This window comes from Denticeps clupeoides, chromosome 15 (genome assembly GCF_900700375.1).
Source record: "Denticeps clupeoides chromosome 15, fDenClu1.1, whole genome shotgun sequence".
NCBI lineage: Eukaryota > Metazoa > Chordata > Actinopteri > Clupeiformes > Denticipitidae > Denticeps > Denticeps clupeoides.
Genome location: NC_041721.1, coordinates 8195810 through 8336600, shown reverse-complemented (window position 1 = coordinate 8336600; position 140791 = coordinate 8195810). Strand labels below are relative to the sequence as shown.

General features: G+C 42.6%; 7 protein-coding genes across 16 annotated transcripts; 1 reads left to right on the top strand and 6 right to left on the bottom strand.

Moving 5' to 3' along the window:
* Positions 1–1993: 1993 nt before the first annotated feature.
* On the bottom strand, positions 1994–7779 carry LOC114765139 (MAP7 domain-containing protein 2). Its single transcript, XM_028955225.1, has 6 exons — positions 7706–7779; positions 7463–7505; positions 6872–6994; positions 6678–6746; positions 3632–3727; positions 1994–2916 (listed from the first exon to the last, which is right to left on the bottom strand). Exons 2-6 carry the CDS (start codon positions 7502–7504, stop codon positions 2827–2829), a joined length of 420 nt encoding a protein of 139 aa, XP_028811058.1. The 5' UTR covers position 7505; positions 7706–7779; the 3' UTR covers positions 1994–2826.
* A 4938-nt stretch (positions 7780–12717) lies between these two features.
* On the bottom strand, positions 12718–34126 carry ntf3 (neurotrophin 3). Its single transcript, XM_028955596.1, has 2 exons — positions 33945–34126; positions 12718–16408 (listed from the first exon to the last, which is right to left on the bottom strand). The coding sequence occupies exons 1-2, from the start codon at positions 33960–33962 to the stop codon at positions 15626–15628; spliced, it is 801 nt and encodes a 266-aa protein (XP_028811429.1). The 5' UTR covers positions 33963–34126; the 3' UTR covers positions 12718–15625.
* A 29595-nt stretch (positions 34127–63721) lies between these two features.
* On the bottom strand, positions 63722–77851 carry LOC114764440 (TBC1 domain family member 30-like). Of its 3 annotated transcripts, XM_028954096.1 has the most exons (15): positions 77734–77851; positions 77131–77142; positions 74316–74571; positions 73654–73715; positions 73485–73550; positions 73239–73364; positions 71763–71948; positions 70935–71103; positions 70668–70836; positions 70436–70541; positions 70170–70276; positions 69874–70013; positions 66920–67126; positions 65946–66002; positions 63722–65350 (listed from the first exon to the last, which is right to left on the bottom strand). In XM_028954096.1, exons 3-15 carry the CDS (start codon positions 74467–74469, stop codon positions 64470–64472), a joined length of 2430 nt encoding a protein of 809 aa, XP_028809929.1. In that variant the 5' UTR covers positions 74470–74571; positions 77131–77142; positions 77734–77851; the 3' UTR covers positions 63722–64469. The 3 variants fall into 3 exon arrangements, with proteins under 3 accessions (XP_028809929.1, XP_028809931.1, XP_028809930.1); XM_028954098.1 differs by lacking the exons at positions 74316–74571; positions 77131–77142; positions 77734–77851 and adding an exon at positions 74061–74169; XM_028954097.1 differs by lacking the exons at positions 65946–66002; positions 77131–77142; positions 77734–77851 and having other exon boundaries at positions 74316–75093.
* A 46-nt stretch (positions 77852–77897) lies between these two features.
* On the bottom strand, positions 77898–80044 carry LOC114764450 (TBC1 domain family member 30-like). Its single transcript, XM_028954115.1, has 3 exons — positions 79535–80044; positions 78334–78498; positions 77898–78083 (listed from the first exon to the last, which is right to left on the bottom strand). The coding sequence occupies exons 1-3, from the start codon at positions 79944–79946 to the stop codon at positions 77977–77979; spliced, it is 684 nt and encodes a 227-aa protein (XP_028809948.1). The 5' UTR covers positions 79947–80044; the 3' UTR covers positions 77898–77976.
* A 1087-nt stretch (positions 80045–81131) lies between these two features.
* On the top strand, positions 81132–87943 carry gnsa (glucosamine (N-acetyl)-6-sulfatase a). Its single transcript, XM_028954100.1, has 14 exons — positions 81132–81504; positions 81612–81671; positions 82101–82307; positions 82500–82565; positions 83086–83184; positions 83821–83988; positions 84129–84211; positions 84338–84456; positions 84793–84896; positions 84987–85088; positions 85224–85334; positions 85600–85710; positions 85950–86110; positions 86729–87943. The coding sequence occupies exons 1-14, from the start codon at positions 81346–81348 to the stop codon at positions 86802–86804; spliced, it is 1626 nt and encodes a 541-aa protein (XP_028809933.1). The 5' UTR covers positions 81132–81345; the 3' UTR covers positions 86805–87943.
* On the bottom strand, positions 87831–96554 carry LOC114764445 (adipocyte plasma membrane-associated protein). 3 transcript variants are annotated; one of them, XM_028954102.1, is made up of 9 exons: positions 96291–96554; positions 94347–94436; positions 94104–94225; positions 93905–94003; positions 92541–92693; positions 92080–92192; positions 91344–91504; positions 91077–91275; positions 87831–90220 (listed from the first exon to the last, which is right to left on the bottom strand). In XM_028954102.1, the coding sequence occupies exons 2-9, from the start codon at positions 94433–94435 to the stop codon at positions 90014–90016; spliced, it is 1143 nt and encodes a 380-aa protein (XP_028809935.1). In that variant the 5' UTR covers position 94436; positions 96291–96554; the 3' UTR covers positions 87831–90013. The 3 variants fall into 3 exon arrangements, with proteins under 3 accessions (XP_028809935.1, XP_028809936.1, XP_028809937.1); XM_028954103.1 differs by lacking the exon at positions 96291–96554 and adding an exon at positions 94645–94687; XM_028954104.1 differs by having other exon boundaries at positions 90064–90206.
* Positions 96555–98472: 1918 nt separating this feature from the next.
* On the bottom strand, positions 98473–137973 carry rassf3 (Ras association domain family member 3). 6 transcript variants are annotated; one of them, XM_028954105.1, is made up of 6 exons: positions 137414–137973; positions 129066–129187; positions 105349–105456; positions 103659–103908; positions 101826–101941; positions 98473–101379 (listed from the first exon to the last, which is right to left on the bottom strand). In XM_028954105.1, exons 1-6 carry the CDS (start codon positions 137763–137765, stop codon positions 101230–101232), a joined length of 1098 nt encoding a protein of 365 aa, XP_028809938.1. In that variant the 5' UTR covers positions 137766–137973; the 3' UTR covers positions 98473–101229. The 6 variants fall into 6 exon arrangements, with proteins under 6 accessions (XP_028809938.1, XP_028809939.1, XP_028809940.1 ...); XM_028954106.1 differs by lacking the exon at positions 137414–137973 and adding an exon at positions 134651–134915; XM_028954107.1 differs by lacking the exon at positions 137414–137973 and adding an exon at positions 130314–130519.
* Between the last annotated feature and the right edge of the window lie 2818 nt (positions 137974–140791).

Sequence of the window (140791 nt, the reverse complement as noted above, 5' to 3'; positions counted from 1 at the left end):
CTCTTCATATTTGTTGACTTTACGAAGGTGAGCCGATTGCTCTGCACTGTGTTTGGGGATCAGAGGTGAAAGAGCCGGATCCTCTTCCAAACCTCCTTCCAGGCGGCCCCAATCAACCACTAGCAGTTCACATGGTGTAAAGTGTTAGTTACACCACAGAAAAAAAAAATCCTACAGTGTGTGCCTGTGTGCATGTAAGCGCAGCCTGTGGCGCATTCCTGAACAGACTCAACAAAAACCTAGAGATGACCTGATTTGTCTCAAGTGATCACTATTAAGTGTCCCCTTACTTTCCCCCTCTCATCATGCATTAACACAGTCATTAATGTGATCCTGTTTCAAGAGAGTGGGCCTGTTAAAATGAAATTCAAGTTTACACACTCCTCTGAGTCATTGTGCATTGACCATAAGCGGAGGAAGCGTGTTTGAACGTGCTGGAGACCACCATCAGTGACTGGTTGCCAGCATTCTATCTGCTTGTCATAAAAAGAATGAATTTTTTATCATGTTGTTTCTAATTGTTTGGCGGTGTGATCTTTTTTATATCTTTATTCTTTATTGTGTCTTTATTGTAGTGGCTCTGGACTGTGTATGGGCAGAGGACAACATGCAGCCAGTATCAGTGAGTCTGAGACACTGGACACTGAGGCATGTCCCTGCCCTGGGGGAGCAGACGCACTGAAACAGGACCCCACTGCTGTCCCCTCCACCCGCCTCCCTCTTTAATGGCAATACAGCAGCCACCTGCTTCTCCCCTTTCCTCTTCCTCCCTTAATTTTTATGGCTCTCACTCTCGCCCCTCCCTCTCACACTCACACATGCATTCACACAATCCCACATCACAGTGCACCTCCACGCAGTCGCAATCAGTGTCAGACGGGTGTGACATGTAAAGGAAAGATAAAGGTCCCCGTGAACAAAAGAGGAGGGGGGTGGGGGCAGGCTTCTTTTAGGTCTAAACGAAGACTTCAGAGAGGTCCCACCCAAGTGTGCATGAGTGCAATGATACACCTGGTTTAGCCGGAGGACGCTTTCACTGCATTTGATACCGTCACCCACCCAAACTGCCATCGGTGTCCAGGTGACCTGACTTGTTGAGACACACTGGATACCTTAAGGGGTGTTTAAAATGGACATTTCCTCAGTGCATTATATTTTGTTGTAACCCTCTCTTTCCAATATATATATATATAAGGTTCACGCTGAGCACATGTGACAGAGGTGACTAGCATCTGGAGAACATTCTGCTGCCTGCAACATCCTCCAGCATGACCGGTTTGGCAGTGGGGTGGCATTACTTTGTGAGGCCGCATAGCCCTCCATTTGCTTGCCAGAGGTAGCCTGACTGCCATTAAGTACCGAGATGAGCTCCTCAGACCCCTCGTGAGACCATATGCTGGTGAGGTTCGGCACCTAATGCAAGACACTGCTAGACCTCAGCAGGCATTGATGCTATGGACTGAGCCGCCCATTCCCCAGACCTGAATCCAACTGAGCACATCTGGGACATCATGTCTCACTCCATCCACCAATAGCACTTTACACCACAGACTGTCCAGGAGTTGGCCGATGCTTTAGTCTGGGAGGACTAAATCCTCATCAGGAGAATGTCCAAGCATTGTAGGGAGGTCATAAAGGCACGTGGAGGCCACACAAACTACTGAGCCTGATTTTGACTTGTTTTAAGGACATTACATCAAAGTTGGATCAGCCTGTAGTGTATTTTTTCACTTTAATTTTGAGCGTGATTCCAAATCCAGACCTCCATGGGTTGATAAATTTTATTTCCATTGATAATTTCCACTGTGCTATTTTGTTGTCAGCACATTCAACTATGTTCTTTCAGGTCTAGGGTGTCTTATTTTTGTGTTCCTTTTATTTTCTTTAGCAGTGTATATTGGACACTATATTCAAACTGGCACAAAGTGCAGCACTATGCGTTAAACGTTGCACTAAGCGCTAACATAAGATCAAGGAAATTACCACCTTTTTTTTGGTGTGTCACTTTGGTGTTTAATGACATTTTTACAAACAGACTTTAAAATGTGAGGGGCCCATTTTAAAATTAATGGCATTGTATATTTGAATAGACTATCACATCCCCAAAAATTCCTCATGGCCACAGTCAGATATAAGGTTCTTGCATTTATCTATTAGCTTGTGTAACATGCCTGGGTCTGTCTGAAATAATAACAGCTGGTGCAGCAGAAATTCAGAGGGTTTTGACCACTCATCGGCTGGAATGCTTGCAAAGAGGAGGGAACACATAACTAAGCAGATACATTTTGCGAGTCTATTTAGCATCATTTTGACAAAATACACAAATTCGTAATGGAAATGTGACTACTGGTGTGACCTAATTCAGATTCTTTTTCACCGCCAATTAGCTACATTTTCAGTGAATGTGATAAATTAACACAGACAAATACTCCTCTCAAGCCGAATGGGCAAATCAGTGGAACAGTCATGTTAAGAGTACAGCGTGTCCATGGGCTCGTTTCTGAGCCACAGCTGACTCTTAATAAACATAAAAGAAAAAAAGGAAAATGAATAATTGGGGCTCCATGTTGGTTCCATATCTAACGGATCTGAAGAGGTGTAAACAGCACAAACAGAGGGTCAGGTTTCTCCACAAATTCAAGTGCAGACACAGCCTAATTTTGGTCACACAAATGCCTCTATTACATTACCACGTCGTCGCTGGAAAATATACAGCGACACATTACGCACTTGATGTTGGCTATTTGTGTGCAGGCATGCCAGAAATAGACTTAGTTGCAGTGAATGTTCCTGTAGAACTCGTACCAGTGCCAGACATACTTAACATTACATTCTGATAAGGGCCTGATCAGCCATTTTATTTGTAGACTCTGGAACAAGGCCAAGTTCCTCCAGCAGGACTTTCTTCTGGAAGTCCTACAATGTGAGAGAGAAGAAGAAGTTCATTATATAATGTGCCTATGGGGTGCTGACCTTACAGAACATGGGTCCATTTTTCTATTTTTTTGAGAGATTGTAATTTGAGGAATTTGTGGACATCCTTGGAAAGGTAGATCTTGGGCAGTGGTGGCCTAGCGGTTAAGGAAGCGACCCCGTAATCAGAAGGTTGCCGGTTCGAATCCCGAGCCGCCAAGGTGCCACTGAGGTGCCACTGAGCAAAGCACCGTCCCCACACACTGCTCCCCGGGCGCTGGTCATGGCTGCCCACTGCTCACTCAGGGTGATGGGTTAAATGCAGAGGACAAATTTCACTGTGTGCACCGTGTGCTGTGCTGCTGTGTATCACATGTGACAATCACTTCACTTTATCACTTTATTTTATTTTATCTGTGTCAGAAGTTGCTGAGGTGTAAATATATAGTGAGTTGGGCGTCTAGGCATGGAGAAAATTGTTTTTCACACTCACAGCCTTGACTTGACTTAAACCATGAAGGCATCTCTGAGGACAACCAGGCCCATGCTTCTTTTTTTTTTGCAGGTGGGCCAGATCCTGGGGAATTTTTATATATGCGCTTCTCGAGTTCCATTGATGTGAAGGTGTGGATAAATGGTTGATCCTGCACTGGGCCCCTTTAGACCTCTGAACCTTCATTAGTACAGAGTTTCTGGATGAAGAGTGTGTGTTTATTACCCTGAAGTCTCGAAGTCGTAGCGCTCTCTCTTTCAGCATCTCTTTCTGTTCCAAGGCCAGTTTGGCTACATGGTTCCTCCACTGCTCCTCCTTCTCCTGCAGGAAATCACAGGAATTCTGATTTCCACACAGGAAATGTTCAACAACGAGTTAACATCCTACACAACATAACCATACCAGCACACTCATCTATAATTCACCTCATATGTTCACATAAAATGATAACATGCTGAACTCCCAGCTTTCTCACTTCACTCAGCACAAACTCTATTTCTGTTCTTATTTTTCATCACTTACCTGATTCAAACCTGAGTTTTCCTTCTCTAAAGTAAAACGGTTGATATTGCTCATGCCAACACTAATATTGATCATTTGTATGAAAAAAAAAAAAAAAAAACGATGAGGGAAAAGAAATATATGGTTTAAAATAACAAAAGTATTGTCAAAAGTATAGCCTAGATTTTTCACAGAATTTTTTTTTTACATCCCAGCAACAGTGTCTTATGGCTGGACATTGCGAAGAAGAAGGCCGCATACGCACGACATCACGAAACGGGGGTTTAATACATGGTGGACAGAACAAGGGAAGCATCACCAAACAATGACCCGACGGCAAACAGACACAAACAGGGCAGCTTTATACACTCATACACAGGTAATAACAATCAGGAAACATTACACGGGACGAACATGAAACTCCGGTCCGAACTACGGACCCGGAGTAGCCCCTGCCGGAACGTATCGTGACACTGATATTATTTACTGTTACCACAACACTTATTAATATATTAGTCTGTTTCAAATTACATTATAAAGCAAAACAACAGTGCAGCTTGTTCACAATTTTAGTCCAGTAGAAAGCATGTCTGAGCTGGCGTCATTGTAGAATAAAAAAGACTTTAAAAGAGGCAAACATTTTTTCAGATGTTCAGACTCTCATGCAGACAATTGAAGCTGTTGTCCACATGGCTTCTCCTTGTATTTGCATGCATGTTGTAGGGGTTTGGTTTGAGACCAGCTTCTTTTAATAAACCATAATTCTCCTGGGTTCTCCCACCAACATATGGACCTGTGAGCAAGTAGGCTCCCTCTGACCTTGAAGAAAAGATGATGGAATGGGGATGGGTCTGACTGTTCTGACCTTGGCTGGGTTATGAGCTGAAGCAAAGCCTTATGGGATGCCGCTTCCTGTCTGCTGAGTGCATAGCGGGTGAGGGCGGAGAAGCCTTCGACATATGGGAGCCATTGGAGCACCACCTCACTGATGGGTCTTACTTCGTTCAGAGTGAATTCACAAACATATTTTGGCATTGGCACTTCATTACTCTGGATTCCACAGGTCCTTGAAATATTTACAGGCACCCAACATGGTCCCTTCATCTCACCACGGCAATAAACATGCACAGATTCTCTTGCGCTGCCTGTTTGTTTGTGTCTCAAACTTTCAATCGCTGTTCTCTCAGGCACACACACAGCTACAAGGCGTGGTCCGCCGAAAAGGTGCCTATTTAATTCTCTTTAGCTTTTTGGGATCCCCTTGATTGATGATAATGACTTCAAATGGAATTCACGTGGAAAACAAGGCCAGGCACCTCTCCGCTGACGCTCCCTGCCATCAATCATGGCGCTGCGTCTTATGTGCTGCAGGACCGCAAGAGTCCCCGCCCCATAGTGCTCCCTTGCCTGCAGAACACACACAGCTGGACAGGAAGGAAACAGATGTGAGGTCAAAGTCTGTTGTCAGGTTTTGTAGCTTTAGGAATTACCAGGACAGAATTGACACGTGGGCAGGGGGACAGGCTCTGAGGTCTGCGATTCCAACTTTCTCTCCCTCAGCAGAAACGGGACGGGGGGGGATTTGTTCGCCCCATCTCCCGAGTGGCATTACGACAACAGCGGAAACAACAGCAACAACAGTCGTGTCCTTTGGTGACCTCCCACTCCCCCGTAGGGCCAGGAGGACTGGGCCGGAGTGCACAGCTGGACTGGCTTCACACTTGCCTTTAGCACGATGCCTCTGCAAATCCGGTTGAGTGTCCTCTCGTGCGCCACATGGGGTGGCAGCCTGCCACTCATTTAGTCCATTTGAAGCAATCGCCACGGCAGCAGCGATGAGTTACTGCCTGCAGTTTCACACATCAGGTTTTCGTTCTACCGTTTGCAGAGTAGAGTGATCAGTAAAGCAATCAAGCACAATTAGAGGCCGTCTGTTCTAAACAGATAGATGAGAGCAGAGGGACAGGAACTGTCTCATCAAGCTGGTACGATGGATTTTGTATGTTTATTAGGTGAAATATTTTATGTGTGTGTGTGTGTGTGTGTGTATATAATCATGTTATTGTTTCATGCAAAAATGTGTATTTAACAACCTGTCTTCATGTCTGCTGCTGTATATAATACATTTAAACATTTTAAATCTAAATCATTTTGCTGCCTCAGAAACTATGATTATAATAATCTGCAAATCCCTAGTGTGTGTGTGTGTGTGTGTGTGTGTGTGCGTGTGTATGAACAGTACGGGCCAAAAGTTTGGACACCTTCTCATTCAGTGTGTTTTCTTTATTTTCATGACCATTTACGTTGGTAGATTCTCCCTGAAGGCATCAAAACTATGAATGAACACATGTGGAGTTATGTACTTAACAAAAAAAGGTGAAATAAATGAAAACATGTTTTGTATTCTAGTTTCTTCAAAATAGCCGATTACTGATTACTGCTTTGTACTCTCTTGGCATTCTCTCGATGAGCTTCAAGAGGTCGTCACCTGAAACGGTTTTCCAACAGTCTTGAAGGAGTTCCCAGAGGTGTTTAGCACTTGTTGGGGTCCAGCTCACCCCAAACCATCTTGACTGGGTTCAGGTCCGGTGACTCTGGAGGCCAGGTCTCCACTTTTTGTTAAGTACATAACTCCACATGTGTTCATTCATAGTTTTGAGGTCTTCAGTGAGAATCTACCAACGTAAATGGGTCATGAAAATAAAGAAAACACATTGAATGAGAAGGTGTCTCCAAACTTATGGCCTGAACTGTATGTGTGTTTATTTACCTTTTTCTTTCTCTCCAGCTCTCTGAGCCTCTGCTGCTCCTGCTGTTCCCTCTCCAGCCTGCGCTGGGCCTGGGTGACAACGGAGTGTGAGGGTGACAGGTCACAAGGTGATGACAAGACGTCATAGCAGGTGACACGGCGCACAGTTCGCACAGTTATGCAGGATGTGGACAGGAACAAATGGAAGAATTTACCCTCTCTTCACGCCTTTCTCTCCAGTCCATCTCAGAAATGCTGCCTTCTTCTGAATGTGGGTCTGGTCTTTCCAGATTGCTCAAGAATACATAGTCCTCCTCCTTGCATATGTCTCTCATTGACTGCACAAAAATATACCAGAGAGCAATTTATTTAATGGTAACTGTACATTATGGCAGAGTACTGTGCTAGCTGTGACTGCTGCCTCAAATTTCATGAAACTTGTTGAGGAGATGTAGCATTGGCCTAGAATAAGTCTATTAACTGTTAGGGAGGAGCCAAGTCATAGTGCGGATCAACAAATTTAGTTTCACTTTTGCAGTAGACATCATTTTGCTGTAGCTAAACTTGACCTGTCAATCCTGTAGATGGCAGTGAAGTTCAATACTAATGAAACAGCTGATGTTATAATTACCATGATCAAATAATAAAATATTACATTGCATATTCACATTTACAGAAAACGGTTGTCCTGGAGTACTCATAGTTTTTGAGACTTTCAGATATAGAATCCTCTTTCGGTTGAGTAATGAGATGGTGCCATCTTTAGTATTAAGTATAAGCAATGATTCACACACCATGGGACATACCTTAGACATTGGAATCCCTGCAAACCTTTGTAGGTGGGCCATCCTAAATGCATGTAAAACAAAGGTGACAAAAAAGCACTACATGAAAACCAGCATTTTCTCATATATTGATATTGATTTTAAAAAACTTTAGTTTTTTTGTATGCCATGGACATAACACGCTATCCATTCTCTTAAGCTGTTTCATATCCTTCATAGAATCTTTTATTTACAGTCAAGCCTTTTTGTAGACCACTTACTCACCTGAATCCCAGATCCTCAACTTGTCTTCAGCGATCTCACTTGACGCTATGAGATGGTGAGCCTCCCATTATATACCACGACGATGTGGAACTGACATGGCAGTTATTTTCGGCACAGGTCCGCCAGAACTGTCACCAGTGCACTAATAAAGCCACATGCCCCACTGGGTTTGATTGATTTGGTTTATGTCAATGAGCTCTCTTCACAAACACATTTAAGATCGGATTGCAGACAACGTGGGCTTTATGGATGTTTACTAAGATGTTTTGTGTGGGACAGTTTTAATGATGGATACTATAACAAATTAATTTACTGTAACATATTTACATTATATGGTAATTACATTACATTGTAGTTAAATCTGTTATAATCCCACATGACATGGCTTATTATAGTTTTTCATTGTTATTGTTAGATTTGCTAGGCTAGCATCCAGCACTACATTTTTAACAAGGTTAGGGCTAGCATGCATTATATAGTATGGGGTATTTTCTAGTAAAAATAATGCTGCTTGCAAATGAGATGTTGGTTGGGTCTGGCAATACTGGATACTTTTCCTCCATCACCCTGCCCTCTCGTAAAACCCGCCACAAAATCTTTACCGCCGCTCTAAGCATCCAGGACTCTACTGGTGAATTCCTTCTTTAAATGCTTACCAAATGATTGGGTCAGAGTATCGTCATAAAGATGGGGCAGTGGTGGCCTAGTGATAAAGGAAGCGGCCCCGTAATCAGAAGGTTGCTGGTTCGAATCCCAATCTGCCAAGGTGTCACTGACGTGCCACTGAGCAAAGCACCGTACCCACACAGTTCTCCCCAGGGGCCTTTCCTGGCTTCCCACGGCTCACAAAGTGTGATGGTTAAAAGCAGAGGACACATTTTGTTGAGTCACTGTGTGCCTGAATTGTGACAGACCTGTTAGTTTGTTCTCAAGAAGCCCTCCTATCCTCAACTTACCTGTATAGTCACCTGTCTACACACTCAATAAATCAGACTCCACCTCTCCACTATGGGCAAGATCAAAGAGCTATCTGAGATACACCAGGGACAAATTTGTAGACCTGCTCAAGGTGTGGATAGGCTACAGGACAATAGGAAAACAGCTTGGTGAGAAGCAACAGTCGTTGGTAAAATTATTAGTAAATGGAAGAAACTAAAGATAACTGTCAATCTCCCTCAAACTGGGGCTTCATGCAAGATCTCGCCTCATGGAGTATCCAGTGATCATAAGAACATTGAGGAATCAGCCCAAGCCTGCACGGGAGGACCTGGTCAATGACCTGAAAAGAGCTGGCACCACAATCTCAAAGGTTACCATTTGCAACAGACTATGCCGTCATGGACTAAAAATCAGGCAAGGTCCCCCTGCTCAAGGTAGCACATATCCAGGCCCATCTGTAGTTTGCCAAAGACCATCCAGGTGATCCAGAAGCATAGGAGATGGTCATGTAGTCAGATTAACTTCACTCGCTGTGTTTGGAGGCCAACTGTGAAGTATGGCTGGGTCTTCCTGCATGATAATGACCCAAAACACACAGCCAGGGAAATTAAGGTGTGGCTCCATAAAAAGCAGTGTACTGGATGTAATGTACTGGAGATGTAAGTATAGCATTTCTTCTGAAATTTTATTTATTTTTATTTTATTTGATCTATTTATTTCATCCTGATTCCAATGCTGCAAAGATATCTGTTGTGAGTTTTGTGTCAGTTGGCAATGGCTCTATCTGACCTGCCTTCCTATGCCTCACCCACTCTGTTTGTTATCCTTACCTGTCATGATTCGGTCCAGCAGGGGCAACTCCAGGTCCAGAGTTCGGAGTTTCATGTTGTTCCTGTGTTATTATGTTTCCTGATTGTTATCACTTTTATATGATTGTATAAAGCTGCCCTGTTTGTGTCTGTTCGCCATTGGGTCATTGTTTGGTGATGTTGTTTTGTCTGCCATGTATTAAAACCCCTGTTTCGTGACCTTGTGCGAATGTGTCTTTCATTGCCATGTCCAGCCATCGTGACATTGCGTGTTATTCTCTGTCTACCCTAGCTACAACAACACAACCCACACATAGACTGGAACACCCATCACATCCTTTCTTGAACCTCCCAATGCCAGAAATCATGTCAGTTCACACTTGAAATTATGAATCAACACTCATCACCACTCATGCAGTAAACCATAATTGAAACTCCATGGCGCATGCAACCTGGTGTGCATCAGGGAAGGCAAGTACCAGTGATGCCGTGAGGACTGAAAAAATGCACTAGCACCTGTACTGCAAGATTAAAAAAAAATCTTTTCTCCCAGTATGTCTATCCACGTATAATTGGTCCACTAGGTACTTGGATGTCTGCATCAATCTCAGCTGTATATGAAGGAAGTGAAATGCATGTTCCTTCAGTCCACCCTTTTCCTTCTTGGGATATGTAATCTGTCCTGAGAGGACACAAATGGCAACATCCCAAGTGGAAGTAGTGTGAGTTTGGTCCCATTCAACCACCAGCTACTTCTTCTCTGCTGTCACATGACAGAACTACGATATCAGTGACTGAAAGCACCTTGCGGTAAGGCTCATGCTCAATAGGTGCAGGCGTTGGCTGGAAGACGTGCTGGAATTGTTCTTAGTCTACACTGACCAATGCAATGCATGTTTAGTTTGTGCAAGCATCAAGAGCCCTCATGAAGGACCAGGTGGCAAACTCCACACATGACCCGTCCACAAATGCCCTTGGTCAAGGAATGTAATAGAGACGTTATCATGGATTTGTCAAACTATAAAGGCCACACCACCATCCTGGTAATAGTTTATAGATTTTTCTAAATGTGTCACTGTCTCCTTTTGCCTGCTTTTCAGGTTGTAGAACTCCTCTTCCAGCATAATGCCACATCCAGGGCCCCCAAGGAAAGTCACAGGATGGCCATGCCATCTCCAACCCAAAGCACTCTAGAGACCCAAGGCCACACGTCTCAAAAGCAACTACATATACAACCAGAGCAGAGGAAAGGAGCAGGTCCCAGTTGTAGCCACCACAGCCAAGGGGCAATAGCAACAGAGAGCCAAATGAAAAAGGCAGCCAACAGTAGCACACAACCCCTGCACGAGCCAAGAACCAGCAGGCAAGAGCTGCCCGGCACCCGGCAGAGACACCGCTCCATGCCAGAGCGGATCAAGCCACCCTGTACCTCAGGTTAGTGACCAGGCCAGATCATCCTGCCATGTGCTCCATAGCCACCAAGTACAACTATCACGAAGAAGCAGGGAGGGATGCTAACCAATCCTCCATGACTCAGTCCATCAGGGCTAAAGGAGCAAGCCCCAGTTCCATGTCCAGTCATACACATTCTGGACATGTTAGTCCCGAGGACGCCTGTGACTTTACACTAACCAACAGACCCTACACCAGTTATAGTAAATAGTTATAAAATACAGAAAATAGTACCCTCTATATGAAAAAATAGGTCTTAGTCCCTAAAAATGTCCGACACACAGAAAAGACACACGAAACGAGTCAACCTCCGCCCCAACCAGGATGAAGGAGATGATCTGTCTGGAGCCTGTGTTGGTGTCTATGAGTGTATGTGATGTAAGTGATGAGTATGACTGTGTGAAGACTAAAGTGCAATTACAATTGAGAGGATGTTGTGGCACCCCACCCCCACCCCCCATTTTTCTGGTCAAATTTACCATTCTGCATTTAGTTGCCTTTATATTTTATAATTAATAATATTATTGTTACAATGTTTGGAATGATCTGTAAATGAAAACCAGCTGAATATCTAAAGTGAGTATTTATTAAATAAAGTTAAAGTTATTATATATAATTAATAGCTGAAATACAATGTCAGGCATTTAGAGCATATTAAAAAAAATCTAAATCAACTCTAACCGTAGCCTTCACCTCAGACAACTTCAGATATTCACACACCTTTTAGTGTGTTAATAGTTTTTCAGCCTTAATCAGGGGTCTTAACTCAATAAAGCACTTAGCAAGAAGATTACAGCCTAATGAACTATTCCCTGTGGCTATTTTCTCCCAGTGTGGCTTGACACAAAGCATATTTATAGATCGTCCAGCTTTTAATTTAATATAGACAGTTTACCTACGATCACGTTAGGTGCACCAAATATACAAACAGTAAATGTGGCGTTCTTAAATCTATGCTATTGTACAAAATCTATTTTAATTTCTAAGCATCTACTTTATGTGAGTTGTAACTGGGCTTGCATAAAGCCCAGTTGTGTACATCTGGCAACCCTGCTCACTCTGTTTTTATAACACTTCACCACGTAGCACTGACATTTCATTAACACCTCCCTCATAATACTTATTACAAGACGGTCAATATGTGCCCAATACTACTGTTAAAATAATAAATATTACAGTTTCTCCTTTTATATTTTTAAATTAAGTGCAATTGTCATTTACATCCCTGTTCTACTCAGAAAATAAAAACAAGTGCTCTATGCAGCTATTGTGTTAAAAGTTGATCAGTTTGTCTCATTTTTGGCGACTATTTTTGAAGTGCTAAGCGTCGGAGTTGATCGATCGTGTAAGGGCCTGGGTGTCCCTTGAGCAACGTACCGTCCCCACACACTGCTCCCCTGGCACCTTTCATGGCTGCCCACTGATCACTAAGGGTATTGCAGAGGACACACTGAGTGCTGAGTATGACAAAATTTTACTTGACTTTATTGTCATACTCAGGGCAGAGTGCGATCGCGAGAGAGCTGTGCATTCATGGGACATGTGCTTGAAACCGAAAGCTTTGCTTGGTTTGTAAAACACACCGTGTGGTAAACTTTAATCATTTCTAAGCATGAGAACTGCTACGTGTGGCGTGTGAGCACGAGAACTTGTTGAAGTGCGTGTGTAGGTCCCGAGGACGCCTGTGACTTTACACTAACAAACAGACCCCAGTTTGAAAATAGTACCCTCTGTATGAAAAAAGTCCTTTTGAGGAGGTCTTAGTCCCTAAAAAAACATTCAGATTTTTATTCAGACATGATTCACACATACAGACGCTAAAGGCAGGGGACAGGAAGGTGTCTTTTGTGAAGCCGTAGGCTGGTTAACAGCGCTCCTTAAAAGTTTCAACACACAGGAGTACAGAAACAAACCGACCACAAAGTCACACAAAACCAAATACAAAGACAAGCAGGTGACCAGGGTACATCAGCTGTCACTACGTCACTACTTTTTCTGTACAATAAACATCCAACCTACAGCTTAACTAAAATAGAGATCTGATTTTGTCACATGGAACTGGAGAATTCGGAGGAACATTCTGCTGATTATCTGGAAGCCTATTAGGGTGGCTTTTTTTTGGCACATTCTGTTTCAATAGCTGAATGCATGTGAGCACAATGAATGTAAGTGTCCTTGTGTTCAGTACTTGCATTGATTTTTTATCCACTATTTTAAGGGTATCAAAATTGTGCATAATTTCCATAAAAGCAGGGCATCCGTGCAACAAGAAATACAACCAGGATCCACACATTTACACATTTGAGTTCCTTTGTTTTCAGACTCCAGCATTTCTTCTTTATTTGATTAGTTCTTTCATTTTTCCATCCATATGGGATAGGAAATGCAGTTAAGGTTATGAACAACCCTGAAGGAAGAGCAAGATGGGCCCGGATTCCTCTGTTCTGTGTAGGTTACATTCCTTGTCAAGGTCCCAGAGAAACAGGGGGAGAGATGTCCCATCAGCATATCAAATGAAGACCCTTCGTTTGTAGAGGTGCCTCCACTTTCACGGGTGGTCTGAAGGTCTGTATTGAGTCCCAGCTGTCATCTGATTTCTTAAATATTGAACAATGCAGTGTATGTCTCAGTCTCTCCACACCCAAAAGGCGAAAGGAACAAAAATGCAGTCAGGTCAGTCATATAGAAGGCCCTTTCTTCATTTAATACATTCCTTAGCTTTAAAAAAAAAAACAACATCATTTCTACGTATTGGCAGACAGTACAGTAATGTACGCTTTTCGGTTGTCTTTGTTCAACACACTGAAAATCCATATCCTCCTTTCCCTCCTTTTCCTGCCTTCAATTATTGCTGCATTGTGATAGTATGAACAGAGGCCTCCATGCAAAAGCTTGGATGGTGGGTGGGCGGACGGGAGGGCCATGGATGCCACTGTGATGATCATATTACCCTTTACAGTGAGTGGTGCTGTTAGCATGTCCATTATTATGACCTTTGACCCTGGACCTTGTGTTTCAAGGATAAGGCTGCCTAAACAAATACCACCTCTGGAAATGTCTTGCTGCTCTGTTTTACTCTGGGTAAATTTCATTGCATAGCAATTAGATGCAAATAATGTCTCTCCAAATATCAGATAAACCTTTTAAAATCCCATTTGAACCCATGGCCATTACTGTGACTTTCAAAGCAAATTGTTCCTGCTGTAATTAAAAAGTACAATTATTACAAAAGTCATTTGAAGACGGTGCTACACACAAACATATATCATATCCAAACTTGCATCTCATTTAGTTTCATCCAATGAGTATATTCTGCAGCCGTTACTGAACGTACTGAAAGGATGGCCCTTTTATTTTTCATCTCAGGAGCTTGTGTTGAAATGCTTAACCTCCTAAAATGAGCCTGACAAGAGAGAAAAGGGGAGATTACATGTTTAAATCATAGCTCTGCACGTATGTACATCTTCTTAAGACAGCTTTCCTCTGCTGTAAGACTATGGTATCATTAAGCATGAATATTTGAGGCTGTTCTTTTGTTGTCTGCAGTTATCAAGCAACTTAAGTAGTTTTGCTTCCATTAAAACATAAAGTTCTTTTTTTTATACAATATAAAAATAGAATAGAGTATTCTGAGGATGTTCCAAATTTGGTTAGGGTCTCAGTGCTGTGGTTCTCTAGGGTTTGGATTCAGCCACCTTAAACTGGGTTTGTGCATTTATGAGTGGGTGGTGGCTTAGGACTAGAAGCATTATGCTGACTGAGCTAATGACTAAGACCAACAATGTTGCTGACACAAACTTTGGCTATGTCTACTACTGCTCACAAAATTCACACACTGCTGCCGTCCATGAGCCACCAAGCACTGAAATGGTTTGAGCACAAAATTAACTTGCCCCTTTATCACGTCCTACTATACCTAGAAGTGATTCAATAACTCACTCATGCCCAAATCAATGCCAAAAGTTTACCATAGTGTTCAAGTTCACAGTAAACAGTGTTTACAAAGCATGCTGATGTATAACACTTGCATAACTTAACCCCTGTATAATAAATTCTTCAATTTGTATCTCCCCGTCATAAAATAAGGTTCCAATTATGCATTTGAAAAAAGCAAAACAAACAAAATCAAATTTTTTCCACATTCCATGTGCTTTATATTAGAATATACTATATATATCAATGTATATATATATTGTTAGGTTAATATATAAATCAATTGCTTTTAAAAACAATGTGTGTTTAAGAGGTGATGGCCATTTCTGGCAGCACAGTAATATTGTCATGGTGTGAATGAAGAATACTGCTGTAATTGTGGATGTGAAAGGCAGGTCTTCCTTTGCAGTTGAGCCCATTGTCCAGGTTTTCTGACGTGTCTTCTGACTGTTGGTTGGTTGGTTGAGCAAGGCACATAGTCTGATCATGCAATGCTCTAGTTTAGCTTAGTGACATTGCATGTTTTGTGTAAGTTCACACTTTTTTTTAAAAACCTTTTTCTTGTTGTTACTTCAAATAAATAACACAAATATATTTTGCACAGTATTTAGACATGTATAAACTACATGCATTTTCATATAACTTAAATAATAATAATCTTATATACATATTTATGTACAGCCCATACCCGCCCCGAACCCCACACAAGTCCTGACGACCTTTACATCTGACCCAGAAACAGTGTCATTTAAGAAATTAAGAGGGAATTGTTTTCATACATGCGTGTTTATTTGGTCCAGCGGAGTTTGCGTGAGAGCGCACACCCACACGAGGTGTCAATTCGTATCCAGCGCCACCCAACCAGTGTGTTGTGTTGGGTGAGTGCCCGCACCCAACCTTGTGACGTCTTGCACTGTGAGTTCCAGTGCTTGTCATCAATGCCCCTACATCCGCTCTTATTGGGATTGATGCTCTGACACTTTGTCTCGTAAAAGTACTGCCTTATGCTTTTGGACCCATGCATTTTGATGACCCCCAGTACCTTTACGTTATTGTCATTGATGTCTACTGCTTCTGTCTTGTCTGTCACCCAATCGCTTCTGCTGTCACACACAGAGTACTCCGAGCGGTAGATCCTGTGCTTGGCATAACGCTTCTTGCGCGTCTTATTGGCCACATGAGAGCTGCCCACAAAGTCATCAATGAGGTATAAGGGTGGCGGCTGCAGGGGTGGCCGCTCGCTCAGCAGTACACGTGGGGAGTTGTATCGCTTGTGCTGTCTCAGCAGCTCCGAGGAGATGTCCGTCACTAACTCGTACCTAGAACTCTTCATCTCAAGGTAGTCCCTGGGGTCCTGGTCCTTGGTCGCGTCCGGATCGGGTGGTCGAACCTCTTCCTGTCTCTGTCGACTCTGTTGGCTGATATCTGCCTGGAGGAGTTTGATGATGAGTGTGTTGATGGGGTCCTGCGTAGGCCTCTGCCTGTCCATCGATGTCGCCTGGATACCGTACAGGTACACGAGGAACATCACATAGAGCAGGATGGACATCACTAGATTCACCTGTAAGATCTAAGGGGGAAGACAGAGAAGGATATAACTGCTAAAGCATTGCCACTTTGTTGAAACAATAAAGAGAAGGATGTAACAATCAAACTGCATTACCATAATTTTGACTAAGACTCCCAAAATAATAAAAATATTTTCAAATTATGCCTCAATCATGGCATCATTGTTGAGTTATTTAGGTAGTACTTCTCTGATGTGTTGCATGTGCACTCATAATAAAATTAAAATGAAAATCTTATTACAGTAACGTTTTACTGCCCGGCACTGCCAGTTTGTGGTGAAATGATATTGTCAGAATTCCGATCACCAAAACAGATACATTAGTAAGCTAGTTGCTAAAAGACTCTCCCCACATCCGGATGTAATCGATCCTTGTATGATGTTCCAGTGTAAGAGAATCCACCGGAAATCAAAAAGAGGCGGTGTCCAAACACATGAACTGTGAGAGGGAGGCTGAATGGCGTAACGCAACACGCGTCACCCGGAGTTTCAGAGCTACTGGCCGTCTGTGTTTATCCGTGTCATGTTTCTTCAGCCAAAAGGGAAGCATCCACATGCACTGCCCTGCGATGACCTTGCTATCTGTCCCACTATGCGCCTTCTCACGTGTTTCATGTGTCTGGGCGAGGGAGAGCCAGCAGAAAAGACGTGGAGGAGTGCACGAGCGGGGAGCCAAAGAAAAAGGTGACCCGAAGCAGTTTTACAGCCCTGATGGATCAGAAATGGCACACTGCAGTGTGTGTGAGTTAATGTAGGGGAACTGGGCCGGTGCTGATGGTAAAGGGAGGAGGCGGGGCCATTACCCGGGCTGAACGTGGACACAGGGCTGGCGAATGAAAATAAACATGGACCCAAAGGCATGGCCATATGTTTGCATATCTCCTTTCACTACTGCATGCCTACAAGTCCTCCAAACATGAGGCGTGTGTGATTTATGATCACAGCAAGCGGGAAGCAAGCAGGAAGACGGCGGGAGAAGAGTGAGAAAGCTTCCTGTGGCGGGTGAGGGCCATACCCTCCAACTTTTTTTCTCCAGTTGGGACCTATTAAAGCAAGATCTTCTTTCTTTACCCCCCACTGGTCCCCTTATAATGTTGACATACAAGAACCTTTGCAGCAGAAAATGAAAGGCTGAGGAATTTTTGAATAAGAATAATGTGGGTCTGCTTTTTGCTGCATAAACATCATCCATGAACCATCAATGCATGGATTCCACTATGCCTCTGAACGTATGTGCTACCAAACTGTCATCAGTTCTGTAACTGGGAGGTGGTGCCTCCATAGACTGGCCTTGTTTCCTCAGCACATCCCACAAATGCTACATCAGATAGAAATACTGAGAATTTGGAGGTCAATACAACATCTCAAACTCATCATTGTGTTCCTCCAACCATTCATGAACCATTTTCCCTCTCACTTGTCAAACTTACAGCCTCCAACACTGCTTCAAAAGACAAAATATTCAATTGCTACCTAATCCCACCCACTGCCACAAATGCCACTGTAACTGGAGATTCAATGTTATTCACCTAGATAAATTATTTAGTTAAGTCTAGATAAATAATTTCCCCTATATTATTATGTACAAAATATTACATATTCCACATTCCATTATGTGCCATCGATGAAATCAATGTCCTGAGTCAGCATCACAAAGACTTAACACTCAGTAATATTTACAGCATCCATGCAGCATTACACAGCACATTTTACACAACCCTCTCACAGACCATGCTATAATAGTCATTTTTCACAGACAAGGTGATATTTTAATGCCAGATTGCTGCACAGATCCATTCCACAGAACAGTTTAGCTCATCCGCACTGGTCAGCATTAATAGAGGATCTAGTATCATTAAACGAAATCACCCGATGTCCCTGTTATGCACCATTTGGTCTCGCAGTGACAGTTCCAGATGTAAATTAATATAATGTGAATATATATTTCTCTTTACATTAAAGTATATAAGTAACATTTCAAAATGCTATGAAATTAAATATTTAAATAAATGTGAGCTTGTTGTTTTTGTTTTAATGGAAATTGTGATGCATTGGTAATCGCAATTAAATAAAATATTGAAATTGTAGATTCACATTTTATTTAATGACAATGTCTTATTTGTGCAACAATAAAGTGCTCAATTACTTTTCAATAAAACTGTAATTCTAATAAATAGCTGGACAGCAATACATAGTATATGGTGATAAAAAAAAAAAACTATTTTGGGCCACAGTGCATTTCTGTGCGCAGAAAGTCCTTGGTTAGAGTGCTGTAGTGTAGTTTATAGTGTCTGAATGGCTGACCCTCACGTCTATAGAGGACACTCTGTTAATTACACAGTCCGACCCCATTAGCAGTCAATAAGGAGGGCTAATTTAGCTTTTTTGGCAGCGTGGCTGCTGACATGATGACCACCTTGTTAAAGGCTTCGGAAAGAGGAGTGATGTTCCAAGTCAAAGTCACCTTACACGCAGCGGGACAGAAAATGGTCTGGAGCAGTACCTCCATCCAGGCACCCAAAGCCCTGTTCAATCTTCCAAAGGCCTGCCGGTCATCAGAAACTGGCAACGAAAGGCTTTCTTGTGCATCTGAGCCATGTCTACGTGAACCACCAGGATGTGAAATTTATTGAATGGTCCGACAATTAAGGCATAATCAGCCCTTGGAAAATATACGTGGAAAGCCAGCCAGGCAAACCCCCATTAAGCTTGGTACACAGGGTAATGGAGATATATTGGTAAAATTCCAAGGTCAAAATTAAAGTATTTCAAATGAGAACAACTGCTCATAAGGGTGTGCCTCTAATGCACATAAAGATCCAGGCAGCTGCAGCAGAACCACATTGTGAGCTTTAATTTTATTGGTTATGCATGTGTGTTTTGTATGGGAGACAGAATAAAATCCTGACTCCAAATGAACGCTTCATAAAAACAGCGGGGGAATGTTATTTGACATTAATTTGGAAAACATTGAAGTTGCTAACGAAGAATGTAAACCTACATTCTGTGCACACAACCATCAGAAGCGACATAAGTGGCCCAGACTGGGTTTTTATAATTGTGCATCTCTGGTGCTGATTACAAGGCTGCAACATCCATCTGCACATGATCTTACTATATTTTTTCTTTTGTTGAGGCATTCACTGAAGAAATATGTCCCATTGTTCACGTGTTTTTCAGACATAACGTACAATCTGTACAATTTCCAGAAGGACCATGCATCAACAAAACATCTCTGCTACATGTTGGTAAAATTATATTTTGGCCTCACTTCATCTCTAACATCTTCATCTCTTCAAGAGATTCAACTCTTGGATTAGCCCTACCCTTTCAAACGAAAAAGCAAAAAAGCAGGAAACAGCATAAATGGTGCTACATTTAAAACATTGTAAGTGAAACATTTCTTTGTGTGGGGGAACTGGATTTTTTATCAAGTGTAAATTCCTAAACTGATGAATGTAATGTAATTAAGTTGGTAAAAAGTTGGTCTGAATACAAAGATTCTATTATTACTCAGAAACTAAGCTTCACATAAAAATGTGAATGTGTTCATTTGAAAGACATTACATCTTAAACTTTTCTGTGCAATTTGGAGAATGGTTACTTGTTGATCCATAGACACGTGTGACTGTGTGTCTATGACAAGATTTCTTCCCAACTGTCATTAAATTCGCTATCTTTGGATTCCTTCTTTGAGGATAATAATAAGAAAAAAGGCTAACAGATGCGATTCTTATTCAATTCTGATGAATAATGAGCCATAGGGATGAAATTCAGATATTTGTGATTTTTCTGTACGTTTTTTTATTTGCTTTTCTCTCTCACACAGAGATGGTGTTTTCGGGGTCCCAGAACGGTTATTTTCTGAAACGGTTCCAGAGTGAATTTCTCTCCATGTGGACGGCAAAGCAGTTTTTTTTTGGTGAAAACGCTGACCTATTAGTGTCCTGTTACTCATCGGGGGATTCCCACATCATAAAAACAGCACCAACCAAAAGATCGGCGCCCCTTCCTCTAAAAAAAAAAAACTGCGAATTGCGTTCAACGTGGTGCACTTGCATCTGGGCTCAGTGCAGAAAAGAACCTTGAACACGCACAGCGGTCAAATTTCAACAAATTTCAGCTCTGACCGTGTGTACAAGACCACCGAGTAGCGAAACCACTGTGCAAGGCACAGAAAAAAATGAGTTTCAGAGCAAAGCAAAGCGCATGCTGCAAGAACCTTCATTCTGCATCGGCAGCGCGGCCCTGACAAGTCGTACACGCATCAATGGCGGATAACACGTTTGTGGTTGTGCTGCAGTGGCTGCAGAACATCATAAACCAACAAAAAATCCTACCCAATAGCACACCTCTATATATTACAATGAAAATACAAGGCTGAGAACAAGATTTAATAGGATACCATCCCGTGTGGATGCAAGTTCTTCAGAAACCAAAAACCAAAAACCTGGTGCTTAACTCACTCACTCGCTTTCAATACAAATGCCCAAATGTACACCAAATATAAAAAAAACGGAGGTCCCAGAAACACAGAGACTGTTTTTTTAGTAGGTGGCCTAATGTTTAGGTACATCACTAACAGAGGTGAAGTGAAATATCTACATTTGTGTATAGTACACTTTAATCATTTTTTCATCAGTGCTGCTCCACGATGGTGTAACAGCTAGGCTCTTAGTATTTGCCGCCAAGAACAAATTTATAGCTCTGCTAGTAGGACGCTCAAATCTAGCATTTCCTCAAGATGCACAAATCCACTTCCAGCTGTTCTGCAGCCATGGGCCAGCTTACACAATCCGCAGACATGGAAACAGAAAGTCCCAGGCTGTCCTTCAGAGCTTTCATCCTTGTTCTGGACTCCAGGATCCAACAGAACAGACAGGTAATGGACAAAGAGGAGACTTTCTTAATTACCTACATTTATGGCATTTTATCAGACCCTCTTATCCACAGCACCTTACAGTCAGTAGTTACAGGGACAGTCCCCCTGGACACACTCAGGGTTAATGATAGTAGATGGGGTTCAAGCCCGTGTCTTCTGGTTCATGGGCGAGTGTGTTACCCGCTAGGCTTGCCGAGGGACAAGTTGCCTTTTCCTGTGTGGATTCACGCTCCACCCTTAGGCTCTTTTATCACCATATTTCACAATGTCAATAGGCATTTTAAAATGAGCAAGTAGGCTAACTATTTTACACAACTCAAAGGTTGTAAGTGTATGAATGAACACGTGTGGAGTTATGTACTTAACAAAAAAAGGTGAAATAACTGAAAACATGTTTTATATTCTAGTTTCTTTGCTCTGATTACTGCTTTGCTCACTCTTGGCATTCTCTCGATGAGCTTCAAGAGGTCGTCAACAGTCTTGAAGGAGTTCCCAGAGGTGTTTAGCACTTGTTGGCCCCTTTGCCTTCACTCTGTGGTCCAGCTCACCCAAAACCATCTCGATTGGGTTCAGGTCCGGTGACTGTGGAGACCAGGTCTCCACTTTTTGTTAAGTACATAACTCCACATGTGTTCATTCATAGTTTTGAGGTCTTCAGTGAGAATCTACCAATGTAAATGGTCATGAAAACAAAGAAAACACATTGAATGAGAAGGTGTCCAAACGGTGTGGCCTGAACTGTAGGTCTTTCCACACAATTCGTGCATTTTCACGAAAAGTGCTCTCCCATTTAGAAGGCAGCATGCACAAATGTAGCCTTTTTTGTACTTGTTCTTTTTTTTACTCTCTGTTATTTCCGCACCTCAAGTCAGCTGAAAAGAAGCTCTGCTAGATAGGGATCTCTCCTATCACATTACATGAGAAAAGTACTCGTGTGTCTATACAGATATTGTGTATTCCAATGGCGTACAACACTTGCCACTATACTCACGACTAGTCTTTAATGTGATGCCGCCCTATTTGTGCCTTGAAGGACGTTACTGATGTAAAGATTCTTCAAGTCCGTAGTTCACTATCTTAGAAAGGATGAAAATTAACTTTTGTTTACAATGGGAGGAGCCTATATTGATTGACAGCTCTCACTCACACTACTTTCTCACTCTGGATGATTTAACACCCATTCCCTTGCTTGATTTAAATAGCATAACCTATGTTCAAATGTCATGGACATTGCAATTTGTTTTGCCTTGGTTCACCTATCATTAGTTAAGATGACAGAAGCTGTCTGTCAGGTTGACTGCAGCTGTGCTCAACACCTGTGGCCAATCCTGACGGCGCATAAATGCCGGATATTTCCGCCCCTTCGGGATCTCCGGCATTTTCGTGAACTCATTCTGAACTTAACTTCCCTGAGTGAATGTCTTTATGTTTTTGAGTTCTGGCAATCACCACACGCCTGTGGGTTCGTTTATGTTCTTTCATTTAGTGAAATTGTTGTCGGCCACCGCGCCATTGTTTCTTCGTGTTTATTGTTTATTATAAAATGAAACCCCATTCCCAGCATGTCAGACCTCTGCGCTTCCTTCCCCTGTAAGTCCGTAGTCGTGACACTGTCATATTTGTGGTAACTTAATATGCATTAAAAATGCAAATTAATTGTACTGTAGGTAGTACCCTTGGAGCAATCTGAATTGGTATTCATTTCAACAACAAAATGTATGGTTTCCATCTCTAGGTGACAGACACGTACATGTACCCTGTCATTCCAGACACGAAGCATACAAACAATGCAGCAGGCACATATTTATTTTAGAATGAAGAATCTAAAAAATTACATTCTTAAAGTCAGCCCACCTGCAACTGAGCAACTGGGAACCCACTGCAGGGCACATATGGATTCACAAGTATTGTATTAATATTAGATTTACTAATTTAAATAAATAAATAAACTTCAATAGAAACAGACCCCTTTATGGTGGATTTCTGTTATAATGGTGTTTCACCTAAGAATGTAGTGAATAATAATCAGTGAAGTGATTGTCATTGTGATACACTGCAGCACAGCACATGTGTACACAACGAAATGTGCCCAAAATGTTAACCGCTATGCCACCACTGCCCCACGTGGTATGTGGTTAATGTAGATGAAAAAAGATGAAAATTCCAATAAAATGGTTTATGCTTAATGAATATTGTCAATAAATGCATAAGCAACAACAAAAAATTGATCCACAGCGTGGCCACAGGCAGCAGAATCCCTTTTCAAAGCAGAATGAACCTGCTGTGTCATGGTGCAACATTCAATGTGCATCCCCTCACTGCTGCGCGTGCTGCTTAAATGATGTTGAGTAATGCACTGCAGGTCATTCCGGTGCCTTAAAACAGCACTGTGTCAACAAGGCACCCCGTAGGACTGGGCACCCTGCACTACACAATTGTGATAAAATTCTGATTGATTGCACCATTTCCATTGTGCTCACATGTACGTGTCCGTCATCAAGCATTTTCTTGTTTCTCGCTCACGATAACGTAGCAAGTTTAACCTGACTGATCGGCTGGTGCTTGAAAAGTTTCATATTTTCGGACTTTCTGACATTTTCAATACGAAAAACACCTACACCACATACGGGTGAGCACAGCCCAGGAAGGTAAAGCTTGGTAGGAGCAGAATGACCGAAAGTGGTACCATAGGCAGGGAGGGATGTAGAACGAGTTCTCCTCCGAAGCTGATGCCTGTTCTGTAGTGTTGGTTTGGTTATGGCTGTTTTAGTACACACGAAACGGGAAAACAGTACTGAACATTGTGAAGGTAACTACATGCTTTATATGTAAACTCTTTTACAACGTTAAGATTCCACTGCCATTAAAAAAGTGTGTCATTGCATGTTATTTTGCTTTGCTTTGTTAATGAAATGTTACACTAATTTCTAGTCAGACCAGATGCTCCCAAACTGACAGTATAAGGAAACAAATCATGAAAAATATTGGTCAAAATGAGAACTTTAGCACTCAGTGCATTTTAAAACAGCCCTCCTACCAGTACGTAAAGCAAACAAGTCATTTTTAGCTTACAGTACAAAAAGTACAAAAATGGAGTTTAAAACACACCTTAGTATTCCATGACTAAAATAGCATTGGAGAGAGACACTAATGCAGATTAACTAATGAGGCAAACTAATGAGACCCTTAACCCTGGAACTGACTCCTTTATGCCCTGGTGTAGATCGAATGGGCCGTTTCAGAGGTTCTTGTGGTTATCCGGGTCACCTGACATGACATTTAATAATGTAGTTGATTTTAATTAAAAAAAAATTGTTATTACCCTAATCGATTCAAATTGAGCATGGATGAAGAGGCACTATTTATATGCATCTTCTGGCAGCAATACCCAGTGCAGACAAGTGAACTCTCTCTTCCTACCCTCGTTCAACTCTGTCGGGGACAGGTCCGTCTTTCCTGCCTGAATGCGCCTTTTCATGGCGTCAGTCGCAGAGGCGACAAGTTCTTAGCAAACTTGGAATTCCACCCTAGGGGCAAAGCGTTTCATTCGTCACAGAAGAGCACCCGCCGATGTTCGACCTTTCCCGGGACGCAGCCGAAGGACATCCCAGCCGCCTAAAAAAAATTATGCAACAAGCAACATGTACAGTGCGCAGGCGGTCAGCCACGCCGTCACATGCGCCGGGGCCAGGAGGGAGGACAGGGAAGGTACTCGATGGCTTCGGGAGTGGACTGATCCGCGGATCAGAGGGATATTGTTCTTAAAACACCCTGGGACCTGTTTACAGATCGCGCACGGCCTGCTCAGGCCCGCACTGGCGGGATGAGAGACACACAGGCAGACTCTTAATAAAGAGCTTTGTGGTGGACACTCCGCGAGCACAAGGGGACATTGTTGGAGTGATCCGAGGCCCGAGGCCACCAAGAAATAAATCTACCTCAGGAGCTGCTGGTGTGTCTCCTCTGATGGAACACCATAATATCCTGACTTACCGAAGAGATAAGTTGACCTTTTTTATATAACCAACATCTTGTGATAGAGTTTTTTGAAAAGTGTGGATCTCCTTTATGGTCTCCGCTACAAAATGACGATGGGGATTCACAGTGACATAATATTGCGGTAAATGGCAAATTCTGCATCCAGGACACCAGGGCATTAGGCGTTAAAATCTGCCTTCTGATCTCCTTTAACTGGTTTAAGCCCTCTGATCACACTGCTCTTTGCCTGGGGTTGCTCCTTGTTCTCTCTTGAGTGTTTTCTTTCAATTGAAAATATCAATCAAGTTCACATGGAGTTCAGAAAGAATAAAAAAAGCTTTTTAAATGTTTTTTTTTTCTCTATATTTAAGTAAGACGTTACAAAATGAGTTACTTAATTTGTTGCCTTGTTTGGCCTCCCCACGCATCGGAATGGCATTATCCATGAATGTGCACGCTCCCCAATTCCCCAAGAAGCTGAAGGAGGAGTCCTGCACTCGCAGGTGTTAATCTGTCACGGCCCTGCACGTCCCCGGCTGAAATGTGCAGTATTCTCCTTCACCTACGCACATCTCCTAAGACTGGGGAAGGAGGCTTACGGGCGGCCTGAGCTCTTAACTCCCAAGGGATTGCGGTGGGATTACCATCAGAGGCTTCGCCTCAATTTGCTGCGTGCTGGTGCGGGGCGGCCACTTCGACGCTGGCCACGGCGCATAAATGCTGCTGTTGCAGCCTGGTTGGCGAGGGACACAGAGTGGAAACTGAATGAACATTTCTTTACAACGGCTATTTTTGAACATCAACCAAATCAACTGAATTCATATGGCATATATGATCTAAGAGCAGCTGACCTTTATTTCACCCACTGTTGCCAAATGCTGACCGTTCATGGACGTTCTGAGGAACGTTCCTTCCAAATGTTCTTTCAACCATGTTTTAGGCTATTGTGCACAGATGATGCAGTGCTATAGGACCACTAGGATGGAGGGACGGAGGAACCTATTAGAAAAGGACTCCCACCCCCGCCTAAAGTGGTGAGGCTGCGCGACGTTTCTGAAGATGCATCTTGAAATGGTTAATGTGCAAGTTGATTAATGAATGTAATTAAAACAACTGCAGCCATTTTAAGAAAAATGCAAGACTGACAAGATATGTAAACCGAGCAAATAAAACTAAACAAAAAGAATACAATAGTAACTATTTAATGATTTAGAGATATGAGTTGGTTGATTTCACCCACAACGCAGTCCAGACTAAAGCTACTCTGAGACACGTTTTACATAGTATAGAATTTTAATTAAGACGGAAAGTACAGTTTATTTGCCAGACACATTTCACAACAGGCTACAACATGCTTCAGACCTAAAGCCACCTCAGATCTTTCCAACAGCCAAAAAAAAAACGTACTATTCAGAAAGCTCGTACTGGCACCATTTCTATTTCATGAGACACAACGTACTCGTGTCCAGCTGGGACGTGAGCGTGCACGCTGCCTATTTGTAAATTCCTTCAGATGCAGCTGAAATGGGGATATACAAATGCATTCTACACGCAGGCCGGTGGATTACCAAAGTGATGTCATTTTTCTGGGGAAAGAAAGCCATCTCCGAGAAACACTGGGTTCCTGGCCATCTCCACATTTGCACATCACCACCTCACTAGAGATACTTAAAAAAGACATTTACATAATTTACATTTACAGCATTTATCAGACGCCCTTATCCAGAGCGACTTACAATCAGTAGTTACAGGGACAGTCCCCCCTGGAGCAATTTAGGGTTAAGTGTCTTGCTCAGGGACACAATGGTAGTAGGTGGGATTCGAACCCGGGTCTTCTGGTTCATAGGCGAGTGTGTTACCCACTAGGCTACTAAGACCAAATTCTGTTATAGCTGCTTTTCTTTTCAAATGTGCAAACCACATTCGAACGGACAGGATGAAACTTAAATGAACCCTTTCTGTTTCTGCACAGACACCTAATCTGACACCTAACCTCACAATGCTTAGAATGGCTTAGAAGGCACCATGCCAGCGGAAGAAATCCCAACCGGGATTTTCACAGAAGGGCACCTAAACCCTAATTCTGTCCAAGTGACTCCAGATGTTTCCATAAAGACATAAGCTGCAGGCCAGCCTTTCACCACATGTCCTCTGGTTTTCCTGGCGGCCACCATGCGCCGTCTCCTCATCTGGACCCGAGGAGGGCCGAGGGAGAAAAGAATGCTCTTTACTCGCCGCCGAGTTTACATTCGCAGAGCCGAAGATTGACCACAGCACACAGACTTCACACACGTTGTGTTTGAAAAGTCATCAAGAAGCAGCGCGCATGTATATTCTCCCCACAGGAAACGGGGACACGCAAAACCGCGGTGACATGCAGCCTGATCTCTCGATCAAATGTTGCTGTGCACATATTTCTACGTTTACTGGGTGTTTTTTCTTTATTGTACTTTCTGGTTGCCAAATTCATTAAACTTAATATGACCATCATTGTAACGGAATCTCCAACTCCCCTCACCACTTAACTTATTAGGCAAGAAGGACAGAATAAACATGAAGACAAACACCTTAACTATGAATTATTTCACCCAAATGTGTGTAAATGTCTGATGTTACAAGGATAAATAAAGTCACTTAGTTGCTGTTATTACAAATATTGTTGCTATATTGGAAACGAATATGATCTTTTCAATTGTCTGTTCTTCAAAGACAGATTCTTCAGAAACAGAACATATTGATCAGTGTAGAGTGATTAAAAAAATCATCATGTTTCACATTTTCATGCTGGACACAATCCTTAATTATCGATGCTTTCTGTTTTCTCAAATATTTTTTTCTGTCATATCTGAAAACAATTACTATAAAACTAAGAGATAAAATGAATAGTTTTTTAATCGTAAAAAATCTAGTCAGCTAATCTGCATTTAAAAGAAGAAAAAAAATCCTGTATTCAGTGAATTGTCGCCAGTTTGAAAGAGCAACAGGGAGAGACCCCTGCAGAGCCCAACATGTGCTGATCTCATAAGACAATTACTGGGGCTTTTCTTCACAATTGGGGTCTTTACATTTAACCTATTTCTCTAATAAGCCTTTTGTGCAGGCAAACCCAAACTGTGGCCTGCGGACCAACTGCAATCCATTTTACCTTTGAAAGTGACCTCACAAATGAAAAAAATAAAAATAGGAGATATTCACACTTAAAGTGGCAACATAAGTGTGAAAGACCAAACATTTTATGACATTTGTGTCTGTGGGCAGGTAAATTATCACACAGTTTTAGTACATACATAAGAAAGGGGTCAGGAAGCAGTTAACACATCATTTGTTTGTTGGAGGCTCCAGTCATGGTCAAGTTGAAACAAAGACTGGATCATCTCATTTGTGATTTGAGGAAAATATTCAAATTAATAGTTTTGAAACAGAACTGACCATTACAACATGAGGTAACATTAGAAGTGCTCTACATGCCAATGTACAAACATCAAATGCTGAAACTTTGAAAAAGGTGTCATTCATTAAAACCGACTTATAATGCTTAAAATGGGCGATTGCTGGAACACGTATGGTACATATCGTAAACAGCCGAACTAAGAACGGGTACATAGTATGTACAGCACTGTCAAGTCCACCAGTCAAGTTGACCTTAATTGGACATGATGGCAACAGGGCTACGCATACAGAAGGACCTCTCCTCATTGTCACAAATGAATTTCCAGCCCTGCTTCACACTGAAGGCTGGGACCGTGGGACCTTCGGTAACCTGTGAATGAATGACAACTTTTTGCCTCCACCTATTGTACTGTTTTAAATCACAATTTCTATAACAAAATGTATCAACCAAATCCATCATGAATAGTTGAAGCCATTGTTTACATATAAGATGTAATCTATAGCTATTAAAATTCACTGGCATAGGAGTATTTTTCAGTATGTGAGACAAAATTTTTTTTTTTTGCATTTAGAGACCATATAAAGTCTGTTCCATGTTCCCTTAATAAATATCCTTATTACACAAAGAACAACATTAAAATGACCAACCTGGCAACAAGAGAGCTGTCACGTAAACTGTCCAATATATCATTATTGCACAAATTGAACCGTGAACGCTCTGATTAGGAATTGAGTCAATACACTTCTTCAGGCAAATTATGAAAAATGACAAAAAATGTCTCCCTGCTGACGGTCATATCCTCTGCTGCCGTGAATAATAAGACCAATAACCATTTAGTGGATAAGTTGTGCTCCCATGGTTGAGCAAACACGGGCGCTTTTAAAGCCTCGGATTGATTGACACTAAGGTGGGTGATGTTAGTGTCCTGAACCAGAGTGACGACAGCTGCCTAACAGGGTCTCCCTGACATGGATGAAGGGTTGACCTCGTCTAGTTAATGCACATGACTCTGTGAACATTAAACTCCCCAAAGAAACTGAGCCCAGGCGTAAAAATACTGCTTTTTACATTTTTGAACAATACATTTCGTCTACAAATATCATTTAGTAGTCCCTGTTGATTATAAATACATGAACATTTATTTCTGAATATTGTATCATGATACAGTCAAAAATTGATTTGCTTAGTTATGTGCCATATCTACGCATTTGTCATATTTAGTCATTTAGCATCTTTATGAACTTTCTCCTCCCATATTGAGAACAAGTCATGTTGTGGTGGCTTGATTATGGTTGATATTTGTGTTCTTTGCATAAGAATGCAAACTGTGCATTGGATCGACTTACAGTGCCTTGGGGAGTTTCAACTGTACAAGCACACTTTAATACAAGAACCATGCATCGCGTCATTCTACCAGCATTATCGGGGTGTTGCAGAACCGTCTCTGGGGGGAATCCCACAAAGATAGTCTTTACTACTGCTGTTTAGGTTGCGGTTTAAGGTTTCTGTATGAAACCAATCAATTGTCACATATTCTCCGCTTATTCTATACACGACGGCAAGTAGCGAACCCTGTGCTGTGACCGTTTGGTACCAATGCATGTGGTCTCGCAGTATGTAATTTCCACCAGTCTACTCTGGTTTTCTTTTTTTCTGCTCCAGAGGAATAAATCCTTTTTTGATTCATGGCTTAAACGACTCAAAAAACAATATGCTCACGCATCCAACAGCGGTAGCAGCCAGCAGCAGGAACTGATTGTGTTTTAAGTATAAAATACAGGTTTTTTGTCCCCAAGTGGCTGCATAGCTTGTGCATGTGATATATCAACAGGCCGCAGGTTTAAATCATAAAAATGAGGAAGTGACAGTGTTTTATAATTGGTCCATAAAACCATTGGTCGTTTACTAGCAAGTGTTTTTTTTTTTGCATTTGACCTTACACTTGCAAACAAGCCCCATGTTTAGCACATAGTGCTGTGCTGATCACCAGCTTGAAAACAGTGCTTATTGTGGCTTCTATTCTTAATCTTAATTAGGGCTCATATTATACCACCAGTCACCCACCATTTCTTTGTTTTCTACAGAATCACTCACTTCATTGAATTTTGCACCAAGTAGCTGAATTGTTATGAAAACCTTCCATTTTATCATTTCACCACTTTACATTCAAGCACTCTTAAGTGGATGTCTGGACAATGAACCAAGATCAAACCCCACCCCAACGCCACATCAGCCAAGTCTTCTGCGTTACATAACGTATAGTGTTTGCCTTGTTTCAGTGATATGGACAGATATGGATCTCATTGCGATGCAGTTTAAGGAATTTTCACAGGACACCAGCTGTCACTGAATCTGCAGGACAGGGCCAGCGCAAGGTCCATCCTCACCCACCACATGTCTCCCCAGGTAACCCCGGTAGACCCTTGGTGTCACATGGAGCTTTGTGCTCATAAAAACCCCAGTGTGGTTCCCATGAGAGCTGAAACCACAGCAGAAAGCGCTGCAGTATCAGTAAAATCTTCAGTGTTAGATTAACTCCCACAGAGCTAAACGAATCCAAGCCGGCTTTAGTCAACTGCATGATGACAGCTTTATGGCCGAACGTGACGTCACTGACCTACACTGCATGTTACAGTGGACATTATTATAGTATAATACTGCTCTTTATAGCTGAAGTACTAGTTGGAACATTTGGGACTAAGAGTGCACTTGTCTCTTTTATCACATAATTGTCCTTTCTTTGGTTTCAGATGAGCATTCCAAAAAATACCCATGTACGTATGTGTGTGTGTGTGTGTGTGTGTGTGTGTGTGTCTGTCAGGCGGACGATACAAAACTACAAGAATGGGAGACTGAGTTGATTGTGGGAGCTTAGGGGAGGAGTCCAGTCTGAGCACTACAAATTTGGCTTTGAATGACAGACAAAACAGCAACTTTCAACCCTCCGGAACCTTCCTAATCTCCTCCTGTTCAATGCTCCAGGAGAGAACAGGAGATGATGTGAAAACATGACCTTTAGATTCGCACGGGAGGTGAGCTCCGGCATGCTCAGACCGGGAAGAAAGTGGATCGCTTATGCTTGGTGGAAAAATAATAAAAATAACGACGATTGTGGGAGATTTACCCTTTTTGAGCTGACCCAGGATCAGTTTCTTCTTTCTCTCGTAAATGGCGAAGGTTCGGGTTTGGTTGGGGAAACGTGGTCCTGCTTAGTCTTTCACGATGCGGATAAAAGCTTCCGTTGTAACATGAATTAATCATAAGCTGCACTTGCCTGTTCAGTGGCCACATTATCCACCCTGGTGTTGCGCTGCTTTAAACTGCTTTGAAGCTAGCTTCATGAAGAATCATATCAGTGAGAAAAAAGTTTTACAGTTTCAAGGTTTTACAATTTGAACTGAAAAGTTCTTCACTTTGCTCACGATCGACATTCATATGAATGTTTCAGAAGCAATCTGTATGTCAACACTTATGGAGCACAAATGTGGATGAGTTCTCCATGCGTTGGTCATGACATTTGGCCAAATCTGGGACAGGCCTGTCTTCCAAAACCAACTACGGTCATTATTATAAATCTCAAAGCCTCTCTGGTCCTCTGTGCACAATGGGCTCGTCTCTGATGAGGAGCAAAGGCACAATATCCAGGCAATATTGCAATAACACATCCATGCTGCATCTTTCCAGCATTCATTTGAGCCCAACCGTATAGAGCAAAACAGTCACATTTCTGCTGTGTCTGTCTGTTATTTTTCCAAAACTCAGAGGAAACTGTGTTTCATTTAAAATGACTTACAGGATTTTAAGGGTTGAAAGGTAAACCAAGGCAGAACAAATGCGGGTATCGCTCAGAAACCAAAGACCCAGATGTCTGCAGTACAAGGGTCAATGCATGCTATGTATATGATTTAAACACTCTTTGCACGACACCATTTAGTACAAAACACACAGCATAGCATACAATAGAAAAATAATGATCGAAAACATCAAAAATATATACATATGTAGCACATATATATATATACACACACACACACACACACACACACAGCTTAATTGTAAATTTCGAAATACCCAAAAAAAAGTCTTGTTGTGTGCAAAAATTGTAAATCTGGGTGTTTTTTACCCCCCAGGCCCTTTAGTTTTTGACAAGTATGGCTCAACGCTCAAACCCAACTCCACCCGTGGACTGCTGGAATTTATTGGTCCTAAACCCACCCCCATCTCGGCCGGCCACCACCCCAAATTCAGTTGTTTTAAATGCATGGCTTCCACTTCATCATATCGGATGCAGCGGATTTGCAGGCCCAGGCCACTGGCTCCCAGTTTCCCTCGATCTAATTCCCGATTCCCTGCATCGAATCCATTACTTCACAGCACGCCTTTGCCAAGCAGGTCTGCGCAAGAGTTGCCATTCACCAAACCGAATCTTACAAACAAGTTCACTTTTCGTTTTAAAAAAAAAAAAAAAATGCAAAACGTGCATTCAGAGGTCGTGGGGCGAAAATTCCGGTTGCCAATCCTGTTTACGATCCAGATTTGCGTGGATTATCCGTTGCAGGCATTGTCTGTCGATCTGGAACGCTTAGAAGTTGCAGCCGCAAACTAAAATAGTCCGTCGAACAGTGTAGACGTGCAAATAAATAAAAAGTTTTTAATATAAGCTGCCCACGCAGGAAACGTCCACGCACAACCCCCCCCCCCTCCCCCGCCAATAAAGTAAGAGAGAGAGAGAGAGAGAGAGAGAGAGAGTCCAGCCCAGAGGTCTATTGTTGGTGGCCGTAAAGGGGAGCATTCAGGGTAAAGTAAGTGAGGTGAATTTGCCCGTACTGGTTTTCAGTTACCCCGAGGCAGCGGAGCCCGGGACGCGTAGCATTTCACATTCCAGCTAAATGTTCAACCTCGCACCAGTTCCGAGACATTCTTGGTTTTTTTTTTGTTTTTTTTTACAAAAGGAATGAGTAAAAAAAAAAAAAAAAAAAAAACTACAACAGTGCAAAAAATAAATAGCGTAGATAACTATTGCGAAGAGAATATGTGGAGCCGCGCGTAGTCGAACCCGCGCCCTCACTTTGCGGAAACTTTTCCAAAGCGGTAAAAAACAAAAAAACAAAAGTAAACTTTATTGCATCACGCGGGATTCCCGGTTCTCGGTGGAGAATTTATCATTCTGCAGAAGCTCTCAAGTCCAAACCACACGGTACGAGTCAGAAGCAGAAACCCCGAGATACAGATATTTATAGATTTATGTATACGCGCGCACTCGCATATACTTACATACTTAAACTTACCGCAATAAAGGTAACCATAGCATCGGTGTGGAAATATTCAGCAGAGCCGACATTAAGGTGACGAGTTAATAAACTTCCCAGCTATGAAGCGCACGGTGGGTTCGTGCTGCGCCGTGCTCAGTAGCGCGAGGAGTGGCGCACGGTGGACGGTCGCTCCCCCCTCACTCTGCGCTCTCTCTCTCTCTTTCTGTCACTCCCTCTATCTCTCTGTCTCTCTCTCTCTCTCTCTCTCTCGCTATTTCTTTCTGTCACTCTTTCCCTCTAGCTCTCTCTCTCTCTCCCTCTGTCTGTCTCTCTCTCTCTTTCTTTCTGTCACTTTTTCCCTCTAGCTCTCAGTCTCTCTCTCTCTCCCGCCCTCTGTCTGTGTCTCTCTCTCTCTCCCTCTGTCTGTCTGTGTCTCTCTCTCTCTCCCTCTGTCTGTCTGTCTCTCTCTCTCTCTCCCTCTGTCTTTCTCTCTCTGTCAGTCTCTCTCTCTGTCTCTCTCTCTTTCTCCCTCTGTCTGTCTGTCTTTCTCTCTCTCTCTTGATCTCTGTCACTCTCTACCTCTCTCTGTTGCTCTCCCCTCTCTCTTTCTCTGTCCGTCTCCCTTTCTCTCTCTCCTTCTCTCTATCTCTATCTTTCTCTCTCTCCCTCTCTGTTGCTCTCTCTCCCTCTCTCTTTCTTTCTGTTACTCTTTCCCTCTCTCTCTGTCTCTCTCTCTCTCCCTCTGTCTTTCTCTCTCTGTACTTCTCTCTCTCCCTCTGTCTGTCTGTCTCTCTCTCTCTCTGTCTCTCTCTCTTCGTTTCCCTGTATACGTAATCTTCACTTCGCCAGAGTTTTAACACGCATGCAGCTGGCACAGATGGCTTCCCCGCTCGCCCGCCTGTCAGCGTGGAAAATGGTGCACGCGCACGCACATTTCAAACGCGACCCTGCGTTAACTTGGTGGCCTACAGGTCACATAAATAAAAACAGAAAGGAAGAAAGAAAGAAATAAGAGTCACTTGTAAGTTTAACAGCCACGTAAGTTTCATCCTGCGTTGTTGTGGCCTAAACGTCATTTGATGACTGAAAAATATAAATGTTGGAGTTCAGAAGCCACGTGACTGTGATACAAATGGGTTTTCCTTGCACAAAATAGCGTGTCCATCATGAACACCAGGAGAAACAACATGAACAACCCAACATTAAAATCCCGGAGCGGGCACGAATGTCTGCCATCCTCTGCCGTGTCCAGAAAAGAAGTGCGGCGGCCCGTAATAACTACGTTTAACTACGAAGGTGTTGAAAAATGAATGCTGTAACATTGAGCGTTCCCGACTCCCAGGCATTCAACGTGACTCACAGCAGACATTTAGGGTCATCGTTTTCAGCGTGGCTACGATCATCCATTATTCACTGATGTGGGAAAAACTAAAAGTTTACAACAATGTCCAAAAATGGGGTTCAGATTCTCAACCATGTAGCTCATGGGGCTTGTTTGCTAGGTGCCACTTCGGGATTACAGAGAAAAACAGGGCCCATTAATTACTGCCAGCAGTTCAGGCCACACCGTTTGGACACACCTTCTCATTCGATGTGTTTTCTTTATCTTCATGACCATTTACGTTGGTAGATTCTCACTGAAGCCATCAAAAACTATGAATGAACACATGTGGAGTTATGTACTTAACAAAAAGTGGAGACCTGGTCTCCACAGTCACCGGACCTGAACCCAATCCAGATGGTTTGGGGTGAGCTGGACCCCAACAAGTGCTAAACACCTCTGGGAACTCCTTCAAGACTGTTGGAGAACCATTTCAGGCGACGACCTCTTGAAGCTCATCGAGAGAATGCCAAGAGTGTTCAAAGCAGTAATCAGAGCAAAGAAACTAGAATATAAAACATGTTTTCACTTATTTCACCTTTTTTGTTAAGTACATAACTCCACATGTGTTCATTCATAGTTTTGATGCCTTCACATGAAATTAAAGAAAACACATTGAATGAGAAGGTGTGTCCAAACTTTTGACCTGTACTGGATGTACTCATAATAAAGCTTGTTATAAGTATTCTGATATCCAGTGTGCAAAATCTTAAACTTTCTGGCTTAAATCTGTTGAGACTGAGCAGAGAAACCACGTCCAGACCTTTTGTCCCCGCCGCTCTCACGATCACACACCGCAGCCCGTCCGCATGCCACATCTGTAGCCCATTTTACGAGCCGTAGCTTACTTTACTTGCCCTTTCTGCGCCCTTCTTCTGTCACATAGCAAAGAAAAAGCACCCTGAAAGTCTGTTCGGGGTTACAACAGACCAGGCACCCCACGATGCTTGCCTTCATGCGTGCCGAGGCACCTGCTCTGTACCTGCTGTGTCTACCGACTCGTCTTCTGTCATCACGTGCCGAATAAAGCGCGCTGAACCTGGTCAATCATTACACGTCCCCTCTTATGTATTTTTTTGCTTTTATATAGCGGTCTTGTTGGTCCCTTAATATTATGTCTGAAGGCTCTTTGTGAAATCGTGCCGTGGTGCAGAATTACGGCCGCTTTGATCCAGTCCGGCAATAAGATTTCGCAGGACGCGCCGTTTCGGTGTCTGTAGCTTTAAATGCAAATGAGGAGGAGAGAGGCGGGACGAGGAGGAGAGTGGCCAGTGGAAGTGAGCGGCCATTCGCGGAAATGACGTCATCGACCCCGTTCACCAACCACAACGTTTGGCACAAACAGGAATTCATGTCTGCGAATTTTCATGGCGGCCGGTGGAGTTACTGCTTTAGGGGAGGGGCGGGAAATTCTCTGGGCGGACACAGCATGAGAAACGGGAGGTAACCTTTCCCCTTATGACAACATAAGGGGACAAATGCACTTCCTGTTGCACGCGTCATTCGTCACCACCCAGCATGCTCTGCGCATGCTGTTTTCCGGCTCGGATTTGGGGCCTGAATATTGTTCACGTGCTGTGGACTTTTGTACGGGTGTTAACTCAGTATTTGTTACTCGCCATTACGATGAGTGTAGCTGTGTTTAAGACTTTCAAGTGTGCAATCAGACTACAGCAGTTTTAATTAGTCAGAAATCTAAAGTGCCAAATGTTTCCGCTGTTAAGATGTCATCAGTTCAAGATCTGAAGCCAGGCGATTGGTTCTTCTCAGCAGTTGGGCAAACAACCATCATCAGTCACGTTTATGACACGCAGCAATGACAGCTACACAGTAGAAAACATTTCCCCAATATTCCTTTAAAGTTCTTCAATGACACTTTTAGTACATGAAGAAAATCTTAGTACCATTCAAGAGTTCATGCAGGTCAGTACTAAATATATTGAGAATATTATTACCTCACGTTTATTGAGCAGATTCTTCTGGCTGATTGTTAAAGTGTTTGGTGGAATTTCAGCACTGTTGGTGGTAAAATCTGTTGAGGGTCTCTGGAGTGCAGTTTGCCTCTCACAGGGCAATGTAGAGTCTTGCCAGAGGAGAGCTGGACACGGGCCAGTGAGAAAGCCACAGGATGGGAGTGAAGGTCAAGCTGAATATGTGATTTGAGAAACATATGTCCCTTGTTCTGCTTATTCTATCGCTGGGTGTATGCTTGTTCCTCACAGGCATCCAATTGATTTGTCCACTGGAGGAAATAGTAGTGATAATCCTGACATCTAGACAAACACACACAGCTGTAATATTTGATCCTGTGGTTTGGACATCTGTACACACTGAGGCAAGGACAAGCTTGTGGTTGGCTCTCACACACAGGAATCTCCAGAGATCTGAGTAGCAGCCTGCGGCACATGGAACACCACACACCACGGTGGGAACGTCAGCTCACCTTTTAATTGGCATGGTGCATGCAGAGGTTACTCTACTGCCAACTCAGAAAGACTGGATTTGACGTTGGAGAAAGCAAATCTGAAGCTTAATGGTGAGCATAGGATAAAATTAGGATTTTAAAAAAGTCAGCCTGTAACAAATAATTTCTTGTACATGTTTGAAACCCTCTGTCAGCTTTGAGGGTTACAGCCTTTTACATACAAAAATATGCAGTAGGTCGTAATAAAGATGTTCTGTATAGAATTTCTGTTGCTGTTCATGGAAGAGGTGACAACATATTCACTGCTTATACCAACAAATATGTTAAGGGACACCAACAGGTACATTAAGGAACGTTAAAAGCTTACTTACTTTACATAAACCGGAGAATCCGGAAGAAACCCACACCGATGCAGGCTAAGTGCTGCCCCACCCAACAGCTCAAATTGAACTAAATATACTTTAATATGGAGTTTATTATGGAGCCTTTTGCAACTATAACAGCTTCCACACGTCTTGGGATCAGTCCACAAGATTTCTGTGGGAGTTTGTGCAATACATTTTGTAGGTCATATACAGTATCACAGGTGAACACGGTCAGGAAACATAATAACACAGGAACATATCACAATTTGATACAATGTAAAGTATTCAGTGTCCAGCTTGTGTAAATTAGCTGTCCCCTCAAAATAACACACAGCCATTAATGTGCTGGCGACAAAAGTGAGTACACTCCTACCCACTCCTACAAACTCCTAGCCATTTTATGTTAATATTACCTGATGTCAGGTGTGGAAGGGAAGCATGTATGTTAAAACTGGTGTTGTCACTCTCACACTCTCTCGTACTGATCACTGTAGTCAACAATTAAGAGGTGTGTACCAATATTTTTGCACATATAATGTTCACGGTACATCTTGAATAAACTATCTGAAAAATGTTTTGTCATTTCTTGAAAAAAAAGGGACAGACAGAAGGCTTTCCCTATATCCGTGTTTAACATTGTGCAGAAATGGGCCTTAACTGGTGTCATTCATTTACTTGTGTCACGTCCATGCGGGCATGATGCGGCAGGTGTACGGAGAGGAGGACGAAGAGTGACGAGGAATGAAGGACGCTATCACCTGACATCACGAAACTGGGGTTTAATGGTGGAACACAAGACAGGGGAGACATCTGAGATGTTAACACTGGTGAACACGGAACATAACGTTAAAGACCTGACGGCGAACAGAAACGAACAGGGCAGCTTTATACAATTAACACAGGTGAAAACGATTAGGGAACATTACACAGGACAACAACGAAACAACAATTTCGGACCGGATCGTGACAACTTGCTCTCTTTACATACTCTATTTTTTATAGAATACCCTATAGAATACCCTATTTTTTTCCTAATTTAATCTGGAAATTTCTCTGAATTGATCCCTGCTCTGTTTTGTTTTTTGTTTTTGCCATCTAAAGTGACCTTAATACACTGTCGTAGTTGCCTGCCCATAAGAGGAGACTAAACACATTGAAAGGGGGGAAATATAATGTTGGGAAACATGACACAAAAAAAGGGGGCACAATCTTTTTACAGTGAGTATGTATTTATTATTTTTTGTTAAAAAATAATAAATACAAATAAAAATAAAAACATTACATAATTAATATTTATTGTTTAAAATAATGCAGCACTGGGGGAAAAAATAATTACTCTTTTATTAGTTACATTACAAGACCACCGGTCCGCCTCAGATTTTTATAGGAACAAATACACTTGTAGAGACTTGTACAGTCAACAGTCAACTTCATACGCAGCTGCATAAACAGTGCAGTCAATATGAAAAGACTATTCTCTTGGTGATGGTAGTGAGCAGGACACTTTACCCTGAGTGTCTCCACGGGGACTGTCCCCGTAACTACTGATTGTAAGTCACTCTGGAAAAGGGCGTCTGATAAATGGCATAAATGTAATAAACACTTTAATGACATATCATGCTCCTCTGACCAATAGTCATAGAAAGATATTTCATTTATTAGTGAAACTCATGCTGCGGGTCTTGTGGTCAACATTTTTGGAGATGGTCGGCACAAAGGGAATAGATGTGATTTTTAAACGTTTTAAGCACCGAGTGCTTAAAACTCGGTTTTACAAGCACATTTACATGAACCTCCATCTTACCTCCCATACATCTAGTGCTTTTATTTAAAATAGGTTCTTGCTTAACAAAATGTGCCTGATTTACGGCTAGTGCACTGGCACAAATTGAGTCCCATAACCAATGGATATTGGACATTCATACAAGCTATGACAAGGCTTACAGTCATGATGAATCCCTTGTCCCAGAATTGCAATGTTTCTTCATCATGTGGGATATGAAGTCATCATTTTTGTGATAAAAGTCAGTATACTGTCAATTATTCATCAGAGAGAGTCTTTGTAGGCGAATCTGGCAAGGACTGCGGTATGTTGAGAAGTGACTATTCTCAAATCATTTACCAAGATCTGCTTAAAGTTAGTTGTTGTCTTGAAACAGCACAAAAATTAAGGAATCAAAAGTAGAGAAGCAATGGTGATTCATATTGCACTGATTGTACACTACTGTTGTTTATGTGTAGTTCTAAGGCCTTGCAATAATACCAAGACATTGAGCAAAACTAATATATTATTGTTGTTAATAGAACCCCATAAGTTGAAGCACACGTTTGATGGAGTCAGGTACTTCTCTTTCTATGTAAAACCCAAATTAGAGTACATCTTGACCTGCTTTGACCAGTTTTCCCTATTTTTCCAACTAAATTGACCCATAATAAACTGTGGATATTTCAGTGATGAAAGGTTCTATGAGTAAACTTTTGGTATCACTATAAAGGTCTTAAGATTACTGCACAGCTGTTGGAATGAGCATATATGTTACTGTGAAAATGAAATGAAAAATGAAAACTGAACCTCGCAACCCCTCTGGAGCTAGAAGCTCAGGCACAGGTGGCACCCGGCGACGTGAAGCTGTAACTGGTCCTGAGAGTCGTAAGCTCAGACAATGTCAGTGCTGGAACCAGCGAGTGGAAAGGCAGCTTCAGGAGCACCTTTACCTTTGACCTGGGTTAGAGGAGGTGACACACGGGGTGGTGGAGCCACAATCTTCTCCTCTAACTAAGCTGCTGCAGCTCCCCTTGGTGGGTCTGGAATGAGGCTTGCAGCTCTGCAGCTTTACCCTGGAGCTGCACTGAAGCCCAGGACGTGCTTCAGGGACACGTGGTGGGTGCACTGAGACCTGCTCACTGGATGTGGGCACCAGTAGTAGGGTTGAGCTTTAGGTCAGTGGAGTTTCGAGGTTAGGGCTGTGGTGGAGTGATTTACCCCAACTTTCCCTGACATCTTGCCTACTTTCTTGTATTGCGGTAAATGGAGACTCATTGTCTCGTCTTTCTGTGTACTGGACTGTATGTTGTTAAGATGACAAAGTTTACTTTGACTTTTTCAGGAACTGGATGGTTTCACTGTAAGACGCAAGCCACAAAATGAGGTGCTTCACGTGTTAAAGTATTCCACTTCAACCAAGTCATCCCAGGTAGGATATTCCACATACCTGTCCCTGGACAAGCTATCCCAGAAGTGGTCTAGAGCTCAATCGTCTTCCTTATCATTGGAGTCCTACCAGCTGAGCAGCTTCAGGATGGTGAAGTGGGCCTTAGGCTTCCACTTCCCTCTCACAGTGCTGGCCCACGTAGCTCTTCCATAAAATCAGCTTTTCCTCTAAAGCTGGGCATACGCTGTGCAATGTTTCAAGGGGTTTTAGTTAACAACCAGGTCAAATCGTATGACTAAATTGCATGCAATGAATAGGCAAAGCTCACAACGGCACATCCAATACTTCTATGCAACCTGACTGCATGAAGATAAGATAAAATAAGATAGTGTTGTGCCATAAATAGAGAGAAAGATGCAGCATGTTGTGACGGATATGAAACAACATTCAGTAGCATACAGGAGGGTGTAATTGCACATTCCCAAAACCAGACATTTATACTGATCACATACAGAATGAGGAATAGTTGTACAGTCAGGACTTCCTGTGGCACTCAGTTCTATGCTCGGTTTTATAGATAATCACTAGAACATAAATGCATATTTGGATTGTTTTTATGGTTGTTTGCTCTCATGAATTTTCCTTCACAGTTTCCCTATACTCATGACTCAATATGTGTTTAGGAAAAGGATCCAGAAGTTGCATTTCAACCGATGCACTCCTCAGTAACACTTTGAGGAAGTACATTTTTGTGTACAACAGGGATCACATGACCAAAATAAAGTAGCACAGCCAGCATAGCTTCCATCTTCCTCCACAACTGGACACGGATCCCAGGAAGTAAACTCATAAAGCAGATGTAAAAACCTGTGGTCAATTAACATATAATGACTGAGAAGGAAAGCAATTGTAAGATAATAGAGCTGTCAAAGCAGAGCAAGCTAAAAATAGCTTACAAGCCACATCACCTTCAGGTATGTGTTTGGTTGCACATAATTTCCGACTTAGTCAGAGCAACACACCCAATCTTGAGGAAATATTCGTTAATATTTTTTCTAAAAGGTATTAGATGTTTTAATATCACACTGTTCGAAATTAGGCTACTAATTGTAGAGTTCTACTTGAGCAATATTGTCAACAGAGGTAACATGGCAGCATGTGTGTTTATGTTTTGCAGATGAAGACGTTTAGCGTGAATGGAACGCAGGCCACACCTTGCGGGCTCAGTGCTGCTGGCGTTATTCGAAGCATGGCGTGTGTGGTTTCCACACCATTCCAGAGTTTGCCAAGAGCACATAAACATGAGGGACAATACTTGCAGATGTGATTTCCATCCGCACCACCATCGGTGCTATGTTGCGCGTGCAAGCTAATGCTCTCTGATGAAGCATTGGAACTTTTGGAACTTTTGTCTTTTCTTAATCTTTGACAAGGTGTTTCCATGGGGCTGGTGCTTGTGTCAGCACAGGGCTGTTTATTCAGAACAAGTCTAACTTGCTGGCAATCAAATACTCACATTGTTGTAAAAGAGGGTTCATTCAGCATCTCTTTTTTTATTGCTGGTTTGTTATACTAAGAGTGAGACGGGGTATTACATGGACAATGCCGCTAACAAGGGGTCAATTAGTTAAAAAGCCAAAGGCAGGATGAAATGTTTAACGACCGGAATGTGGCTGTGCTTTTCACGTGGTTGCGTAACCAGCACTGGAGTAATAATAATTATTCTTATTAATGACCATTTTTGTTTTGCAGTAGTAACAAAACTAATAATTATACCTAACAATAATTACTATTATTATTATTATTATTATTAACTATTTCCTGGATAGAAGACAAGCGAAGCCTGGAGACATTTTCTTTCCAGTGGTATGACAATGTTATGATCCATGACTTCGATCCAATCTGTTTCAGAAGTACAGGGACTTGCATATGCAGCGTGTATGGTGACTTTATCCACCATAATTTTTCTTCAAACTCTACACACAATGTGTTTTACGCTCTCTGTGCCACTGCTCCAGGGTTCCCTTTTCACCAGCCCTGCTGGCTTCTGATAGATGAGAGAGTCCATCCAGTCTAGGGTCAATGTGCCACTGATCCCAGGCCCTCCTTTCAGTGAGACTGGAGGACCACAGCAGGCAGAAGAGTAAGGACGGCTGTTTTGGGTGGGGGTAGAACGAGAAGAGACTGAAGGGAGGGGTGGGTTGCTGTTGTCTGGATTAGGTTTCAGCAGATTTGCACAGGGCGTTGGACAGCGTTCCTGTTCTATACACATGCACAAAAACAAGCACAAACAAACACAAATGTTGACTGTGAACATACGTTCAAATATCTTCCTGAGCAAACAAAAAAAAAACCTCTTCTCCCTAGTATCTGCAAGCTGTGTTATAAGCTGCTGGCATACCTGCCTTCAATTGATGGATCCCATTCACATTAAAATAAATAACTTGACAAATTCACACTTATATGGCTGATGGAAGTATGAGCTTTTCCAGTTTAGTGGGAGAAAAAAACCAAGGCAAAGAAAGTCTGTTACTGTCAACGTGCGTGTTCAGGGACGCACTTGCAGACATGCCTGGAGCGGGGGGACAAGTTGTTGCACGGGGACTGGACACTGGAAGAGCTGTGGAGGATGACTGGAGGCGCTTGGCCTGTGGGAGGGAGGCTGGGGTGGACCGGGGCAGAGGAGAACAGGAAGACGGCTGGCTTGAGGTCGGTCCGGGAGCGTGGGTTGGATGGGAGGGCGTCTTGGGTGGCACAGGTGGCCACCGTAGCTATGGGTGGCAGGAAGGTGGGGTAGCATATACGTATCATCGTAGCAAACAGGGGGCAGGCAAACTCAAGTTCGAGAACAGGCAAAGGTGGTAGACAAAAGGCAGGATCAATTTATAAAGAAGGCTAGCGTCTCTGGGAATTTAATTCAACGAAGAGCGGGCCCCCCCCGGTCACCTGACTTTTATAGTGGGTGCTGTCCTCCCTCCCTCACTTCCGCTTCTGGGTTGCTGTCTCCCCGGCTGATCTTGCTCTCTCTGGTGGGCTGGAGGCACATAACCAGGGAAGCATATTAAAATTATGAAAAGAATGGTCCTGTTGGGACACCGTGGTATGGGTGCAGTGGAGCTGTAAGAGATGTATATACAGCTCTGTCATTTCACTCTTTTGGTGGAATATAGTTTGGATAACCGGTTCCTCATTAGGCATGCAAATATCCTTATAAAACACACATAATCCCTCATCTGTATCTGCTAACTTACACAACAGACATACTTGCACACACAAATGCAATTACAACCACAGACAACTTTTGCCACCAAAATGAACCCTTCCTGTTGAAGCAACCTTGACAAAGGCACTCAATTTGTTGCATTTGTAATTTTTTCTACTTCCAAAGTATCATCTTCAAAAGGAAAAAATATTTGCTTGCTCCATAAGATTTCCCACCTACTTAAAGGTGAATATACTGCATGTTACAGCTACATGATATACACATTAAAATAGTCAGCACACTGTCAGGATTGACTGCAGCTGTGCTCAACACCGGTGGCCAATTCTGACGGCGCATAAATGCCGGATATTTCCGCCCCTTCTAAATTTTCGTGAACTCTGTGTAGGAACTTGACCTGTTTATGTTAAAGGTGTATTTTTGAGTTCTGGCAATCGCCACACGCCTGCGGGTTTGTTTGTGTTGTTCCCCTTTATTTCCCGTTTTTGGCCACCGCGCCATTCTTTATTTGTGTTTATTGTTTAGTATATAATAAAACCCCCGTTCCCAGCATGTCAGACCTCTGCGCTTCCTTTCCCTGTAAGTAGTCATGACACATACAGACAAATATTTTTAAAATCATGACAGAACAAACATTATGAACAAATGTTCTGGAGTAAATTTACCAAAAGCATGATTTCTAAGTTAAATGGATGGAAGTGTAAAACTATGCGTGGGATACAGAACCCCTAATTCACATATTTTAATATATTTTTGTTTATATCAGATGGTATGCAACCTTTAACAGCTGATATTCAATGCTTAACGTTGAATAAAATGAAAACTCAAAGACTTTCAAATCACATGAGCAAAAATATTTTATTCACAACAGAACATAGCATAACAATAACATAACTGTCATGATCCGGACCAGCAGGGGTTACTCCGGATCCGGAGTCCGGACCGGAGTTTCATGTTCGTCCTGTGTAATGTTCCCTGATCGTGTTCACCTGGTGTATATTTATATAATTGTATAAAACTATCCTGTTCGTGTCTGTTCGCCGTCGGGTCATTGTGCGTGTAGATGTTCCCCTGTCTTGTGAAGTCTGTATTAAACCCCTGTCCTGTGATCATGCGAATGCGTCCTCCTTCATCGCCATGTCCAGCCCACCCGTGACCGAATGACCCGTCCATGTGGACGCAGCCGATCTACGCCCCGCTGAGATCCAGGGAACCGTGGATGGTCGGGAGGACGTCTGCTCCACAGATCCACGATCCATGTATGGACGTCCCCTGACGCCGCCGTCTCGTCCGGATTCCAGCGACGCACCTCCGGTAATCTCCAGTTCCCTGCCATGATCCATGTCATGTTTTTAATCAGTTCCCCAAGCGTGACAGACTCTCGGCGGCCTTCGAAAGCTACCGTGGGGTCGAGAGGATCTGTCACGCGGTCCATGTTCCCCCTGGCGATTACGGAGGCGGGGAGTACCGACGAATCCGTGCGACCGGACCTCGATGGCCTACGAAAGCTACCGTGGGATCGAGGAGAACGGTCGCGCAGTTCAGGTGCTCCTGGCGTTAACGAGACGAGGGAGGCGGCGAACTTTCCAGTGGGGCGTGCCGGAGACTGACCGGAGTAACGTGCGTGCTTTGGCCCGCCTGACGCCGCCGGTGCAGGACTGCCGCCACTCGTCCTTATGGACTTCTCCCCCCTTTCATGGACCGTTTTGTGGGGCACTCCCAGGTAGTAAAACCTTTGAGGGGGGAGTACTGTCATGATCCGGACCGGCAGGGGTTACTCCGGATCCGGAGTCCGGACCGGAGGTTCATGTTCGTCTTGTGCAATGTTCCCTGAAGTGTTCTTTGAAAGAGTTAAAAAGTGTTCTATGGTCAGACAAGTCTAAAGTTGACATTCTTGTTGATAACCATGGACACTGTTTCGTCTGGGCTAACTCAGCATTCAGTTCCGAAGCCAAAATCTCTGGTGGTTTGGGGGTACATAAGTACAGCTCGCATGTTTTAGAAGAAAGTATGAAAGGTATTAGTGCAACGTACTGTATGCTCCCCTCTAGTCAATGCCCATTTCAGGGAATACCTTGTGTATTTCAACCCGACAATGCAAATCCACATACTATAGCTATTACAACAGCATGGCTTAATCTGAGAAGAGTCCCGGTGCTGAGCTGGCCTATAGACAACATTTGGTGCATCATTAAATAAAAAACACAACCAACTGTTTCACTCACTGAGATACCAGCAGAACAGCATTTTGTCAAGTGCAAACTTTCGTATGGGGTTGTTTTTGATGGGTTGGGTTTGACCCTTTATTTGCAGTCAAAGCAACTCTGAATGCTTCTCCATACCAAGACATTTTGGACAAGCTCATGTTCCCAATTTTATGGGGTCAGTTTGAGGTTGGACCTTTCTTGTTCCAACATGACTGAGCACCAGCACACAAATCAAGGTCCATAAAGACATGTATGAGCAGGTTTGGTGTGGAGGAACTTAACTGGCCTGCAGGGAGCATTGACCTCAACCTGATAGAACAGCTTTGGGGTGAATTGTTGTGGAGATGACAAGCCAGGCCAACGTCAGTGCCTGACCTTGCAAATGCACTTCAGTAATAATGGTCAAAAAATTCCCACATACACACCTAAACCAAATGGAAAACCTTCCTACAAGAGTTATACACACACTTATAGCTGCAAACATTTTGCAACATTTTGAGATGAATCCTGAACAAACTTAATAACTCCGTAATGGTTTTTCCAGTGGTCGTTTTTATGTAGTTATTCAAAATTCTTTCATTTGTTTACATTTGAGCTAAACGTTTCCTGGTTCTTTGGCATATCCTGCTGCTGATTATGATATTGCGTTAACATTGCTTTAACATAAATACTAACAGAGTATACTAAATTGCCATCAGTGGCTATGGGTTCACAGTGAAATCTGGAAATTTCACTGGTTGAAAAGTCATGTTTATTATAAAATAATCAATGGGACATTTTCTGTACGTGGATTAAGCCTAGTCCTAGACTAACAAAGAACTTCTCAATTCAAAAATTGAATTGTCTAGTTCTATTGATAGATTTGAATAGTCTAGTTCTAGGCTTAATATCCAAACTGACCCAATGTATACTGTCCTAGAGGAAATAAAAAACAATTTAGATAGTCAACCTGTAACACTTTTGTCACACTTACTTATTTCTTAATTATTAATTTAAGATTAATTTAAGAACTGGAGACTCAAAAATCTCATAATCTCTGTAGCTTCTATACGTGTTTTGCAACTTTTGACTGGTTTTGTTTTGTTTTTTTTTTGTCTTATCAGTTCAGGTAGGTTCAGTTTGATTATCACTATCTTTTTCTTTGGGTTGTTCTGTTGATATTGGTCGGTTTGAGTATAGAGGGTTCTAGGGAATTTGTGAGGGCATTGGTTGGTGCCGGAGACAGGGTACTCGTTGTGCTCTTTGTCCTTGTCTGGAGAGAGGGGAATCCGACGGACGAGGAGACGGCAGCATAAACCACTGACCTGAAAAGAAAGGGAGCGAGGGAGAAGAGAAAGAGAGAGACACAAGGGGTAGTAACTGAAAGACTGGGGTTCATCTTACCTAGCTTGGCTGCCGGGTGCCCTGAGCCGATCGGCCTGGAAAAACTCCAGGCTCGTTGCCGGGGGTCAGATTGCCCTTTGAGATACAGGCCCATTGCCATATGGGAGTTGTGAAGCAATGCCAGTACAAATGCATTGGACAGCGATAACACACGGATTATAACCAAGCTGGGACCGTTAGGACTGATAGTTCTAACAGTGTAAGGTTTCCATATTGATAGCTGATCCGGGCCGTTGTGAAGTGGTCATTGTAGCAGCAATATCCTCTTTGTGTGCAAAACTCAAGAACTGAACTTTCACAGTACAATAATTGAGCAGTTTATAGAGTGCCTTTTTGAAGCAGCTACTCTGGTTTCCTTCACATGTAAAGAAAATGTGATCAAAAAAATGTGACAAATGGCTACATTAGTTAGGAATGTTGGCCACATTGTTCTTTAATGCCACCAACAGATCGCCTTCAGACATGTGCAGGTACATTCAGGTACAAGTCTGAGGAATCAAACCTCCTTGGCTGTGTTTGACCCCTCCCACGTCCTACAGAAAGAAGGATCTTCCTAATATGGATGATTGTTGCAGTGAAAAATTCGGGAAACAGATCTGAGGCAAAGGATGACAAATGTGAGCAGAATTAATGACATATATGTAACGATCCGGTCCGAAATGGGGTTACTCCAGTCTGGGATCTATGTCATTGTTGTCCTGTGTAATGTTCCCTAATCATTTTCACCTGTGTTAATTGTATAAAGCTGCCCTGTTTGTTTCTGTTCGCCATCAGGTCTTTGACGTTATGTTCCGTGTTCACCCATGTCAACGTCTCGGATGTCTCCCCTGTCCTGTGATTCACCATTAAAACCCCTGTTTCGTGATGTCAGGTGATAGCGTCCTTCATTCCTCGTCACTCTTCGTCCTGCTCTCCGAACATTACACAGGACAAACATGAAACTCTGGACCCGGAGTACCCCTGCCGGACCGGATCATGACAGATGTGGACAAATTTACCCACGTCGTCATGGACTGTGATGAAGAAACTGAAAGTGTACTGTTTAGACGGTTCAAAACCAGTGTCATGTGTCATCCTTCTGCGAGTTGAGTCACGTTTAATGTGACAGTGACATGGTGCTCTGGCATTCTACACACTACTGCAGAGTTACTGCTCTGAAGTCTGAACGCGTAAACAGCAGAATAGGTGCAGCTGAATTTTATATCATGTGTATCCACGTTAGTACGTTGAAAAGTGACAGACACAAGGGAACATAAACAGCAGAATTTGTTTGATTCCTCGTCGGCCAGTCTGGGTGTCGCAGGTTTGTTGTTGCTGTGCAATGCTGTTGCACTTCAAATCGTGTCTCAAATTTAGCTGGTGGAATTTCGTTCGCTTTTTATGCTTTTCCCAAGATATTTAGCCCCACTCAGAAATAGCATTAATAAACAATGAATACAAATGAATGCTTTGATAAGTTTTATTTGACAGCTATTCAACGCTTTGTGTCTCACGCGGGACACAGGAATGCCCACATCACCAGTTCACCAGATACCTGAGGCTGAAAACACTTAACCGTGTACTGGGATCGATATTCATGTATTAAGAACGCATTAATTCTTTATTTTCGCCAGTTTAACCATGTAACAGACACATGAAAATATATTGGAAGACAAGCACACAGACTAAGCTGCACTTACTGCTTGATCCAGGATGTTTGGTCACTCCTGCAGCCTCTGTGGCACCATCAATGCACCAAACGCGCAAACATACACGTGACATTGAGTTCGTTGAAAACGTAATTTCTGTCAGTGAGGATGAGCGTTCCTGTAGGTACCGGATGTCATCTTGGATTAAAGATTAACCAAATTAACAAATTAACAACCAAACTGAAATTCTTTTAACTGAAATAGCCATCTTGAAAACAGGTGCTGAATAATACTGATTGTTCTATTTTTTAAATGAATGTATTCATGATTTTTGAATGTATTAATTTTTTTACTGAATCTGAATGACTGAATATTGAATATATAACCTTAAATTCTGTAATCACAATTTAAATACAAATTACATTACGTAAACTAAATAAACCTGTATGCTTTCGTTCAGTTGGTGCAATTCAGCATGTTTTTTTTTATTCAAATTCTTTTGACACTTTATTACTTCAATATGTATAATTCATACAAATGCATGAATTGACACACACACACTACCCACGTGAAACTGACAGCAGCTTCATTTGACATCATCAGGGCTCAAGGGGGCGAGAGAACAGGTGCCATGATGGTTCAGGCCAAAAACAATGTGATCATGGAAATAGTGAATCACCAAACCCAAGAACACCAGAGCTCTTGGTGCTGTGTGTGTGTGTGTGTGTGTGTGTATGTTGGCATGTTTGTCCTGTCACTCTCAATCACAATGGACATTGCATGGCCTTTAGTAAATTTTCCATTAATTTACATTTCTTACTCTTACTCACTTTCCGTAACCACTTGGTTCTACTGAGATTTTGGGCTGCCAGAGCCCATCGTGGGACAACGGAAGCAGCGCGGGGCGCCAGCCCACTCACCAATTACTCACACACTCAGATATTCAGAGTGGTCAATCCGCCTAGTGTACATGCCTTTGGATGGCGAGAGGAAACTGGAGAACCCAGATGCCAACACAGGGAGAGCATGCAAACCCCGCAAACAAGGCCATGTTGGTAACCGCTGTGGCACCGTGCAACCAATACATACATTACTATTATGTTCAATTTCATTAAAAATGCATACATATTAGGGTGGTAGTAGCCTAGTGGGTAACACACTCACCTACAAACCAGAAGACCACAAAGACACCCCACTTAACTATTGATTTTGGTTCAGAGGCAGTAACATATTAACATAACAGGCAGTTATAACCCTCTTAAAGGAAAACCTTGTATTCATTCCACAATAGATCAGCTACAGTCAACTATCCTGCTGAAAATATGGCAATTTGCTGGCAGCCACACCACCAGATTCCAGGAAGGTAAATGCAAAGTGCTGCCATAGTGACTGCCAGAGACACAAGTGTTTTGGCCCAGGGCAGCATTCTGGAGATTTTAAGTGGTGATTTTAAGATGATCCAAGTAACGACGCAATTAAGGTTTGTGACAGGTAGGACGTTCTCGGGAGTAGTGACAGCTGCCAGAGTAAACATTTCGAGTAGCTGTTGTGAAAGAGCAACTTGATACCTATAAACTTCATACCTGTAGTTAACTTCATTCATTATGATCTGACGTTCCCCAGTATGTTCCTGGACAGCTATCAGTCTAGTACACGTCAATCTAGCAATATTATAATGACTTACAGCAGCTCTGCTAGTTCCACCACTCTGTTTATCTATGTCTTTTATTTTTTTAATTGCCCCTGCCAACCTCTATGCTTTTGTTAAAATTGAAGGCTTATAATCTGAAGTGACAAAACTATTGCACATATAAAATGAGCTGTTGAATTATAGTATTTTGTCCGATTGATTTCCTGGGTGAATCCATATCCGTGCCTGCATCTCTTTAAATATTATTTAAATGCCCTGATATATTTTTTTTGCATGATCCATCAATAATTATTAAATAGTTCTGCTGTAAACCATCATATGGTTCTAAGACCTGTGAGTGACTGACAATCAGCAGTTACAGGGACAGTCCCCCTGTTTGGACCTGTGACTTTTGTCTAGTTGTGATTAAGATATTAAGGTTGAAAAATTTGGGTTCATGAAGGTAGATATTAATTTATAATATGTTTTGCATTTTAAATATGTAAAAAATTATGTTTTATAGAGTGTTTGTGTGTGTGTGTGTGTGTGTCTGTGAAGTCTGTGAGCCATTTGTCCTTCACAGATGATAATCCTGCAGATAAGCGGAAAAAAGGGAAAAAGATGGAGAAAGGAAAGACACCTTCAAAACATATATGAATAGAGTCAGCCAGTGTGTCTGGCTGACTATATCATCATCATCATCATCATCATCAACTTCCTCTTTCTTGCTCTCTGGTTTTTATGAGCATAATCATTTTTTTCTGAATCAGACCTGCCACCGACTCCTCCACATTCTGCTATATGGTCTGCTAGCTGGTTGTTGGTTGATTCTGCTGCTAAAAGATATCGCATTTGAAGGTTACAGGTTATAGGACCACAAAATGAGATTCAGAATATACTTATGAATATATCCATCAAAATATCAATAATAAAAGCCATGTGGGTGCGGTAGTTGCTTCTGCTGCTCCATGTGTCAGTGGTTTGCAAGCAGCCGTAAGAAGAACTCTCACTGAGTAGTGTTATGACTACACACTTCACAGGGACAGGAGGCAAGAACACACACGTGCACACACACACACGTGCACACACTTTGGCCAAGAAAATGTTTATACAGGTAGACAAGTATTAATCCATGCTGAGAGGTGAGCATGGCTAAGAATGCACAGATAAACTGCATATTCACACACAAAGACACACACACACACAAACAAACATCTTGCTGGAACTTTGAGCAAAAAAGCAATTTTGAAATGGACACAGAATCTTTCAACAACTATCGGTTGGTGTTTGTGTCTTTTCATCTTGGAAGCATCCCTGACTTGCTTGCTGAATCCATCATTTAGTTACCACTGTCATAAAACTATGGTTCATACCATTTATACCATAATACACTTATACTGCAACCAGTGACACTATATGAACATTTCATTGGTTGAGAAAATTACCAAAAGTATCAAAAGCTGGAATCAAATATCACACCATTGGCAAAAGAATAAAAAGTTAAGCAGAGGATGGAACCTAAGAGGCTCAAGGGTTTGCCAGTCTCCTGACATACATCGAAAATTGGACGTCTGTCCACATTGCATGCCAGACTGCGAGGACAGAAGGGCGAGGCTGCCCAAGTACAGACTGCAGACTGAAAGACTCTTAGCGGGCTGCAAAAAAGCAGCTGTTAAACTTGAGGGCTTTTACTGTGGCTTGGCTGGGCAGGCTGTATTTTATATCAATATCATTCATCTCTCGGGGCATGGAGTCCACAATGCCCCTGAAGGTGTCCTGTGTTATCTGGTACCAACATGTTATCAGCAGATCCTATAAACTGGAGACCCCATGGACCAGATTTGTATTTCCAGCACATCCTACAGATGCTCGACAGCTCCTCATCTTCCTCCAACCACTCCTGATTATTGCAGTGAGGCAGGCCACCTTATGCTGCTAAAAGATCAGCAGAATGATATCCAGAGCACCTTAACCAGCTAACCTCTTCTCATGGTGCACCCTGCAGCCATCTCTTCCTCAGAATAGAATCACAGCTGCGTTTTCTTACACCTTGTATCCTAACCAGCAGTTTCAGAAGTTCAAGGATTCAAAGGCTTTATTGTCAGTACAACTAAGGCCATCTCATCCATACAAACAAAGAAGTTCATTTATGGACACTTGGCAATTGTGCATGTGATAATAAAGTATTTTAATCTTTGAACACTTGAAAACTTTAATTCTGTCCATGAATCTAGTACAGTAGCTCTATTGTGGGGTTCGACCAGATTCAAGTTCAAGTTCAGCTTTATTGTCATTTCAACTACATACATGTTAGACAGTACACAGCGAAACGAAACAAAGTTTTTCCAGAACCATGTAACGTTTAAACAAAGTTACATACTGACATAAAATGCACAAACCCAAGCTACACAAAGTGCAAACATGAGACGCAGTGCAAGAATAACATTTAACTGAACGTGTAGTCAACAGTGAGACAGACTCAGCTAAACTAGTGAAATGAATAACGAAGGTGCGAAGTAAAAATATTGCAAACACCGTTGTGCAAAATGGTATAGTGCAATAATGCATAATTTTACCAAATATAAAAGAGGTAGTGTGTGTTTGTCAGGCCAAAGAGGGAAGTCCGCTTTGGAGTGTTCAGGTGTCTGAAGGCCTGTGGAATGAAGCTGTGAGGGCCCAAATGCTTCGGCACCATTTTTCGGATGGTAGGAGGGTGAAGAGTGCATGTGAGGGGTATGTAGAGTCCTTCACAATGCTGGTGGCTTTACGGATGCAGCGAGTGTTTCAATTACCGGATCACTTACCGGATCGCTTTTAGTGGGTTCAAACCGCTGTACCTGAAATGCCCTGCCAGACCAACATTTTACACCAGGCCATGAAGATTTTACTGCTATTGATGTTTATGATGACAGTGGAGACTAAATCTGAATCCTCCCAGTCTAGTTTTGCTCTGGTGACTGAAGATCACGTGATCATCACTTTCCTATGCATCAAATAGTCATCGGATTGCTCACCAGGGGCACCGAACCCTGTGTTCATGTTAGGTGCTGGTGTGCACGGTAAAAAAAACCCAACGACTGATAAATTGATTGATAGACTAGTGCGGACACTCTATAGATCCCATGGACATGGATACCATGGATATATCAAGTTACAACCAAACTTGTACTGTAAATGCCACACAATTTTTGTAGTATGTATGCTTGTGCCTCTGTGTGCCTATGTGTATGTATGAGTGGGGCAGTGGTGGCCTAGCAGAAAGCGGGCTCGTAATCGAAGTGTTGTGGGATCGAATCCTCAAGGTGCCACTGAGGTCCCCTTGAGCAAGGTACTGTCCCCACACCCTGCTCCCCAGGCAACCTTTTATGGTGACCCACTACTCACTAAGGGTGATGAAGTGATCACTTTCACTTTATCTACATAGCTGCTGAACACCTAAATTTCCTTTTGGGATAAATAAAGTATCCATCTATCTATTATCTATTTATTTATCAATCTATTGCTAAATCGTGATTGATTGTGTTTTTTTGGTACCGGATAAATCTCCTGTAGGCCAACATTGGGGTTATTTTATCACGAGAGATTACATCAGAAGGTTTGCTCTGTCTTTTGTTTTTGGAAAGCATTCACATGGCGGGCGTGCATAAAAAAGATTTTTATCAAAACTGGCGCCAACACTAAAACCAAAACAAATGCCCTGCCTGGAAGCAGTAATTAATTTATTATCAGATTGTGGCCCCTGCAAGACTATTTTGAGAATGTGCACCACAGAGCTTAACATGAGAGCAATTCATCAGCCTCTTTTCAAGGCACAATTTTTCTGCTCACACTGTAGACAGGTTACATGACCCACACTTGAACCAGAAATGCAGATTATTTGCATTTAAAACGCAATGTTCATCAAGTTGCCGTCCTTCAGAAGATTTGGAGGTCAGTCTGAACTCAGACTGGCTGCAAAAAAAGTTGCAGAAATGGGGACTTCATAACCTCTCATCAAACTTCATCTCATATTTCCTGTTTACAGTACATCAGGGATCAAATCAGGCAAAAAATTGAAGCAGACATGATGACTGTTCAGAATATGCAAATAAGTGAAGGATGTGTCAGCACAGGCTGCATGTTTTTTTAAGAAATATTTCAAACGTATGGAAGACAGAAGAAACTGCCTTGTGAAGGCTCCGGTATGAACAGAAAATTGAATGGTACGTCCAGTGTTGAAAAGTGCATCATTTTGACTCCGGGTGGATGTTCCATGAAATATGACCACATAAGGAACAAGGAAAGGCACAGATCCAGTGTGCAGATTCCAAAAAAACTGTAACTCAATGTAGTATTGCATGCCAGCAACTCAATAGATCTTTGACACACTCTGGATGAGATAAGGCAGCATGGCACTTAGTGACGTGACTTCAAATCCTGGCTCAGACCTTGTGTGGGCACGGGTTTCTTCCGGGTTCTCCAGTTTCCTCCCACAAAGGAATGCAAGCCAGGTGGATTGGCGACTCTGAATTGTCCATAGGTGTGAGTGAATAGTGCGTATGTGTCAGGGCACCCTGCAGTGGGCTGGTGCCCCACCATGGGCGAATCCCTGCCCTGTACCCAATGTCCCATGAGTGTCAATGTGAGTGTTGGGATCAGAATGTCTGTTATTTGTGTTAAAAAAAAAAAAAAAACTGCACATTATGTTTTCATCAGATTCATCTCAATGTTAACTGCCCCATTTCAAATGAAACTTTTACATGTTGGCCATTTAAGATCAACTTTCACATTCGGCAAGTGACATCAGGACATAATGCAGGACATGCCATGAGACCATTTCCCTAATGTATCCTGGCTTTAATGCAAATCATGGAATTCTGCACTGTCTTGCCCTTTTAAGTGTTGAGCCAAATATATTGCATAGAAATACAATATTTATACCTTCTATGTACTTGTATATGGTTGAGCCATATTTTGGATCTTGAACTTGGCTCAGGTCAGGTTGAAATTTTCCCTTTTATTCCCCCTTTTGTGTTCCTTTCCCTGTCTTACACTCCCACTTTCCTTTCCATGTTTGTGCCTGACCCTTCCTACCTTCCACATCCGTGGGCCTGAATGAGTGAGGCTGTAACCTCAGCAGTACCCCGGCGTATTACTTACATTATTTGCATTGGGCCCTCAGATTCAGGAACGTCTAGGCCATTAAGACCTCAAAGAGTGGCCACTGATCTGTGCCGCAGTCAGGCAGGACAAAAAGAGCTTCCATTGTTCCCCATTTACTGCAGACATGATTGTCTCTTTCTCTGGTTGATCTGTGGATGTGGCCTGGCTGGCCCCCTCCGCGATGTGGCCTCTGCTCTGTGCTCAGTGTTGCTCCCATCCCCTGTGGGAAAAAGGTAGAAGTCCGCTTCCTCCGCCACGAATCCCAGTCTCAGGCGTTTTAAAAGGGAATCTGTTCAACAGGTTCTGGGTCTGTGCTTAGGAGGGGAACCACCTGGCAGTAGGTGAACACCTGGCTGTATCAGCCTTCTCTGGGGACACCTATAGGTGAGAATATAAAGGCACGGGTCAGGTCATGTGGGAACGTGTGGTTCTAGTTATAGACCAGGCAAGTGAGAAGCTAACAGAAAAAAATAGGACTTTAGGTGTCAAGTTGCACATCTCTAAGGAAGGGTTTTTCCTTTTAAATGAATCACTCTTCAGGGAGGGAACGATAAATTCTTACTGACATGAAAGTTTGAGAGACTGCAAGGATGGAATGAACTGGATATATTTACGTTGTGCATGAATTGTGTAACGAGGGCATTTCTGTTAAAAAAAACAGGATGTTAAGAATGATATATATCATTCTAATAGGCATTGATGTGGTTATCCTTCGCAGACTGTCCTTTACTTTGAAGTGAGTTCACGGAGGGATTGGAAGGAAGAACTTGACATGTGAAACCCATGTCATCTATCCTGATCCAAAATTCCTGGAAAAGGTTTGTTAGTATGTCTTGAATACAAGCCCGAACTGGAAATATTCTAAGGGCTGTTTAGCCCTTAGAAAAATGGGCTAAACTCATAAACTCCAACAGATTAGTAAATAGAGAATCTTACAGGTTTCTAATATTAGACTCAATTTATGTTCAATTACTCAACGTAATCGGAATCTGGAGCCAGTCAACTATTAATCAATAGAGATGACATGCTAAGCTTAGAATTAAATCCCAGAAGCTCGTACAAAAAGTATGAAAAAGGTCAGTTGCTGAGGTAAAAAAGACAAAGTCACCAAACTGTACTGTAAACCACACACATATTTATGATGTGTTCAATTCCCAGTAAAAAAGAAACTTACTCAGCCCTAATACTTAGCCCATTTCATACAATTGCAAAAAAATAAAAAGGGTTAGACATATGACACATTGGTTCAGGACCAGAGACAACTGGGCCAAGATTCCAGGTGGTTAATTCTACTGCACTTTCGTGGCCCTCCATCAGCCTACTGGACCCCAAAACCATGAACGCAAGAGTTTCATTGCTATGTCTTCCTCCTAAAAGCCCTGTCCATAATTTTCACACATGGAATTACTGAAAGAGAGTCCATTTTGACAACTTAATGTTCCTTTCATCATATTTATAGTTCACTAAGACACTAAGGGTGAAAATATTCTGGCTTCTGGATTCTTGTCCTACTGATGGAGGATTCTGTGAAGTGACTGCATATACAGTACAGGCCAAGTGTTTGGACACAAATTCTCATTCAATGTGTTTTCTTTGGGGCAGTGGTGGCCTAGCGGTTAAGGAAGCCGCCCCATAATCAGAAGGTTGCCAGTTCGAATCTCGGTCCGCCAAGGTGCCACTAAGGTGCCACTGAGCAAAGCATCGTCCCCACACTGCTCCCCGGGCGCCTGTCATGGCTGCCCACTGCTCAATCAGGGTGATGGGTTAAATGCAGAGGACACATTTCACTGTGTGCATTGTGTGCTGTGTTGCTGTGTATCACATGTGACAATCACTTCACTTCACTTAATTTTCATGACCATTTACATTGGTAGATTCTCACTGAAGGAATCAAAACTGTGAATGAACATAGTTCATAGGTCCGGTGACTGTGGAGGCCAGGTCTCCACTTTTTGTTAAGTACATAACTCCACATGTGTTCATTCATGAATGAACACATATGTTCTTTTAAGGGTGAAAGAACCACCGACAGATCCACCACCTTGTCACTTTCCTGCCAAAAGAATGACTGCTGATGGTGGAATTGCCTTGTTTTGTTACTTAAATTTGGGTGAATTGTAAGAAGAAGCTAACTAGTTAGTCCAAAATACATTAAAATTACAGAATATAGCAGACACCCTTATCCAGAGTGATTTACAATCAGTAGTTACAAGGACAGTCCCCGAGGAGACAGGGGTTCCGAGTCTTCCTCAATGGTTGTAAGTGTGGTTTGAACCTTTGACTTGGTGGTCTTCTGGTTCACAGGCGATCGAGCTACCCGCCAGGCTCCTACCACCCCGATGTGCACCAATCATAAGATACAGCAGAAAGCAAACACACACCAGGGCCTCGATACACCACAGGAACGCCAATACTGGAAAACTGCAAAACCTCACAGCAATGGCCTTTCAGCTCGATCCCTCCTTTTCTCTGTGGTTTCTGCGTGGTTTTGATGTACCTAGATTGTCATTTTCCTGTCATGACTTTGCCAGCCATGGGAAAGGGAACACCAGCCGGATTAATGTGGGAACATTTTTCTCCTGATGACACAGCTTGATAGATTTGGTTTTAAATACCCTGATATCTTCCCTCACAGTTACCGAGGCCGATATAAAAAAAAAAATGTCTAACGGAGCTGGGAACGTGCAACTGGCTTGTTCCCAGTCCATAAGATGTCTGAACGCAATTCCGTCACTGTGGGCCTGTTGGCCAAGTGTCCGTTCCAACCTGTAATCCTGAATTTAGACACGAAGTTACACAAGTAAGCTGCTGCTTCTCGCATGCTCTTGTGTGCCTTTTTTTGTCGTGTTCTGAGGCTGTTGATCTAATCTGAGCCTCTGAGGAGTTCTTTAAGAAGGCCTGCTTCACCTCATTAAATAACAGGACGTTCGTTCTACAATAGAAGGGTGGAAACGGATTCACTGAAAACATATAACATGTTTCGACTCATTGTTGTAGCTTGTGAGCCGTATCCTTCTATGTCTGGAGCAATTTACAATGGGAGCATTAATTAAAGTGACAGTTGGGGACCTGTTTTGTTTAATGCTATATATTAGGCAGGCAGAATCTGTTCACTTTAATTGAGGAATGAAGTTAGATGGGGCATTGGGCTATTTGAGTGTCCTGTTAGTTGATTGAATGGAATGGTGCTAAACACAGTTTATGCCAGGTACCATTGTTACAGAGAAGCAGTCATTAAAGAAACAGCAATTACGGCCGCACACTGGCTTCATACCGCCACGGTCACGAGTTTGACCATGCGTGTTTGGAGTTTGCAAGCTCTCCCCACGTCATTGCAGGTTTCCTCCAGATTCTCCAGTTTCCTCCTGCTGTCCAAATTCATAAGCGCCAGGGGAATTGTTGACTCTAAATTGTCCGTATGTGTGTGAATGGTGTGTTAACTGCGTGTGTGTGCCGTGTGCTGGGCAATATCCAGGGATGGACTCCGGCAGCCACATGATGCCACATGAGTGAACTATTTATATAGTAAACCATGTACACCACAAAAGTACTTGGATACACTAACATACACTATTTAATACTTATTTGCACTTTTTTGCACTCTATAAGTACTTAAGTGCACTAATTAATATATGCATCATTATAATATAATACAACCCAAATTTTTGAAATATATTTAATTCATAACAGAACACAGATAACATATGAGCTCAAATTCGATGTAGAATCTCGTGTAGAATCTCCTATTCTTTTCAAGAAAGTTTGAAGAAGTTTTATTTTATTTTGCAAACTTTTTACAAGAATCACACAGGAAAGAGAAAGTAGAAAACACACAGGCTCTGGCAAACTCTGGGACATCAGGAGCCCCACAAATTAGGCAAGAATCAATCTATGTTTGCAAAAACATTCATTCTATTCTGTTCTATTCTCTTCCATTGTTTGATAGGATTGGACAAGATACAGCAATGAAATTGCTTCAGTGCATTTACGTTTACACATTTCTTCATTTCATAAATGAGTCCTGTGTGTTTAATCAGCTAAAGCCAACTGTGGATTTTTCTTTCTTCTTGTTGTTAACAGAACCCCCACAGACCAATCTCTCTGCAGCACCTCATGTGGGAGAAGGCGGTGCAGAGTGATGAATGTCAAGTGATGCATGGCATACGCGGCTTGATAATACTCATATGCCGATGTGCTCACCCTCAGTTAATGTGGGGGTGGAACTTGTCTGCATTTTTATGTCAAAGAGGCATTTGAGTATTTGGACGTTGCATTATTGGTTATGTGAGTAGTCGTCTGAGATGTGTGTGTGTGTAAACCATGACTGTTCAGATGCTGTGGAAGCTTCCAGATCCGGTAGGTTCATGCATGTGTTTGGCACAGCCTCCCATAACAAAAGAAGAAGTAACCAAATGGCAAGATACACGTTGTCCTCTCTGGAAACTCTGACCTCTGTTTCTTGTTCTTGACACTTTCAGTAAGCAGCTTCCTGCCCATGTTGACCTTTGCGCCCCTTTACACGCCTTGACGTCCTGAGCACAGCAATCCAGGAAATCTCCCCCTACCGCTGTTGCGATAATATGGATTACAGAAATAACACTGGGATGACAGTCCATGAAGTGTTGGACCAGTCATGGCCTCCAGAACCACAACGTTGAAACATAAACAATCAGTTGAGGGTTGGACCACAGGAAGTAACTGCTGCAATGAACCTGGGTGGCATGGTGGTTCACCTACCAATCAAATCGGCACCCATGGTACATGGTGACGGGCTGCTGCAGCTTTTCACCTGAAGGTAGTTTGGATGCACTATGACCGTTTACTAAAAAATGGGATTAAATGGTCGGAATAGATTAGACCTATTAGACCTATAGTCTAATTAGACTATTAGAACTTCTAGCCAGTGCAGCCCTGTCCATCAACTTCCCATAGAATTCCCATACTCTAGGCACAATCATCAACACATCGAAACCTTGGTGTTTTAAAGAGAAGAAAGTGTGTAGGCACCGTACCAGTTATAACAATACAAGAATAAGGTGAAAGGTCATATAACTAGGACACAACGCCCTGTAAACAAGGGCATTCTGTGTAACATGCAACATGATCAGAACCAACTAAAATTGCGGAGGGTGGCCTCCTGACAAATTTACTTCCCTGTCCCAGGGCGTAGCTTCAGTAGAATAGAATGAACCCTTGTGGTCCGTGGGGTACATCTAGAGTCCCTCTAGTGGTGCTGGTCAAGAGTCTCTGAGATTCTAGTTAATATTCACAGCTGCTGTGTGTTTAAATGCAGCTTAGTTATTAATCTCAACATCCTCAATGTATTAGAGTTAATAGTCTCTCTTGCTGTGTGTTGGCAGAATCTCTGCCAATAATTAATCATATTAATTTTACGAATAAAACATCTTGTGTAAGGTAGTTAAATAGTGTTACTGTAGTTAAAATATTGTTTTTTACTGCCTGACATTTTTGCCTCCTCCTCTGAGAACCACTGGATTTGACTTTTTTTCTCTTCAAGTTAGGAATTGCCTCTTAAAGTAATTTCTCACTGCTCTGACAATGTTAACAGGATGGCCGGTGCTCATGGAGGCCATAAGAAATGAGAGTTTATTTGACTCAGCTGATTAATGCTTTGAGTAAAAGCATGGAGTGCTGTTAACACAATATCAGCAAGAGATTCGCCATTCTGCTAAAACAATGAGATTCACTTTTTTTCATGTAACTTAAGATAGAAGATTAATGTATTTTCTCATTTTTCATTTTCAGGGTCTGTAGACTGTGGCCTATGGAAACAGAGAGCCGAACAATCTCAGGCTGGAGAGCAGCCAGAGACCTCAAGAGCTGCCAGACATGAGCGGGGGAACAAGGCCAGGTCGTCCCTTTAACGTGATGAAGTTGTGGTGACAGGTGACTCTCGCTTTCCTGCCCCATATTGACACTGGGGCTGGTTTTAAACACGTTCTTTCTGAGTTCACAGACACACTCACAACAACTGGAATATGAAAATTGTAATATTAGAATAGGGCCAGCTGCTGCTTCCCTCAAATTTCTGTTCAAACTACAAGGAAATCTCATAATATCAAAAGATGAAAAATTTACGCTGCGAATTAATGCAAATGGAGACTTTGCAGTTCAATTAATTTGTCAAAGACATCATTCTTAAATGAATATAAAGTATCCCATAAACGTAACCCAAATACAGTAAATGACAGCTGCAGTTTTATTGTAAATGATACAGATAATGCTATGTGTAGATCCAACAAACTGAGAATTTCATCCTGAAGCTTAATTCTACCACATACCGATGTCAAAGCCAATCATCAAACTTAGATGGTAACTTGCACAGTAGATATTTTGGTTTAAAGGCCAAGTTGGATGATTTTGGATGTGTGAAAGCTTGTGATAAGTCCCAAGTAGTGTTTCAGATCACAGCTCTGAAAAAAAGGCTGAGACTGTCCCCTATTTTTAACATGGGACAACAGCCAAGTTCCACACACTGGACCCACTCAGAAGGATTTGCTGGGCCAACATCATCCCCCTGGTCATCCTGCCACCATGAGATTGGTGGACTCATATTTCTGTTCCTAGAGTGCTTCACGAGTAGAAGCCAATGAGAGGTTTTTTTTGGGAAACGTCCCTACACAACAATCCTTACAGTTTCCACAACTGAGTCTTGCATCTCTAAACAAGAGACCTTCACAAACATTTAAGTCTTAACGCAGACACGGGATGCCCTCTAATGGAGAGACGTAAGTATTGACACCATATCAGTTTTACAACATTCTCTAAATTTTTGAATGTGTGTGCATCTGCAGACTTTGCTCTCTATTCCCCAGCCTTGATGGGGCAGTGGTGGCCTAGCGGTTAAGGAAGCGGCCCCGTAATCAGAAGGTTGCTGGTTCGAATCCCGATGAGGTTTCCTTGAGCAGGTACCGTCCCCACACGCTGCTCCCTGGGTGCCTTTCATGACCGCCCACTGCTCACAAACGGTGATGGGTTAAAAGCGAAGGAACGCCTTTTGTGCGCAGCAAGTGCTGTGCCGTGTAATACAATGACTAAATCAACACCTTTCACTTCACTGTATGTAGCATATTTTTAAGCTTTGGGATGCGTGGCATCATCGTGTGGCGGTTTATTGCAGTTTACGCAAGAAGTGAGGTTACAAGAAGAAAACCTGGAACCTGTAGCTTGCTCCTAAAATGAAAAAAAGTCTATTGAGTCAAACGTTGGAAGGGTTAATACTAGTGGTGCTCTGAAATGGAAAAAGCCAGTCAACTTCATTCACATCAGCAATTTTCATTTATTTAGACAAAACCACATCTTTGCCATCGCTTTCATCGAGTGTTTGGGGGATGGGGAAGCGTGATGAGTGATTTGTTTTTTTCCCCCGGTCCTCATGGCTTTATTTTGCAAATTCTAGGACGTTGTGTGATGTGGTACAGGACGCTTCCTTTTGATCCTCCTTTTCACCAGCTCCGGGTGTTCACAGATACAAGACACACCCCAGGCAAGCGAGGAATGAGTTGTTGAAGACAAGACAGTGAAAAAGGACAACCATGAATAAAGTGTTACGAAGCTTTTCACTTGCTTCAGTGTTTAAATAGACAGGGGGAAAAAAAAAAAAGAGAGACTAATGAACACACTGAGGCTCAGGCCACAACACGCGTCAGAACGTTAGTCTTCTTATGGTGCATGAACAGAAAACAGTGTATGAACATGAATATGAAACATCCCCTGTGCATTACTGTGCCCCTACGGCAGACTTCAAACCTCAGTACAAAAATCACACAAGCTGTACTGTACATGAAAAACACAAAAATTCTTATTAGGAATATACTGATTACCTTTGGTTGGTCCGGATATTAATTTGAGTGATAATGACAGTAGATAATTACCTACTAATTTCAGACCCACAAAGAAAAAAAAAAAATGTACCAAAAGAGTTTGCATTTTTTGCAAAGAAAGTGCCTTCGCAGAATAGGTCTGAGTAAGTGCAGAAGTGAGCCAGTGTGGAGCCAGTGTGGTGCATCACCGCCGCCTGGTGGCTGTAGCGGCGTTGCTGCTCAAGCGGTTCATCCCTCTGCTCATGTGGGGGAAGTGAACCGTAGGTGTTCGTGATGTGGGGCCGTACAGACCCAGATTCCGGGCCGCTGCAGACTTTCGGGGCCCTTTGACAGAGGGGAATGGCGAGAAAGTCTGCTGTGGTTTGGCCAGCCCTGCTTGGGTGGAGGCGGAGCAGGTGGAGGAGGGCGGCCGCCTGAAGGAGCAGGACGAGTCGGAGCTGGAGGAGTTGGAGGACTGACGGAGGGTTGGTTGGAGGGGCAGGACGGGGTCCACGGGGGGTTGGGTGGCTGACCTGGTTGTGCTGGCTGGGGATGCCGGTTCTGAACTCGACTCGATCTCCAGGGAGGCCAAGCGCTCCTCCACCTGTTCGATCTCCCGTTCCTTCACACTAGAGTCCGGGACGGTGACCTGCAACAGCACCTCCGACAGTAATGACTGTTCCCCTTCAGCATCATCCCTCACTCTCTCCTCTTCTTCTTCTTCTTCTTTTTCTTCCTCCTTCTGTTCCATTTCTTTCCCCTGCTCTTCCTCTTGCTCAGTGGAGGTGTTGGGGTTGTCTGGAAGCTCGCCACCGTCGTTGAAACCCAGCTGAGCACGGGCCCTCGCGATGTTCCTGCGGTGGGTGCGGACATGAGTTCGCCACGGAGAATGCAGTCGGCTCCGAACCCCCTCACTCTGGCAGGGCGTAGACTGGGCCTGCGGGCCGTTCTGCATGCCGACCCGATGGCCGCCGCCATCCCTGGGCCTCCACTGGGCGCCCCTCGGCTTTCTACCCAGGAGCAGGTGGTTGATGACCGGGGAGGGGTGGACATGCGAGGCTAGGACGCTGGTGGCTGGACATTTATCTGGAACACATGCAAAGAACAGGTTTGAAAGAGACTGACGTAGCGTAGATGTGACTAAAGTAGTCGATGTTAGTGGAGCTGAGGACACAAAGAAGAGAAAAATGCCGCTGGTTAGAAAGACGACTGCTAAGCTATTAAAGTAAAGATTAGTCAGCATTGACTGGGTGCTTTAAAATAAACGATAGAAGTAGATTATTATAAAGATGATGCGTTTAGGAACTGCCGTAAACCCATTATACGAATACCTTTAACACATCCTGATCCTGTTGCTATGGCAAGCATTGCCTTCAGATCTCAAGGCCTCTTTTGATTACCATGGATACCACGATCCCCTTTTGATGAGCTCTGACAGCGAATCCAGCGTTATCCCATTCCACTTCACTTTCTATTTGTTTAAAATTACACGTGAAGCCCAAGAAAAGACCAACCAAACACCGAGATCAAAGCAGGAAGGTTGTGGGGAAAAAAAAAGAACGATTGTCCAACGAAAGCCATCAAACTGTCTGCTTATTATCCCAATCACACCTACAACCCCCTGACATGCCCCATGTGATCATAAAGAGCAAATTATGCCGCAAACCCAGGTCAGCAGTACCATGGCTTAGTGGAGAGCTGGGATCATGAACCCCAGTTTGTGCTTCTACTCCAGGACCTGAGGAACATATGAAAAGAACATGTGTTTTTTTTTGTGTTTGTTGTATGAATTTTTTTTGGAGGCAGTGAATAGCTAAAGAAATCAAAGCTAAAACACTGTATTCTGAATTAGACAACGTCAGTCAGGATTTAGTTTCCTTTACATTTTCAATGTGACATTGAGTCACACATTTCTGGGCAAATTGTTTTTTTTTTTTTTATGATAAGCAACACCCCAAATAGAAAGAAAGTATTATCTTTAAATACACATGACCCGACACATCTAATCACAGACCCGAGGAACGTCTGATAAATGCATCCAAACATGTTGTTTAAAGGCCGTCACACAGTTATCCTGAATAACAGCATGGAGGGAGGCGGGTTGGCTACACCCTCCTACGAAACATTATTCTCGATAAAGAATCATGTCTTATGATAAACGCATACACCTGTGTTTACCACGGTGTGTTTGGTGTCTTCAATCACCCTTTCACGTATTATTTTGTTACAATACAATACAAGAAAGTACAAGCATGGCTGAAGTTAAAAGGAGCTGTATAAAAAGATTATAATTAATAATATAATTCAGATCTAAACAGAATTAAAGATGTGTTTCATGCCCTAGTGTTCCAAATCCCTGGATTGTAAATGATTTCACATTGGATTACAAAGTTTGTGACGGATTTTTCTCCACATAAGAGAAACAATGCCAGCTGTGAATTTTTAAACCCAAAATATAGATGGAGGAAAAAAAAAAAAACACTGGATCTTAGAAGGTTGACAAAGCAGCCTTTAGTTTTTGGACTCCCTCATCATTTAAAAGGTGCTTAATCCTTTATTTGTTTACGCTTAGCTTTGATGATTTTATGTTGTAAAAAAATAGGACTTTTTTTTTTTTTTTAGGCAGCTAAAAAAAAAAAGAAAAACCCACGGCACCTGTGTGGATGTAAAGCAGGTTGGCCTGCTGCTGCTGGCGGCTCTTGATGCGCAGGTACTGCTTCTTAAGGGCGCTGATGTCAGTGCTCATGCGCTCCATCATCATGCTGTTGATGGCTTCCTGGTGCTCCGCCCGCCCAGCCCCAACTGCACCGGGACTCAGCTCTGCAATGTTGCTGCCACGAGGGCTCTGGTCACCGCGCTGGTCTGGAGAGAGCGGAACAAAAACAAAAACCTAAAAGTTGGCTATGAAGTTTACAAGTACACATACTAAGAGTACTTTGGGCAAATGACTGTATAATAAAGAACAAAATTTGATTGTTTCTCTTATAGCAATAGTTACACATCCTAGATGGAGGACCACAAAACAAACCAGTCTACAATTGCCTCATGACCAAAGAAATGGCCATATATGATTGATCTCTTTACATTTACCACATTTATCAGATGCTCTTATCCAGAGAAATCAGTAGTCACAAAACAGGATTTCTCAGTTAGCTGGATTACATTTTAGACCAAAGATTAGGCAATAGGAAAGCTCTTTAGCTAAATTATATATAATACACTCACATGGGAAGTAACCTGCTTTAAATTAATAAATTTCTCAATTAAATCTGAGAAGTCTCGATTTGTGGGTGTGCAAGTAAGTCAACATTGCCATACCATGGAGCTACATATTGTCCCAGCTACTTCAGTTATGAAAAGTTTCTGTATGACATATGAAATGAACTTGCAATATCACGAGAGTCAATATGAGTTGAGAGGGATTAAGACATTTTTTTTCATCTTTTAGGCCACATTTTGCATCTTGGAATCATGTAAAAATCTTAAATCAGGACTGCTGTGCAACCCACACTGCAAGATCAAACGTAAACGTGTTCTCCAGACCATGGCATGGGTGTGGCTGAAAAGAGATCAGGGTATTCTATGTAACTGAAAATCTGTACTCTAGTTGACCTTTCATTTGTCTACTTAGCATTCCGAGAGCTGATGCCTTGAAAAGTGGAGTGAAGATTCTTTATGCCGCTTTCATGAGCTCAAGAGGCCATTTCTGATATCTGCAGTTAAAGGTCATTAAGACTTTAGGACCTGGCACTTCTAATACATTTTGAAAAGCTTGTTAGTGGGTCTCATGAATGCCCAGCATCCCACTGCCCAGCTAATCATGCTTTTCCACTAAGAGACACGTGCATGCATGGGATACATATACACACACACACACACACACACACACACACACACACACACACACACACACACACACACACACACACACACATATATTACAGCCTAAAATGTCAAAAAGTGAAATAAAGTTGGTAGAGAAAAATCTCTAAAGAACCTTTATCAGAGCATTAACAGGAACAAAACACATCTAAATCAAACATTATCCAGAACACTGAGAAGAGGTGTGGAATTTAATCAGAAGCAAGTGTTTGGACTGAAATAAAGTGAGCCTATTGCCATTTCCTTTTCAACAGGAAGTTAAGAGAAATATCAGGAAATGGGTGGAAAAGTCAGGAAGGTTGATAAGGAGCAACAGCAAAGACCTTTAACAATACATTTACTAAAAGGCCAGTCAGTAAAAATAAATAAAGTCAACTTGGGCTGTGTTAGCAGAATGCACATGCAACAGTGCTAAAACAAGTTACATTTGTATGTTTCTTTAAGGTAGTCTTGATCAAAGTAAATGTTAGGCATAATCAATTATATTATGACAGTGCATAATCCAACATTAGCTTCAGAGGCGTCATAAAATACCGATATATGAGCTGTTAACATGTTATTTAACTATTTTTTGAGGAATGTACAGACATTATAGAACAGCTGCGAAAATTTCAGCTCTTCAACCCAAAGAACTCTTCCTATCTGCATTCGGCTCAGCACCGCCAGGGCAGGGGCAGCTTGACTCTCTCCCTTCCCCAACCCAAGGACACTTAAATCACACACACACACACACACACACACCCCACCTCTGCCCGCTTCGTACCTCCCGGCGTCAACTGGTGGGTCTGTGTGTGCGCAGTTTAGGCAGTAGCACCAGGACTGATGCTTGTTTACATGGGATTTCATCTACTGCCATTTTTCCCCTCCCCTGAGGAATCTGAGTTTTAATTTATGTGTTGTGTAGAGTCTATGTGCTTATGCTGTTGAGGTGATGATTTTTTTAATGGTTCCCACAATGAACTCCCCATTGGAGTACAATCTGGGGGTTGTCTTTTTTTTTTAAATCCCCCTCCTCTATCCTAATGTGTACCCTGCTTTTCTTTCTGACCTTTTCCCCTATCTTCTGGACCTGTCCACCCCCAATGTACTGTGCAGTGTTTATGTATGGTTGGGTCAATGGCCAAGTTTCAGTAGTACTTGTACTTTTGACATGATTTGTTGCAACAGCAATAAAGGGTTTCATCAATCAATTAATCAATTAGCAAAAAATATTTTTTGCTAATTCAATTGCTAATTCAGAAGGGGGCAATATAAAATCCAAGTATATACCAAGTTACCTAGTTATCTGCCAAGTAACTCTGCACGTAAACAGTACAGTACATTTTTTAATGTTACTAGTAAATAATATCATACACTTCTTAATTTTTTTTAACTAAAATGAATTTTTTTTTTTTTTTTTTTTTTTTTACACAAAGTAGTAAACTTCATTAATGTACCTGCGGTAACATATGATTAAATGGTACAGTATGTAGCAAAAAGTATTCTGAATACACTTTGGGTACTGTCCTCATCATGCTAGAAAATATGAATATTGCATACTCCTTCACATGCATCTAGTGGTGCATCCATAAGTGACACTGTGAAATGATGATTGTCGGCTTGTATCATCTAGAAATGTATTGATTATGAATGCATGAAAATGCATTGATGCAAAAGTTCAATGCATTGAACAGATCACAGATTTTCTCAAACATAATAAGCTAAACGCTGATCTGGGGTAGACTGACCTTTCAGGTGCTTCTGATATCTCTGCAACTCTGGAGCCAGAAGGCCACCTAACGGACCCAGGCAACCCAAAACTGTAATTACAGAGTCTTCGTCGTCCAGGTCCCCATCGTCCTCGCTCTCCCAACCATGACCGCTCTGACTACATGCAGAACAAGAGAAACACAGGGGATAGGCCATCATACAAATAACAGCAGATTACGGTCCAGAGCTGTAAAAGAGGTACAGTGCCCCGAGCAAGGTGGAGTTCCACAGTTCTGTAGATAATCAGTTTGAGGTTCCTGTTCCTACCACTCACCTGGAGTTGGCTTTGACCGGCGCAGGGAAAGGGGTGATGTTGTAGGTGTACTTCTCTCTCAGCTCAGCTAACTGGGGGAAAGGGAACTCAGCCATGGAATACACTGTCTGTGAGAGAAATAATGCAGATAAAGGCTCTAAGATCAGAGATGAGAGATTTTAACAAAAAAAAAAAAAAAAGGAATACATGATATTCCTATCACTACAAATTTTAGTATGGTCTAGTTCAAAATTAAGAAAGTCAAATATGAGTCTTCACACACTGACATGCATAAGTTCATTAGAGTCGATGAGGCTGTGCTCCAGCATCTCCTGAGTGAGACAGCCCATGGTGCTGTAGAACTCATCTGCAGACTGGCAGTACTCGATCCTCCTGGAGACACATGTTGGGGAGAATAGGCACATTTTCATTATGAAATTAGGATCCATTGACTGTCATGAAGCTTAGGTTCTGTGCACTAGTTTCATTGAGCTTCATCATGTAGTAATGGCTGCTCACTCTTTGAGCTTCTCCCAGATGGCTAGAGCCACTCGCAGCAGCACTTCGGAGCCCTCAAAAAACACAGAGTCCCAGATCTTCAGCACTGTGTGGTGAGGCAGGCAGGTGGCAAACATGGTGAGGAACCACTGCATGGTGAACACGTTGGTGAGCGGAGGCTCGTAGCTGCCTGCAACAGCAAGCGATCAGAAAACTTCCAGGTTTTAATAAGAACTTTGAGACCCCTGGTCTAGAGATTAAAGCATTTGGTTGTAAAGAGAGACAAACCTCCTCCTTCCCGATTGGCTACTTTCTGCAGGTGATGCAGGTGCTGAGAAAGTTGGGGAAGCTTGAGTCGCAGCAGATCCCTGAACACCGCCATGTCCACAGAGAGAGCGCGGAGGTTATTGGCAAAATAGCTGTCGGGCAGCACTTTGTCAATCAGGTAGATCATGACCTGCAGAACAGAGAAGACGCTGCATTGTAGGTTGAGAAGAGCTGATTGGATCGGGTCCTAGTTCTTTAGCAACAGACTGCCCAGTTGCACAGTGGAAGTGGAACCATTTCGATCAGGAAATGTTCTAATACTCATTATGCTCTGTTCTGCAATGATAACTGAAGGGTACTAAATTCTTAAATACATATTTTCTCCAAAGTGCTTAATTATTTGGTTTATTTGTGATGAGACATGTTCATGTGTTTCTTCTGTCATCCAGTGAACGCGTTACTCATCAGGGACGTCTTAAACCTTTGGACCATTTGCTTCAAGTGCAAGAATCCAAAACTCATTTTTTAAAGAAAAAACTGGGGCAAATTTGACACGTGTCAACTAATTGCGACTAATTTATATGCAATCAACAATAAATCATCTGTAAGCATCCAGGTTTTTATGATCAGAAAAAGTGCAAACAGTCTCCTTACTACCCACTTACATACCCATGATATTACTATTTGGTCTGAGCTGTGGTTTCTCTAGAAAGAGAAAAAAAAATTTAATTTAGATGCGGATGCATCTAGTTCTGGTTGAATAAGCCCTGGATAGGAGCACTGTGTACAGAGTTACACAATCCTGAGCTGGTGGACTTTTCCTGATCTCTAGAAAAATGGCAGATTTACCTTCAGCGCATCTCCCTCGTTTCCCTCAGTCACCTCCAGTATGAGGGCTGCAAGCACGTTGAAACCCTGGCAGTAGCCCACAGATTTGTTCCATCGGGCGTAAGCCAGCAGAACCCTCTTCAGCACCACGCGGTCCTGCTCCGCCTCTTGTCCGCAGTATGAGCTGTAGCCCGTCCTGTGCAGGTCCTGAGGACAAACACAGACAATGGAACATTCTCTTTAAAATCGGCTGCCTTGACATTTTTATATATTTGTCTGTCTGGTGCCCATAAACTTTTGAATGGTAGCGTATGTACATTTCAGAAACATCCTAAAAATAAATAAAATTTGCTTTGTTCCAACACAGAAATGACTGTCCAGACATTGTTCATGTTGTAAATGACTGGGTGCTGGAAATGGCTGTTCCATTTGAAGAGGATCATCAACAACAATGATGTTGATGACTTGATTTATTATTAGAAAACCCATTTGAAATTATCTTAGCACATCGATTAAGCAAGTAGTAAAACAGGCCAGATTCAAACTAGTTAGTTTTTGGACAGTGACTATTTCTTATTAAGATAATAATAAATTTTCATGAAAAACAAGGACATTTCGAATAACCAACCCCACAACTTGATACTGTACATAACGCACAGTTGGATATTTGGTTTCATAATCATATTTAAATGCGCCGCAGAGTACAGTATTAATGGCCTCAGCAGATGAGATTACTGTGCAGCTAAACAAATACACAGCGAGAAATTCTGAGACTGATTAAACAGAGGTACACAGCTGGACTTTGTCCACCTTCAGGAACTCACACGTCCTGCTAATGATGAATCATAGTGGCCGTGCATGTAGGACAGCGGTGTGGGAGAATAAAAAAAAAAAACTAATTTTCCTGTTATCACTCATCACTGACGCACAACCTTGCACAAACATCCTGGCCCTGTACGTCCACCTGGTTCCATTACTTATGTCAGGGAAACCATTATTGGCCTAGATCACGTAACAACCTAACCGCCTCTAGTTGCCGTTTACAGTGATTTTATGCCTGGTCATTTCTAGAAAAAAAAAAAAAAAAAGTTTCAGGCATTGAGGTATGAAATAATTTTATTGCCATTTTGTGCCATGTTTTTTGCATCTTTTGTTCTTCAGACTTTGTGGTTTGTAGTGCACCCCAAAGTCAAATGATAAATAATCTGCAAAATGAAGACTAGAAGGAAACAAACATGCCTATGAGTTATTTGCCTGAAACCTGAGTTGTTTCCCTGTGGTTATGGATATGAGTGTCAATGAAATGTTGACATGTTCACGTGTCCATTTTAGCCACCAGTTGCATCCCAAACTTTGCATTCAGCATTTTCTACACCAGCGTTTCCAAACCCTGGTCCCGGAGGAACATCTGCCATAAATTGCCTTCACTCCAACCCAGCCTTAAATTGTCGAGTATATGTAGAATCTACATTGATAATCCTATGTAGGATTCCCTACCTTAACAATTTGGATTCCCAGCGTGTCATCGTCAGGGTTGCTCCTCTCATTGAATGCAAACCTTAAGGTCTTCTCCCAGTCTATGGAAATGCTATGAAGGTACTGGTCAGCCAACGTTAGCCATACCTTTAGAAGAAGGAAGTTGTAGCATGATTTAAAAGCATTTCAACGAGGTGAAGAGAATATGTTTCACAGACTTATTTTCTGAAAGTCCAAAATGACGTCATGCACGGTAAGGAGACCTACCCTTTTCCTCCACTCCTTTGGAATTCCAGTAGGAAGCCTGGCCACAGCCTTCAAAGCATCAAACCACTGGGAGATAAAAACAGCTTCATTAATTCTAATGGTAAAGTACTGAATTGCATCTGTGATTATTATTAATAATAATAATAATAATTACTGTGTAGTCGTATACCTGCTGAAAGCCATTTTTGCCCACGGATGGCTCGATGGTAAACTTCAGCCGTGTGTCGACCCCTAGAAGCGAACAGGACGTCAGTGGGTATAAGAGATCATCACACTTGGGACAAAAAAAATCCATCTCGAATCTCTGTCCGTAGGTGCAGGGACCGCGGCGTGGACGTCGCTGTCCGTGCGCCGTGGTGCTGATCGGGTGCGTCGTAACGCGCCGTGTAAAAAAAAAAAAAAAAAAAAAAAACCTGCTAGACCTGCTGCACGGGAGGCGGAGCATGATAATAATACCGATAATAATAAATAAATAGTAATAAATAATAGCCAGAAGGGCCGCGCGGATTTAAGGCGGCCATTGCTGCCGAGCTTCCGCCTTCTCGCGTCGAACGGAGAGGCGACGCGTCGCGCTACCTGAGCCCGCGTCGCCCATCTCTCCCGCGTCCAGTCCGCCCCGGGGGTTCAACAGACATTTATTCCGCGTCCCACCGTCCCACCGTCCCCTGCGGGCCCGGAGAGGAGATTATGCGGCGGGATAATGATCTGCCCCCCCCTCTCTCCTCCTGGAGATTAAAGCGCCTGAACCGGGAACTCCGGAGCAAATTCGGTTCGATTCATCCGTTCGTTCGTTCGTCTTCTGTTGATCGTGAACATTTGTCGGGGCGTCACCTGGCTCCAGGGTGCAGAGGAGTCTCGGTGCGCTCCTGGAGATGCCGCTGCGCTTCTTCAGGACGTTGCTGATGATGCCGCCGACGCCGCCGGCGCTCTGGCGCTTTAAACCAACCCGACATCTTTTCGGGGCGACGAGCCGGTCCTGCTTCATCTGCGAGGTTCGTGGAAGATGCTCTACCGCAAACGACGGAAACCGGCGACCATGGCGTCCGGGATCGCCGCGCCGAGAAATGACCGGACGAACAGTCCCAGCCTTCACCAAAGACAAACGACACCGACGTCCACACCGGTTACACGCGTATACATGGGCGCAATATGAAGACTGAGGTGTACACCCACACCCACACACGCACAATGTGATGGGGGTGGGTCGTATAGTGGATGCGGAACCCAGGAGAGATGGAGAGGAGTGGCAGCAGGGGGGCCAGGCCTGTTCCGGCAATTAGAGCCAATGAGATTCAGGACTGGGTCGTAAAGGGGCTAATGGCAGCCATCAGGTACAGCCACTACACAGCAGCGCTAACATTAAATATTATACACGTAATCATCATTTTAAGACGGTCTTACTGAAACTGGTTTAAGATGGTGAGAGCGGTGTCGGGCCACTGTGGCAGAATTGACCATATTTTCTAACACAACCACCACTCCATTTAAGAATTGAATAAGGAACTGTACTGCATTTACATTTACAGCATTTATCAGACGCCCTTGTCTAGAGCGACTTACAGGGACGTTACAGAAGTTACAGTTTAGCAATTTAGGGTTAAGTGTCTTGCTCAGGGACACAATGGTAGTAAGCGGGATTTGAACCTGGGTCTTCTGGTTGACAGGCGAGTGTGTTACCCACTAGGCTACGAAGAGTGCATCGTGTGACCTGCAAATCACGCACAACGGTAAAGGGCATGACACCTAATATAATAATAATACACTGAATTTTACATACAATGTTAAAAAGTGTTACATCTTCTGTATGTGATCGACTATTCCTATGGAATATCAGGCCATGGTGACAAAACCATGAAGTGTAGTTTCTGGAATGTAACAAATGTCATTTTTCATTTTTTTTCCATGTGTCTGTACTTTATTAAATTGTCTTGCCACGTTTTTACTTAAACTCCAATATCTTTCTATTTACTCCACTACATCATGCAAAGCATGACATTAGTCCTTAACCTTTTCTAATGTACCACTCCCAGTCTTTGGACTGGGGCAAAATTTTGATAATTCACATTTGGTTTGGTGGACCGTAACCAGGTTGAGAGGAGAAAAATTATAAAATAATAAAACAGGGTGATCATCAGCCGTAAAAGGCATTTATTTAATTCTTAGCCCCACCGCACGCTCAAGAACGCCTGAGAACATCAGGCCTCAATACAAGCACATCCCTCCCATTTCTCATCCCACAACAAGACTGCCTGCCTGCAAACCCATGTGACAGCACAACGAAGACCCAGAGAGGACAGACAAGGCAGACTACTGTATTGTAAATCAACTGGCCTTTTTTATGTAAAACACAGTTTTTAAATCATAAACACACGTGGAACAGCAGCCAATTAACGGCCAAAATGGCCTCCGGTCTGGATTAAAAATCATGATGGGCCAACACCATTCTCCTGGAAGAAGTACCTCGCCAGGAAACAATCAGGACAGTCCGTGGTGTCCAGGTTAAATTGGAAAATAAAAATTTTCCTTCCAACTTTATGGCATGGGAGGCGATGTGGCCTTTGAGGACGTTTCTTGAAGCGTTTCTTTTGCAATGCGTGACAAAAAAAAATCTGCTTTCCAAACACTTGTAACCCTAGCCAAACAACTGAACAAAACCACTTAACCAAACCTGAGTACAAAAAGCCAAAAAGAAAAATAAATAAATAAATAAATGCTTAACCATACAAAAAGAGCTCCTGATATCGGGTGTGCCCTGCAGCCAAACACTAATGCACACAGATGCACTGTAAGCTTAACCTTACAAGAGACACAAAATGCTTAAAATCAAGCTAGTGTACGAAAAAAAAGCCCTGACTGCTCTAAAGTGGGCGTAGCCAAACACCAATGCATACAAATGTACTTCAAGAGTGGTTTGTCAGTACGACAGTATACAGTGTATTGAAATAATGTTTCACACAGACCCCCCCCATAATGCAATCATAAAAAAAAAAAAATTATAAGTACATACACACATATATTTTTCTTTTATGATTGCACTATGGGGGGTACTTTATAATTAACCCACCGCTTCTCAAATGGGGGGTGGGGGCGATTTCTGTATTTGACAGACATCAATGGATCTTCGCTGGATTTTCTCTTACTCATTAATCAAAAACCTCGAAATCTCCACTTCCACAAAGTCATGTATGTCTGTGAACTTACGCACATTGGTTTTCCAATTGTGAACATAACGCAGCCGCTCTTCCACAAGCTGTGCTTTTGATGGCATGAGGCATTTCAAAATAAAAGTTCCAAATGGAAAGACAGGGAATGATTTAATATGATTTGAACTTTAGAATGCATAACAACAAAAATCCATCGAGTGAAAAGGGGGCACGCAAAATGTTTACTTCTTCCCAGGGGGCGGCGCAACAGGAAATAATTGAGAAGCGCTGGATTAACATAAGTAACCAAAAAATATATAACCAAACTAGTCTACAATAAGGCTTTAATAAATAAACGAAAAGCTCCTGATCGCTCATCGTTTATTATGACTGAAGAGAATAGAAAGTCAGCACCACTGCCAGGCCATTTTGGAACCTGGTGGCATAACTACACAACAAAAACATGCACTTCATGAGAATATGATCATTTTGGAATACTGTACCTGTAAGTCATGCTGCATGTTGAGGAAAGAAAAAAAAAAATCATGAGAACATCACGTTAGCATACTTAATCTCCATTTCTGCACTTGGCTGTATATCTATAATGATGTCAGCCCTGAATCAGCAGTATAAGATAAAAGGCCACTAAGTTGATCATAGCGAGGGCACTTAAACACTCTAAACATGACTGCAAGCTGCAGCGTTTTACCCCTTGGCGCCAAGCTTTTTTAGAAAAATAGATACTCATATCATCTAATATTTAGACTGCATGCATATAAATACAGCAGGGCTGATAGCTCTGGTCAGTTGGCTGAAATTGTTCTGTTTCAGAAACCATGTCTCCCTACGCATGCATGCAAAGTATTTTCTTCCATTAATTCTCACTTGTCCCATTTTTGACAAACATTGTTCTTCAGAGTGTCGGGAGACACTCAGAGTGTTTGGTGCAATGTTGGGGTTGATCCCAAACCAGCCCAACACTGCTAGCCTGCCCAAACAAAGCAGGATTCAAACCCACTGCTCTAAACTTCTCTCAACCTGCCACACAACTATTTGCAAAACAACAATAGAAAACTGTGCTGATAACGTTGTAAAGTTTGTGTCACCTGATTCACTGCAGTCGGTCTAGTAAGAGCTCATCAACAGTCTGAGCTTTGTTTCCGGCCCTTTAGGAGTAATATTCTCTGATTCTCACATGGCTCGACGTTACAACAGTAAAAAAAAAAAAAAAAAAAAAAAAAAAAAGTTATAATACCGTTTTTCAGTTCCTTACGTACAATAAAAGCCATCTTTAAAGAGCTCTGCAGGGTGTGTGTGTTTATATATATATATATATAAAGCTGTACAATTCACAGTTTAAAAGAGAGTAAAATAAAGAGAAATAAGACATCTATGTTTAATACGGACTTCATTAACAGCTGCTTGTTGACCAGTTCGACCACCTTTCTGTCAGGGTCTAAGTGCACAGATAAATTAGAGAATTACACTTATAAAGTAATAAAAAGAATAAAAATAAACACATAGCTGCCATCAAGTTATGTTTTGCAAAAAAAATATGCTAAAAAGGATGAACAAACATAACTTGAGAACAGATTGCAATTTTTATTGCTACTATAGGAAAGTTTGATATAGTAATGAATAATGTGAAACAGGCACAAGCAATAAGATGAGATCAAATGTAAGGAAAGAAAGGATTTCATATTTACTGCGTTTTGGAGACACAGCTTGCAGGCATGCAGTAATGATGTCACAGTTCTTCTGCTGCTTGCTGCAGAGTCGATCCTTCCTCTTCAGCTGCCTCACCAGCTTGGCCGACTGGACGCCGATGCGATAGTTCACCTCCTGTACAATCCACTTCAGGTCTTCTGGATCTTGACAGAAAAAAAAAAACATCACGAGCACTGTGAGAAAGGTGGCCTTTTTTTGCATTCTGTTAAAGGCTCTTTACTGCGCAATCCATAAAATTAAAACAGTGGCTCTGCCACAGAAAAAACACCTGGATCTACAAACATCAAATGAATTTCAGAAACAGACTTCAGATACAAACTTAGGGGACCAACAAGACCGCTATATAAAAGCAAAAAAAAAAATTGAAAAGATCGTGTCAGGGGACCTTTAAGGAGGGTAGAACAGTTCTATGTGACGTCCTTTTTATACAAGGGTCAAAAACAATGTTGTTCATTTTAATTTAAAGGGGTTTGAATGAACATACAGTACAGGCCAAAAGTTTGGACACACCTGTGTTTTCTTTATTTTCATGACCATTTACATTGGTAGATTCTCACTGAAGGCATCAAAACTATGAATGAACACATGTGGAGTTATGTACTTAACAAAAAGTGGAGACCTGGCCTCCACAGTCACCGGACCTGAACCCAGTTCAGATGGTTTGGGGTGAGCTGGACCCCAACAAGTACTAAACACCTCTGGGAACTCCTTCAAGACTGTTGGAAAAGCATTTCAGGTGACGACCTCTTGAAGCTCATCGAGAGAATGCCAAGAGTGTGCAAAGCAGTAATCAGAGCAAAGAAACTAGAATATAAAACACGTTTTCAGTTATTTCACCTTTTTTTTTGTGTTAAGTACATAACTCCACGTGTTCATTCATAGTTTTGATGCCTTCAGTGAGAATCTACCAACGTAAATAGTCATGACAATAAAGGATTGAATGAGAAGGTGTCCAAACTTTTGGCCTGAACTGTATTTAGTATTTAAAAAAAATGTAAAGCAGGGTAAGATTATTACTGATATTTTCAGATTGATACATTAGTTAATGTAACTAAGCCACATGGACACAGAAAAAACCAGCATCATTCACCCATGAAATGCTTTAGCATTCTTCTGAGCATTCTTCGTAAGCCTCGTATAATGTAACTCGGCGTAAGACATTAGCGGCATTAAAAGCACCTTTCTGGGAGAGATAGTTCATCTGATGTCGCCTGGTGTGCTTCTCCTGGAGCTCCAGCAGGAAATTGGAGCCGGAGTTGCTCCGTCCCAGGAACGCGTCGGAGCTGGACGCCTCGGTCGAGCTGTCCAGGCTGTCCACGCTCCTGCTGCTGCTGCGGGTGTACGTGTCGTACAGCTCGACCAGCAGTCGGTCCACGATGGACGTCCGGTGCGAAGCTCCGTCGCCGCCGCCGCCGCGGCAGCAGGTGTCGGCGTCCGTCTCCGTCTCCGCCGCCGCGTCGGGGCCCTGGAAGGTCAGGGGCCAGCCGGCCTCGGCCGGGGGGGCGGCGTGGAACGGCGAGAAGCCGTCGGAGTTGACGAACACTCCGCTCTCCCCCTCCGAGCAGACGTCGACGTCACCTGGCCGCGACATTTTCACCTGCGCGGCCCGCGGCCGCGGAGCGTTTTCTTCGCCTGGAGGAGGAGGAGGAGCAGGAGCAGGAGGAGGAACCGGAGTTCCGGGCTCTCGGCGCTCCCGCTGCGGGGAAAGAAAGTTTCCTGCGGCCGCCAGGTGCGCGCGCACCTCCCCGCGGGTTCGAGCTGTAAAACGACGTGGCCCGCTTGGATTCGGTGCCAAATCGCGTTTAAAGTCGTTGTTCTAACTGAATTGATGTAATATGTACGGGTTGAAATAATTCCTATTATATGATGACAGCCTAAATCAAATGAATCAATTGAATGCCTTATATATATATATATATATATATATATATATATATATATATATATATATATGTGTGTGTGTGTGTGTGTGTGTGTGTGTGTGTGTGTGTGTGTGTGTAAAACACACACACACGTTTTAAGCTTTTGGCAGACACTCTTATCCGGAGTGACACACAAAAGTGTTTTAAATAATTGAAATCCCTTATTTGGTTCCCTTATTTTGGTTAAAAAAAAAACATTTACATTTAGAGCATTTATCAGACGCCCTTATCCAGAGCGACTTACAATCAGTAGTTACAGGGACAGTCCCCCCCTGGAGCAACTTAGGGTTAAGTGTCTTGCTCGGGGACACAATGGTAGTGAGTGGGATTCGAACCTGGGTCTTCTGGTTCATAGGCGAGTGTGTTACCCTCTAGGCTACTACCACATTTAAAAAATATATATGTTAGAACCCTATTTAATTTAAACTATTTCCTAAAAAGAGGGTTAGGGTTTTTAGCTCGTGTTCGAACATGTAACGATATCTCCTAAAATCCAAGACAGAGACGAGTCTAGGTGAACGCTTTCGTAGTACCTTGAGAGATGGTGGTACCAGTGGAGCAGTGCTGGAGGATCGGAGAGGTCTGAGGTGCGAGGATTAATGAGAGATCTGAGGTACGACGGTGCTGGGGGTACGAGGGTTCCATATTTTGTTATTCCAAAAATGGATTAAATGCAATTTTTCCCTCAGAATTCCACACAACACCCCATAAAGACAGCGTAAGATGTTTGTGGCACAATATAACATATATAAAATATCCTTTCAGGTTACTTTCGTTGTTGTTGTACATTGTTGTATATTATAATATGACGTCATCCCCGCGTCTGCTCCGCTCCCACGTGCAGAGTATCGCGGGATCAGCTGACCGGGATTTCCGCGCAGCACGTGACTGGGAACAGGGACGCGCGGCGCTGTTCCCTGCGGAAGAGCGTTTATTGCTGTCGCCTGAGCGGAGGGGAGGGGGGGAGCGTGTTCTCCCCGCTATAACTACATTTCACGCTTTTTATCCGTTTAAACGGGCCCGGGAGACTGGTTGTATTATATATATTTTTTTTTATTTCGACGCACAATGGGCTCTGTTCGTGTCTGTCTGCGGACATGGCTGCGCCTCAGCCTCATCTGCGTCACTGCGCTGTCCAGTAACTTGGCTGTTGTCGCAAAGATGTACAGGAAGCCCAATATTGTTTTGATCCTGACCGATGATTTAGACGTTGCAATCGGCGGCATGGTAAGGCACATCATGCATGCTTCAGTTTCCACAACGCGAATGTATTTTAAGATGGTGTTAAATAAACACGTGTGCTGGACTCTAATGCACTGCATCTGTTCCTCCAGACGCCACTGAACAAGACAAGAAAGTTCATCGGCGACGCTGGCATTTCGTTCACTAACGCTGTAAGGGCGCCTCGCTTCTCCTGCGTCACGTGATGAATCGCACCTCTGACCTCTGGTGCTTCGGCGCCGAGGACGATTATTTTACAACTTTCTGAAGCACGTCACAGAAACGTGCTGTTTTAACTCTTAACTTAATCCAGTGGAAGATGTTTTCCTGTTTGGTATTACAGAATCTTAATCCTTTCTCACATCGGGTTGGAAAATGTAAATAAAAAAACAGAACTTGGTTATGAATTTATTATTTATGTTATCTCCTTTTGGCACTAAGGTTGTCTTAGTTAATGTACAACACGTGGAAGACCCCGAAAAACCACACGTTATTGGAAGTATATATTTGCCATAAGCCTTTCAGAGATAAAGTTCCTCTTTTTGGCAAGGGTTGCGGTTGAGATCAAACTCCTGAAGTTTGGAGATTTTTTTTTTTTCTAGTTTGTGGCCAGTCCCTTGTGTTGCCCTAGCCGGGCCAGCATTCTGACTGGGAAGTACCCCCACAATCACCATGTGATCAACAACACGCTGGAAGGAAATTGCAGCAGCCTGGCCTGGCAGAAGAGCCAGGAGTCGGCCACCTTCCCGCTGTTGCTGCAGAAGCTCGCCTATTATCAGACCTTCTTCGCTGGAAAGTATCTGAATGAGGTAGAGCCCCGCCCTGGTTCATGCCGGTTTAATCTGTATGCAGATTAGTCCATGACGACGTTTTAATCACTGCTTAGGCCCTGGTAAATGTATACTGGATTAATGAAACAATCTTGGTTTTATCAACTGACTTCTGACACTTTGGGCAAACCATGAAGAATTTCTTTACTTACCGATAACTCTTTCTTTCAGTATGGAAACCCAGAAGCAGGAGGGGTGGAATATGTGCCTCCTGGCTGGGACTACTGGTTTGCTTTGGTAAGATTTAGAAAAGCTCTGGTCATGTGGTTGATGAATTTTTGTTGGCTTTTTCAGGGCACCTGATTAGCTGCTTATCAGATTACGTCCAGCCATATCTGTTCATAGTTAGATTTTACTTTGTTTAACGCCCACCCACGGCGTGACCTTAAAATAAGATTTCTGAATCACAGACACGCTTTTTGTTCAGCTAAATGCAGAAATAAAAAGGATGGGTTTGGCCCACATCCATGTAAGATGGGCCTTGATTGATCAGGCCAACTGTTTCCATGGCAGTCTTCCCAGTTCAAAAAAACTTTGACCAAGGTACAACACTCTTGCCTATGAACCAGAAGACCACAAAGACCCAGGTTCAAATCCCACTTACTGCCATTGTATCCCTGAACAAGACATTTAACCCTGAGGATCTCCAGGGGGACTGTCCCAGTAACTACTGATTGTAAGGTGCTCTGGATAAGGGGTGATTGATAAACTGCTGAATGTAAATGGCTGTAATAAGGCACATTAATGTTCCCCACAGGAAAAAAACTCCAAATATTACAATTACACGCTGTCTGTGAATGGGAAGCCTCAGCGCCATGGGCAGAACTACAGCCAGGACTACCTCACTGATGTGCTGGTAAGGATCTCAGTCAGTTCAGGCAAACATTAGAAAATATTAATTACATTCTCAATAATAACTAATGTTCTGCAGTATGGAATAAACAAAAATAATCTTGCAATAGATGTGTTACAATACACATGCTTTTTTTTTATTCTGTAGACATAAAAGTAATGTTTCTGAATATTTGAAATGTGAATAACCTGCAATAATATTGTGCCATTGCACATATTATAAGGTATCCATTGGGCTATTATCTTCTCCATTTATATTTTGGTTCATAATTTTATATAGCATTTTATGATTCAATGTGCACTAAATGCTGAATGTGACCTTGCAATATGATCACTTTTTTTGTGTGTTGTATTTTAATAGACTTGTTTACACACTGCAGTGTTTTGTCTGTGTAATACATGCACTTCATTAATCATAAGTGAAAGTGAAGTGATTGTCATCACTGCAGCACAGCACATGGTGCACACAATGAAATGTGTCCTCTGCTTTTAACCATCACCCTTGGTGAGCAGTGGGCAGCCATGACAGGCACCCGGGAGCAGTGTGTGGGGGCGGGACCTCAGTGGCACCTTGCCAGTTCGGGATTCGAACCTTCTGATTACGGGTCCGTTTCTTTACCCGTTACACTGTTCTCTTCAGGCCAGTGTCTCACTGGAGTTCCTGAGTTACAAGTCCAACTACAGACCTTTCTTCATGATGGTGTCCACGCCGGCACCTCACTCCCCATGGACAGCAGCTCCTCAGTACGAGGGAAGATTCTCTGACATCAAGGCTCCACGCGACCCCAGCTTTAATGTACATGGAAAGGTACAGCGCCATGGAACAGTCAATGCTGTGACTACTTAATTTAGTGAGCGATTGCATTTAGTTGGATAAAGTTTCACCAGGAGGATTCTTTAAATGCTTTTTTTTTTCTTTTTGAAGAATACAATGTTCTCTTTCTTTAGGACAAACACTGGCTGATCAGACAGGCCAAGACTCCTATGACCAACTCCTCAGTGGAATTCCTGGATGATGCATTCCAGAAACGGTATCATTTCTTTCCTGCTTCCTGTAAACAGTCACTATTGCAGTACATTATCAAATAAGATTCAACTGCTGGTGGAGTTCTACCTTGGCCTATGTTCTGAAGTGCAGTTTGTGTGGTGTACACTAGGTGGCGTACTCTTTTGTCTGTGGATGACCTAGTTGAGAAAGTGGTGAAGAATCTGGAGGCGCGGGGGGAACTGGAGAACACGTACATCATGTTCACCTCGGACAACGGATACCACACTGGTACTGTTCATAAGAGGAACTAAATGGTGGCCCTATTAATTTCACTAATTTCATTAATCAAATTAATACATGAAACTGGTAACCTATTTATTTGGGAAAGCTAAGCTAATGACTGCAACGTGGGAAGTGAGATCAGTATAAGTAATGCGTATTTCGGCATCCGTGCAGAAAACCAACGTAACATAACCAACATAACGCCTCTACAACACGCACCACATATTTAAAAAGTGTACGCACTGTTTACATGGACATTTATGTCATTGGTGTTCTGCTTTTATATTTAAAGGAATCTTGAAGTTCTGTACCTGATTTGTTTTCATGTGTTTGTCCTCATAGGCCAGTTCTCACTTCCAGTGGACAAGCGCCAACTCTATGAGTTTGACATCAGAGTCCCCCTTCTGGTCCGAGGACCCAACATCAAGCCCAACCAGACAAGTCCAGTAAGGAACCATTATAGCCTTAATGAAAGCTAGTTTAATGAAAATACAAAATTGTTTCTTCTCCTTGACCCCATAACTTCCTCTGATTAGATGCTTATTGCCAATGTGGATCTGGGTCCCACAATCCTAGACATGGCTGGGATTAACATCAACCAAACAAAGATGGATGGCATATCATTCCTGCCTCTTATGGTAATTTAATTCTCTTAAAAATGAAAGTTGTTCTGCTGTTCAAGAAGTAGTATTATTGATTATAATCTGTTATGCAGAAGGCAGCATGCAATGCTTAGTGAATGAAAGACAATGGATTGTAAATGTGTGTCTCAGAACGGGCAGAGCAACAGCAGCAGCTGGAGAACAGACATGCTGGTGGAATATGAAGGAGAAGGGAGCAACATCTCTGACCCAGCATGTCCTCTGCTTGGCCCTGGGGTCTCGGTAAGAAACGTTATGGGTTACTCTTTATGCCTAATAGTTTAGTACATTTACATTTATGCCATTTGTCAGACGCGACTCATAATCAGTAGTAACAGGGACAGTCCCCTTGGAGACACTCAGGGTTGAGGGTCTTGCTCAGGGACACAATGGTAGTAAGTGGGGTTTGAGCCTGGGTCCTCTGGTTCATTGGCAAGTTCAGTGTGCATAAAATGTGTGTGTGTGTGTGTGTGTGTGTGTGTGCGTGCGTGTGCACATGTGTCCACAGGAATGCTTCCCAGACTGTGTGTGTGAGGATTCGTACAATAACACCTATGCCTGCGTTCGTACCGTCTCAACCTCCACAAACCTTCAGTACTGTGAGTTTGATGACAGTGAGGTGAGAGCATCAGCCTGCCTTGAGTTCTATTTTATTCGCTCTGTTCTTAATAGGCTTGGGTGAACATATCCAGTGATCATCTGGATATGCACTTGCTACTCATTCAGTACTTTGTTACAGTAATAATTATCTAATGAGCCATATCAGCTAACTAGGGTTTGGCAATATGTTGAATGCATCAACTTTCACCTATTAGAGCATTAATGAAGCCAAAGTTGTCATCTTTCTTGCATGTTCAGGTGTTTGTAGAGGTCTACAACCTGACTGCAGACCCATTCCAGCTCACTAACATTGCCAAGAGCATTGAACAAGAGGTGCTGGAGAAGATGAACCACCGCCTGATGATGCTTCAATCATGTTCTGGACAGTCCTGCAGAACGGCAGGCGTCTTTGATGCACGGTCAGAACCTGTAATATTAGCCTCTCCTGATTATTAATAGTAAAACAGTTGTGGTATGATGTGCATTTTAGGCTCATATTGCATTGAAGTTTGTGGTTTCATCTTTGTGGTTTCAGTTCAAGACTTTGGTATGTGATATTTCATGATACCATTATTTTAATGCGCCTTCTAGTTAGTGAAACCTTTCCAAAACCAAAAAGACTTAATTTAATGAAGTTTAAAATGTTTGTGAAATAGTGGATGAGTGCCACCTCTAGAGAAAAATCTGAAATATTTTAATTTTGACTGGCATTAGAAAAAAGTTGGACAGGCCTATGACACGCATTGTAATTTTATTCACACATTGATTTATTATTTAGTATTTGCAGTCTTCCTCTGACGACCGCACAGCATTTAAAAATGCAGCAGCTGTGAAATAATAAAAATTTTCCTGGCCAATAATCTCAGATACTCCTGTACCAGTCGAGGGAGCCAGAGGACATGTCTGACATGTTTTAATGAAGACCTCAAGTTAGTTCTCATCTGAACTGATAAATGAAGACCTCTTCTGTAAAGAGTTCTTATGGTCAATAAGGTTTTTTTTCCCCTCTTGTCTCAAATGTGTACCCTCTCCTACAGGTATAAGTTTGATCCACGATTGATGTTCAACGACCACGGCCCACACATAAGCAGACTGCACCAGGCTCTCAAGTAGGAGGGAAATGAGAAATTAAGGGGAGAGGGAGGAGAGGATGAAAGTTGACACCCGACCCCCCCCCTTTCCACTTGTCTTACAGTTGCCTTGTATTTTGTGAACATACCCACTTCAGACATCCCGCGGTGAGGTTACGTGGGATGCTGGCAGAGAGTTCTTGACACTTTAAATGAACTCCCTACAGCCATTTATATCGAGGCTGCCTTGTGTGTGTGTGTGTGTGTGTGTGTGTGTGAGAGAGAGAGAGCGAGAGAGACACTCCAATGCTGCCCTTTGTGTCTCGTCATTGAGGACTGCCATTAACTAGATATTTTCGTTAGGTCAATGATGTTCATTTAGAATTGTTTTCAGCTTTCTAACACTTTTTAGGCCATATTCACTAACAAATATTGAGACTGTTGGACATGACTGGTAGATATGCTGTAAACCACTAGGCTCAATAAGACATGATGGTAACAGATCAGATGCGTTCATGATTTTCCAAATGATCAGTGTTTTTGGGATCTGTTTGTAGGCCTTATGAAGTAAATTTTATAAATAGTGTGACAAAATGGCTTTCATCTTCTTTTTTTTTTTCCCTCTGGTTTTATTCATGACTTTGCATTGTTCCATTGAGTGACACCAGTGATCAAGGCTATTTTTAAATGTTTCAGAAAATAAAATGTGCATAATATCAACATTTTTTTTTTATTCACTTACATAAAGTACTCTGCTACAACCACTTCACATGCTGTGTTCAACTTTCAATTTTTGACTAGTCAGTGACTGAAATTTAATTGCCAATGAGCCAAAGGTGTTGATCACAATTTTTAATTCAGGTTAAATGTCCAAATAATGAATCAAATGTGAACTAGGTATGGATGGAATTGATACAAATGTATTTAAGGGAAATGTTTATTTATAGCAGTGACTTTCTAAGACTAACTCCTGTCCTTAAACTATTAATGGTGATTGTAATGAGAGAATATTTTTTTGCAATTTAATAAGATACAGAAGTCAGAGGAGGGGGGAAAAAGACAATTATTCAACTGATGCACTTTTTAATGTCGAGTACATATGTGGTAGTTATCTTTGTTTAAATTATTGAAGTTTACATTCTTGGCTTGCCTGTTTGATCAATAAACACTTTTAAACATTTATTGCTTAGTTTCTGTCTTTTTTTCTAAAAATTACATACAACATTCAAATCTTGACTTTTATGATATAATAAAGTTTTATACACCAATGAAGGGTAATTAGTAATTTATTACATTTCCCTAAGATTATATTACAGCATATGTCTGTTCATGTCTGTTCCAAAATGCATGCCAGTTCAGGTTTCTCATCAGTATGAAGAATTTCAGTATACACGTATAGATAAAAAAAATTTTAAAATTACTTCTGGACGTTCATGCACCAGTCAAGACCAGAAGAGTTACTTTATACCACTCCGCTCCATGGTTCACAAAAGAACTACGGAAAATGAAGATGGGGCGTTTGCTCAAGAGATGTCATAAAGCCTCTGGTCTTACAGTCCACCAGCTAGCTTATAGAGAACACCAAGAGCATGCTCAGTCCCTGAGAGATGCATGGTCACAATTGTACTCCAGCTTCATCAGAGAGAGTTCAGGAAGTTTCAAGCAGTTGTTTTCCACTATAAATCATCTAGTCAAACCACAAACCCCTCCACTTACAGATGCTACAGAAGAGTTCTGTAAAAAAATGGTGAGTCAATTCGTTCTGCTCTATGTGGTCCCCCTGTTCAACCAAATCTATCTGCAAATGTACCATTAAGATTTCCCAGACTCTAATCTGCTTCCCTGCAGTATCACAGCAAGAGGTGGAGGACAATCAGGAAAACAAGACCCTCTACCTGTGCCCTGGACCAGTTTTCTGGTAAAAGCCAATACTACCACCATAAGCGAAAGTGAAGTGAAAGTGAAGTGATTGTCACTTGTGATATAAGTGAGCAGTGTGGGGACGGTACTTTGCTCGGTGGTACCTTGGCAGACCGGGATTCGAACCGGCAACCTTCTGATTACGGGGCCCTCTTCCTTAACCACTAGGCCACCACTGCCCCCTCATCACCTGTGTAATAAACCACTCAGTTAAGACTGGCTTCATCCCACCTACTCGAAAGCAGGCCAGAATTAGACCACTTCACAATAAATATTTCCAAACTTCCTTTCCTCTCCACCTTCAGGACCATCTTAAAAACAATAACCTTTTCACTCCACTCTTCATACAGCACAGAAACATCTCTGGTAAGGGTAACAAATGACCTTCTAATGGAAGCAGATGCCGGCTGCCCCTCCGTCCTCAACCTAAAGGATCTCTCTGCTGTACTTGACACTGATGATCCTGGTACTGACCTCAACTGGATTACATCCTAACTCACAGAAAGAACTAATTTCATTTGGAGATGCTAAATCCAAACTGTACAGTGCCAGCTGATGAGTTCCTCAGGGGTCGGTCCTTCTCCCCATCCTCTTCATTCTCCACCTTGGACATAATCAGCCACCATGGAATCTCATTTCACTATTATGCAGATAGACAATTATATGTTAAAACTACAGCTGCCTCTCGACCTTCAGCATCATCAATGCCATCAACACTTACCATATGTCTGGAGGAAATAAGGATGTAGATAAAGCAGAATTTTCATCTGAACAGCTCCAAGCCTGAAGCTATAGTCCCCTCTTCTCTTCAGTCACCAACCTTTGTGTAAGATTTGAACCCCACCTCACTTTTGAAAACAAGATCAAGCAACTCTGCAAGACCTCGTATCTGCACCTCAAAAACATTGACAAGCCTCGTCCCACGCTATCAATGTCCAGCCTTTGTCTCATCTTGACTACTGCCATGCTCTACTCATCTGGATTTCAAGCAAGAGTCTTTAGAGACTGCAGTGCATCCAGAACTCTGCTGCTAGGATCATGAAGTGTGTGAAGATATGAACACATATGCCCTTCATTCCACTAGTTCCCCATCTCTGCAAGGATCTCCATCCTCACTCACCAGTACATATATGAAATTATTATTATTGTTTTTCATTAAAAAATAAAAAAAGATTTGTATGTAGATTAATAGATGAAACTACTATATTGCTTTCATCTGCCGTTTAAAAGAAACACATTTTAAATCAATATGAAACAATTCTTTAACAAGCTCTCTCAATGTAACTCAGTTTATGAACACTTCTCCAGAATCTACAATAGACCGCCAACCACCTAACCCCAATCCTCTAGGACTGGTAAGAAGGGCAGGTCAGTGTTTCCCAGGTAATAGAGTCCTCCGTGCTGAAAAACGTCACTGATGGTCCAGGTGAGGCTGCCGTTGGGGTCGTGGAGACTGTCCAGAATCTCTCCCTCTGGGCTCAGTTCCAGGATCAGTCCATACATTGGCAGGAGTAAATTATACCAGCTGAGAGGAATAAGCTGAGATTCAGAGAGAACAGGCCACACAACAATGATGAATACCATTCATAATTAAAATTAAACAGGTGAATGCATCTGATAACTAAATAATCTTTTGTTCTGAATAACTCTGAAATCAGTTTCACACTTAGTGTTTTATGAGGTTTTGAGAATAAAGATCCTGTTGCTGCAAAGGTTTTCCACTTTAACTGACATGCAATTAAAACATGTCTAAAACATGCATCTTATTATAAACATTTACATTCGGGGATAATAAATGCACTTCACAATTCATTCTTTTGGGCGTGCTCTGGCTCCGCATTCCAGGACAGAGTTTAATGTTCGTTTTATGTGTCCTGATGCCCTGGTTGTGTGCACCTGTTTTCATGTGTATAAAGTTGATCGAGTCTAGTCCTCATCCGGTAACTGACTTTTTAGCCACGTTCTCTGTGTAGATGTCCATGTGACTTGTTAACTGTTCATGAGTCAAGAGATTGAGTCCATTCTTCCCAGCCCTCACGAATCCCTGACACCTTCCATGTAATGTCATATGGAATAATAATTTTTGAGACCACAATGAGCAGTACATAATATATACTATAATAATACTAATAATACTAAGATAAGTTATCAACTGATTACCTGACAACTTCAGTTAAAAGCTTCATAGCTCATACCTAGTTGATCAAATAAATGTCTGGGACATTTGAAATTTAATCAATGCACTTTCCTTTTACCCCCACTAATTTAGAATGTATTTGTCTGGTAATACAATTGTACTTTAATAACACTCTCAAAGGTGTGTTCAAACGAAAAATCAGAATATGGAGGTCATGTTGCAGATTTGTACTTCAATTCAATTTGAATAGAAAGTTACCTTGGTCATTAAGCGTTTTATAGCAGGGAAGGGCCCAATGAGGTCCAAAAAGGGGGCCAGCAGACGGCCATGGAAACGGATGGTGTTCAGTCCCACAAGGAAGGTGCCCCGGTCACTCAGCCGAATGTTGTCAGGGTAACCAGGCATGTTATTTATCAGGGTTTCCTTTTTGCCAACTTCGGGCCCTTTTAACCAGTACCTGCGGCACAGATGATATTCTTATGTATCTGCAGGATTCACAGAAAAATAATACAAGCAGCTGATTACCTGCTTACGCGTCCGATGCTGGTCTCAGCCAATATGATGAAGTCCTCCTCTGGAGATAAGGCAATGCCGTTGGGCATGAACAGAGAGTGCAGTAATGTCTGCACGTGGCCTGTCTCGGGGTCGTATGACAGGAGGCGGCCCAAATGATTGGTCTCAATCACCTGCAAGATTTAACCACCAAGATCAGTCTCTATTTTAGAAGGTAGTAATGAAAAAACATTTGGAGTTGAAGTTGCCTGGACTTTATTCATTGCTTCACTGATTTGAATATCATGTTTTTAAATGAATCTACTATATGTTAAATTTATTCTTGAAAGGGAAGGCATTGAGTATCCCAGCAACCAATCTCCTGTCTTCTCAATGTGGCCTCTTTAGATCTTTTTTCCCCCCTTTGTTCTTGTTTTTTGTAACCCCATTCTACAGATGGGATTTCTGTTTTTCTGCTGTGTTGGGCTCCTTACTTAAAATGAAATAAAATGAAATAAAATCTGGCTGTATGAAATAAAATCTGGCTGTATTGTATACACTACTACAAATTAGTCATGCTGGTTATACATTTGTGTCTAAAACACATTTCTCCATTATTTTATAACAGGTTATATAGTTCACTCTACACTACTTATTTTCATTAGTGTACAGTATCCACAAAGACTAAAACCTTAAATCAAAGGCCATTCATAAAAATGTCACATGTTATGGTGCAGCGCAAACACATTAACAGCTTTTTCATCCTCACCTCATATCGGACGTGTCTCCTGCCCCACTTGGTACTAGAGTCAGTGAAGAAAACAGTTCCATTCCGAGAGAGTTCCAGGCCATTCAGGAATCCAAAAGGAATTCCATCACACCCTAACCATGGAATAAAATATTTATTACAATGTGAGTGTACAAAGAAGGAGAACTTCCCAACATTTTGACAATAAATAAATACGCTGTATGTTGTGGCTGTCAGAAGAATTTTAGTGTAAAAATCATACTTTACTTTACTTTATTTAGCAGATGCTTTTATCCAAAGCGACTTACAAGAGGAAGACACCAGCGACTTCTATAGAAGTCGAAAATCATAATTCAATATACTGGATTGACTTCTGGATTTTCACACTTGCTAGATATTCCAATCAGATATGAACATAAATCAGATTTGGCTAGAGTGTCTAAATGTCGCCTTAAGACAGTGGTGACACAGTGCTCACAGACCGTCCTTGCTGGATAGCAGCAGTGTTTTCTCTCCACTCATGGGGTCAACCTTGAACAGACCAAGGTAGGAGTCTGCAACTATAAGTTGTCCATCCTGGTCCAGCCTCAGCCCATGAGGTCGACCACACACCGGTTCATAGTCCACATTGGTTCCTATGGTAAAACAACAAAAAAAAGATCAAATGTCAGGTTGCATATTCATTACCACCATGTATGTCATGCAAATTTGATAAAATTTAATTCAGAACAAGTAAAACTACAGACAAGAGAAAAAAGTATTAAAAAAATAAGAATTTATGACAATGCAAACAAATTGGATGAACTGTGATGTGAGCTGTAGGTAAATCATAATCCAGAAGGTCATGAGGAAGGAGCAGGTTTCTTTTAGGAGACATTTTGAAGGAGATTATCCTGTTTGTATCATTGCCATACCAAAAGTTATGTTTTATACCATGGTCTACAAGACCTTTATAGAACGGACAAACATCGGAATCTACTTTGGGGAAGGGGAAGTGGAAACGTGGAAAGGAAAGGCTCACTCACACGGGGGACACTCCAGACACGCACAACATCTGTAAAAACACAACACTCAACACCATTACTAAAACACCCAACTCAAGCCACAACTTGGACCATCCCTGCTGGCATGGACCGTCTGGGGTCTGCCCTGCGCCCACACCGGCCCACTTACCACACACATTGCAAGTACACAAACCCACATACTAGCACTACGCCGCTGACAGACGAACACGTGCCATTGACAAACTAATAAGACCGGACCTGGAACACTGGTGCAGGCTCTCCTTTAAAGGAGGGGAAACAGGTGTAGAGAATCGGGAAGGGGCGGGGCCTGCATGACGCTGGGTGCCGGGGAGTAGCTCCGTTACAAAGCTATAGCTTTGTCTATGATATTTTAATCACTACTTGTTTACGGTTAAAGGTTCGCCTTTTAAAAATGAAACAGGCTATGTGATCACCCCCGAATTTAGCAAACCTGGTTTTAGAATAGTATCTTCAATTTTATTAACACTTGAAAGTGTATAAAAAGGATAATACACTAAAGATATATATATATACACACACACACGCACACGCACACACTGTTTCTAAAAAGTCATAATTTCTCTCCATTCTAGGGGCCCTTAAATAATTAACAACTCATTGGAACTCTCCATGCTGTGATTTACAGAAGCTGACAAGCAGACAAAAAGTGTGTGTCAAGCAGTGAATAATGCAGAGGGGGGTGTCAAATCTACTCCTTTGTGTAGAGAAGCAAGAAATTACTGCTGACTGAAGTGAAATTTCACTTGATATTTCATAATTAGTAAAACGGTATCTGCATAATGATTAAAATGTATATTCACCACATTCTGGGACGTTCTGTCCCATCTGTGTGATGAAAGCCAGTGTGTCCCGGTGAATCCGCCACAGCTTCCCATCAACTGTGCCTGTGTACACATTCCCTATGGAGCGATTCCAAAAAAGGAGGAAAAATAAGTTATGGCCAGACAGAACTGCCACTAAAACACAAATGGGGATGCTGGGTTAGGAACAAACACTTACCTTCCTGATCTGCTGTGAAAGACTCAGGGCCCTTGAGCTGTCCTAGAAAGAGCCTCCTCCCCCTCTGAAGTCGTCTGTTCAGAGCCAAAGGCCCCTCTAAAGCGGGAGGTGGCCCCTCGAATCTTAAAAACAGGTTAACACTGCATTTCTTTCACTTTCTTGCATCTAAAGAAGTGCAGATGTGATCTCACTTCAATAAATGGACAAATGGACACAGCGGTGAGCATGGGATGCGTAACTCACACAAAGGGCTCTGGATCAATGGGTGACGGGATGAAGTAAATCCCAACTGCCAAGGCCAGGAACGCCACCAGGATGGACCAGAGGTTCATCCTGAAAAACAATGGTCCCACTTACACGATCAGTCGGTCAAAAACAATTGAGTCAAGTGAATGACATTGGAGTGTCAGTGAATCAAATGATCTTGAATCACCATGAAGAACAAGGACAAAATTGTGACAAGTAACAGTTATGCAGCAATTCCAGAATAGCTCGTTTCACTCAACGAGCCTATTCAAGGAAGTAGTGAGGTGAAACTAACCTGGAGGATAAATTTTCTGGTCACTATCCAACTTCCCTTAGATTGGTAAAGTGGATTTGTTAATGGGAGTTCTGTGGATGCAGAATGAAACGTTTCAACCTTAAAGAAAGAGGTCCAGTTGCCCGGACTCAACTTTCAGACAACTTAACCTGGATCTGACTGAGAATCTTCACAGACATGTGAATGGCATCTCCAGAATAGCAGATTCAGTGGGGTGTTCACATTATGCAGTTTATATGTTAGTTCCTACATGAAGGACACTGGGGGCCCACGCGCAATGTGATGGTTAGTACATCTGGTCTAAAGCCACAGAAGATCTCAATTTGCTGAAACTGTAAAGCCGGTTATGATAGAACACTTGCTGTGTAGACAGGTCAGGGTGACCATGCCACCACCAAAAGAGCATAAAGCTGGCCTGCCAGTGTCAGAACTGGATTGCAATGAAAGAACATGGTTTGGTCAGATGTGGTTGGTTGGTTGAATGAGTCTGTGTGTGTGTGTGTGTGTGTGTGTGCAATTAATCCCGTGGATTAGATGGCTGTGGCCAGGAAACATTTGGGTCCTGTATTCATGTGGAAGGTACCCTTGATGCAGTGACACCTTAATTGGACCTGGCGACGGGCTAAAGGTGGCCTCCGCAAATTTAAAAGTTTAACTGCTAATGTTTTGGTTAGAGATACCACTTACTTTAGAGGACCCTGTGCTTCACTTTACTTTACTTTACTTTATTTGCAGACGCTTTTATCCAAAGCGACCTACAAGAGGAAGACACCAGCAACTCTCGTTCGATTTCTGTAGATTTTGAGTTTACAAAACTAAGAGCCCTGATACACTTTTCCACCACTACACCTGATGGACTTATTTTCTTTTCTTGGACAAATCATCACCAACCCTGCTCTCTCCTGGAGTTTTTTTACTGGAGTTTTTTCTTGTGTGCAGAAGGGTCAAGTGTGGGGGTGTCAGCTGTAGGGCCTGTCAAAGCCCATTGAGACGTACTGTACGTGAGTTTGGCAGTGGGTGGCCTAGCGGTTATGGAGGCAGCCCTGTAATCAGAAGGCCAAGGTGCAACTGAGAAAAGCACCGTCCCCACACACTGCTCACCATGGGTGATGGTTAAATGCAGAGAAGCAATTTCCTTCGGGATTAATAAAAGTATAACAAAATTATGGGCTATATCAGAAATAAAGGTTGTTCTTGTTGTTGTTCAATGGGTCTGCGATGCTTCAGACTTACACAATAATAGGCTTGGCTGTAATGTTATGGGTGATCAATGGCCATACTAGATTACAGATTTGACTTTAAATAACAACAGTAGCATGAACACTATAATTCTGTTTCTTGGATTAATCGGGAATACATCACATTAGCACGGGATCGACCTCTCGATATCTGTTCGCCCTGCATCAGAATAAATTACGAACATTGAGGCTTGCATGGACGGTTTTAAGATGTAATAAACATCGAAAATTGCACGTGGCGTTGCGCAAGTGACTGGACGTTAAACGGACAGAGGTACACTACATTAGCTCTGTGCTACAAATGCCTCGAACTAATAATTGGCTAAATTAAAGTCACATTTGACTATGCATGCAACTGAACCCTTGGCTCCCTAAAAAAACATTACAGTAATATTACAGGAAACGTACTTCACGCCGGTGTCGTGGACGGCGGGGTCCCGCTTTCTCCGTCGCGAAGCAGGTGACACTCTCGCCCGTTCGTGTCTGTTTTGCGACGTCAGAAGAGTTCACTCAGAGGACACCGACGCGCGGCGGAACTCGTCCATTACGCTCATCCGATGCGCGAAGCCCAGTTTTAATTACCAAACAATTAGCATTCTGAGACGATCAAGCATTTTGGATCTTTACCGACGGTATAGAATTGGAAACGTCGCGCGTTCGTTTGGAAACGACGGTGGACCGCGTATGGCAAGCCGTTACCTCGTTTATTCCTCCATAATCAGTCAGACGTTTACATTTTACATTTACAGCATTTATCAGACGCCTTTATCCAGAGCGACTTACAGTCAGTACTTACAGGGACAGTCCCCCCCCTGGAGCAACTTGGGGTTAAGTGTCTTGCTCAGGGACACAATGGTAGTGAGTGGGATTTGAACCTGGGTCTTCTGGTTCATAGGCGAGTGTGTTACCCACTAGGCTACTAGCACCCTAGACATGTAGCTTCTACAGATTCAGAATAAAAAAAACTTTATGAATCCCAAGGGAAATTGCTTATGCTACAGCTGCACAGACAGAAAGACATAGAATGTACAGTACATAACTCCACATGTGTTCATTCATAGTTTTGATGCCTTCAGTGAGAATCTACCAACGTAAATGGTCATGAAAGTAAAGGAAACACATTGAATGAGAAGGTGTCCAAACTTTTGGCCTGTACTGTATATGATATGTATAACATGATTAACATTTTATAGGTTGAAAGGTCCTATTGAAGTTAAATAATTGTATAGTTTGTTGGGTTTTTTTATTGTTTGCATGATCAGCAACAAGAGATTTTTTGTTTACACACAGGTGTTCTAACCTTTCATAATGTTCAATAATGTTCAAAATCATTTATTGCATGTAAGGCTTTCTGTAATTACAGCGTTCTTTAATTTTTAGCCATGTGGTCCTACTATTCGCAAAATTTGTCAACAAGCTGATTGATATATTTCTTGGAGAACTCTTTGGATTCACTTAAAAAAAAATAAATAAATAAAATAAAAGTCATGATAGTAAGTAGTTAACAATACTGGCACAAGTTTCTCTCTGTAAACTTTTATATGACATATTGATTTCATGTGTTTATTTGTCACCTTTTTTTAAATTCAGATTGCAGAGACTTGCCTCATGTTGGGTCCGAGGAATAATCCAACTCAGAGTTATGGATCTACTTACATGAACCCAAACCCCCCCCTCTGCACTCAGGAATGTACAACATGGGCTGAACATACAAGTGCACAGAGAGACTGAGAGACAGACATACGTTTATGAGTATACATGAAAATAAACAGAAGCACTAAAAATAAATATGTAGTAATGGTTAAGGCAGCATTGCACATTATGCAAGAGTTCAAGTTAAGAGTCAATAAGTGACAACAGCAACAGGAAACAGATGCACAGAAGAACAGCAGCAGAAGGGTCATATTGCACAACCCCATGTTGTTTACAGACTTACAGATAGTGAGTGTAAAATTTGATACTGATACGGTTCCAAAAAATTATTCCATAGTTAAAACAAAAAAACAAAAAGAAGACTGTCCTTTGACATATTCTTTTTTTATGTCTGGAGGTGGAGAATGTGCCGTAGTGATTTCTTCCCATGTATACATGCAAATAATTTTGAATTGATAAATATATCATTGATTGTTTTCTGACAACTCAGTAGACTTGGTTTGAAAAGCATCTTTAATTAAATCATTCATTTTCCTCCACTGACTTAATTATGGAGAAGTCTTGCCCTGCTGCAGCCTGCTAAAATCAGCACATTTTAAGACCATTTTTAAAATAGTTCAGGACTACTAGTTTAGGAATGGCTGACAATAAATGGAGTTGCCACGAGAAACGTGTTGCCATGACTTAACAGGTGTAATTCACAGTGGCTGAACAGCAGACATCTGAGACCAGGTAAAGAACAAAAATAGAGTTGAAGTTTCCACTCATTTTCCCCTTGTGTTACCAAAAATATAACAACATCTCCATCTCTGGGACATTAAATATTAGAATTGGGAGAAATTGCAATAATTAGAAGAGTATTATCAGACACACAAAAAACATGAATGAATGAATGCATTTTTATTAAGAAAATAAAAAATGACAGACAAAGTTTTGCCTTTTTTTCTTTTAGAAACAACTTTATTAAATGAACTCAGGCCTCTGCAACAAAAGGCCTAATTACCTAGAAAAAAAATAAACCAGCTTCAGCTTGAATCATTTTAAATAGAAAAAAACAAATTGATAACATTTTGTTTTCTTGCAAGCCCAGCACAGATACAAAACTCATTGTACCGCTGCAGCATGCATGCAGTACATTAGCAAAAACCCAACGGTGGAGAAATATATTTGTAGGCAAAGTGTGACCACTATCAAAAACAGGCTGGTAAGTAGACGTCACTTTACTAGCAGTCATTTAAATGACCTGCATATTTTTGGCAAAAAAGATAATACTGTTCCATAGAAAGTTGGACAGTACTGGCCTTAACTTCTTATACAGCCAAGGATTATAAATTAATAATCCTAATGCGGGCATTTATATGATCAAAATAATAACAATAACACAACATAATGATAAGATGCATTTATTATTTAAAATATATTATTATGCTATATAATATATGTATAGATGTTTACTTTAGTAGTAGAATCACATTACTTAAATATAAACGAAAGAGGACCCACAAAAAAAATTATATATTTCACAGTCTATCTTAAAACATGTCTTACAGGAGCTCGTGTTGCCTTAAAAATCAAGCTTTAGAAACAAGTAAAACCTTCAATTACATTAAACTACTTTTCCATTCAAAATGATAAAATAGCTCAAGATATAGGCTTTTGATAAAGTGAAGAAAAATCCCTGAATTAATCCATAAAGTGCCCATAAAAGCTTTTCACTGGTCTTAAAGCCCACCTAAAACAAATCAATGGAACATTGTGTCGATTCAGTTGTCCTTGTGCTTTCCCAGTTCCAGCAAAACTCCAGCACAGACAGACTTGTGATTCTAAATGGTGTTTAACCTGGTGTTTTAAGTAGAAAAAGGTTAAGTCCTTAAACACGCTCAATCTAGTATTCTGTCAGTTTAGTGAGGTTTATGACTCATTGGACCAATTATAATGGAAAAAATAAATCTTTATATTTATCATCTTTGGTTATAATGTAAAGGCTTGAAGACCATAAATGAGATCATAAACAAAACTATTCACTTCACAAATAAGCACAGTGACAGTCCAGCACTTGTCCAGAAGAGGTCCCCACTTTACCATGCTCCTGGGCCGCTAGTGTTACAGTTTATATGCTGCACAAACATGCAGAAATGCACATGAACATCCAGAAAACTGACACAAAAGCATTGTTTTTTTTTATTACTGTCATAAGCAGTTGGCCTCTTCAAATCCTTTAATAGGTCAACCCAAATACAGACTGTGACAAAAGTGCACTTCCAGCAACAAACTTTTGCGTAGCGTCCGCTTTTTTTAAAAACAGCACAGGCAAATAAAGAGACGCACATGAACAACTAAATGCTCCATAAAAGCCCTTGCTGATTGTGGTCATGACACTTGCTTCCTGGTCGAGAGCTCTATCTGACACTGGCACAACAGCTTTTCAGGTAAAGCAAATCTGATTTGTTGCTTTCTAAAGACCCCTGCTTAGCCATTAAATTGCAGAGATGCAGCTAAGGCTCTGACCTTCCTCTTGACATTTACCATGTTCTAACTAGGGCCATTCACTTTGACAGAGTCGAACAGATAAGGGGAAATGCCTGACTCCTCTACAGAAAACAAGATGAAGCACAGCACTAGCGTTGTTCTTCCTGATCCCCTGTCCTTTAACCACATTTTTACATGACAGCACTTTTCCTGCAGCTTCAACCAATCGTCTACCGCAGACAATCAATCAATCTTATAAATGGTGGTCAAAAGAACAATGTAAGACGTCCAGAAAATCAAGCGCAAAGGCAATGCTCAACATGCATATAAACGTTCATTCAATCAGTTTCCTAAAACATACTCCTGAAAACATCTCAAAGCATTTCAACTTCACCAACGGCCATTTTTCTCAACTTCCTGTAATCCTCTCTGGATTTCTATCCTCCAAGCAGTCAGCTACAACTCACACAGAGATAACAGATAGCACCTTGCCCTTGTTCAGAGACACTAGGCTAACCACACACTCATTTTCTCTGTGCAGCTCAAGGTTCTGCTCATGATACTCATTAGGGCATCTGACCCCCAGGCTAGTGGCCACAGCATGTGACCACACTGCTTCTTACTAACGCTTACACACGCTCGACAACCCCCACTTACCATTCCCCCTATCTCATCACAAGCACTTAATCTGTGGTCTGGACTCATATCATGGACAAGTCTGAAATGAACCCTCATTGGGGATCCAGCAGCCACTTCTGAATCTGTCTGATTATTCCTGCTGTGCCTGTTTAATTTAAAATAAGACTAATTTTAAAAGTACAAATTAAAAACAAATATAAATTAAAAAAGAAATAAAAAAAACAGTAAACAAAAATATTTACAGACCAAAAAAATTTAAATAAAAGTTTCAGAGGCAACCGGGGGGAAACGTTTTCTGAAAAATCAGATTTCAAGAGGGAAGTTGGGCAAATATGGCACCAGTGGTGCATTGTGGGAAAATGTGCCACCACTCAAAGGACAGCCCAAGGTCCCCGTGTTGCACTGTGACAGTGTTCTGTGAGATAGTGGCCCCATCGTTTGCACAGTAACTAATGTTTTATTCTACACATGGCTTGCATCTCTCAGGCAGCAGATCTGCAAAATAGGGCCCATTGATCTGCTCCTTCCAGTCCCGCCTTCGTTTAATGAGCCAAGCTGGCCTCCCACCCTCTTGAGGAGGACAGAGTTAGGCGGGGACCCCCGCAGCTTTAAGAGCAGTCTGCAGTTTCTCCCTGTAGACATCATAGCGTTTGGTCAGCACTTGCAACTGGTCCTGCTCCTCTTTGTCCAGGATGCGAAGGAAGTTGTGCAGCTCAGGGATGGTGAAGGCGTCCCACTAAACAGGGAGGAGAACACAAGAGCTTTACATAGCTTTCCTCAATTTACTCCTAAAACAATGAGCATGCAATGTGTAAAAATGGTTAATCTAAACTAAGAATAATACACTAAAAAAACAAGTGTGCAGTCTACTACGTACATGCATGAGATACATATAGCGATTCAAACTAGTACATTGTATTGATTACTTTGCATTGTGTTTTAGGGGAAACTGTTCAGGTTGTATAGGTTCGATAACATACAGAAACTCCTTGCAAACCAAAGTTCATTTCCTCCAGGATTTATTCCAATTCACCTCATCAGCAGCCAGTGACAGCAGCTTAACATGAATTCAAAATTCCCAATTGTTAGGTGCCAGGGTTAATCTCTCTGTGAGGAAGAATGCATTATGTATATTACAACTGCCATTTTAATGACAGAATAAATGGAAAAATAGCTCCTCACCATGACTTCCCCAGTCTGCTGTTCTCGGAGCACGAAGCTCAGGTTGTCTGTGTTGGGGCCCGCCAGCAGCCGCAGAAACAGGGGGTGCTCACTCTCCGCCAGTTTACAGACGTACACTGCAGCAGAGAACACGCGTAAACAATTAAAAGCAAGTAGATACAGCCTTTCACCACTGAGGAGCAGTCGGCTTTCAACACAACACAGCCGAGCATAGAACAAAGGGATGACCGACAAACTGCGGCACACTCTACGCACATTGATCCAGAAATGGCACAACGCGCTGTCGGAAATAATGGAAAAGCTTGATGCAGTAATTTAATTGGCCAGAGATAGAGACATCTGACTCTAAGGCCTATGAGGGTGTGTGTGCTTGAGCAAGTAGAAACATTAAAAAAAAAACACACATGCAAGACAACAACCAGATAAATCCCTTTTCCAAGATCACAGGACTCCAAGCTCTTTCATGCTGTGCAGTCCGTAACTGGATCATTAGCTACGCGGCATGTGCTTACCACAGCCAGTCCATTATTATCTAACACATGCACACATGTACAAACGCACCCTGGAACAGACTGACAGATGAACCCAGAGACACACGAAGGTCACCCAGTCCCACATTAACAATGTTTATTACAAAGGTCTGGTAAAAGTGTCTGTTGCATGAAACATTGCCTAATATAGGCTGTGTGTGCTTGCTGCAGTATAATGACGTCATCTTGAATGTTAAGGAAGGAGGGGGTCCCGCATGATTTAAAAGCCCCTAAAGCAGAAGTTTATCAGCACTTAGCATCTGGCTGTAACTTCCCTGCAAGTCTATTAAATGTTGTCTAGACAGTCACTTTTACTGGATAGCTTCCCTCGGCTTATTTGAATAAACACCAACAGTGCGTTAACATTAACGCCCTCAAAACAATCCATACATACATATACAGGTCACAAGTCCAAAAATTGATCAGAAAGGGTAATCCTAACAAAACCAGGGAAAGAAACTTAAAAAAAAAAGAGGGCCACACGCACAGAGAGAACAACCACACTGCCTGGTCAGCAGGTTTTACAACCACCAACAGCACTTAACGTCTCCTTTAATCCTCCAATTACGCAGCAGCCCCCCCACTCATATTACAGTAAAAGGGGATCTGCCCTGCCCTGTTCATTATCCCTGACTCCTCGACACCATGTCAGGAGGCTCATGACGGGACCGGTTGAGAACGCGGCGGCAAATCAGGCAGGATAACACAAAACTACAGTCCAGTTTGTTCATTTAGCCCTGTACGGGGGGCTGGAATACGATGTGGGTTGGAATTCAGTCGTCTGCAGCACATTCCAGGCCGGTGTGGAATGCAAAAGCAGGTAGTTAAAGCCGCGACCATATGTGCAGTCTAGTTCTATGACGAGCCACTGACGTCATTCATCTGACTGTAGGGTCTTCAAAAGGCCCACCAGAATGAGTCAGGATCTGACAAAAACAGGTGGAAACAGTTTGGTGTGTGTGTGTGTGTGTGTGTGTGTGTGTGTGTGTGTCTGGAAACACACGCATCCCAGGCTGAACTCTTGCTCCTGGACTCCTGATTATGGCCTTGCTAAAGAATCTGGCATCATATTATAGCTGAAATCAAGCCTGATAAATAAAAAAAATAAAAGGATTCAGCCTGACAAGTACCACTTTTGTAAAAGCCCAGATTTCTTTGCATACTACAAGCTCTATATTTTAAAAAAAATTACATTTACTCATGTTTCCTGACCAATCATTTATCTTCTGAGCACGACCTGACAGGACCCCGACTAAAATGATAAAAACTGAGCCCGAACCAGACCCGAAATACACACACTCACCCTGCTCCTCTCTCCTGCACCGCTTGTACAGGGCGAATTTGGCCGGGTTGTCTGCCACGGTGAACTTGTTGAGCAGAGCCTCGATCACCTGCCGCACAGTGTTGGAGCTGCTGATGTGTAAGGTGTTCACGGAGCCTCGTGGCAAATAGAAGGCCTCCGCGTCGCCTCCACCTCCGCACCCACGCACCGTGATTGGCCTGTGCAGCTCCAGCTGCACCTTAATAAAGCCTGTATACAGGCCACTGGAGTTCTGCAAAACAGAAGGAAAAATATGACTGACTCAAAGGTTACTGTAATAATTTCATATTTGCAATTAAACTAAATTTCCTATCATTGTGAGTAGGGGTGTTAGAAAATATCGATACACAAATGTATGATATTTTATGGATAGAGGGGCATCAAATATCAATAAAGAAGAAAATCTGAGTGCAACTACAACCTCCCCTCCTGTAGATGGAGCTGTACAGAAAATTAAAGTGAAGTGACTGTCATTGTGATGCACAGAACAGCACATGGTGCACAAAAAGGGTCCTCTGTTTTAAACATATCACCCTAAGTGAGCAGTGGGCAGCCATGACAGGCACCCGGGGAGCAGTGTGTGGGGACGATGCTTTGCTCAGTGACACCCCAGTGTCACCTTGGTGGTTCGGCATTCGAACCGGCAACCTTATGATTACGGATCCGCTTCCTTTACCCACTAGGCCACTACTGCCCCAATTCCCCCACATTCAAAGTACCCCACAGCTGGGTACTTTGAATTACTGCAAGACACTTAATGCCATCTTCATGTAAAGGAGAGGTGGAGGGTGCCAGATGGACCCCAGATTTGAGGGTCTTTGCTCCATCACTAAGCTTATTAGTCCAAATGTCAGCTCTTCTCACCAGTCAGGGGGCACAGATACACTAGTGTGTGTGTGTGTGTGTGTGTGTGCGCGTGTGTGTGTGTGTGTGTGTGAGTGAGTGTGAGTGAGTGTCTGTAACTCAACAATCTGTTGACATCCATGACTAACAGACTGTGACAGTCTCCCCAAAGCCTAAGAGGACACTCTAAACCAAAGCTTCACTATAACCTTTCACACACATCTGTCAGTGGCAGACACACTCACACACAAAAATAATATTGATCTCCATTTAAATGTTGGTTTTATATTATATTACAGAATGTATAGAAGCCTTTGCTCAATGTTATTTTGTAAACCATGTATTTTTTTTGAGTGGGAAGCTGCAGACGGTACATGTGTGAAGGCAGAAAACAAAAGGGCCAACATTGCAAATATTGACTCTTTGCATAAACTTCATGTAATTTTCAATAAAAGCATTTGAAACTTGTAAAATGCTTGTAATTACACTTAAATACACCACAGAAACAAACAATAAAAAGATCTAAAAACACTGAAGCAGCAAACTTTGTGAAAACCAGTATTTGTGTCACTGTCAAAACCACAGCTGTACACAGCTTTATTTAGACTGATTATTGTTCAGAGACTCTCCAAAAATGTACTATCATGACCACATACAAGCACACACACATATTTAGAAATGAACAAACACACGTATATGTACACACAAGGACTCTTGCCACGCAAAAATAACACATCATGGTACTTGCCCAGAGACCTCAAGGCCATTGTTTTGTGAGTGTGACATGCACTGAACTGAAGAACCTCCCTACAGAAAAACATGGTCTCACCAGCGTCATTTTGAGGTGGTCTCGAGTGGCGGAGTTGTACAGGTCAATCTTATGCTGGATCTCTTCTCTGCTGAACTGGGCCTGCTGCACTTTTTCCTTCTCAACATCCTAAGGGAGGGAGGGAGAAACAGACATTTAGAGACCGCCAGATTCATTTAAATAAAATCAGAGAGCACAAAAGCCCACTGCAGCCGAGCACAATGAGGTAACAGTATTGTAAAGCAGAGCTCTGCAGGGCGGTTCTGGGTATTTCTGCGTAAAAATGACCTCTGGGCCAGAGAAAGGCTCAGATGATGAAGTGGGAGACACAATGAGCTCCAGTGTCAGATGCAGGAGTGTCCACATCACACTGCCTTGGGTGGCGACTGTTTTACATACACGCCACAAAAAAAAAAAAAAAAAAAAAAAAGCAATGCAGCAAAATTAAAATAATCAATACAAAATGTATTATTTAAAAAAGGATTTTTGCGTTGCCTTGTACAGGCACGTTTTAGGAATATGGCTATTTTTTCATGCATGATTTTATCATCTGAAGCTCCATGTCGCTAACATATGACAACAGAATTGGACTCCTGCCTGCAACAAGTTATACATGGTCAGTGTTTTGCATTTTCCAAGAAATCAGTGCAAGTTTATGCATTCAATTTATTTACACTATTTGAGGTGTGACTCGGGTCCGGATTTAGATTTGCAACTAACATTCAGGTCACAAGGTCTCGGGCTTCCATTTTACAACAACACAAGACTCTCTTCTCCAGACAACATTAAATGGATCAAACATGCCAAAAATGTTAGTAATGCTACACATTCAAATGCCAATGGATGAGTAATCACACAGAAGGGTGTGACCCTGATAGTAACATCACCAGCCCTGACTAATCCTCCTAGGAAGTGAACAACTCACATGTCACATGCTAACAGGACAGATCACCCCCGACATGAACATTTTATTATATTGCTTTTATAGAGGTCCTCTAATACTGTATCTGCAGTCTATTTCTGAAATTCAGCCATTGTGCAAAATTACTAGGGGTGTTTAAGTTAATCGTATAATCGATGCATCGCAATGCAGACGTGGACAATATTGCATATTGGCGACGGTATAAAAATTCTCGTCAAAAAGTAGTGCCTGTAGTGACTGTGGCAGCCTGATCTACAGCGCCGCTCTGGGTTGGAGTTTCACACTGCGTGGTGTGGCACCTTGTTCTTGCACCGTAATAATTTAGAACTTTGTCCGCTGCGCGCCGTGATTTGTTTTCACACTACCCATAGAATCCAAGCAAGAGAGTTTTCATTTCTGCCACTTCAAAGACAAAGCGGGAATGGAGCAAAAGCTGATCGTCTGAACCGGGCATTTGTGGCATCAGGGGAGTGCAGACTGAACACAGAGCACGGCAAGGTGCCACTGAGCAAACTACCTTCCCCACACACTCTAAAGTCATGGGTTAAAAGCAGAGGACATTTCATTGTGTCACCGTGTGCTGTGCTGCAGTGTTTCACAATGACAATCACTTCACTTTCAAATTGTCCACACAGATGTACGAGGCCTTAACTATTGTATTTGAAAACATGTGACCATGCACAAAATGTATGGGCTGCATCGTGATTCATCGATATTGAGGCATTGATAATCGTAATCGAATCATGAGACCAGTGAAGGTTCACGCATCTAAAAATTAGCCACTTGTAGCCAGTCACACAATGAGATTTCTCCAGGATGGGGCATTTTGGTGCTTTGAGTGAGGAGGAGAGCGGCAGGATGAGGAGGAGAGCGGCCTATAGAAATTGAGGGGGCATTTGTGGAAATGGCAGCAACACCATTCACAATCCAGAATGTTTGGCGCAGACAGGAAGACGTGTCTGCGTTTTTCCAGAATAAAAATAAATAAATACTGTACATATCGGCATTTCTGGTCACTGCAGGGCCGTAGACAGGCTAGGGGAATTCGTATTAAAATGTTACAAATTTTCACTTTGTGAGATTATTTGTCAGAGGACCTTTAAGTTAAGCCAGCTCCCGAGTCTGTGGCTACAGACACCAAAACAATCCTTCTAGCTGTTCTGAGGTCAGTAACACACCTCCCGTTCTCTCTGGCCTTGACTGTAAAGCGCTCTGCTCTTACATGGTCATCCAGCAGCAGAGGGAGAAAGCCCGGCACGGTCCAACAGGCACACGGACCCTTATAAGGGCATGCTCATTTCCCGGGTGCCAACGTGTGGAGGGACAGCCTAAAACAGAACGGAGTGACTGGGACGGAACTCCTTCCTCTGACTCAAAAAAATGTGGGGTTAATAAGTGCGGCAAAGCCTGGATCTGAGGCCATGGCTGTGACTCGGCCGAGGAAGCAAGCAGTTTAACACACACACACGAGTTGGTGAAATCTTAAACCAGTGGTGGGTCCTCCAAACCATTCACAAACTGCATGCAAAACTGAACACAGAGGTTACAAAAGAGGCACAGGGGCAGTAATTTACCAGAAGCCCCGGGTGTCCACCCCTCTCCTAAGTAGTATCAACCACGTTCATACCTGTATTTTTCACACAGGGTTACCTTACGAACTGACTGTATACCTGGTAGCAAACCAGTTTACACCTAATAAGAGGGTGAATCTGGTAATTTTTTCACGGGTACCTCGGAGAAGACTTAACACTACGGTAAACTCACTGTTACTTCCTGACGTACACAGTGGCATTAAGAGACAGGGTGGGTTGCTTGTAGCAGATAAGCATGCTAACGTGAGCAAATAACACAATGGATATTTTGAACTAAAATTCATACACATTGGACCTTTAACTACGAGTCGAAATACAAGCTGCTGTGATCGGTCTGTCATTTTTTTTTTTTGACTTCATTCTGTCTGAAATGCCAGGCAGTAATTTATAGTATGCTGCTGTACAGCGCCATCTACAGGAGTGGAGGCTGTGGTCGCATGCTGATTCTCATCTCTGCTGACCTCATTAAAGAAAACGATCGACAGCACAAACCGCTGGACTCAATTTGTATACAAAAATATAGATTTTTTGATGTTCCTGTGGCGTTACAATTTCGTAAATTATTGCGATATATTGCGGTGTCGACACCCCTAATTAGTAAATCACAAGGCATGCAATACGAATAGTGAATTTTTGTGCTTCTTTTGGAGAGCCCAGGGGTTTCTTTTTACCCAGTTGCATGTTTTTTTTTCCCACAAGATCTGGAATCAGTCCACATGCAACACTTAATGAAGGAAACCTCTTTGACAGAAGAATTTGGTGCTTATTTATAAGTGGTCTTTGAAGCATATTTTAATATGCTATTAATTAATTGATTTTTCATATTACACACCGGACTGTTGCCAGCTGATTAAAATAAAGCTTTGAAAAGCTTGAAGGTATTTGCCTACAAGATAAAAGCACTGATTTCTAAGCTTGGTGGCCTCTCTACCCTCTGAAAGCCAAGTCCTTTGCCGCTTTAGAGCAGAGGGAATGATGTGAACCCTGAGCAAATATAACTCAGTGGATTATGAGAGAGACAGGTGCTGTTCTGGAGCCTTACTGGGATGAAACCACTGTGGGATTTACACAAATGTGTACACAAACTTTGTACAGGCAGGGACTTGCCTGTTGTTATAAAATGTTCTAAGCTGTACTTCAGGAAGTCAAAAACAATGAGAAAGCTGAGGATGATGGGCCGTGGCTAGTCTCCAAGACCTCCTCTCCAAGAAAATGTGTCAGAAGGGTAAAGGGAAAAAAAAAAAAAAAAAATTCAGTCTGAAAAGATGTCCCCATGGTGGTCTCTTTCAGCCTGCATACTCATTTTCTCTCCCTCTTTCTGCCACACACACACACACACACACACACACACAAACACACAAAAGGTCAGGACAGCCAAAAATTCAACCAACATCACTTTCAACAAACAGTGGGAAGTGAAATCAAGTGCCCCACGCCAAACCACAGTCTGTTACTGTGTAGCCCAGACCACACAAACCCCCCCCAGCCAGGCTCTACTCGTAGCTAACAGTCCAAAGCCTATTAACGTCTCATTCGCCATTCACCCGCCTAAACAGTGATCTGAAAGCTAAACAAATAACGGAGGCCTTGACTATAGTGGCCCATGTATGGGTTCTTGAGGACATATGGAGAACATGGAGTGCTGTGCATGGTGTTGGGGTCCTACAGACACTGGGCTCTGGTGGTCTGCCCTCAGTAGACAGTCCATGTTGTAAACGCAGGTTTCAGTAACATGTCCGGATGCACACAGCGACAGCACTACAGAGCAAATGAGTAAAACAGTAATCCTAGTTACTTTTTTACTATTTGAAATAAACCCATAAAAGGCCTTAATAAAAATGCAAGAAAAATAAATAAATAAATAAATTTCCATCACACTACTATTTTGGGTGGTGGTGGTCTAAAACTTTTCATTGTAATTTACAAAACCTCAAAATAAACAGTGTAAGGAAGATGAAAAAAATAATAAAATAAAGAGATAAGAATGTAGTGCGTGTAGTTGCTTGGGCTGAGCTACGCACTAAAGAAGACTCTGCAATGCTCTGTCGACAGGGAGAAGAGAGGGTTAAACGGAGACCATTCCGCAAGGCCGAGCGTGACAAAGGCAAAACAAATATCAAACGATGAGGTAATGGCCCAGAAAAAGGAAGCGCCGCCTCTGTTCTTGCAATAGTCTGCATGTTTGGTTTAATCAGCACTGCCGGGGAGGATGAGGACGACGGCCCTTCCTTTCCAATGCTACCATACCAGAGTTCAATTTAACCAGCACCGGTTTATAGGAATAGCTGCCAGACTCTGAAATCCATGCAATGGGACGTTTCCTGTGCAAAAAAAATAAATAAATACACAATTCTGGAGAGATCTGCTTTTACAGGAGGTCACTTGTCGGGTCTGAGCAAACACCACGCCATGTTTGCATCGCTGTCAGGCGACTTATTAAAAACGGGGGTGGTCTGGCTTTGATCCGTGTCGGCTGGTGAGCAGGTTGACGGCGGGTCCTGTACGGTGTGTGTGTGTGTGTGGAGACGTGGTTCTGTAGAAAAGGGTTAGCCGTGTGTGGTTAGACTGGTTTCTCACAGTCGGGTGCTACGTGAGATAACACACCTGACGTCATCTGTTTTACTGAAAGCGCTGAGATCGACAGAATAAGGCCCGAGGCAGACTAAACATTCAGCTCAAAACCCATATTTTATTTTTAGGAGTGGTCAGGATAACAACTGGGATATCAGAAAATAAACGCCTGCAGGGCAGGTGTGGTAAAGAGAGGGGGAATGCAGTCTCTTTCTCTCTTGCTCCTTCTTTCAGACAAAATAGGAACACCCCCCCCCCCCCTTCCACCCCACCCCAATTATCTAGGACTAATTGATAGTCAATACCGTGATAATCTCTTGTACGGATTAGGTTCACTTGGGATACTGACAGAGTTGATACTCAAAAAAACGTTTCTGTCCAGAGGGGAGGAAATGTCTGTCAAAAAAAAAAAAAAAAAGTGAACCACAAAACCTGTTTAGCAAACAGCCATATCTGTATTATCCACACACCCACTGAGGTAACTTTTGACCCCCCTGCTCATAAACCACCACCACCCCCCTCCCCCTTCATAATGTGTTTATGTTGCCAAGCACCTCCACAGACCCGAGAGGTCTTGAGCTCAGTGTGGAAAGTCGATACATGGGTGGGGGACCACATAAAACTTCTCCTTTGTTCTCAGGATGAAGTAGCGAGGGAAAAGAAGAAAAAAAAATGAACAGACAGTGCCCCCGAGGTACAGCCAACAACAATACAGCGGACTCCTCTACCTTCTTGACACTAGGTCTGACACACCTTCAAGTCAATAAACTGAAAAAAGCTCAGAAACCTCTCTTACCCCTTCAAGAGAAAGTACTGAAATAAATAATAATAATAAAAAGAGAACAGTATTGAAAGCAGCTTATTTAAAACAATGTTTTTGGGCATGACTTCAATACAGGTGAATAGATATGAAGTAGGGCTATGCGATATGGAATAAATTAGTGCTGCACGATTAATCTAATCGCAATCGTAATACTGATGTCAGTCTGTGCGATTAAATGAGCGCAAAAAGCTGCGATTTAAATGTGACGTGTTTGGTCACATGACTTTCGATTCGGTACAATGGAGACCCCAGATTCGTGACTCACATAGACATATGGGTACACGTACGTCAACGTCGCCGCCATATTGCGATAGGCTCTGCTGTGGAGTGAAGCATATACATGTCTATGGAGAGAAGTGCATAAAAATGCCTCACTCTTGTGCTGCTTGGGGCTGTACAAACCGCTGTACGCTCCAAACCAGATCCCGGGGGATTACATTTCATAGGTAAGGCTGGACAATTGTTTTGAATATATTTGGCCATTATAAAATCCCGTTTTATAAGTCTTAACCTTAGCTAAGCTAGGCTAAGCTAGCGAAGCTATGCATTCCTGTGTTCAAGTCAGCCTCCAAACAGCATTTTGGCTAAACGTAGGCATTAACTATTTAGACCATTCTTAGCTGTTTAGTTAACTTTTTTCAAACTTTGAAGGTTTCCTAAAGAAATTCACCTCAGTTTACAAATCTTAACCTTAGCTAAGCTAGCAAAGTTATGCATCCCTGTGTTCAAGTCAGCCTCCAAACAACGTTTTGGTTAAACAGTTGTTTAGCCTTACCAGGGTTTGTCGTTCGACAATTTTGTGATTTATTTAATTTTGTAGAAATTTGCATTTTGAAAGCACTGGGCATTTCAGGTTGTTATAAGTAGTTTTTATATTTCACTTTGAAATTAAACATTTCACTATTAGTATGTGACTTTTCATTGATATACAAGCAAGTGTCCTTTATCATATCGCATATCGCAATATTGATCTCAATAATCGCAATATGTCTTTTTCCCCAAATCGTGCAGCCCTATTTGCATGTGCGCATTCAGTACCCATTCGGTACAACTTGCCAGATTGGTCCTGCGCCTGCGGTGGTCCAGTAGCGACCGATGGATAACATGTCTTCAATCTGGCAGTATCGTTTTATTTATTGTCTGCAGTGTTTTTTAAAACTTTTAAACTCTAGTAATCTTTGGGCTACCGCCCAAAACCAATGACCTGTGCTGCAAGTAGGCATGGTTTAGCGCACGCTTATTTCCACAAGTATCAGATACTTCTGTAGTAGGCCAGTATAATCAAAACCTCTCCCAATGGCCACATTTATATAGCATACGGTTTATACCGCACAGCCCAGATAAGAGGTCATGCTATCACATGTGACCAAACAAGGCACACGAGGCGGACTGTCAGCAAGATGACGTTGAATCACACTCAGAGGAAGTGAACCCCCACAGCGACTGGCCAATTAAGTAGTCTCAGACAGTCCCCGCCATCCTGAATACGCACGTTACTTAAATATACATATTGTATTGTACTGACTGTTTCTCACCCCAAATAAGGCAAGAGACTCACGGTCACTGACAGAGTGCTGATGGCTCTAGGTAATAATTAACCTGACCGTGGAGACCTTTCATATCTGTGTTTGCGAGAGCTGAACGGCAGGCAACCTGCAGTAAAAGCAGAAGAACTCATTACCTAGAGACCAAGCTGGTCAAACAAAAAGTCCGCTGCATGAAGAAGCCCAGCTTTGTTGAGGGCATCTGAAGTCATTTAATTGCAATGTCAGGGGTACGACAGGAATGTGAGTTTTGAAATGTACCGAGAGAAGAAACGCACACTAAACACACCACACACACTCAAGGCCAGATTGTGTCTCGAGGTCACATTTACCAAAAGGTTCCAGATAAGCAAAAAGGAAGTGTGTGAAAGAAAGGAAGCGTGTACTTTTCCAAGGGAAAAAAAAGAAATGTAGCCTAAACATGTAACCATGAGGTGCTGCTTTTCATTTCTGTATCCCATCATTTCAGTTCTGAGGAAAAAGACGGTCACAATCTCGGCCGTTCAAGGGCTCAGTGGATGTTTGCAACATTGTGCCCAACTTGGGCTAACAATGCTTTCGAGTTGACCAAAGCCAGATTAAAAAAAAAAAAATTACATCTAAACATGCGAGTCCAACTGCAACACTTTACAGTAAAGGCAGGCACCTTGAGAAATTCTTCCTGCCTTGACTACAAAAAAAAAAAAAAAAAAAAATTCAGATACAAAACTCTAAACTGCACAGGTTGAGCTCTAGAGCTAGCCTTTTGTTTTTGGTCAAATGGAAAAAGCTATATACTAAGAAGCTGAAAGTGGGCATGTCCCCATCTATCATACATGAGCCTGCAGGTCCACCAGGACAAGCATCGTAGGCCATTAATTGGCCTACCAAAGCCATAACCTCAGCTCAAGTAAACTGTGGCAGGAAATTCTGCCATTTGTGGAACGGACTGAAATGGTCCAAAACTAGATTATTATACTGTTAAATTCCGACACCCAGGGAGTAAACTGACGGTACGTACGTCATGAGCAAGCACTGCACATTCCCACAGTACAGCAACATAGACCTTACTTCAAAGCTGAAAGGTGTCAACCTACAGACCGTTAATTCCCGGGAAAGCAGCTGTTTTTACGGGTTTACCGATTGGAGGCAGGCAGTTCCTGCTGATTGGCTCCTTTAATGAAGCCCTGACACAGAGCTTGCTGTACAATTACTGCACACGAGAGGAGTGGCTTTAAATGTATTTCCCTTCACATCTTCAAAGACCAATCTGTGCTTTATGGGATCCTAGTGCACATGGGAAGCTAAAATGGTATGAAAGCTTCTTTTGAACAGTCAAACATTGGCCTGAACAAACAGTTCACCTGATCTGTGACGCGCAAGGTTACCCAAACTCATCTTAAAAGAACAGGGTGAGCCGTAACTTGTTTTTTCCATTTTACAGCTCAAGCCACTAGTCCTGACCTGAAGAAAATACTCCACTAAAACTCAAATCCAATCAAACCCAAACCTTCTATGACACATTATTGGCAGATGGGGTTGTATAGAGTAAATTGTGGTTTTACCCCACAGACGAGTTGTGTGTATGTTCAGACCTGCAGACAGAGGGGAGAAGAAAAAAAAAAAATAAATAAAAAATCAGGGAATGTTGTCTTTCCCATCCATCGACAGCCATGGAAACAGAAGGAAGGAAGTCTGTGTCCCTGGCAGGGCACGGACTGAGAGCACTGGCAGTCAGGTTTGGCATCGTTTCAGTGCTGGACTGGTCCCCCCCCCCCACCGGACTGTTGCTAATGTAAACACATAAAGGCTTCTGGGAGTCTTCTTCAAACAACCAGCCCTCACGTGACCAATGACCGTACCCTTCACTTTCTTTTTCTGACATTTTTCCTCGGTTTCTTTTTTTTTTTTTATTTCTTCAAGCACTGCTCTTCCTTCCATCTACACTGTAAAAGTAGCTATTAACTCACAGATAGGGCTAAGAGCTAGAATTCAGATGGCAACTTCTCATAATCCCCAAAAAAACATGATAATGAAACCAAAAACCAAGTGGAAAACATCTTCATGAGAAACATGTCTAGTGATGATAGTAGCCTACTACCATCTAGTGATGTTAGTAGCCTAGTGTTAGTAGCCTAGTGGGTGTGTGTCTATATATAGACACACACACACACATATAAGAAGTAGCATGCTGGAAGTGCACATAATCTATACGCATCTTTGGTTTGGTGCATAAATTATGAGCGAGAAAGGGTTGGGAAACAGAGGAAGAACGGATGTGATGAATGCTGCACTTCACCTAGGTTTATGATGTATTGACAGGGCAGGGTTTAACTTGTCCAGAACGAGGAAGCGGGATGTGTGAGAGCTTGATTTATAAAGTAATCCTTATAGTTTATCTTCTGGGAGACACAAATAATGGCACTGAAACAAAATGGGCTGGTAGTTTCTGACAGCTCCTCCTCTCCAAGATAACGATGACTACAGAGCAGGTCAGATTCTGACTGTATATGCAGCCCAGGACCCAAATATTGGCTGATGCTAAAATCTGGTGATGTCATTGAAAAATCCTTCTCCTGTGAACGTTTGGAGGGGTGTGTGTCATAAAGTGCAAGTCTGATGAGGTGGTGCAGCCAGAAACAAACAACCAACAAAAAAAAAAAAAAAAAAAAAAGTGGTGTGCACTTGAATTAACATGCAAGGATGTTGTCCTGGTGATATTCTGTCCATGCAGCGGAAGCCTTTGTTTGGGATTATGCCAATCAGGTCAGACCTGTCACCATCGACTCCTGCAAGATCAAGGTAACTGGAATACTGAGTCATCGCCCAAGCGCGAGCCGTTTATAGACACCAACAGCGTCCCCCGACACACTAAGGCCCAGACATTAGATCCAGGACTGCCCATCAAAAGCAGGTTTCAAACACAGTGACCCCGATTACTGCAGTCACCGAGAACTCCCCACTATGTTTTTAGCCACTAATGTTCTTCACGGGAAGGCTGAAAGGTGCCTGCATCGCTGTTCTTGGAAAACTTAATGGGAACCGGCTGCCGATGTTGGTTTTGGAAGGACTGCTTTGCCGCTGGAGACCCCCTCTTCTTGTCTTCCAATTGCTGACGTCAAATAAATCACAGAAATAAACTGAGAAAGCACAACACGACACTCGGGCTGCGCAGGGTATACGATATAAATTTGGGCAGCGGGAGAGATTTTGATTATACAGGCCTAGAAGTATCTGCTCCTCGTGAAAATGTACATTTGCATAAAAATGACTTTAAATCGAGAAATCTAAAGTTTTTTCTCCAGACCCAATAAATAAAATAAAACTAGCCTGCAATCTGGCAGCAATCCACCAGTCACTGCGCACTTCCGGCTTTACTAAAGGAGTCAGTACCCAATCTGGACCATCACAGGTGCAGAACCGAGCTGACATGAAAATGGCCATGGGCGATCATTATGATTTTAAGAATCGCTAAATAAAATCTCAGGAGCGACTGAATGCTAAAATATGAACAAGTGTTATTTAAATACTTTCTGACAATAAAGACTCTACAGCTGAATACAGAAAATCCTAAAAAATGTTAAATAAATCAGTCGCATCATACAAATACCTGGTTTGTCACTGGCCTTATGCCGATGGTAGCAGCACAGCTGCTTCCTGACGGTAACCTTTTCTGACCCGCCCACCCCAGTCCTTAAAAACACACAACACATCAGCTGAGGTCCTGAAACCAAATATACACACGTAGTCAAGTTGCAACAGGCAACAAACCGAAAATGGGCCTTCTGCGTCCTGGCATGAGTATGTGCCCTGAGAAGTTGGTTTTGCTTTAATATTGCCTAATATTTGTGCGGTGAGCAGTGCCCGGAGCAAAAAAGCAGAGCAATGCTGCTGGGGAAGTGACACTCTGCAAAAGCAGCAGTCTAGAAATGAGGAAGCAGGACAAAAAAAATCCTACAGTGACCACGAAGGCGCACACTTTATATTACAAAAGAAAAACTGCCAGTTTTATCCTTTAAGATAAAGTTTGCAAATAGGTCAGTCTATTGTGCCATTAAAGATTCGGCTCAAATACACAGCCAGAAGTCAGATATGAATGAATGGATCCTTCACAGTGAACGAACTGCGGTCTCCTACACAACAGCAGAGGAGGGGAGTATGTACCAACTATACTGCACTGTACTCCAGCCGAGAACTGGGAGTCGCAAATGAACAAAATTGCATCGACTAGCTAAAGACAGACCTGCTTAGTAGAAATTCCTCGTCCCAGACACGTTATAAAATAAAAACACATGCGAAATAAGCAGTCACTCCACGCACTGGCTTTTTTAATCTGGATTTGCAGCAGTGCAGTGCAGTACAGTACAGTACAGTGCGTACAGCGCGCTGTGCCTAATTCTTTGCCATTAAGACGTTAATACGCACCACGTGTTTGTAAACAAAGTGCGCCCTTTGCACCAATTTATCTGCTTATAACGGCGATAGCAGCGGCCAGTCTCGTCGGATCTCGCGATACCTCAAACGTCGACGGCAACTAAGTCGAACCCGAACCGGCACGAGATTTAAATGCTCACGGATACTCTTTATTTAAAGCAAGTAAATACAAAGTAGTAAAGAGGCAAAGACAAATAAGACATTTCATACATTTAAAAAGAAGACGAGGGTGGCGATTAATTAATGAAATTATGAGACCGCGTGAACAGCGATTCGTTCGTTTACCTTGAAGTCCAGCGGTTTACCCAGCACCTTCCTGATAAACGAGGTTCTCGCGGTGAAGAAGTATTCCTCCGAGTCGTCTTCCAAGCTGCTGTAGCCACTGCTCATGGTGCTCGTCCACGTCATTTGAGGGTCCAACTCCAGCTTTCAAACTTCCGCGCATAAAACTCGGCACCGCGATAAAAAAAAAAAAAGAGCGACGCGTCGCGGACCAAAAAACAAAAAAAAACCACAAGAACGGGTCCACTTCGAGCGACGAACGTCTTGAACGCGGGCCGCGTCGCCGGCGACGGTGGGGTTCAGCCGACACGCTCCGCGCCCGTGGAACTTCTGGCCGCCCGTGAACGCGCCGCGGGGACGCGCCCACCGGTACCCAACGCTCCTGTCAGCGCGGCAGAGTCTACTTCCGGGTCTGTGAGACGTGTCTCGGTTTAAAACGCTACCGACTAAAACAGTAGTGTTACACGAAGTGTAGTTAAACCAGTACTGTGCTAGCTTGTTTAATCTACAACACAGGCCAAAAGTTTGGACACACCTTCTCATTCAATGTGTTTTCTTTATTTTCATGACCATTTACATTGGTAGATTCTCACTGAAGGCATCAAAACTATGAATGAACACATGTGGAGTTATGTACTTAACAAAAAAAGGTGAAATAGCTGAAAACATGTTTTATATTCTAGTTTCTTTGCTCTGATTACTGCTTTGCACACTCTTGGCATTCTCTCGATGAGCTTCAAGAGGTCGTCGCCTGAAATGGTTCTCCAACAGTCTTGAAGGAGTTCCCAGAGGTGTTTAGCACTTGTTGGGGTCCAGCTCACCCCAAACCATCTGGATTGGGTTCAGGTCCGGTGACTGTGGAGGCCAGGTCTCCACTTTTTGTTAAGTACATAACTCCACATGTGTTTCGTTATATTTTTCGTTATATTTAGCAGATAGCTAAAAATTGTTTTGGGAGTAACCTCATAAAATAACGTCACATTGAAGATTATTTTAATTAACGACAGTATTAACATATTCTCAATATGTCTGAATCGAGCTGGTAACAATATGCTGTGTCACCAAACATGTCTGAACTTTGTGAGCAAAGGTGACAGAAACCTGTCAATAGGGTGTGCCACTGGTTTACAATATTCTCCCATTTCTGGAAAAATACAAAAATACCCACTTTACTCATTTACAACTTCTGGACAGTTGTGCATAAATCCAACAACTGGCCTTGTTTTACATTTACAAAAAAATCTTCCATATTGTCATGGCACCTCTCTGTTATTAGCCAACATAATTCAGCTTTCTTAGCCATGTGGTTGAGACACTTCCCCAATGATTTGCATTTCCCTTTCAAATGAAAAATGTTCTGCTTTGCTTGCAACACAGTGAAACTCAGGTTGTGAGACACATGAATAAAAAGTGGCTTTGATATCTAAAATTTTTGCAGACACTCAAATAATGTGTAGTAGACCACCCAGACTTGTCCGACTTCATTCACCCTTGCAAAATCAAACAAAAATTGGGGTCATCTAAAGGCAACATCTGCTCCAGATCATTGGCAGGGGCAGCCACACCCCACAAACTACAGGTTTTCAGCATATTCGCAGGAAGATGGCAGTCTCATTTAAACCCAAAGAGCACACAGAGCACATATAAATAACCTGTCAGCAAAGGGAACTGCAAACCATGCAAGTGGTAAACAGAATTCCGAAATCTCAGTTCTGTCTCCTCAGTCCAATATCAATTCATAACGAGAACAAAAATAAAATCATTTCTTAGTCTAATAGTCATTCACTGTCAAGCACTAGTTTGTTGTAAGTCCGATCATAGGCAGTTAATTCTGATATAAGTTACAGGAGTTCATGACGTCTGGTCACACTGAAAGCATGTGGAAGGCTCCAAGAAGAGAATCAGGAATCCGCAGGAAGCTCACTCTCATTCCTTTCCCCAGGCTGAACTGAAACAATAGGGGGTTGAGTTCCCGTGTTCTACAGTCCCCCTGGCCAACGGCCACTTTATTGCACATCACCCACATTCCACGGGCTGTTTCCAGGAGGCATTTTAAAGTGAGGGTGTGTGGAATGTCCTGTAAAGCTTCATGTAGCTTCCTCCTGCCTCCCAGCTACAAAGCCACACACGAGGACACCACCTTTCCTGTGAACTTCTCTCTATAGTCTTGCTCTAAACGCAGTTATTCTTATCTTCTGAAGGTGTGTTAAGACATGTTTATAGGTTCAGTGACACATTTAAATGTTGTATTACTGTAAACAGAAGCCTCCTGTAAAGAAAGGACAGCGTTGCAATAGTTGGTGATGGGCCTTGCCATCGCTGCTGATAAAAACCTGTGATTGAATCCAGGTTTCTCAGTTCTCTAATTGGAGTCGGTGCATACAGTTGTCTGGTACTAGGTTGAGGAGTGGCTCCTGCCTTGCGCCTAAGCATTTCTGCTTGAGACTTTCTCCTCTTCAACAACATTCTTCATTTTTAGCAGGTCCTGAGGTATTTGACAAGCTCAATGTCAGCAGATTGTTTCCAATTCCTTTAGGTGTTCTTCAGCTCTGTCAGATGTTATTATGCTATGATAACCGTATCTTCTTGAGCCCCAAGGCTCACCAACTGCTCCAGCATCCAGAGCTTGAGATCAAAGGCATTTAGCTGGTCTGTGCCACAAAACAGCGTCACTGTATCTTTAAAGGAACTCCCTGGAGACCTGGACCTGTTCAGTGAAGGATTATCCCTGAGACCTCCATGCACACACACATTTTAATAAACATCCGAGGTACATCTCTTATGCACCACTGAGTCTCTGTCAAGATAAACGGAAATACTATAGCAGCACTGTTCACTTGGAGATCTTATAAGGCCGCCGGAAAAGCCTTTAGTGGATGTTGATAAAACTGACAACTCACCTCAAATGGCTTTAATGTCCCAGATCAACATGTCTAAGAATTACCTCAGCATCTTTCTGTCTCATGAAGAGTTCTGCAAACAAACAGACGGCCGATGACCTCACCCCCTCAGGTAGAGGCAGACCCCGATTCCCTTACTGAAACACAGTACTGTTTAGGGACAATCACCACACCCCGATTCAATCGCAAAGCTTTCCCCCCAGCAAACCACAGATATCTGCACAGCCATCAGGCTGTAGACTAAATAGGAGCCAATTAGCATAATCACCACACTGATGCTACCTTAAGTACAAAGGACAACACACAGATGCCCACCAGAGCAGGTTCAGTCTTGCCTTTTCAGGATTACGTATGGCATCGGCGGACCTGTTCATCAAGATATTTAGCATTTAGCTGGAAATTACATACTTGGACTACTACTCTTGCTTTCCTTTTTAATACAGTAGGATCGTGGCCAGATGCTTTTGACCCACAAACTCATATTCACCAACATTTTAACCTTGGAGGCAAGGAACTCAAAAGAACTCCAATCCTAAAATATCTTCACATAAAAAGGAACCAACAAAGGTCACCGTTTTTAATTGTCTGGTTTATCTGAAGACAAACATGTTCTAGATTAACATCTCAGTTGGCTCAGTCTGGTACAGCTTCTGTAAACACCTGGGCTCATTCATATCAGCAGGGTGGGCTCAGTGCTGCCCTGATTCTTTGAGCATGGAGGAGAAGGCTGTTAACAATGTCTGATACGCACTGATCAAATCCAAAAGTGCTCTCTCTGAGATACATCTGCAACCAAAACTACTGTGGAGGAATTTCTGATATCAGATTAGCAATCAGATTAATTTTTTGAGCTATATTTTTTAGATTCTGGAAAGAAGCCCCAAATGAATAGTGATTTATTATTTTTGTCTCAATATTATCTAAAGCAAAGATCACAAAGATTGCTTTGGTGAATATGCAGAGTTGGAACATTTTCAGGCTAGTAAAGTATAACATTCAGGACCCCACCAGTGTTTAATTGGATGCCATCACTGTGGTCATGTGATTAGAATGAAAAACATTTTTGGTGCCAGGGTCAGGAACTCTGATCTGATTCCAAGCCAGCATGTTTCTTAAATGCAGCCCTCACGATTGTGGCTAAAGCTGGCAGCAATCAAAAGTCACACACATGCACACTGCAGTGCACACTCAACTTGTATAGTGCAGCATTATCTCAGAATTTCCACTGTACAGGTGTTTCTATTTGATCTCTCTGTCACCATGGTAACCCATAATATCTACCTCTCCAACATTCTTTCAGTGGAATTCTGCTTTGTCTAACTAAGATTCTTTTGTCATTGTGTCTATTTGACCGAGCTCTGAGTGCTCTTGTAACCTTGCAGGTCTCCAAAGCAACAGGGTTGCTAAATAAGACTCTAAAACAGCATTGAAATAAAAAGGAAGTGTTTATGACCATTTTACATAGAATGCTTACCCTGGATTTGACTGTATGACCTGGTCCAACCCATTATGGAACAAAATATGATGAAAAAAGATAAGACTCGCAATTACGAATCGGAGACATGAGGTGGAAAAGTGAGGGAGGAAGATGTTTTCACCATCTTAAACATTAAGACACTGAAAGATTTTTTAAAATGGTGCTTTTCATTTCGTTCTAACTGTTGTTGGTATGTTTGTTTTCGTTTTTCTTCCAGTTCTGTTCAAGTAATAGTAAAAACAAATACATTCAGGGCAGATGAGAAATATCTTCAGTTTTTGTGACTCACAAAGGTCAGGGGGGGTCAATCCTCAAACAAAATGCAACACACCCTGCCAATGCACTCAGTTTGAACCTCTTTGAATCTGGAAATTAGAGAGACACTAAAGCACCTTGCAAAAGAGCCTGTGACTGTGGAACAAGAAGAAGACACAAACATTAAATCACACCCACTTTAAGACACTTAAGTAGAATATGGAAGGCATTGGGGACGGGGGGGAAATGCAAGAAACTCCATGCTGCACAGGTTTAGTTAGTAAAAAGTCTTTTTTTCAGAAAGCTTTGCTCTAACCTTTGCTGTCAGAAGATTGAGAGACCTGCATGCTTATTATGTCCGCATTTCACACACACTTTCCCATGAAGCCATATTATGTCACTACACATTTTGCTGAGCACAAAAAGATGTACCATCTCATATGCATATACAGTTTCTCAGAAAAGTGAGTACACTATTCTCTTCTTCTAAAGGTAATGTATAAGAAAACAGTTTGCTGAAGACAAACAGACTAAGGACATGGATTACTGTGGTCTGAAGTTAAGACAAGATAAACTTATTTGGTTCAGAAGGTGTCAAGCGTGTGTGGCGGCAACCAGGTGAGGAGAGCAAAGACCAGTCAACAGTCAAGCATGGGAGGCCACATAAGCCCTGCCGGCACTGTGGAGCTACAGTTCATTATGGCAACCATGAATGAATGCAGAACACAATCCCCTCCCTATGAAAACTGGGCCGCAGGGCAGTGTTCCAATATGATAACAACCCCAAACAAGGAACTGAGGGTAAAGGTGCTGGACTGGCAAAGCATGTCTCCAGACCTAAACCCTGTTGAGCATCTGTGGGTCACCCTCATCCAAACAGAAGGCAGAGGAACACATGGTCCCTAACATCCACCAGCTGTGTGATGTCATCATGTAGGAGTGGAAGAGGATTCCAGTGGCAACCTGTGAAGCTCTAGTGGTGGGCAGTGGTGGCCTAGCGGTTAAGGAAGCGGCCCCGTAATCAGAAGGTGTTCTCCGCCAAGGTGCCACTGAGGTGCCACTGAGCAAAGCACCGTCCCCCCACACTGCTCCCCGGGCGCCTGTCATGGCTGCCCACTGCTCACTCAGGGTGATGGGTTAAATGCAGAGGACAAATTTCACTGTGTGCACCGTGTGCTGTGCTGCTGTGTATCACATGTGACAATCACATCACTTCACTTTATGCTTTACTCACTTTTGTTTATACAAGCGGTACACTGACTGCTTTACATTGTATGAAAGTGTTGTATCTCCAGTGTTTTTCCAATGAATGTTACATGATGTGATAAAATGTGAGGGTGTACATGATTTCAGATATGGCCGTTAGTCTCAGTGATCAAGCAGTTTTATCAATTTGCCCTTATAATACGGAATGCAGTTGTAATTTGCACTTTTACTCAATAGCAGCATAGTGTGCCCTCATTTTACATCCAGGTTTATACATAGGTGACCAAAACAATCACACATCACTCTCCTCAGTTTGGAAAAGCTTGCTTCCTCTGTGAAAAATAAATGAATACTACGAATTGTTTCCATAATCAAAGGACTCGTTTTTTTTGTTTTTTTTTAATATATTGCCTGTCATGAAGTATATCAGTTGGGATTTAGACCTCATCACAGTACTGATATGGCACCGGTTAAAGTGGTTAATGACCTGCTGTTGGCTTCTGATCTTGCTGCTTGTCCTGCTTGACCACAGTGCAGCGTTTGATACTATTGATCATGCTATTCTGCTTGATGGGTTAGAGAATGTTGTTGTGATTAAGGGAATCGCTCTCTCAGGGTTCAGATCATATTTGACTGATCGGTATCATTTTGTCGACTTTAATGGTGATTTGTCTTCACAGTTTGGCGTTCCACAAGGTTCCATCTTAGGTGCGTTGCTATTTTCCTTATACATGTCACCTTTAGGTCACGTCATGTGTAAACACAGTTGTATTTATCAGCAATGAGAGGCAGCAGCTGAACAGAATAGAGAATTGTCTAAATGCTCACCAACTTTTGTCTGTTAAACCCTGATAAGACAGAAGTACTTGGCCCTCATGCAGACAGACGTATGCTGCCCGACTACATCATTTCTAACTCACCAAGTACAGAAGCAGTGGAGTGGACTTTAGTCCATGCCCCCTTTGTTCAAAGGGTGTGGGGTCACTACTGGTACCCAAAGTAGAGGAGGATTCTTTACCAGTTGTACAATGCCACTGTCTGCCGCTGCTTCAGTTTGTTCTCTCCGAGGCACTGAATCAAATGCATAGACCACCTCCAGAGTCCAATGAAGAGACCACCAGATAAATCCAATGAACTGCTGACGAGACATCTCAGTATGAAATGTTTCAGAGGGTCACCACAGCCACCACCACGTAATGGCCAAAGCTTCCAGGATCTTCAAATAGACCAGTAGCCTTATAATGGACATGCAATGTACACCATGACACTGGACTAAAACCTACTATGCACTACATTTAGACTTTTTCACCACTACGACTTTTTTCTTTTCTTGGACAAATCACCAACCCTGCACTGACACCAACTGCAGGCTCACTCTACCTTGGAAAGGGGTCCATCTCTGTGTCACTCCTTCCCAAGGTTTCTTCCTTTCTTTTTTTTTTGTGGAGTTTTTTTCTTTTGTGCAGAAGGGTCAAGTGTGGGGGGTGTCAACTGTAGGGCCTGTCAAAGCACATTGAGACATACTGTATGTGATTATGAGCTAAATAAGAAATAAATGTTGTTGCCTATGACAGTTCAAGGACAAGGTTTGTGGGAAGCATTTGGCAGTCCTTTCAGTGCAGGGACATTATTTAAGATTTTCACAATCATAGTGAAATAGTGCTTGCGTTGACGAAGCCCAGTTGCTAGCTTTTTTTTGTATGATCATGTGGTCAGAATGTGGTAAATCCCAAAACCTACAGAGAGGCAGTTTTGTGCAGCAATGTGCATTTTAAAACACCAACTAAACTTGCTTTATTCATGACCCAGTCTTTCTTTAGCAACAACAAACCACAAACTGCTATATTTTTGAACTGTGAGACTGAGTAGAGAATATGTTTGGAACACGGCTCCTTTTTCAGCTGGTCCAAAGAAATAGATTGGAGTCCAGTGTACACAGTTGTATATAATTTAGAGCAATGATACAGCATAAACTCAAAGCATCTAAGTATGGTGTTGGGTACCACCACACTTGGGTACTCATCTTCATCCCTGTCGTGACACATCACTCCATCATCATCTGTTCAGGTGGACACAAAGTCTACATAGTCTATTTAGCCACAGTTTCCACATGATAATTTCCCCACAATTCTATTCCCAGGTAAACAATATTCTCAAACAGAGCTCACCAGAAAACCAAGTGATTTTGAAGATTGTCATATGCTATACAAAACTGTATTTATGCCTGTGACACGTTGCATCAGTGTCTATTTGTTGCATTTGTGTCTAATGAAGCCTGAGTGTGAACACGTGGGTGTGTGTGCGGTGAGTGCGTATTGTGACCATCTGCCATGCCACACATCCTGCCTGTGTTTCCCGTGAGGAAACTCTCTCTTCCCTTCATCTCTGTTCCTCTGCTCTGGATCCCGTCAACACCCCTCAGCCACTGTGCTGCAGCCTTGAAATTAAGACCCCGAGTCCCTCTAAACCAGTTTTTATGAGTATGCCACACAACCTCAAGGGGTCTGGACCAAGAGATGACCTATAGGTGCTAGAAGGAGCACTGCTGATCACCCTGCCACTAAAATTCATGAGATTTAGGTTTCTAGTTTCCCATTGTCCCACAGCACTTTCTACAGTCAATATGGTTGGAATTACTGTATATCTGCATGCTTACCTCTCCAGCTGTGTAGGATGCAGGTGTCATTCCTTACACTAATGCAAACCAGATGTCTGTTACCGTATCATCCGTGGGTGATAAACTAATTTAAGGGTAAAATTGTGATAAATGGTCATTTCAGGAAAGCTCACAATACTATTAAAATATGCATTTTCTAGATGTTTGAACAAGACCAGGTACAAGAAGTCCTGTTGAATGGACCCAGTTTTTGCCTTGAGGCACCCTGGTCTAGTTTCAGCCCTGGTGAAAGGGTCACCTCACTAGGCTGGAATGTGGAATGGAGTGGGGGGGTCAGTTTCAGCAGGGAGTGGCCCAGACAGCTGCAACCTCTCCGTGCTCCATATGATAGTGAATGAAAGACTCTGCCAACCCTGTACTTAGTCCCAGATTACAAATCAGTGACATCTAAATCAGTCACGCCTTCCTTCCATACAAAGATCATGTCGAAGGGTGACAACCAGACCAGCAAATTCTCTCAATTACTCACACTTTATTAATGTACATTTGGTTCTCACCCTTTGGTGTAAGTCAGAAAGTAGCTATTGAGACACTAGGATGTGTCACTATTGTCTTGCTAATGTGCTGAAACACAAGTTAGGGAACTTAAGACTGATGATTATCACATGATGATGAAAATTAAAGTGTAAGGACTGAACTGATCCCTTCTAACAGTGGTTGAATACACACTGGTTAAAATTTTTACCATCGTAATGGACACTTTGTTTCCCAAGACTGTGCTGAGGTATTTAAAGGACATGCCACAGGAAGTGTCAGGAAGCTGTTAGCTGACCCTATACATGAAACATGTATGGTCCCTGTTTGGTCAAGGGTCATTTAAGATGCCACTGCCCCTGCTTGGGTGCATTCAAAGGGCCTAGAATACTCACAATGCAAATGATCACTCACACTATTCTAGGGCTGCTTTTCTGTGTAACCAATGTAGGGAGACATACAGACATATATACGTGTTTGTGTGTGTATCGGGGTGGTACAGTGAGCCAGAGAGGACTTTATTTCATTCTCCCACCAACACTGTGCCAGGCCAATAATTCTCTTGTATTGGAAAAAGATAAAGATCCCTTCTTTTGTAGTAATTATCACCCCATTTCCTTGCTCTGGGCCAAAATGTTGGTGGCCAAAATGCTGGCCAGACTTTTAGAATCTGTTCTGCCTACAATTATGTCATTGGATCTAACAGTGTTTATTAAAGATAGAGATTCTTTTCATATCATCAGATTTTTAATATATATTTTGTATACACCCATACTCTCCATACTTTCGATTTTGGAAATATGTTCAATATATTCAAATATGTTCAGTATGTGGTATCCTGCTGAAAAATACAAGGTCTTCCCTGAAATAGACATCTTCTGTGTCAGCAGATTTCAGCATTTCAACACATTTCAGTTCCTTCCAAAACATGCAAGCGGCCCTTACCATATGTACTTATGTACCATCAGAGATGCTGCATTTTGAAGTCTTCCTCATCTTCAGCCTTTAGGACACAGTGTCCATGACTAATAACAAGAATGTCAAATTTTATGAGTAATGCATTGTCCTCTGAGGGCCCAAAGGCCATGGTCTTTGACCTTGTCCTTTACACACAGAGATAGCTCTAGTTTCTATGATGAGATTTGCAAAGCCTTTGCAATCTGACGTTGAGGAACATGGTTTTTAAAGTACTCCATAACCCACTTTTTACTCTGGCCCTCTTTACTTCTGAGAGACTATGCCACTCTAATACATCCCCTTTATAACTGATCATGTTATAAACCTGAAATTAATTAACTGAATTAGAAGCTCTCCCAGCAGAACCTTCTTGAATTTATCCATTTTTGGGGACCTGTAGCAGACATCAATTTGGAAATTAGCTCATTTAGTAGGCTACGCAGGGGCCATGGGGCTGGTGCACATATGCCTGATTATGGAGTCCTGATCCATCCCAGCCGACACCAATTAGGCTTAATGGACCAGGACTCCATAAAACCCAGGGAGCAGTACTCAGATGTTGCTGCCACATTGAAGCAGACACTATTCCTGAACTTTTGCGTTTATGTTTATGTCCCCTTGTTTTCGGCCATTTTTGTTGTTGTTTAAATAAATCCCTTCCTTGAAAGATGTCCGGATTCTACGCTTTCTTCACCCATCAGCCCTCTGGGGTGACATGTGTAAAAACATTTGTCATGCTTTATTTTGGTGTAAATAAAATATTAGCTCATGTTATTTGTCCATTTTATTTAAATTTAAGGAACATACCAATTTTTCCAGAATTCAGGTTGTACTTTTTGCATTAAGCCCGGAATTTTGTTGACATGGGGCAGTGGTGGCCTAGCGGGCAAGGAAGTGGACTGTAATTCAAAAGGTTGTGGGTTCGAACTCCGGACCACCAAGGTGCCACTGAGCAAAGCACCGTCCCCACACACTGCTCCCCGGGCGCCTGTCATGGCTGCCCACTGTTAACTAAGGTAATAGGTTAAATGCAGAAGACACATTTCATTGTGTGCACCATGCGCTGTGCTGCAGTGTTTTACAATTACAATGTAATTGCACATGTGTTGTAATTTTAAATCACATATATATTTGTACATAGTTTGAACTACTTTTTACAAGTAAGCTTTAGTAACCTTACCTAGATAGTTATCCTACATTTCTTCCTTAGGGTAGTCGTTGTACTTCAAATTAATAGTAGCCTATTGAGTATGAAGCAAAAGACCTCAAAGTCACATGTTCAAACCCCGCTTAGTACGATTATGTCCCTGAGCAAAACACTTAACCTGATTGTACTACTACAAACTACTGATTGTAAGTCTCTCTGGATTAGGGCTATAATTGCTCTAAATGTAAATTTCTTCCGGTGTGAAATAGTTGGATGCGCTACAAGTAGCTTAACCAAAACTGCTCATCATGCATTTCTTACATAAGCATACGCAACATTCAAATGTTCAGGACAGTAATAATGACATGTAGCAGAGCCTACAGTTTCTACACCCTCTAGTGGATATTTGGTTGTAAGATTATATGATTAAAGACTTTTCAAAGTCGTCCGATGTTCTCCCCATTACGTAAATGCAAAACAACCAGAGAAACTACTCACAGTATATAGGCTTTGGTTGTTGTTGAGGTGATCTTGTGTATAGAGAGCGTGGGGTCCATCACTTTGGTTACAGTCAAGGGACACGCGATCACGGCACTGGGGGTGACAGCTGTACTTACAGCCTAGAGTAAGAGAGAAGCCAGAATTTCACCACAGCATGCACCACTCTGGTTAAAAGAACCACAATGATGATTACTGATTTGGGAATAGGTATTAACTATGGCACAAACAGCAGGCATAGCCATCAATGATTCCAATTATTCCAAGAGGTCGTGGCTTCAGTCACATTACATAAACTAGTATCTTGGAGAATTTCATAAAAAAAGAAAGATAAATCAGAATTAGAAAAGCACATTTTTGTCATAACCTCTACAATTTAAACATAATTTAAACATCAGGTTTAAACATTGTTTGTTCATGTATATTGTTTCTTATTCAGATTATTAAATATGTGTCTTAAAATTTGCAATCATCTTCGAAAGTGACTACATTATAATCTTCACTCCACTGGTGGAGATACTGCCATTGTTGTACTGTGGTCATAGGCATGAGGCTGAAGAGCAGCATACAATTGCTGATTTCCCATGGTACAGCACCACCTTGAGTGTATTTTCAATAATACACCAGCTTACATTTAAATGATTCATGGCTTTTGTATGAAATGTATGACAAATCTGTTCCTAAGAAGTACTATTCAGGCAGCAGATTATGTGATGATAGCACATTAAACAATGTGTGTGTGTGTGTGTGCATGTGTGTGTGTATGTATAAGGTGAATCAATAAAAAAATGTAATTTCTTTGCAGATTTAATTGATTAAACTGTAAATGTAATAAAATGGTCACCAGTAACCACTCCAGTTTATTTGAAAGAGTGGAAAAATCCTGCCAGTCCTAGATGACCAACAGAACGTGCACGTCATGCAAACAAGGAAACCATCAGAACATTATGTAAATACGGCAAGAAAGTGACCTGAATTGACTTCCATCTCATTTCAAAGGAGCCTTAGCCTTTTACTGGAAAACACAATCCTGGGGATAAATTTCATTCCGTGAATTTCCCACTCAATTTCTACTTAACTGAACTTAACTTGAAATGATGAAACCAGATGGAAGATACCTGATAGCAGCTATAGGCATGTCTTCCTAGGAGTGCAAAGTGTTACACTCAGATATGATCCAGCGATGATGGGTCAGAGTGCATCCCAAAAAAACAAAAGCCAACAAAGAGGCACCTTACGGGGTCTTACCTGAGGATCTCCTCTTAACCTGCTGGGTGATTTTGCCAGAGAGTTTGCAGACGGCCGCTCCCATCCCAAACCCTGCTCCAGGTGGGACGGCCAGGCTACTAGACCAGGCTGAACGTATTCACTCACAGGGTGTTTCCATCACAATAGACACTTCATATATTTCGAAAATAGACTCTGGAAGCCCCGGTTCCTGCATCGTCCTGTTGCAGCAGCAGCGCATTTGCTTACAAATCCCTCTCTGCCGCTCTCTCTTTCCCCCTGTGTGCGTTTCCCTCTGCTGTGTGGGGTTATTTGACTGTCAAATGCCAGCCTCTTGTGATGGACACATAGCAAAGGAGAGTGGGTGATGAGATGGAGGTGTGCTGACTCAGGCCTCTCTTTCTCCTCCTCACACGTACACACACTCTCACCAGAGCCAAAAAAAAAAAAAAACCCTACCCACCCATTTACTCTGCTCTTTACTTTTCCCTGCACAACACAGCCGGAGATGCAGCAGACAGTGAAGTATCTCTGCATCTGCAAAGAACACAAGCTGAGCTGCGTTTGGAAAGCCGCGATGCCACAAAAGACAGGACATTCATGAGCTCAGCACGACGTTGCGCCAGTGGCCTGCAGGAGCAGTTCGGGTGATGTGCTGAACGCTGGATTTATTTATTTGTGTCTGTGTGTCTCCTGGATTGTAGAGAAAGAGATCTGTCTCAGCGGTAATGGGTCTTCTCGGAACAAAGGGTTGAGACTCATCAATAAAAAATCACTTAGAGAGAGAGATCCTGCCTCCCAGAAATTATCCCTCTGTCTCTCTCCCTCTCTTTCTCCCTCTCTCTCTCTCTCACACACACACACAGACACCTTCTCAGACAATGACATGACAGTGCAGTATTTAGAGTCAGGTGACTAATGTCTGGGTCTGCCCCATGTCTTAAGCTATGCTTTGGCACAAAAAAACACATTAACCAAAAACCTCTTTCCTCCCACTTGTCATTAGGGATGAAAGACATTTTTGTTTTACTTTGTTAACTTACTTAAGTAGACATTTTGGGTATCTAAACTTCATTGCATTAATCATTTTTAAGACAACATTACGGTTGTGGCCAAAGGTTTTGAGATCGACACAAAGTGAAAGTGAAGTGATTGTCATTGTGAAACACTGCAGCACAGCACATGGTGACATAACAAAATGTGTCCTCTGCTTTTAACCATCACCCTCAGTGAGCGGTGGGCAGCCATGAAAGCAGAGTGTGGGGATGGTCCTTTGCTCAGTGGTACCTCAGTGGCACCTTGGTGGTTCAGGATTCGAACATGAACGCTTAGTTAACTGCTGGGCCACCACCGCCCCAAATACTGCTTCAGTATTTTTAGATCAGTTTTTGTCAGTTGTTTCTGTGGTGTATTGAAGTACAATTACAAGCATTTTATAAGTTACAAAGTCTTTAATTGACATCACGTTTGTGCAAAGAGTCAATATTTGCAGTGCTGGCATGTTGTCAATCATCATCTGGACCAAATCCTGAATGATGGCAACCCATTCCTTCGTAATCAATGCTTAGAGTTTGTCCACCTGCCTCTTGAGGATTGACCACAAGTTCTCAATTATATGAAGTTCCGGGGAGTTTCCAAAAATGGACCAAAAATATCAATGTTTTGTTCCCCGGGCCACTTAGTTCTCACTTTGGCCTTATGACACGGTGATCCTTCATGCTGGAAAAGGCATTATTCTTCACCAAACTGTTCTTGGATGGTTGGGAGAAGTTGCTGTCAGAGGATGTTTTGGTAACATTCGTTATTCATGGCCAAGGCTCTCAAGTTTTGTGTGAGATTGTTGACTGGAGTGCGGCAGCAGAAGCAGAAGCAGCACCACACATGAATGGTCATAATAAAAACGGAAGCAGCAAACTTTGTGAAAAATGGTATTTGTGTCATTCTCAAAGCTTTCGGTCCATGACTGTATATTGTGAAGCCATTACATGTGTAGCGTGCAATGGACACGTTAGAATGGATGGTATCGCGAGGACAGAGAACCCAATTGTGAAGAAACCAATCGTGAAGAAACCAATCGTGGAGCAACGCTTACTAGACTAGAAGTGATGCTGAAGTGCATTCCAATACACCTAAACTGAAGTGAACTCAATAACTAAGCGGCACGTCTGCAGCGCTTCAGCCTTTTAACGACCCGGGAACTAGCTGCTTTTGTGTTCCCATGTTGGTCAAATGACCAGATCCATGACAGCCTGTCATGGACACTACCTGTCACCATATGAACATGTCAGACCACATCAGAGTTGCTCTTTGACAAATCCTGTACAACGGCTTTGACAGTGACGTGAGATCACTCTGTATTCATACAGAGAGATAAGAATGCAGGGAGTTTCATGAATAACACTCTATTACTATAGTGGGAAAAGCAATTTGCTACTTGTTATGCGATTTATGATCCTAATATTCACTCAACCTATTTCCCGACCCCGAAAGGACCCCCAAAGGTACAGCCCTGCTTGGGCTGGAGACAGAACATTTGATAGGACAGGGCTATATGTTCCACAATAATAAGTAGAGTGGAAGTCAGTATGAAGCAGTTCCCCAAATCTTGTGCCACTTTTTGGCACACAGAGGTAAATTTCAGACAATGTCGTAATGAAAACCACACATTTATAAAATAAAGGGTCATTTACAGCGTGGCATTTAGGTTATCATCATTTCAACAAAACCATGCACACTCCTCACTTTACGGTGTGCTACCATACCCCTCAAAGCAGTAACTGATGTGTCTATGTGTGTGTTTGCTCTCTTAATTTCAGTCGGGCTCAGGCCAGGACAGCCAGCGAACCAGCTGGGACCACACGTCTGTAACAACATCACACCGACCTACTAAGGCCAGATGGACAACAGAGTGTGGTGCAGACAATTGCGTTAAGGACCCAGACACAATCATGACATATTCCACAGCCAACTGTTAAGGACCGCTAATAATAAGTTCTTTGCAGCGGGGCCAGTAGAACCCAGAAACTATTTTGTGTGTTACTGTCAGTTGCCTCGCACATCGCTGCCACACTCTGTTCAACTGTTGCAACCTTCGACCTCCGTGGGAATTTTCTTGCCGACCCTATTAGCATAATGGTATTTGACGTCTGTCCCGTTCTTGCCATTTTGTGTGGCTAACAAACTCCAACCTACTCCCAATGTATGCAATTTGAAGTTTTTCAAACCCAAATAAATTTAATATTATATTTTATACAAAATGCTGTAAAACATCAAAATCAATTCTATAATATACATAATTTGCAATTCATTAAGTTAACCACTGGCATAAAACAGTTTGCTTCTTAGTTTAAGAAATATGACTGCGCTCCTGGACATCATGTAGTATCGAATTGTGTTTGTAGAACACTAGAGGTGATAGAAAAACTATAGGCCCGGTTTACTAACCAAACTTGGAACTATTTTGCAATAATTAGGGCACTGGTGCTAACAACATTGTTACATGCTAAGCAAGGGGCGCTAGTGTAAGGATCCTCAGGATTTACATAAATATATGAAACAATTAATAACTGCTTAGTAATTGTTTGTATCTTAAAGAGGAAAAGCTGACTACCTTTTTATTGTGTGCAATTATTTACTGCCACCCAGAACACAATCTTTAATGATGTTTTTTTTTAAAAAGGGTTTAAAATAGGAGGAGTCCCATGATTGACAGCTTTCAAACACTACTTTCTAATGCCGGATGAGTTAAACTCTCACCCATCAAACCATCACATGCACAAACGTGCTTCTTTCTGATTTTATCCGTTTAGTTACATAAATCCTAGCATGCTTTGGCCTTACACTAGCACTGACTTTCTTTCTATCTAAATTAAAAAGCACCTAATTAATTAATAGTTAATCTAGAGTATATATTCATGATGAATAAAAAACACAACACCACCACACCACAGAAAATGAACCCTGAGCAAGACACTTAACCCTAAGTTGCTCCAGGGGGACTGTCCCTGTAACTACTGATTGTAAGTCGCTCTCGATAAGGGCGATAAATGCTGTAAATGTAAATGTTTAAATGTTTTTTAAAATTTGGTAAGATTGAACGATTCGTGGTTACAGTGGAGGTCATAATAATGGCATCGAATCATCGTGTTTCGCTTAGTAATATTAAAAAGTACATTAAGAATTATTATTACTATTTCTAACCCATGACAACCCACTGAAAAAAGGGGGAATTCACCTCATGCACAGTCAGCATAGTGATAATAAACAAATCATACCATATCTATCTATACACACACTCACACAAACACACCTATATGCGACAAACCGATACAATGATTGGCAACTACACTTTGACTCACCAGAGGGCTTCCACCGAAGGGCTTCCCGGCATCCTGAGCGGCGCACCACTTTGGGCAGGCCGTAGAAAAAGCCAGTCAGCCTCCTCAGTGTCCGACTGAGTCCCCTGCCCAGCCCCATGGTTCATAAAGAACCAGGGATCCAGCTCAGAGCAATTGTCCCAGCAACCGAAGAACAGCTCGGCCGACCAGGGCCACTAAAACCGTCCAGTTGACAGCAACGCCCTTCCCAGCATCCTCTGATGGAGTGTAACCACAAGGCTCTCCCTGTCCCTCTGGTATCAACACTGCTTCCTCCCTCTTTGGCTAACTGTGGCCCCTCACATTCATTCCTCTACTACTCCACCCGTGAGAGTGTGTGTGTGTGTGTGTGTGTGTGTGTGTGTGTGAAAGAGTGTGACTGGGCCACAGTTGTCTCTATGTCAGCTGTTTGATGACAACCCCATTGTGGCAGGCCATTAACGTGTCACACAACATTGCATCTCCTCTAAGTACACTGTCCCTCTGCAGCACTAACAGATGAGCCGGGGAGTAGACAGCACCAGGCCGGTGTCAGCTATCACCCAACCGGAGGAGCGGGGGAAACCCAAACCTGCTGCAAACTACTGAAAAGAACATGTGCAGAAATGTTGCCATTAGTCTGTCACTGTCACTACACCTGATGACACAGACAGTGCAATAGGGGACATTTGAGTGTGTGTGATCTTCAACATTGCTTCAACAGTATTGACTCCACTGTGACAGGACATTTACATTTACAGCATTTACCAGACGCCCTTATCCAGAGCGACTTACAGTCAGTAGTTACAGGGACAGTCCCCCCCCTGGAGCATTTTAGGGTTAAGTGTCTTGCTCAGGGACACAATGGTAGTAAGTGGGATTTGAACCTGGGTCTTCTGGTTAATAGGCGAGTGTGTTACCCACTAGGCTACTACCACCCCATGTGACATGATCTTACTGACACTTCCTCTTAGCTGAAAATTTTATTTGCGGGAAAAAAATCCTTTGTATTTCCCTGTTGCAGTAAAGACTGTTTTACCCCATGTTACCCTGTTTTACTGATTCTCCCCATTCTTTTACATAACAGCCATCATCTTGTTCCTACCAAGACAGACGCCAGTTTTCTTTGGACAGAAATTTTTTGCTTCTTTGATCACTGCAACTGTTTTCTAACAACCGTGGAGCCAAATCTCAAACCGCTGCGTCACCAAACTCTTGGACTCTGTGTGCCAATCGCTTGACTTAATAAATAAGCACTTTTGGCACTTTTGCATGAAAACGTAATAAAACCACAGTGACCGAAGACAGCAAGGATGCATTTTTACTTATAATAAGAGGTGCACAAAATCAAGAAATCAGGAAAATGCGCAATGTAAATGTGTGTGCTCGAAAAAGTCAGGATATGACAGCCGTCGGTGGTGTGGACACTGGACGTTTTTGTCAAGGCTCTCATGGCTGCAATTTGATTCCTTTCTTCAATATCTTGACATTTACAACATATGTAAAAGCTAGTTAAGACCTAGTACATAACATCGGAATGTTTTAAAGGATTGGAAAATGTCCTGCACAAAGCAGATGATTGGCTTTGAAGGCAAAAGGGACAAAAAAATTCTAATATAAATAAATTCTCTACTTTGAGGCCTACATTTCCACAGGATTCAAAATGTGGAACAAACCAAATGAGATGACAACAAGGGCCAATAAAGACAAACACAAAAAGACACAGTAGAAGCCGTTATCTCCCGAATCTCCCAATCCAGTGACACAAACACACACACACACGCACACACTCAATTGGCTGCAACTTGAGTCACGTTGCGGGTATCGTAGTGGACACTGTTGGAGAGAAGGGCAGAAAAAAAACAGCCACCTTTGTCCCAACGTTACCCGAGTTAAGTCTGGCAATCAACAACCTGCTAAATTAATATTAAAGATCATAAACTCTTATTATAAAACATTTACAGGGTTGTTGGAATGCGTCCAGAATGTAATTTTTATGTTTGTTTTTTTTTTCTCGATGAGCGACATTTCTGTAAAAAAAAAAAATGCACTGAATCTCACAGGAGCCACGGGGTGTTTTGCAATTCAAATAATTAAAGAAAAAAAAAAGGTTTGCCGGGGTGGAGGGAGGGTGCCGCTTAAAACCTGTTTCTTTTCTTATAGGATCACATATTATACAAGGATCATACAAATCTGGAGCTTTTATGACAATAAAAACATACTGCGCAATGAGTTTATAGTCACTAATCCTAAACTTACTGTAGCTGTACAAAAAAATATATAAAAATCCAAAAATACAGAGGATTAGATGAAACCAGTCTGTCAGCATGCCTTCGGTAGTGGGCGGAAACGAATGTGTGTCCAGGTACATTTTCATCTCTACCCTGGTGTATTTTTGGAACACTTTAGGGGAGTCTTTTTTTGGGGGGTGTCCGATTATTGATCAACTGATACCTAAGTTGATCTCCAGTCGTCTTGTGTAATTTTTTTTGTATTATTTTATTCTCTTTTGCAGCCATCCCTCCCTCCCTCCCTCCCTCCCTCCCAGGCTTTTGTAGACAAAAACAACAAACAAACAAACAAACAAACAAACATCCTTTTAACTAAGTTATTAACAATAAATGGCTGCCAGATACTGTAGCATCCTCTTTCTCCTTCCATTTTAATAGCACCAGTCTTCTCGCTACAGGAGTTGAGGGCCCGGCACCCCTCTGAGGCGCGACCCCAGAACATGGGGACAAAACTCCGCCCCGCGGGGACACTCACCCGCACACGCCAGGCGGTTCTGCAAGATGTACCGGCAGCAGACGTCGCACCAGCCGCCGGACTCGTCCGGCCAGAACGCGTGGCCCTCTCCCCTCCGCAGCTTCGCGGGTTCGAATATGGTCCGCACGTCGGGGGGCCTGAAGCTCCGCTTCCTGGGCCGGGGCGCGGCCCCCGCGTCGTCGCCGGGCCTCGGCGGGTCCACGTCGGCGGCCCTGGCGCCGCGCGTCCTGGAGCCGGGCGAGGACGCGCGCTTGTCCCCCGGCGGGTCGGGCTTGTGGAACAGGGTCACCGCCACCGGCGACACCGCGGTGGCGTAGCTGAGCGGCGAGTACTTGCCGCTCTGGTGCATCATGACGAGGTTCCCCCCGCAGCGACCGGAACGCGTCGCCAAAAACCGGTGTCGCCTCGTCTCCTCCTCGTTATCTTAGAGCAGGTCTGACAAGTGCGGGGAGCGGGTCGGGTTTCAGCCGAACACAAAACCATTCAGGAATAATCGTTTTAATCCGACACGTAATAAACACGTTCTCACTTGATCACCTCGAAAAAGACCCACGATTCCAGACCGTACGTGATCCCGGGCCAGTGGCGGGTTTTGCTATGGGCAACGTGGGCGGTTGCCCGGGGCGGCGTGCGCCCATGCTGCCCTGGCATCATTGCATGGCCGCCGATCTTTGCGCCCTCATTTTGCAAGGTGGCCTGCTGCAGGAGAGAGCGGCATCTTATAACCAGCTCACTCACACAACAAAAAAAACACGCTGAAGTAGCTCTTTATTCAAATTGTCAGTTCCACCTTCAATAGTGCTCAGCAGGCTGCAGTACCTGTACTGCGCCGGTAGGGGGTGTGGGAAATCTGTTTCAGAAATAAAGAGCGTTTTAAATCTGTAGATGGTGATGATCTCTGTGCCCACTCAACGTCCTGGACTATTAGAAATTGAATTGGGGATTGTGCATTGGATTGGATGAATGCCATTCTTTTACAAACAGAGTTTAAAAGCTCTGGGCCACTGAAAACGCACTTGTTTACGGTAAAATAGGATGGGTAAAAATATCAACGAATGCCTTCCTGGCCCAAAACATTTATCACTGTAAAATTGACCTGGGAACACATAGATATTACAAAATGGACATTTCAATGTAAAATAAACATTATTGCGTCTTGCAGTATTTAAGGTGGAACCGACCATTTGAATAAGAAGCTAACTTCAGCGTCTTTGTGCACTCTAAATTCTATCACACCCCTATATGCGGGATGTGAGTATTAGTTCTTCAGTAGGCCTGCTTACTGCTGCTGCTTCTGGACTGAAGTCTCATGCCTGTCGAAAGGGGATGGGGTGGGGTGCTTCCAAATAAAGCACATTTTATTCATTCATAATATTGTCAATCAAAGCTCATTATGTAACAATTAATTTTTCCTGGCTTGTGATGAAATCACAAAAACAAACCAAATCTGCAAACCAAAGTGATCCTCAGGTTGTAGGATGGGTGTTGAGTGCAAAATGGAACACAAATGGAACATGGAATATATGTTTAACTGGTTAAATTCAGTATGGTTTTACAGTAAAAGAGAGTTATGCCATGTTTTGGGTATGGCAGGTTACTACAGTTATCTACTAATAAGATTTTTTGTAAGAAGTTTTACAGTGTGGCAGTGCAAAGTTCATTTGGACCGGCGACTGTCAAAATGCTTTTATGTCTGCAAAGTCCCTTCTTTCCAGTGCCCATGTTCTCGCTGCTCCTGACTTCCAGCGTCCATTTAACCTGGAGGTTTTGAATAGCTGCAGTTTATATTTGGGGGAGGGGGGACCCCAGGCAGAGGACACATTCTGGTTGTGAGCTTGTTTGGCTAAGAGTAGGTGTATCGCCCAGGTGGATGGATAGCACTGTAGGTATTGTTCCATTTTTTTGTTTCTTGGCAGCCAGTTCGAATCCCAATCTGCTTTTGAAAAATAGTCCTCCAGTACCAGGACTGTGGTTTTGAGTGTAGCAGGGAGGGTAGCCGGGAAGGGTAGCAGGCCGGTAGCAGACCAGACCACCAGAAGATGCACTGAATAAGGTACTCTGTGCGATGACACCCAGGGTGTCCCCATTGGACCTGGGGTCCAAGAGTTTGGTTGGGAGGCACGTTGGGTGGAAGCGGTTCCTGGCCGTGGGTAGAGAGGATGTCCTGGAGGAGAGAACACACAAGGGTGCAGTTTCTAATCCCTCTGGGTGCAATGGAATTGGACATCCCCTGTCGAAAACCTGCTGTGCTTGGGGGATCAAGATGAGACGAGTGCAAAGCCCAGAAATTGCTGCAGCTGAAGCCCGGGAAGGTTGTGTGAGTAACATGAAAGAAGCATTCCACAGATCCAGCTTTGTAAAAATCTGTGCATCGTCTAGGAGGTTGATGTTGAAGAACAGTTACATGTTCTTTCTGGTGATGCCGTTGAGCTGTTGGTAGTCGATGCAGGGCCAGAGCCCCCCGTCCTTCTTGCCAAAAAAGAAGAAATGAGCCACCGCTGTACAGGTGGAGGGACAAAAGATGCCGTTGCCCAGGGCATCACGGATGTATTCCTTTGTGGTCGTGGCTTGACTCAGAATGGGTGTGGCTTGAATTGATATGGGTTGATGTAAGAAACATGGCATGGGTTTAGGGGCGTGGCTGAAGCAGAGCGTGGCTATGTCATGGACGGGGGTCGAGGATGTCTGCATGCGTTGGGGTGGTCGGCCTGTGTACCCAATCCTTGAATAGTGCTAGTAGCACAGTGGATGTGGGGCTCATGGGTGGTCAACCAGGTAAACCTGAGAACGAGAGGATCGTGTGGAGTAGCGGTGAGGAAAAACATCACAGGTTCCTTGTGGTCAGGTTTGGTGCTTAGCCAGAGCGGTCCTGACTGGAAATGCATATGACCATCCAGTGTCCATTCATCATCTGAGCTGCATGGGTTTGTCTGGCAGGGGTGGTGAATTCAGTTTACGGTGGGGAAGCTTGTGGTTGTGCAAGAGAGGGGGATAGGACGCAGACCCAACGTACAATGGTGGTGAGATGTGTGTTGCCCCCGCAGATTCGTGACTGATTTGTGGAGCTGATTGTGCTTTACATTGCGTGTGATTGGCTTGTAGCTGGGTTGTGAGGCTGACATTGGGCAGAACCCAGCTGTAGGACATGTGAAAGTGATTGTCACACGTGATACACAGCAGCACAGCACACAGTGCACACAGTGAAATTTGTCCTCTGCATTTAACCCATCATCCTGAGTGAGCAGTGGGCAGCCATGACAGGCGCCCGGGGAGCAGAGTGTGGGGACGGTGCTTTGCTCAGTGGCACCTCAGTGGTACCTTGGCAGATCAGGATTCGAACCAGCAACCTTCTGATTACGGGGCCACTTCCTTAACCAC

What these genes read in the sequence shown, in the direction of transcription:
- LOC114765139 (XM_028955225.1), bottom strand. Translation starts at nt 7,504, where the DNA reads ATGGCCCACCTACAAAGGTTTGCAGGGATTCCAATGTCTAAG. An exon ending in GAGAAAGGCGTGAAGAGAGG is followed by an intron (nt 6,747 to 6,871) that starts GTAAATTCTTCC and finishes GTTGTCACCCAG; the next exon opens with GCCCAGCGCAGGCTGGAGAG. An exon ending in TACGACTTCGAGACTTCAGG is followed by an intron (nt 2,917 to 3,631) that starts GTAATAAACACA and finishes CTCACATTGTAG; the next exon opens with GACTTCCAGAAGAAAGTCCT.
- LOC114764440 (XM_028954096.1), bottom strand. Translation starts at nt 74,469, where the DNA reads ATGAAGCAGGACCGGCTCGTCGCCCCGAAAAGATGTCGGGTTGGTTTA. An exon ending in CCTCTGCACCCTGGAGCCAG is followed by an intron (nt 73,716 to 74,315) that starts GTGACGCCCCGA and finishes GTTCGCTTCTAG; the next exon opens with GGGTCGACACACGGCTGAAG. An exon ending in CCGGTCAAAGCCAACTCCAG is followed by an intron (nt 70,014 to 70,169) that starts GTGAGTGGTAGG and finishes TTCTGCATGTAG; the next exon opens with TCAGAGCGGTCATGGTTGGG.
- LOC114764450 (XM_028954115.1), bottom strand. Translation starts at nt 79,946, where the DNA reads ATGTCGCGGCCAGGTGACGTCGACGTCTGCTCGGAGGGGGAGAGCGGA. An exon ending in GAACTATCTCTCCCAGAAAG is followed by an intron (nt 78,499 to 79,534) that starts GTGCTTTTAATG and finishes TTTTCTGTCAAG; the next exon opens with ATCCAGAAGACCTGAAGTGG. An exon ending in AGCTGTGTCTCCAAAACGCA is followed by an intron (nt 78,084 to 78,333) that starts GTAAATATGAAA and finishes CTGTGCACTTAG; the next exon opens with ACCCTGACAGAAAGGTGGTC.
- gnsa (XM_028954100.1), top strand. Translation starts at nt 81,346, where the DNA reads ATGGGCTCTGTTCGTGTCTGTCTGCGGACATGGCTGCGCCTCAGCCTC. An exon ending in ACTACCTCACTGATGTGCTG is followed by an intron (nt 83,185 to 83,820) that starts GTAAGGATCTCA and finishes TGTTCTCTTCAG; the next exon opens with GCCAGTGTCTCACTGGAGTT. An exon ending in AGCCCAACCAGACAAGTCCA is followed by an intron (nt 84,897 to 84,986) that starts GTAAGGAACCAT and finishes TCCTCTGATTAG; the next exon opens with ATGCTTATTGCCAATGTGGA.
- LOC114764445 (XM_028954102.1), bottom strand. Translation starts at nt 94,435, where the DNA reads ATGAACCTCTGGTCCATCCTGGTGGCGTTCCTGGCCTTGGCAGTTGGG. An exon ending in ATTGATCCAGAGCCCTTTGT is followed by an intron (nt 94,226 to 94,346) that starts GTGAGTTACGCA and finishes CCTGTTTTTAAG; the next exon opens with ATTCGAGGGGCCACCTCCCG. An exon ending in TTTCACAGCAGATCAGGAAG is followed by an intron (nt 94,004 to 94,103) that starts GTAAGTGTTTGT and finishes ATCGCTCCATAG; the next exon opens with GGAATGTGTACACAGGCACA.
- rassf3 (XM_028954105.1), bottom strand. Translation starts at nt 137,765, where the DNA reads ATGATGCACCAGAGCGGCAAGTACTCGCCGCTCAGCTACGCCACCGCG. An exon ending in GAACCGCCTGGCGTGTGCGG is followed by an intron (nt 129,188 to 137,413) that starts GTGAGTGTCCCC and finishes CTCTTACTCTAG; the next exon opens with GCTGTAAGTACAGCTGTCAC. An exon ending in GTGCAGGAGAGAGGAGCAGG is followed by an intron (nt 101,942 to 103,658) that starts GTGAGTGTGTGT and finishes TCTCTGCTGCAG; the next exon opens with TGTACGTCTGTAAACTGGCG.